The 142817-nt window shown below is 39.7% G+C and overlaps 8 protein-coding genes across 20 annotated transcripts; 6 read left to right on the top strand and 2 right to left on the bottom strand.

The window, feature by feature from the left end:
* Positions 1–1774: 1774 nt before the first annotated feature.
* Positions 1775–21253, top strand: kifc3 (kinesin family member C3). Its single transcript, XM_030765682.1, has 22 exons — positions 1775–2142; positions 8060–8177; positions 9274–9416; positions 10903–11217; positions 11443–11508; positions 11840–11965; positions 12089–12370; positions 12645–12818; positions 14388–14535; positions 14619–14749; positions 15000–15111; positions 15195–15376; positions 15465–15569; positions 15744–15874; positions 16504–16627; positions 17141–17270; positions 17483–17712; positions 17961–18113; positions 18389–18518; positions 18840–18886; positions 19530–19592; positions 20055–21253. The coding sequence occupies exons 1-21, from the start codon at positions 1843–1845 to the stop codon at positions 19569–19571; spliced, it is 3189 nt and encodes a 1062-aa protein (XP_030621542.1). The 5' UTR covers positions 1775–1842; the 3' UTR covers positions 19572–19592; positions 20055–21253.
* A 905-nt stretch (positions 21254–22158) lies between these two features.
* wt1b (WT1 transcription factor b) lies at positions 22159–33339 on the bottom strand. Of its 11 annotated transcripts, XM_030764654.1 has the most exons (10): positions 32934–33315; positions 31472–31477; positions 30714–30824; positions 29849–29936; positions 27267–27347; positions 25457–25565; positions 24378–24525; positions 22837–22926; positions 22510–22602; positions 22159–22365 (listed from the first exon to the last, which is right to left on the bottom strand). In XM_030764654.1, the coding sequence occupies exons 1-10, from the start codon at positions 33313–33315 to the stop codon at positions 22244–22246; spliced, it is 1230 nt and encodes a 409-aa protein (XP_030620514.1). In that variant the 3' UTR covers positions 22159–22243. The 11 variants fall into 11 exon arrangements, with proteins under 11 accessions (XP_030620514.1, XP_030620511.1, XP_030620509.1 ...); XM_030764651.1 differs by lacking the exon at positions 31472–31477 and having other exon boundaries at positions 32919–33339; XM_030764649.1 differs by lacking the exon at positions 31472–31477 and having other exon boundaries at positions 22519–22602; positions 30714–30835; positions 32933–33339.
* A 9683-nt stretch (positions 33340–43022) lies between these two features.
* Positions 43023–49945, top strand: eif3m (eukaryotic translation initiation factor 3, subunit M). Of its 2 annotated transcripts, XM_030794167.1 has the most exons (11): positions 43023–43128; positions 43749–43881; positions 44012–44150; positions 44694–44817; positions 44949–45043; positions 45130–45213; positions 45411–45510; positions 45632–45713; positions 46470–46613; positions 46965–47025; positions 49742–49945. In XM_030794167.1, exons 1-11 carry the CDS (start codon positions 43087–43089, stop codon positions 49863–49865), a joined length of 1128 nt encoding a protein of 375 aa, XP_030650027.1. In that variant the 5' UTR covers positions 43023–43086; the 3' UTR covers positions 49866–49945. The 2 variants fall into 2 exon arrangements, with proteins under 2 accessions (XP_030650027.1, XP_030650028.1); XM_030794168.1 differs by lacking the exons at positions 43749–43881; positions 44012–44150; positions 44694–44817.
* A 3711-nt stretch (positions 49946–53656) lies between these two features.
* On the top strand, positions 53657–56566 carry prrg4 (proline rich Gla (G-carboxyglutamic acid) 4 (transmembrane)). 2 transcript variants are annotated; one of them, XM_030766742.1, is made up of 7 exons: positions 53657–53737; positions 54071–54180; positions 54478–54641; positions 54970–54994; positions 55533–55665; positions 55930–56094; positions 56344–56566. In XM_030766742.1, the coding sequence occupies exons 1-7, from the start codon at positions 53688–53690 to the stop codon at positions 56369–56371; spliced, it is 675 nt and encodes a 224-aa protein (XP_030622602.1). In that variant the 5' UTR covers positions 53657–53687; the 3' UTR covers positions 56372–56566. The 2 variants fall into 2 exon arrangements, with proteins under 2 accessions (XP_030622602.1, XP_030622601.1); XM_030766741.1 differs by having other exon boundaries at positions 55527–55665.
* Positions 56567–58056: 1490 nt separating this feature from the next.
* On the top strand, positions 58057–73021 carry qser1 (glutamine and serine rich 1). The gene is made up of 13 exons (XM_030766359.1): positions 58057–58298; positions 62272–62375; positions 62491–62652; positions 62903–66514; positions 66718–66974; positions 67388–67504; positions 67863–67996; positions 70293–70510; positions 70703–70840; positions 71067–71164; positions 71313–71459; positions 71634–71729; positions 72318–73021. Exons 1-13 carry the CDS (start codon positions 58192–58194, stop codon positions 72456–72458), a joined length of 5331 nt encoding a protein of 1776 aa, XP_030622219.1. The 5' UTR covers positions 58057–58191; the 3' UTR covers positions 72459–73021.
* Positions 73022–77559: 4538 nt separating this feature from the next.
* depdc7a (DEP domain containing 7, paralog a) lies at positions 77560–84895 on the top strand. The gene is made up of 9 exons (XM_030766744.1): positions 77560–77575; positions 79854–80286; positions 80870–80997; positions 81659–81851; positions 82540–82760; positions 83537–83679; positions 84068–84193; positions 84322–84400; positions 84681–84895. Exons 1-9 carry the CDS (start codon positions 77560–77562, stop codon positions 84893–84895), a joined length of 1554 nt encoding a protein of 517 aa, XP_030622604.1.
* A 1909-nt stretch (positions 84896–86804) lies between these two features.
* cstf3 (cleavage stimulation factor, 3' pre-RNA, subunit 3) lies at positions 86805–99974 on the bottom strand. The gene is made up of 21 exons (XM_030794377.1): positions 99841–99974; positions 98657–98758; positions 98373–98468; positions 93728–93760; positions 92915–93012; positions 92601–92667; positions 92368–92402; positions 92118–92244; positions 91862–91939; positions 91459–91621; positions 91160–91269; positions 90843–90959; positions 90628–90702; positions 90219–90362; positions 89885–89987; positions 89254–89323; positions 88886–89081; positions 88501–88651; positions 88223–88317; positions 87681–87741; positions 86805–87547 (listed from the first exon to the last, which is right to left on the bottom strand). The coding sequence occupies exons 1-21, from the start codon at positions 99865–99867 to the stop codon at positions 87345–87347; spliced, it is 2151 nt and encodes a 716-aa protein (XP_030650237.1). The 5' UTR covers positions 99868–99974; the 3' UTR covers positions 86805–87344.
* Positions 99975–104199: 4225 nt separating this feature from the next.
* On the top strand, positions 104200–139075 carry hipk3b (homeodomain interacting protein kinase 3b). Its single transcript, XM_030766820.1, has 16 exons — positions 104200–104536; positions 112268–113534; positions 125041–125164; positions 129558–129677; positions 129825–129911; positions 130268–130452; positions 130946–131105; positions 132481–132598; positions 132757–132878; positions 133052–133179; positions 133540–133707; positions 133988–134314; positions 134720–134866; positions 134994–135238; positions 136699–136835; positions 137085–139075. Exons 1-16 carry the CDS (start codon positions 104461–104463, stop codon positions 137565–137567), a joined length of 3894 nt encoding a protein of 1297 aa, XP_030622680.1. The 5' UTR covers positions 104200–104460; the 3' UTR covers positions 137568–139075.
* Positions 139076–142817: the final 3742 nt, after the last annotated feature.

Genomic DNA, 142817 nt, shown 5'->3' with positions numbered 1-142817 from the left:
AGTTAATATTTACCTCATTATTGTACTGTCTTATCAGACCTCAAAATTCCTAACCACTTCAGGCCAAGTAACCAGTGGACACTTGTTGTTTGCATTAGCTGGCAGACAATGACTGTGTGTTCTGATTGTCCATTAAAGCCAGTGCGACCACTCTACCTTGGTCTGAACCGTGATCTCACAGATTTAGGTCAACTTGGTTTGTTCTCTGTATGCCTCTGCTCATCCCCTTCTCTGCTTGGCTTCAAAAGAGGTTAATGAAGTGGAAAAAGAATCTTTTTTTTTGTTTGTTTATAAACAAAGATGGAATGTCCATGTTAGAGAGGTCTCTGGGCCAGTTATTATTTCAGGAATGAGAACAGTGATCTTGTGACACAAAGTGACCGTTATGACCATTACACAGATCGCACATCATATCTGAACTTCAGTGATTGACACTGTCAGTTCCCACTGTAGAGTGTTTCTTTGGTGCACTATTGCCATAGCTTCCCTGTGTGTTGTCACGTAACAAAGTGACAGGGGGGCGTACAGGATGTGGAGTAACGAGGTCGTCTCTCAGTGGCAGCAGCCAATCAAGGGCAAGCTGGATTTCAGTAATGCTCTTCTCAACCAGTGTTGTTCTAGAATATTTGTCTTGCGTTTTACATAAATGCAAATAAAAATATTACATCAGCAGTCCAGAGGGCTCTGAGATCCCTGTCTTTATCCCTGTCCAGCAGTGACAGATGGACAGAACAGGGAAAGGGGGGGACAGAGAGTGAGGGAAGACTCTCTTTTTCTCTCTCTCTCTTTCCCCCTGCATTAGAGGTGTGTGACTTCACTCGTACGACAGGAGCAGTCCAGCAGGCTGTGAGAGGGACTGAACTTGGTTTGTTTTGCTTCAATCTTAAGGGGTCAAAGATGGAGTGGGGCAGTCCCTGGGATGTCTAGAGGAAGAAGAAAAACACTTTCACTCTGGTCTGTTAATTTTTACACTGAAGTCTTACGCACGAAGGATTGTAAAAAAGCCATCAATCATATATCTTATGCAAGAGGAGACTGGAGCATTTTTACCTGGAGTAGCCAGCGGGCTTTATGGCATTGATCTGATGAACTTTTATGGTCCAATCATAATTTACCTGGAATACTTAGGCTTATCTGAAAGCTTTTATATGAAGCTATCTGGTGAGAAACAAGAGTTTGTGTAGGGTGGGTTGCTTCCATGCTGACTGAACTTCATCCTGGCATTCTTTATCTGCTGGCCTTCAGGAGGGTGTGGTGGAGAGGCTTTGTGAATAGGTGAGTCAGAGTTAGCCAGTGAACTACAGTATATAAACAGATCCTTGTAAATCCTTCGCTCACATTAACGCAGAGCGAAGTGAGAGACAAAGGCATCTATTTCATGTGCACGGAATACCTGTGGACTCAAGAACTGTAAATGAGCCTTAGAGGGAAGGTTTAGTAGACAGAGAGGGGTCAACTTGACAGATCTGATGGTTAAGGCTCTCATGGACTAAATCTTACACCAGAAAGGACGCTTTTGTGAACACACCATCTTCTTTTTTTCCCCCTACTCTGTTTTTGAATTTACATTTACTTCTTTTACCAACTCAGAGAGTTTTGCCTAATGAGATGTGTATCCACTGGCTGAGTGATTGGTTGAAGAATTGTATATCTCTTACAGCAATAGCATTCTACGTAGTGATCAAGAAAGCGCTATGATCTCAAAAGGCCGTTAATGAGGAGATTCTGCTCTGAACACTCAGTGATCCTTGAGATGGTAGAATGTGCTCTAAAGGGCACACCGTCTGTTCCACTGCCTGACTGTCCTGCAAAGCAAGCTTGAGCATCCTTGTGAGCAGGATCATGTATGTGCTGTGCACCCTGGTGCTACTGTCCATCCACACTCTGTTTAAGAGACGAAGGGCCCTGGAGCCCCAAGAGACAGAGGGCAGAGAGCAGCCTGAGCTGCCCGGTCTGGAAACCCAGCAGTCCGTACACAGGCAGATGGTAAAACCCCCCTTGACAGAGGGGTCTGCAGCTCCACAGACTGGCGCTGTTCCCAAGCATAGGGAGCGCGAAGTTGCACGCTGCCTGGATCTGAACAGAGAGAGCAAAGTCGCCACACACCTGGAAAATGTGCCTGACAGCAGCAAGAGAGAACAGGTGAGAAAGAGGGAAAGCAAACAGGAATTAAGGGATGAAGCATTGTACATTTACTAATGTAAATGCATGAATAGCTTTATGAAAGTGCTCTCACTAGAATATGTTGTCATTGTTAAGGTAGCCAGAACAATAATAAGAACAAACATGCAGATAACACGTTGCAGTTTTAAAATGGTGCCGTGTTTAGGGAAAAGAATATGCTTTGATATAACCATATGTAGGGGGCAGTCAACTTTAGACGCTATGAAATTTCTAAACTAAACTAAACTAAATAGACAAGGCAAATACTAATATCAGTGTGTGATGGTCATAAGGATGGGCGCTTTTGTAAGTCAGTTAAATTGAATAATTGTCAGAAACAAAATTAACAGTGTTTGACCAAGAGGACTGGGTGTAGCATGGTGTAATATTTTAAATGTTGGGATGAGTATTTACTTCAACGTGTCCACCGACACTGTTTCTGTCTGTCGGTTTTAACTAGTACTCTTCCATTTCCCCCCTAAAACAGCTGTGTGTGTGCGTGTGTGTGTGTGTGTGTGTGTGGTTTTTTTAAAATTAATTATTTATGACTGCTGTATTATTTAGTACCTCAGTATTTTGTAGGTTCAGGTCCAAAGTAATGAATGAGTGGTTGCATTGCCCTACTCAGCATTCCCCTCGGTGAAATGTCAGAAATTTATGGGATTTTTTTGCAAAAGCCTTCAGTAAAGATAATTAGTGTGTGAGGCGATGAAAGGTGTGTGTCCTTGCGTGCACATATTTACATTCCCTAATGTGACCCAAGTACCTTCTGGTGTTCCCATATACTATTGAATTCCCAGTAATGGATAAAATTCCATTAGTTTTCGTGCCAGTTGGAGTGGACCGACTCAGATGAGTGGATCAGTTGTTATGTAAGCAGTGTTAGGTTAATCTGAGAGCCACCAGCTCTGTCCATTCTAATCTAATACCACTTTAATTCAGACCCTCTATTTGGCTGCTTACCTAGTCCCCTGTGTGACTGGCGTGTCCTATACATGTCACATACAGTACACACAGCGTATTCACCTTGCATGTGAGTCCACTGTACAAACACTTATTTGTTATGTTATTTTGCCACTTCAGTAACACTGAAATAAGGCAGTTGAGATCTTGAAGAAATTATGTGGTGTCACCTGAGTTGAAATGTTAACATGTTTTTCTAAGGTGCATTAGTTTCAAAATATGTTGTCCATCTTCCTCTAGCTAATTTACACTCCGTGATGAATTACCGGCTACTTTTGTGTAAATGAACGTTGTTTTACAATGTAATGCTAATGCATTAGTAAATGTCCTGCAGCCTTTGTGAAAGGTAGAGCAAGTTTGACAACTCATCCACACTGAACAAAATAGTGTTTATAATTCTGCTTTTATATTTGCTACTCAGGGCTCATGATTGCACTTTGTAAAGCATTTGGTTATGTTCGTGTTTATACCATTTACCTAGCAGCACCCTGTAGAGAGAGAGAGCACGCAAAAGAAAGAGGGAGTGAAGAAGTCCCTGCACATTCACAGGGGCTCAGTGTCTCTGCAGAAGAATGGTGTCAGTGTACCTGCTCTCATCCAGGGAAGAGAATCAGATAACACGCACAAATATCCATGTCTATGTGTGCGTTTTGCAGAATGTCTATTTACAGTCATCATGGTATACCCATGTGAGTGCTTGTGGCTTACAAGAATAAGCATATCTAAATGTTACGCTCTTAGAAATGGATATTATATCTATAACAAGCTATTTGTATCAGTCATGGGATTGTCTCTCTGCATCGTACAATGGGAGGAGCTTTCTGTTTCATTCACCCAGTCTTGTTCGCATGCGCACACACATGCAGTTCAATATTTTATGCAGCCAGAGCACACACACATCACACACACACACGTGCAGCAATGGTGCCTTTAGAGTAGCGTCACACTTTGTCGGTTAGCTGAAATATTTATTCATCTTCCAGCAGGAGAGGGAAAATGAGAGAGGAGAGGGAGGAAGAGAGAGAGGGAGGGAGATAGAGAAGGGGGGAAAGGAGGAGGGGAGAGACGCAGGGGGCCATGATGCATGCTGGCTCAGATTCCACTGTTACTAAGGAACAGCGAGTGAGAGCACAGGGCTTGTGTCATTGCACGTATGTGTGAGAGCAAGAGATAGGAGAGACCACGAAGAGAATGCTGTAATTGTCAGAGACAGAGTGTGGGTGGCTAGTAGCGTCGCAACACGTTTCAGTTAGCATTTGGGGGGTGTGTGTGTTTGTGTTTTTGTTTGATGCAAAGAAGCTCCACGGTGATGCTGGGATGATTAAGTGCGGGAGACTGCAGGGAGGGAGGTGAGTAGAGACACAAAGAGTTAGGAAAAGAGAGCAAGTGGGAAATACCAATATAACCATATGGCATGCTTTTTTTTCCCTCTCCATCATGACAAAATGTTGCTTCCAGATCTCTGTTCCGATTTAATCCACCTCTGCAGACTGCTGGATTTAGCTGATATTCTGCATTTAATGTTCTGGCCTTAATCTCAACATGTGAAACGTGTTCGACCTTTCTTCATTTCTACTAGCATCCGGTCTCCCTGTCAGACACACACACACACTCACATACACACACACACACACATAGAGACACAGGTGTTGTATTCAGTAGTTTAGAGTGTTTGGTTCCATTATCTCTGTACCCTTTTGTGCAGTGCTAACTCATCCTGTGCTGATGCATATACCCTCACGAGGCCACGATGCTTGTGAAGCAAAGAAAGAGGGGGAGATGATTTGGATCTTGAGGGAAGGATTAGGTTGAACGAATCATGTTCTTGTGCTTATTTTTCATTCTCTTTTTGCCTCTATTCTATTGTGATTTCTGTTTGTAGTATGAATTAGGCTGTATGTGATGCGTGTGCATGGGATGTAGTATGACTGCAGATGAATGGAGCACATGCCCTCGCAAACAGCAATAGTTTATTAGATCTCAGGATCCAAAAGGACACATCACAAGTGATAGACCCTGTGTGTGTGTTCATGTCTGTGTATGTGTCTCTTCTCTTGAATAATTAATGCTAACCGGTCTAATGAAATGGTCGTTGTCAGCAGTAGCTCTCCAATTGCTCATGGATGCTTTTTCTCATTTTCTTTATTTCACCTGCAACACTGCACAAGTTAGACTTGTACTCATTCATCAGTTCCTGATAGCATGTCTCATTGGTGCTATCAGTGTAACATTTTTGATATAGTTCCTGTGCTGCTTCAGTGTAAAATTTTTAAACATGCTGATTTGGGACACAAACCCCTATTCCCACTGATAACAGACATGTCTCATACTCAGACAGACTCTTATTATACTAAAATTTGCTGATGTACATTAGCTTTAAGCTGTCCACTCTTCACATCTGCAGAAAATGAAAAGCAACTGTTGGAAAGCACTGCAGTGAGTTTGTGTGTATTTCTGTGCTATTGTGGCTGTCAGTGAATTAAGAGCTCTCAGTAAAGCATGAGATGAGAGAGCTGTTCAGAGAGTGATAACAGAACTAGGGTAATGAGATTCACTTAGTCACACAGAGAGAGAGAGAGAGAGAGAGAGAGAGAGCATTCTTATGCTGACTGCATGAAAGCCTCTTATTGTGCTGTGGTGGATGGTGAAAACCTGCTGTGGTGACTATATGAAAGAGTCATAAACATAATCTTCATCCTCCATAATTCTATATCAGATTTTTCTTGCAAATAAATGCTATTAATGACCTGCAGTTGCGATGAAGGAAAGAAAGAGCCTCTCTGAGTTGATTGGAACGCACATCTAGAAACAGTCGCTGCTTGTCTGAGGTCTCCCCATGGGATCTGTCCTCTGTGGGAACACATTAGATGATACAGGACTGATGCACAGTGTAACCTAACCAGACTTACAGCGCTCAGTTAACAGGCAGACAAGCCTTAGGATCCTGTGGCTCCCTCTGGTGGTGATATGTGGAACAAAGTATAAAGTCTGCTGACATCATCCTGACACCATAATATCCCTTTTTTATAGCTCTTTCTTTTTGTTTCTTTAGAGAAAGGAGAAAACTTGTGAGACTATTTGGGAAATAAAAATAGTGCCTGTTTTCACACCATGGAAAAAGGAGGTGACACAGGACGCCATCTGTTGTCAGGCTTAAAGGATTATGGGTAAAATGATGCAGGACACTGTTGGGAAAGGGGGGGGGGGTTAGCCTGAAGGATAGTGAATCCTTCCATACCTGTCAACAAAGTGTCCTTATTCTAGCCGGTCGTCCATTCTCCTTGTGTCTATCCACCTTAATGGGGCATATGCTTTTTGAATAGTAAAGTTTGTAGTTTACCATCTTGGGCCAAGATGTTGGGCAGGATGAGCTCATTCATCCACAGAGGCTTTCTGGACCGGGACCATGACCGTCACTTTATTCACCCCAAGGACTGCAGACACCTAGGAATCGGGGTATAGGAGTGTGCATGTGCAAGCGTGCATGTGTATTTGTGTATGTGTGTGGACCCAGTCATGTGTTTAAAGAGATGGAGATGTAGTACACTATTGGTTTATATTTTATAATCAGTGTGTATTGTGTGTGCGTGGTCATTGTGTTTTACTGGTAGAAAATGATGTCAGGATTTGTCAGGTTAATTCAGTTACAATGGTGGGTCATGGCCAGAGCAGCAGCGTGCATGTGTGATTAAATAAGGCCAGTGAACTAACCTCTGGCCTTGTTTGAAAGGACACAGTGACCATGTATCCACTGCTCGTGGGCTGTCACTAATCAGCCATTTTACTACAGAGTAACGTAGTCTGGTTTGTACTGTGTGTTGTGTGGCTCCTTAAACCTCTAGATGGGTCTTGAACAGCAATCTTGTTGATGAATGTAAGATATGCAGTTGAAGTGGTTACTGGTTTTGTTTTAATATAAATTTGTTTGATGTACAGTTGATGCAGTAGATGAACACACACACACACACACACACACACAAATGCACACACTTACACACAAATATGTACGTGTGTAAAAGATTGAGGTTTAGAAACTGCTCTGCGTCATGATTAATCCTCTTTAGCATTGAGCATAGTCCTGAAAGCTCACTGCTATCTGAGAGTAATTAACACAATACAGTATAATAGCTCTTTACCTGCACATACAGGACTGATGCTAAACCTGAGAAAGATGTGGAGACAGGCTCTACTAAAATGTTTTCTGTTTTTAAGGGACACGGCATGGGCTACTTTAACTTGTGAGACAGATTGAGTGTGTCTCACTGTCTCTTTGAAGTATTTGAGCTCTTGTCAGTTGGAATAAGCAGATTAGCATGAGCAGTGAAGACAGTGCTCAAAACCTCTGTGTGTGTGGGTGTGGGTGTGTGTGTGTGGGTGTGTGTGTGCGCGTGTGTGTGTGTGCGCGTGCGTGTGCGTGTTTGTGTGTCTGTATGTCTTTATTGATACTGCCTTTCAAACCCATCCAGAGCAGCATCTGGGGACTAAAAATAGTCTGTAGATTAATGTCTGTGTCCTTGTGTTGTCTGTCTGTGTGGACTGTAATCTTCCTTCACTTTAAGACTGGTGTGGTCACTGCCTTGTAATCTTATTAATACAGAGCAGAGTTTCTCCCGCTGACATGTGATTTGATTGGTCCTTTCCATGTAGTCTTATATCTATGCAGCTTTTGGAGAGACACTGGAAATGTAACTTGTGTAATTTGAGTGGCACAACAATTAGTCCTATCAGAAGTGTGAATGAGATGGGTAAACTGTTGTATCTGATCAGAGGCAAGATCATCATGCATCATGCATAATGTGTTTTAGGTTATATCACAGCAGTGTGTAACTGTCTGTCTCATACTATATAGGGGTGTGTGTGTGTTGCTTTTATTCTGAATGTGAGGAAATACAGGTTTGTGTATACTGAGTGTGCCCTCTCCCTCTGGCCATAGCCGGTCCAGCGGTCCACTCTTCTTGGCCCTGCGGTCATGCTCAGCACACGTAAGACCTGGGACCTTGGACACACCCCCTGCCTGCAGGAGCTCTGGAAGAAAGACGTCTCATTGGATGGTGAGCAAGTCACATGATTAGTATGGCAAAACTAGCGTGACAGCATTCCTTAGATGACAGAGAGTGAGAGAGAGGAAATGTATGCACTTCGACCAACACTCAATGAGAGGGAGTGGAGATGAGAGTACACATTCCTTCTCTGTGACAAGGAGAGGAAGAAAAGAGAGAGAGGAGAGGAATGGAAAGTTCCGGATGACTGAGTAGCATGTGTGCTAACTCCAGGTACAGAGAGGTAAAGCTCCTTACAGAGAGAAGCGGTGCTCTAACAGTGGATCATTGTTTTTTTTTTTGTCAAACTGTATGTGTGGTCTCTACTGCTGTGCTGGGCTGATCCCCACAATATGAGGAGAAAAGAATTGTGATTTGAGAGAGGTGGACAGACTATGTGGCTGTGACAGAGCAAATCAACACAGATAAAGAAGAAAAATGATATGGACAGAATGAGGTGGAGATAAGGACAGAAAAGAGAGTGCTTACTTTTGCTGTGATTCAATGATAATGTGGACAGTGTGACAGTTTTGTGTGGCTCTTGATCTGAAATTCTGGAGGTGTTTGGTTTTTACATTATGTGACAGACTTAAACTGCTGTGTCACTGGAAAGTTAAACACAAACTGCTGTATTCTGAGCAGGGATAATGTGTTTGTGTATGTGTGCGTGAGTGTGTGTGTGTTAGCTGAACTGGGCTTGAGAAATAGTAGTTATCATTGTTTTGTCTGTAATAAATGTCTTGTCTCTTATTCTTTGGACAGAGAAATACACATGTGCACTCACTCCTGTGTGTAGTTAATGTGTCACTCCCAGAAAGCTGTTATCTTGTAGTTTATCAAACTTTGCAGGTTTCCATGGCATTAGAGGACCTTGGTTATATTGTCAACAGTGGGGGTGAGGGCCGGCTCAGAGAGTGAAATTTTAGTTTGTGACAAAGAGGCCTGCAGCTCTGTTTGTCAGAACTGTGGCCTCTGAAGGCAAACATGCTGCATTTCCTGCTTAGCAGTATACATAGTGTTAGTCCAAATATGTATTAATGTTACATTGAATTTCCTGTTTTTACTGGGGCTTTTTCTCTGAGATGTATATCTGTGTGTGCTTCAGTAGCAAGTTCAGTGGATTTCCTGATGAGTGATGGTGAGGAGGAGAACGCCTTCCTCCCTTTGCAAAGCTCTGTCCTCCATCGCAACTGTTTGACCTCTGACCTCCCTGAGCCTCATCCCTCAGACAGCCAGCAGCTGCTCATACAGGTATGTCATCAGTTCCACCACCTTGCTACCATCTTATCATTGTAAACATGTGTGGCACTCTTTAGATCAACTGTTTGTTCTCACTGCTCATATTCAGTCTGTGTTTTCTTGGCTTTTTATTATGTATTTGGGTATAATCAATCCATTTTAGACATGTGGGGTTGTATGTGTGTGTGACTGGTGAGTTGAGGAATAGGTTATTGCTATGATAGTGATTAACTTTAGGCTGGTGTATACGTGTGTGTGAATAAAATGGTTAGCTCAGGCATGAGAATCCAGTTTAGTTCAACATCCCATCTGTCAAAGTTATGGTCTTGACTGGTGGAGAATCATATGTTGCATGTCCTTTATGTTTTCTCTGTAAACTTGCATTAACAGAACTGATTAAGCCATAATACAAACCAGGATAGACACGAGTACATACCTGGCACAACCACGCATGCATGAATTCAGAGCATGTCTAATCAAAAGCAGAGCAAATCACAATACACACGCTGTCTAAAACACAAAGTGAAATTCCATTAACAGTGAATGTAATGATTTAAATTCTAATCCAAATCAGATTAAATACAGTGGCACTGGACTGAAGTTGTGGACTTTAAGCTACAAAGCCTCTCAAGTAGCTGCATGTTAAGTAACAAGATGAAGAATACATACCTTAATGCAATTTCAGGAAACTGAATGAGTAAATACATAGGATAGAGCATGTGTTTGCTCTAAAATTATGTAACAAATGAGTTTAGATTTCTGTAGGAGAGCAAAGGTAGTGCTGGGTGGTGCAATATATTTGACATTGTGCTCTTTTGCAAAAGGCCTTAAATGTCACCTCCCCTGTCATTTTCAGTTTGCCCTTACCTTTTGCTTTTTCTCTCTCATTTCTCTTCCCCATGTCTCATTTCATTCCCACAGAAGGTCACATGGTCCTGTTCCTGGACATCTGCATATGTAATTTCTTTAGTGTTTGTGTCTGTGTTGGACTGGTTGCTTATGGGGTAGTTAGCAGGAATGTAGTTTTGCAATACTAGATAACTGATGTGTCATAAAATTTACTGTAAATTTATGAGTTGTGGTGAAGGCATCCATCTTGGCCAATCAGAAGCTGTGGAGCCTGTTTGGCTGAACTGAGTGTTTATAGTTTTATCATTTGGTTTTTACAATGTGATAACAGGATGAATAGTTTTTCAGATGTGCTTGGAGATTTTCTGATAGTTTGATTCTTCACTTTTGGATGTAAAAACAACATTGATTAATAATGCAGTAGAACTGTCAGTGGTAGTATCTGCTAGACATCGATTCTCTGTATGTTACCAACAGAGTCTCAACTAGTACCTTGTGTGATTCTGTTGCTTCCTACCCTAGAGCACATCTAGCAGCTTAACTTTGATTAAAAAAAAAAGATGCAGTAGGCATTACATGCTCTTTCCTGCATTTTTAGTAACTGAATTCCAGTAAAACGTGGTGTGTGTTTATGCATTTGTCTTTCCAGACACTGCAAGAAAGGGTGTGTGAGTTCCAGGCTCGTCTGCGCAGTGAAGAGGCAAGTAAGAGAGTGCAGCTACATAGACTGAATCAGACGACAGACGTTTGCCAGAGCAAGTGTGAACAGATCAGCAAGGACCAGCGTGAACCACTGAGAGTGCAGGAGAACCAGCCCAGCCAGGTTGTTAGACACTCCAATACACATCTGCAGCGACTTACTGAACCTCCATACACTGCCCAAGGGGGTAAAGCTGATCTGCAAGAGCATCTACACAAGAAAGACGCAGAAGAACGTAAAGTCATTAGAGGGCTGCGCACACAGGTACTCAAACACACCAAATCTCACGTATATCCCACCACATTGTACTATGTTCCCTGATAAACACAATCACAAACGCATTTGATTTATACAGTATCCTTTATAAAGTCTGTGTATGTTCTTGATACCTAAGGCATGATGGACATTGGGTATGTTTGTGAATTTAATGAGTGTGTATTGCGGTCTTATTTTGTGTGATGGGCTCTGGGGTTTTTCTGTCATCCAAAGATTGAGGAGCTGGAGGAAAAATTGTTGGACCAGACCCAGGAGGTGGAGAGACTGCGCTCTGAGCTGGTAAGACAAATGAAGGCAAATGGAGAGAAATGCTGGGCTTATGGACAAGCACAGGTTAGGGAGAAAGTGTTAGAGAGAGAAATACAGAAACAGGGATGGGCAGAGTTTATTATGCCGCAGACTGTATTGAGTAGCATGTTGTCTTTGTTAAGAGGGACTCAAATTTCCTGATGTTCTCCCTGACCTGGTTTAGTTTACGATTAGATTTGAGGTTTAATTGCTTGAGCCTGATTTGCTTTGGCTGATAAGAAGAATGCGGACCTTTCACAGGCTAAGATTTCTCTTTACTACATTTCTAAGATTTTTCTAAGAAGTTTTTCTTGTCCCACAGGGGGCAACAGACCTGGAGAAGCAGCTGGAGCTGCTGGAGAATGAGAACCATCGGCTCAAACAAGAGCTGAGGGCCAGTCATGCTCAGGACTCTCCCCCCACCTGTACTGACTGCCCTCACAGTCAGGTACATTAGATATAACGCATGAACGTGCACAGACTTCAGTTTAGCTGCTATTTGTCCTCTCACTATGGATAAAGAGTTTCATTATGTTCTTCTCTCGATCCCTTCGTCACTTTCTTTTTGCAGGATGCAGAGGCCCTGCGTGAACAGCTATCTCGTCGGGAGGAGGAGTGTCGGGAGAGAGAGCGGCGGTTGGCTACACTGGAGCTCCAGGTGGAGGAGAAATCGAGTCTGATTGCACAGCTGCAAACACAGTTGGATGAAGCCTTAAAGCGCAGACAGGAGATCCAACAGCAGCTGGATCAGACCTTACAATGTAGCAGGGAGACGGAGGAGCAGCTGACTGTTAAGCTCAGGGAATGTGAGGAGGCCCTCTCTCGGCAGGCTGCGCTGCCTCCGCAGGTCAAGGTCAGGACTACATGTTTTCTTTCAGCTAGTGTGACTGTGCCTTGCCTTTTTGGTTTAAGAGTTTAGTGCATCCACTCACCCTTTAAGGCTCAAATGGATCAGAAGTTAGGTCTGATGTGGGCATTTGAGAGATTCTTTCAGATTTTTTTTTTTTAACTTGTTGCTGGATCACTTACTCTCACCTAAAAAACTATCCTTATTGAAATCAAACATGTGCAAGAGTCTAGTGTGTGAAACTGAAAAGTTCATAAAATACTGCTCATTCTCTCTACAGTACATAACTAAAACAGTGGAGGTGGAGTCAGCTCAATGTAAGCAGGCACTGGCTGAGGCCCAGGCAAGGAATCATGCTCTCCAGGAGCAGCTGTCAGTCCAGAGGCAGCTCCTACATGAGCTGGAGCATCAACTCACAGAGTCTCAGAAAACCAGCAGCCAGCTGCGAGCCCAGGTACAGCCCTGTTATCCATTCGGCTACACACCACGATTGCAGTACTGTTCACCTTTTAAGTGTCCACCCTTGTAATGTGCTTGCATGTGTGGTTGTGTGTTTGTCTTTGTGTCAGTCATGATATTTTCTTGGATTGAACCCATTTTTTACACCCTGCCAATAGAGATTCCTCTGGCATACTAAGGAGTAATATGGCGTTTTAGTTCTTCCAAAATAGCCCCATTGTCACAGAGTTCTGTGTTATGGTTTGGCCTGAGTGTTTGTGGTGTACCCTCAAGAGCTGTATGGTTTGATTTGGGACCTTTTAGACCACTTAAAATTATACATTGTACTGGAGTGATGTGGTGTCATTCCTGTGTGGTTTGACCCCCCCCCTTCCCCTTTAGAAAACTGTGAATACTTTGGTTTCCTTTTTGTTAGTGTATGGTTGGTCTTTCTCCTTACCTGAGATAATCCTCCCTAAATCCGTTGTGCAGAATAGGTGGTCCCGCTTTACATGTCTGTTGGTATATGATAAGGATCTAATAAGTCTCATTATTTTGGTGTGAATTATCGTGTATAATCTTGTTTAATATAGGAATTGTTATCCCCTGTAGTTCAGTGTATGTTCTTATTTTTCCCCAAGTAAAGTTGTGTTTTTGACCCTTGGTGCTGGTTGAGTTGTGCTCTAGACCCAGTTAACAGTTTTCTCTCCATTGCAGCTGAGGTCAGACCGCAGCCGCCTCTGTGGCCTGCTGACCAAGGCAGTTGGCAAGGGCAATACGGAGGTCATCTGTAGGCTGTCAAAGGTTGGCCACCTTACTCTGTAGCCGCAGGGGTCAGAGGTCAAAAATGCTGCCTGGGTCAGAATGATAAAATTTATTGTGACCATGCGGTCACTTTTCAAATATAAATTCAAGGACTTGCTCAGATTAAACGGCAATGAAATGTAGCAAGCAGTTCAGTTAATAAAGTATGAATTTTGTTTTGTAATAAAAGTCATAAAAAGATGCCCATTTTCAACCTTTGAAACCCCAGAGTTTTGCAGAGTAATTTGTGTGTAACATATATTTCCATAACCCTGTGACTCTCCTGTGGACCCCTTTAGTACTGCCTGTTTAGCTTGATTCATGTCTAGTTTCAAACGGCAACCCCAATTCTGCTCCCGGAAAAGATGGAGACTCACTTTTCCTCCATGTAGCTGATCCCTAGTCAGTTCCCTCTCACTTACTGACTGGATTGTGCTATATTACTGTAAGTGCTCTTTGAATATAATGGATTGGGTATTTCGGGATCAGCTCTTGCTGATGTGTGATGTGCAGTAATAGGATGAGTGTGAGTTCCTGTCTGTAGTATTTTCAGTAAAGATGTGTCCCGTCAACTAGTGCATTAGCAAGTGCCTCAGTTTGTGTGATTTTGATTGTGAGTCGGTGCAAAGAGTGTGTGTGTATGTGTATGTGTGTCTGTCATGCCTGTTCACGCATATCTTTGGCTCTCTGTGAGAGGAACTTCTGAAAGAGACTCCTCTAATCCTACTAAGCTGGAAATGAATCGAGTGAATCGAGTGACGTGTGCAAATATTTCTTCCAGATCCTGGTGTATGAGGGAGAGATGGAGAGAGCACAGGGCCAGTTGGAGGCAGAGATACAGAATCTGGAAGAGGAGAAGAATAGAGTGATAGAGGAGGCCTTTATTAGAGCTGAGAGCGAGATGAAGGCTGTGCACGAAAACCTTGCCGGTGAGTAACAAAGTTAGAATTTACTCACTGCAAATGTGGATATGTATGTTGTTTGCACTCCTGTAAGCCCTGTAATTGTCTAGGTGTACGAATGAACCTGCTAACCCTGCAGCCTGCCCTGCGAACTCTTACCTGTGACTACAACTGTCTGAAGAGGCAGGTGCAGGACTTCCCATACATGCTAGAGAAGGCCATCGCTGAAGCCAAACAGGAGGTGAGATGCCTACCTCTAATCAAACATGTTGTCACACATGCACACGCACACACGCACACACACACACACACACACACACACACACACACACACACACACACACACACACATTCATACAGATGACTGACAGTTGTGTTTGAATGTTGTAGTCCAGAGAACAGTGCATCACTGTTTAATCACTTATCCCTTATATCCCTCATACAACTGTGTGACCTTGCCTCTGACACTATGTGTGTAATTACAAATGCAGATCTGCCAGGTGATTGGAGAGGTGAGCAGTGCAAACCAGGAACTGCTGCGCAAGTACAAACGGGAAATGAATCTGAGGAAGAAATGCCACAATGAGCTAGTGCGCCTTAAAGGTAAAACTCCAGGGCAACTTTGGATATGTAGTTATTTTTAGGATTGACAGGTCATGAAACTAACATAAGTCCTTATCCTCCAGGAAACATCAGAGTGTTCTGTCGAGTGCGTCCCATTTGCCCAGGAGAGGTGGATGCCAGTGAGGCCAAAAATATTGTGACCTTTGACCCAGATGATGATGCCATCCTCTACCTGTCCAACAGGGGCAAACTGATGACCTTTGAAATGGACAAGATATTCCCACCAGAGGCAACTCAGGAGGAGGTCGGTCCTTGAGGTCAAATAAGGTCATGTTGTTTTATTTTTTCAGACATTTGAACAATGACTTTACCGTCTCCCTCTGACTTCACAGGTGTTTCAGGAGGTCCAGGCCCTGGTCACATCCTGTATTGATGGGTTTAATGTGTGCATATTTGCTTATGGACAGACAGGTTCAGGAAAAACATACACTATGGAGGTAAATGGACATTGCACTACCAGCACCCTCTTCTCACTGCAAACTTATACTCACTCCTTAGTTACCTGTTGACATCTCTTCCCAGCCCCTATTTCTCCCTGACCAATCACATTCATAGGCATGTACAGACACACACACACATATAGATAAATTCTGCTTGCGTCTTTGATTCAGGGTATACCTGAGGACCCAGGCATAAACCAGCGTGCTTTGCGACTTCTCTTCTCTGAGGTGGCTGAGAAAAAGCCTGATTGGGACTATAACATCACTGTTAGTATGGTGGAGATCTACAATGAGACACTACGGTGAGAATACAAACATAGATGTACACACAGACTTGTTCAAGGCTGCATGATGCAAAAGAGTTTGGCATTGCTTTAATGATTCTTATCATGACTGTAGCCTTGCATTCAGATTTTTTTTTTTTGCTTTCCCTATAATGTCACTCCTTCCCTGTGACTAAATTGCGTGTTCTGTCCGTATGACTTTATGCTTGTGCAGAATGTCTGTCATTATGAATTGTCTGTCATTGTGTTCTTGTGTTTCTGTGCTATGTGTCATGAGCACTCAGCAGTTACATAAAACATGACTAGATTTAATATCTCAGGACATCTGGAGGCTATAAGCAGAATATTCTCTCTCTCTCTCTCTCTCTCTCTCTCTCTCATGCTCTTTCTCTCTCACTTATATAACTGCAGAACATCTGTTTGGCTCACATGCTGACTTTTTTAGTGACGGATTATGGACAGAACTCTGAGTTGTGCATCCCGTCCCTCTTCATAGATTGATGAAAATAAAATCCGCTTTTCATGTCATTCTCTCAGTCATGATTATCTTGGCCTTGACTTTCTCAATAATATGCAACCATAAGTTTTCCATTCATGATTGATATTGTATAATCTGGTTTTTTTATGACTCTGCAATTTCTCCACAGGAACTTGTTAGGAGACAATCCCAGTGAGAAGCTAGATATTAAGATGTGTCCTGATGGTAGCGGCCAGCTTTATGTGCCAGGACTGACGCAGTTTAAAGTAGAGAGTGTGGAGGACATAAACAAGGTAAGTTCACTCAGTGATTTCTGCTCATAGCAATAAAAATTCTGGCAAAATTGTGTCCAAGTTTACTATAACATACTTTTGCAGCATACGCAATATATTTTTGTATCTCAAGCTAAAGCACAAAGTATAATCAATCCTTTGAATTAAATGTGTGAGCTGATGGACTGTAACTCAGCTGGGAAAACTGAGTTAAAGATTTTGGCCTCTAACTCAGTTGTCTCAGGGTGAATGGGCCTTTCTGTCAAGTCCAGTGTCTTAATGCAAGTTTTAAGGTTAAATTTTACTCATATTCACAAAAATGTACACAGAAGAAACCCCCAGTAGACCTAATGATGTCAATACATAGTTTATTTTCAACTTGAACGATAATGCATTCATAATATTCACTTGTAGTAAGCTGTTTGACATGGTAAACCATCTTTAAGTAGGAAATACAGGCCATGACATGCATAATGGTTTGAGTTGAACTGTGTGGGTATTTGTGGCATGATCCCTGTCCCTCCCTCCCTGCAGGTGTTTGAGCTGGGTCACATGAACAGAGCGACAGCATGCACCAACCTGAACGAGCACAGCTCTCGCTCACATGCCCTTCTCATCATCACTGTAGCAGGTTTCAACTCAGCCACTGGACACCGAACCTCAGGTACATGCACATTCATATGCATGGTGGTTTAAGCATGCTTATACACATTTTATTAAGTTTCTCTCTGTCACACAGGCACACGCACCACACACAAACACACACACACACACACACACACACACACACACACACAGAGAGAGAGAGAGTAGATACTCATTCTATTTACACACCTAGGGTCATAGCTCATGTATCTCTTGCTGTGTGGATGATAGGTAAGCTGAATCTGGTGGACCTGGCCGGATCAGAGAGAATTGCTAAGTCTGGTGCAGAGGGAAGTCGTCTACGCGAGGCTCAGTGCATCAACAAATCCCTGTCTGCCCTTGGTGATGTCATCAACGCTCTTCGTTGTCGACAGTCCCACGTCCCTTTCCGCAATTCTCGTCTGACTTACTTACTCCAGGATTCGCTCAGTGGAGACAGCAAGACACTGATGATGGTGCAGGTCAGTCTCAGTGTTAACCATGTAAATTGCAACTACCACATAAACTTCAGGATAGATCAAGTCTTTTCATGTACTTAATCTGCTTATATACATCCGACCTATTTCTTTGGTATGTTGTAATTGAAATACTTTGAACACTGCTGTGTTTTTAGACTTGTTTTCTTTGACAAAGAAATTCCTGGAATTTTTCTTTAGATGTGAAATGCTGACAAATAGACAGTTGTTTAAAGAGAGTGTATCTGTGTTAGGTGTCTCCTCTGGACAGTAACGTCAGTGAGTCGGTCTGCTCCCTGAAGTTTGCCCAGCGTGTTCGTACTGTAGAAATTGGCCCATCTTCATCCTCACGGAGACAGGCTGAGAACTCTTCAACTTCCTCCTCACCCACTCATGACAGTGTGGAGGTAAACACATACAGTAGACCTCACAGATTCTGAGGGACTCACAGCAAATGCAATGATAAAGCAAATACAGTAAGCAAATACAATGATGATCTCCCCACATTGGGTATCAGTGTGTAGGTCATATAAATATTTCCCCATTTATAATATATTAGAAACTATGAACCGCAATCCTTGTTACCTAAAAGATCACATTTCTCCATTCTTATTAAAAGAAAAGAATATGTAAATGTCATTTGTAGTGAGCTGACTCTGACCTTTTTCTTTTCACCCCAAAGCTGGACTCTCCCCCTGTGACCCCGGTGCCACTCCCCATCTCCAGGGCCAGCAGTGCAGGGTCTACCCTCTCCTCTACGTCTAAAACCACTGGCAGCACCCGCAGAAGATCACACAGTCAGCTGTCCACAGGTGAGGACGCAAACATACACACATCCCGTCTGACAGCACCGGCCGGAGGAATGTTATACCCGCAAACTACGTCTTACGCACAGCGAAATGTCTTCACATGCTTTTATTTGCATTCACAAACTCTCACATACATATGTAAGCATCAATCCATCGATCAAAGACCTCATAAATGAACACACTGCAAATACTTCCCTTGTAGATGGAATTTGCTGTATTAGTAATGTGCTGTGAGAGAGAGATCAAAGTGAAGGGGTTCTTATTGTCCTCCTCCTGCTCACCTCATACTCTGGTCTGTAATGCGACTCTATAATTGGTTTACAGACAGGCAGGTAGACAGAGGCAGTCCATTGGTGGGGGACGGTGGGCAGGTAGGTGGGGGTTTTGTCTAATTTGTGGCTTGGCATGGAAACGCTGAGTATGGCATGGTGCCCACTGTGTCACCTGCTTAACGCCTGCTTGTCTAACACACAAACTCCTCTAACCCCAGGAAGCTTTCTGTGTATGCATGTAAGCAGATGAAGAAGAGTTGTTTTGTTTTTTTTGTTTTTAAATGTTGTCAGTTTTACTTTATGTTGGATTAGGTGTGATTGTTTTATGTACTCTTTGTGTTATGTAATCTTTTGGTGTTTGTCCATGTATGTGTATTTGTTGGTGTCTGTGTTTGCACACTTTGTGCACCTTGTCTCCAGATGTATTCTGTGTGTGTGTGTGTGTGTGTGTTTTTACCTTCTCCTGTGCTTCTTTATAGCTGGGCTGCCATGTTGAGTTAAAGTTATGTTCTCTTTGTATGGACTGAGTGATGGTGTAGAAGCCTGTTGTGTGTACAGGGGTATTTAGTGGTTGGAGAGGTGGAATGTGGTGTTCGTTGATGAAGCTAACAGTGAATCAGTTTAAGTCTAGACAAGCTTAACCTAAACCTGCCAACTAAACTCATTACTAACTGATGTTTCAAACAAACCTGACATATGATTAAATTAATGTATCTTTATTAATTTGTATCTCTAACTTCAGGGTGCCTTCTGTTGTCTCAAAACATATATGCATTGGAAATAGTGAAGGAAAAGTATGTAATAGGTGTGTGGAACAATGTGATTGTTTTTTTCTTGTGTTTGATTCTACTTTGTGGAATAAAATGCAAATTAAGAGTGAATTTTTAAAATTAGCATCAGGAATCATTTTTTAGTATTTTTTAACCTTCGACTTTGTTGAAGAGCTAAATTAAAACATGATAAAACAAATAAAATAAATAGAATTATTGTGCAGTATTGAATTCCAGGTTTGCATTTAGCAGTTATCTGGGATTATTTGTGTTGTTTTGTGTTGTCTTAAATTCTATTCACTTAATTCACACAATCCACATCCAATTTTTTTAAAATGGATGTCGCATTTGTCAGAGAAACTAAGCTCAATCCAAAATATAATGTCTATAACTGCCTCAGTAAAGATGTTACGCTACTGCTTAAAATTGTTAATACATTGAAATATTAAATAGTTTGATCCCTGATCTCTTTTTGTCTCTTTTTCCTTACATTTTAGGACGAATGAAATTGACAGCCTGAAGTCACCTCAGATTTGACCTTCTGAGAGGGTCTCCCAGCACCTTTTCCATCTGACAGAAACTCTTCTGTTGGGTTCCCATCTCTCCTGAGAGCTTCAGTTATTGGAGAAGGCTGCACTCAGTTTATAGAGAGGGGAGGGCTCATTCAGCTGATAAAACGATGTGCACTATGATTGGACAATGGTTTGGTGTGACTTGGAATTCACTGGCTCTTTGCTTGATTTGGTCCAATAATTACGCTCACAGACCTTATGCCCGCCTGCTGGGACAGGGCACGGTCCACTTTCTCTTCAAGTCCTGTCAGAACCGCCCACCTCCTCACAGTGACAGTAAGGACGCATTGCTGAACAAACTCTCACCCATCTAAAGTATTTTTTGGACAAAATGCACTTTAAACTAGGCAATTGTTACCATCCACTACAGCTCTCAATATTAAACTGATTTATGTTTGCATGTATTATATGTTATGTGTGTGGCCAAGAATGGTATTTTAATCTTTGCTTATCGTCTGCTGATGATTTTTTGATCATTTTTTTTTGTCGTTGCTAATTTTTTTTCTTTTCTTTTTTTCTGAGCAATCATCTGAATTTATTTCTTGTTCCTTTTACTTGCAAACTTTGTGTCTTCATTGAAACATCAGAACCTCTCACACATTTGTGGATCATGCAAAGCTTCAGAATGACTGTAATATAATAATATGAGCAATAATGCAAACCCAGTCTTGCCTCCTCTTAGTAGCTGTCTGTTAACTGTATATTTGGAACTCTGAGGGCTACTTGGAGCCGTCTTCCTGATCTGCACGTGCTTGTTTCCACCCAATAACTCAACACACTATTCATTCATCGGGACAATCATAGCACGGCGACTGTGTAGATACTGTAAATTTGGATTATGAAATGAATACATTGAGAGCCATGCAAGTTGTTGCTGGACTTGTTAGCACCAGAATAATTCCCCATACCTTAGGCGCTGTAAATAGGACATATTTCAAAATGTACCCACAGCCAGCAGCTATGTTTACTCAGTGTGTACAAATTCTGGTGTTAAGTTTATTTTCATTAGATAATTGAAGGAGGCTCGTTGTTGGTCGTTGTGGGTTCTGCTTGCTTGTACTTATGTGGATTTGTATGAGGTTCTGTTTTTGTACACTGTTTTTAATAAACACCCTAAACTCAAATATCACAAATTAAATCTCCTTTTTTTTACTCCCTTAGTATGTACAATAGGTCTTGGGCATAGTCAGTAGTTTAGAGAAAGACTTCAGTGTTTTTCAGTGGGTCTAAAGAATGCAGTGTCAAATCAGAATCAGCTGATCTATCCACAGACTGTAATTAGCGGCTTGGTTGTCATCACAGCTCCCTACTCCCCTCTAGTGGCTCTTTCTTGTATTGGATTTCAGTTTTTCTGCACCCTGTCAGGAAAAGAAAGGCTAGTGGAGAATGACTCCTTAGATATGAAATCAAGCATAATAAATCATATCCTTTTGATGTTTGCTGATTTGTAGTATTAGAATGACAGAAAACTGAGATCAGACCTGTGCAGTATTTTAATTAAAAAGTAGAGGTTTAAGATTGATATGTATGGATTGACAAACAGTATATACAAAGAAAGGAATGCTGCAAAACACTTTTTACAGCTGGAAGGATTAAAAAAAGTCTTTTAATAACGAAATATTTCCTTTTTAGACTGGTTTCTGTACCTTCTACTAAACTGTTGCACGAGTTCAGTGAACCAGCACATCTAAAAATATATAAAAAAAAAAGTTGTAAATACCCGTTAGTGCAATTATTCAAACTATATCTATGACAACCGCTAATTAAGCGGATCCGCGACAGTTTTTGAAAATGAAATGGGTTGACAATATTACACACACAATGTTTGTCTATTAGAATTTTCCGTCTGTGAACAAGTGTTGCTGGTGAAAACACACTCAAATATTTTGGAACCACAGCAAAATGTGGCCATATGAATCAGTGCTGTTTTTCTGTTATATCGGTCTTGTCCAATTTTATCTCTGAAGAGGACTCTGTTTAGTCTCTGGTCATCTGTATCTGAACAAATTAGTTTTTAAATTGTCTCCATCTTAAACCATAGCACGACTCTGCAGATGAGGAACTTTTGGTCCATGAAGCTGAAGAGAGTCAGCTGGTCAGGGTGACCAGAGTGCTCAGAGTGCAGACTGCAGCTTGGTCAGGTTCCTCTGGTGTATACTGTGATGCCGAACCAGCTCATCAGAGCGGGCAAATTTCTTTTGACAGCTGGGCCAACGGCATGTGAACGGTTTCTCACCTGAGAATGAGTGGGAGAAAAAAAAAGAGTTTTAAGGACACCTGATTTTTTTTTTTTTGGTAGGGTAAATATATATGAATTAAGTTGATATAATAGTGTGTAAATATGAGGAAAAAATTGTAAGAAAATAAATTGTTTACGCACTTGTTTTACCTGTATGAGTCCTGGTGTGGGTCTTTAGGTGGTCTGACCGTGAAAACTTTCTCTGACACACCTCACACTGAAAAGGTTTCACTCCTACATAATGAAAAGGGAAATACATGGAGAAAGGGAAAAGGGGAAGGAGAACTACAGCAGCATCTCCGCAGAACAGAGTATCTGTTCTTAAACAGATTACCTGAAATAAAATAACTAACAGAAAAATTGATGTGTGTAGATGACATTGAAGATAGACAAAAAGAGGAAAAGTACTGGAAAAAGGAGGGTGGTGGGGGAGCATTGTAAGATAATTGAAAGACCAGAAGGACTGACCTGTGTGTCTGCGCTGATGTCTCTTCAGCTGATCTGATCTGGAAAACCTGCGGCCACAGTCAGCATGATCACACTGGTATGGCTTCTCACCTGGTCAGGTACATGGGCATAAGGCATCACAAACAACCCTAATGCTGAAAACGAAAAATCTTTGCAAGTGCTACTCTGGATGTCCTTAAGCAATATCACTGAAAGACTCTAGAGGGCGCTTATGTCACCAAGAATTTATTTCTGTGTGTTTTGTTTTGTTTTGTTTTGTTTTAACATCACATTTGAAGGATTTGTGTTTCACATTTAAAAAGTAAATGGATTATCTACTAGGTAATCTTAATTACCCAATTAATGCTAGTGCTCTAAAGGAGAGTTGTTATTTTAATTTCTTAGCTGTGAAGAAATCCTTCAATAATGTTAATAGCATAAGCAAAAGATGGGGTTATTTCAGAAAGCAGTTTTTGTGAAAACTCAGAGTCAGAAGCCACAGAGAAGCCATATGATGAAATTATGCGTCTATTTTTGTTTCCAGTTTGACTGAGTAAAAACCAATTAAACTATCTATGTATATTTTTTTCACTGTTAAATATACATTAAGTTATATTCACAGATATACTATATAAAATCTTGCATATCACTGAAAAACAATGAAGCGATTCTTCTTGGTTTTCAACATATTCGCTGATGTGCTTTCAGAACTGAGAGATAAGCCATAGGTAAGACAACATATTTTTAAACTTGTGGTTAATGATGTGAGACCATGAAATTAGAGCTAGGAGAAGACTTTAGCACTCATAAGTGCTCTTGTCTTCCAAACTTCTTTTAAGCATTGTTTGAGTGTTTTACAAGTGATTGGCAAACACTGAACTTAGGTCAGCAGAAAATGAAACGATGAATCACTGTCTCAGTGTAGATTAATAAATCTGCAAACCTGACACTGAGCCCTAATTCTGGGAAGTGTTTCTTTTTTATCTCTGGTCACAGTGCAAGTCTGGTAACAGTGATTCACAGTGTGTGCAGCAGAAACACCACCCTAGGCTCGCTTGCTGAACTTGCAGGGTCACCTAGAGGGCAAAACTTCACCAGTAACCATGGTGACATCAGTGAGCTATCTCTCATTGGAGAGAATCCACTCACAGCCATATATTACAAAAGTTACTTCCAAAGAACTGCACCTCCAGGAGAAGAAACCACTTATCTTTTAACTGCTAGTGAGGTCATCAAAGGTCTTTATCAAATTTTCAATTTGTCTTTGAGAAAAGAGAGACTGTTTATTAAAAAGTACTTTATTGTGAGTCTCCTATTAATCATACTTATAAGGTATACGTCTGCTCTTTCAGTTGAATCCTCTGTTCATGACTCTAGTAATGGAGTTAAAAGACGGCGGACTATTCTGAGTCCGCCGTCTCAGAGTGGTTGTAGTGCAACATCTGTCGTTTCTGCCTCAGATTAAGTGTCATTGGAACTGCAGTGTGAATCTCATATTGGCCAGGTGATTAAAATCACCCTTGTGTCTCTGTGTTCTAGCTGTCTGAGCAACAAAAAATTACCTGTGTGTTTCCTTCCGTGCATCTGCAGATGGGACATTTTAAAGTATCTCTTACTACAACCAGGATAAGTACACATAAATGGGCGTTTTTCACTGGTCTCTGATGATTTCACTATGGAAGGAGTGATGCCTGGTACTCGTCTTACATCCTAGTAGGAGAGAGAAAGAGAGAGAGAGAGAGAGAGAGAGAGAGAGAGTGAGAGAGATCTCCTTTTAACTGTTGGTATCTCCCTTTATCTGTTGCATGATTCGTGAGATGCAGAATGAATTCAGGAGCTATTTTCTCAATTTGTTCACTAATTTCTCAGTTTGTTTACTAAGTGCTCAGGTTACTAATCCCTCCCAGTTTTGATCCATACTCACCCTGTCAGCCTGCAGTCTGTTAAAATCACTGTTTAAAAGTCATAAGAAATAAACAATGCCAGAAGTGAAAAGAAAGATAGAGGTAATAAAGCAAATGTCTCATCCATCCCTCTCAAGCTTCTCTCTGGAAAATCTCTTGTCAGGCACTGACATGTGTTCATTATGTTGTAATGATTTATTGGCTGAGGCCAAAGCAGTGCATGGAAACCCAATCCTTATTGCTAATGGACTCCGAGAAGGGCAATCTTTTTTCTGTCCTCTTTCTGACGTAGATCTTTTTAAACACCTCCACTGCTCTGGAAGGGACTGACCTTTCTTTCTATATTACTGGCTCGAAAATCATCCAACACTTTTCTTTCTCACTCACAAGCATGAATGAGCTAAGCAAAGACGGACCTCTCAACAGGTTGGCCTAATCAAACCTTCCCATCCAACACGAAAACATAATGTGGTATAAGACAAACGCGTAGACAAACATGACATAAGCATGCTCAGTTGTGCCTTGCCTTGGCCTTGAGGGGAATAGTGCTTGGTAGAGCAATAGTGCAGTTTGCAGCCTGAGAGAGGAAGATAAATTCATGACCTTCATGTGAACATATGCTCTCCAGTGTGTGTGTGTGTGTGTGTGTGTGTGTGTGTGTGTGTGCGTGGGTGGGTGTGTGTGTGTCTGTGTGTCTGTGTGTCTGTGTGCACTGGCGTGCGTGTATTGAAACTGACCTGAATCCCCCTGAACATGCCACGTGTGTGGATGTGGTACTGAGCACTGCAGCTATACACCATGGGCGCTGTGGCAGAGGAGGCGTCACTCTCATAACCTGTATTGTGACTACAGAGAAACAAGAAACAGGAGAGACAGGGTTTGAAGAACAGGAATGGCTCTCACTTCTCTTATATATAAGGCATTAACTCAAGCCCCAGAATTGCATTAGTTCCAGAATTTCGTCAGCGGTATTCATATGTGATGAAATAATGAGCAACACTTCATCCTCGTGTCTTCCCCCACGTGTTAACATTACTGAGAGAGATTTGAGACTGTGAGTAATGACTGCAGAGGCAGAGTTCAGGGTCAGAAATGGCATGGCAGTGTGGGCTGTACCTGACAAACGGTTAAAGCTCCATAAAGCTCTCTTTGTGTTGTTAGGCATGCGTTGGAGACTGCACAATCTGCTAACACTAGCCAGTCATCACACAGCCCATCCATTCATTCATTTAGCAGATAAACACCTTGGTGGTTATGGAAACCTCCAGTGAAGGAGCTGGGAACCCCAGCTATTATCTAGACAAGAGGCATAAATATTCTGCCTTGTGTCCCCAACCACCCCATGCTTTTTTTTCTTTCCACATATACTCTCCTTCCCCAAAAACCCTCACACCTCACCATATACCAACTCACACTTTCTATACACACATCATTTATAGTTGTGTACATGTTCACCACATCCTGGGACTCTAGTCGGGTTAAACTGACTGACTGAGCTGAAAAGTTCAACCCTTGTTAACAGAGAATGAGAACTATACGCACTCTCTGTGCGTCTTTGTAATTGATGTGGTTTGATGACGGAAGGGGGAGGACTGTGAGATTTCTGACCATATCTGTGAAAGCTCAGAACAGAGAGAAAAAGCTATCTGAATCCAGACCTTCCCTGTGCTCTGATCTTTTTCCTCTGCAGCCCTGAGCAGACAGGCTGAACCTTCTCTTCCGCCTCTCGCTTTGTAAATCTGTGAGTGTGGTCAAGGCCACTAGTCCATGACAGAAATATATCACAGAAACTATTCTGCTCCCTATGAGCAAAACAGAACGTGTCTCCAAACACACGCGTGCACACACACGCACACACACACACACACACACACACACAAGCGCGTGCATGCGCGCAGACACACACACGCACACGCACACGCACATATCTGAAAAGGAGTGTGAACTTTTACTTTTAAACAGTTTGCACTGATAAACGAAGTGGTATACCCAATAGATATAGAATTACAAGCGCAATACAAAGGAACAGCGAAGTGGAAAGTGAGACAAATAAAAATTAAGAGAAGAAAAAGGAGGAAAGAAGAGAGAGAGAATGAGATGTTAGGAGAATGGCTAGCGTATGGACAAAATGTAGTTTTGAGAGTAATGTGGGAAATGAAGCTGGAGTTCCAGCTGTGAAGATAAGGCTTTAACAGGCATAGGCAGGCATTAACATTCAGCAGACACACAGCTGTCAGGTCAGGTCATACACATCAGAGAAACAACTGAAAGACTAATTGGACTCTACACAGACCATCTCTCAGACCAAAATGGACACTATAGCAGCATAGGCATGGACAGATGTGTTGATTGTCAGGAGAGAAAAAAAAAGAAAGAAAAAAAGAGGAACTTTGCCCAAAAGTTTTGTAAGAATTTTATCTGCATTTGTTTACATGAGAGAGCTTGACAAGATGGTGAACCTGTCTGAAATATTAACACAGCAAAGTGAGGACAGTTAAGAGAAATGCAATGCATGTTTTTTTCTGTGTTTAGCTTTAATGTTTTTACCTCTTGATAGTGGAAGTCAGTGTATTGGCAGGATTCCACGCTACACATTCCAACTGTGAGGCCATTTGGTACAAGTTATCACTAGACCAGAAGAAAAAAGTGTGAAAAAGACAGTAGCAGCCTAAAAGTAGATGTAGAGGTTTGTTGACCATCATCATCATCATCATCATCATCATCATCATCATCATCATCATCATCATCACTGTCATTGTCTGGGTTACTGTAATTATCAGTAGTATCATTAGTGGTCATTAAGATTGTTATTAGTTTAGACTTAAGGCGACGTTAGTAGTCTAATTAGTGTAGAACTCATTCCTCTCTTGCCCATTTCTCCCAAACAGTCGCACAGTCAAACTCAAGTTTTATGACACAAACAGCCTCAGCGAAGTGCCTGTCTTCTTTTTGTTTTCCATTTTGTTATTACTCACACTGGAACTTAATTTTGGAGTTATTACAAACAGCCTGTATCATTACCTCTTAGGCAAGTCATAGGGCCTGGCAAGTATCTCCTGTGGTGCCTGGTACAGTGTTGGAATGATATGATGTCAGACTGTTTCCATAGTATCACAGAGAGGGTGGGATTGGACAAAAAACATCTGACTCAAAAGGGATATTCGGAAAGATTATGAATGTGACAGGGTGGAATGACAATGAATTCAAAGTATATGGATGAAAATGAATCATGTGACTGGGAGTTAAGCATTACTGTTATTCTATAGAGTTGCCTTAACCTTTCAGATAAAGGGAGACGGACATAGTCTGAAAAAAATGTGTTCGCCTTGCCTGCTCACTCTCAGTCCCCAGCTCTTCATTAATGTATTGCACGAGTGTAACAGCGGTACAAATTTGAGCTGAGGCCGGTCCATCCCCTTTACATTATGTTTGTTGGCCATTTTGGAGGACGTTATGACATTAGGTTTGGAAACTTCTGGCAAGCATCACACAAGCAGAGCAGTTGGTACCAGGCAGTCATTAGCTGAATTGAATAGATTGGTGTGATGGTTCCCATCATCAGTCTGAGTTCTAGGCAGCTAAGTTCTGTTTATAGCAGACAGGGAAGTTTCAACCACTCTTATCAGACCCAGTTCCGTTATTTGGGGTTCTTAGTGAAAGCTCTCTTAAGAAAAAAAAAAAAAAAAGAAAGAAAGAAAAGAGAAAAACTAACCAGAAGCGTTCACAGAAGGTATACGAACTCTTACAACAAAGAGTGACTTAAGGTTCTTTTTGTTCACAGTAAATTTACACAGAGATTGTTTAGCTAAGGGTACATTTTAGTAACTTGGCTGTTCATTACTGCCGTACACAACATTGTCAGAATTAATTTAATACTAGTGAATGTGTTGTGTTCTGACTCTCTCCTTTTCTCTTCGGTTCTAATAGCCTACTCCTCCAGTTCTCTTTTTCCCTCTCTCTTATATTCTTCTATGGTCTCTTCTGTTCTCTCTCTGGGGATGGCTAAGCAGAGATGAGGAATTCAGAGGAAACGGGTAGTAGATCACTGTGAGTTTACTTTGGCCTGCTGAGTGCTGCTGTACTGCTCTTAACCTTTGAGCAGACAGCAGCGTTCATTGCGGGCTTTCAGTGAATTTATAAGATCCATCTACCCTGGAGATCAACCAGAGGTGCACTGCCACAGCAGGCAGCCGTCCCAATGAATTTAAGGACTCTACAGATTTCACAGAACCAAATCACCGATCCCGCAGAAAAAAAGAAAAAAAAAAAAAACCAGAGGGAAATGGATATGTCTCTTTCGTGTAATAGTTCATTTGGGCTGTAGGTATTTCACAATTTGTCTTCCTCTCTAAGAACAAATACAAACAAAAGAAATATGTCGCCAACAGGAATTTCATTTATATCTCCGTTAGAAGTACATGTCTCCTTTGATTTTACTCTGTGACCGCTGATTTATATTTACATGGCCAATGCCTAAGTAATTGCTTATTTATTAATGACAAAGATTAATTGTATTTCATTTTTATGTTCTTACATTTGGTTCTTTTTTTATGCTGCACCTTCAGCACATTCATTTTCAGTTGAGTGTTTATCTCTGGGACTTTGTAACTCTTTTGTCTCTCTGTCTTGCACCTTTAGTTTCTTATAAATGCATAGCACCTTTGTGTTTGAAAAGTGCTGCATGGAGAAACATTGTTACTAATAGCAGTAGTAGTAATAGTAGTAGTAGCAGTAGTAGTAGCAATTTTAGGAGTAGTCACAGAAATTGTGCTTATATATATTGATATCTAGATTATTTCTTGATTTCATACAGCATTTCTCAGTAGTGTTATATCTTGTGTATGTAAAATGATACCTCTCAGAATGCTTGTACATAATTTGTGTTGACTATAGCCCCTTTGTAAATGTCAGGTGTAAGATACCTAACCCATTGTTGTGAAACTGAGTTTACGAGTTCTCAGCCTACTCCTGTCTGAGCAGCACTGTCACCAACACGTACAATTCACATCTGGAACAGTTTAGAGATGGTAGTGAAGTATCTTGTGGGATCATTAGTCTCGCTCACCCTCTGTGTGCGTGCGTGCGTGCGTGCGTGTGTGTGTGTCTGTCTGTCTGTCTGTCTGTCCTACCTGCTATAAGCATTTCTCAACAGCAGTGTCTGGCTATCAGGTGTGTGGCAGCCATATACAGGAGGAGGGCCAGGGTACTGTTGGTCCCCTTTTCAAAATAAACAGACACAAATGACACAGTAAATTAACAGATGAGATAAAGTTCAATTTGATGACTATCCCAGCAAATAATTTCATAATCCGAACAATTCATTTGTTACCCCAAAAAGTGCATCTATACATGTTTCTCATTAGACTACTGAATTGACTTTAATCAATGTGAGGGAAATATCTCAGCAGCACTCAGTCACCAAGTGCCCTGTCAGTTTATGTTAAGTGGAGTAAAAGATATTCTGTGTCTCTGTTTACTTGTGAAACAAACCATTTAATGAGAAAACTAACAGAGATCTCAGAGAAGGCAAGATAGCAGAACACAGCCACATCCTCACAGTAGTTATCAAAACAGCCTAGACCTCACTAAGGCTATAAAACAGTCCTTCTCATTTGTGTTTCAAAGAGCCAAAGAAGGATCTGTTCTCCTTCCTCAGCAGCTAATGTTCAAAATTAGTCCCTTGGCAATGCTAAACATTCCATTAAGTCTCTCACAATGCAGGACAAATGATTTACTCGAAAAGAACTTTAAAACACATTTACACACACACACACACACACACACACACACACACACACACACACAGACGCACACACTTTTTTATTTTGATCTGGAACTATGAGTAAGACAGAGAGACGGAGAGAAAAAGAGAAAGGGAATTACCTCAGTTTTATCCACCACCGTAAGATGAAGACCCTCAAGTAACATATAATCTCAGATACTTGAAAAAGTGTTTAATGTATATCCACATTACATAGATAGAGGTGTTCTTACCCATGCTGGTTTGCTGGGACATGGGGTCCTCATGTTTGAAGTTGTGACTGGGAAAGGGAGAGGAATGGTGAGTAGGTGTCTGACCATAATTGGGAGTTCCGTCCAGCGTCACTGCACCATGGAGGGAGGGGGGGGGGGGGGGGATATGAAGGAGACAACCATTCATTTAAAAAGGGGGTGAAACCAATCTTTCTAAATGATGAATTTGATCCCAAAACAGATTTGATCCAAATACAGAGAAACTACTGAAAGTGAATAGAAATTATAAAACAAAGTGAGAGAATAGCTCTTTGGTTTACTTGTATGTCTGCCAGGAATAAAGAAATATTCTGATTATGAATACAAGGCCTTTCTTTCTTTCTTCCTTCTGTTTCAGCTTAAGGAACTGAATGTGGTATTAGTCATAGCCTTAAACTTTGTATGATGCCCTGTTTTTCCATTGTAAACACATATACTGCAGTTCACAGGAAACCCAGGAACACAAGAGGAAATGTAGAAATGAGATAAATGGTCCTTGGACATATCTTTATGATGGAGGGTGAAACTGCATCCTCTTGGGGAAACATGTCAACAAATACTAATGGGAGCAATAAAACTCACCGTATATCACTGATTTTGTCATTTCAGCTTTTGTTTTTAAATTACGCTGAGGACAGACGAAATACACAGGAATGGAAAAGTATTATTAACGCTCTGTTCCCTTTCTACAGCTCTTTGAAATGTCTCTATGAATCATTTCATTTTTGATTTAAATTGACTATGACCTTGACAGTTGTAACTTGGGCTCTGTACTGATCTATCTCATTTTGAAAGTGAGGGTTGTTCTCATGCTGTCGTAGGCCATTAAACATAGAAATTGCCCTGGAGAGGACTGTTTATGTTAGATAGAAGAGTTCGCAACATGAAAGAGACTTCATGTTGTGTTATGTATTCGTATTCAGAAAATTGTTGTCAATTGAAATAGTCACATTTTATTTGATAGGCTTCCTCGGTAATACCTGTCCACCGACATTATTTAATAGCACTGATGGCTTGTCACAGTGCACACAGTCTTGGAAGTTGCTGCCACAGTGCTTTGTATATATGTGTATAAAAATATAACTACAGCAAACCGCAGTATTCATATTTTCATGGGCATCAAATTTAAGATAAAACAGGGAGAGGGAAAGATTACAGTTTTCATGTATAACATCCACTATGGACAAAGCAACGTTTACATCAGCTGATGAACATACACAGACCTGTTTTCTTGTAAATTATTTTTACGATGTTTGTGTTAAACTTCATAATGCAGTATTTTAATAAGCTATTACCCTTATATTACAACCTGTCTTCTGGTCAGAAAATGTCCAATATATTTAAATAACATTATATAACTCTTGTTCTTTAATACGAAACTGCCCTGTTCCTCCATTTCTGTTCAGTGCTTATTCATTTATTTTTAAAGTTAAGATATCAGTGCTCTTCACAATGTTTCCTCTTTATTATTATTTTTATTTAGCACTTAACCTTTCCTTCATGATCAACTTCTTTGAAGACCCTCCGATGAATGAATGATAAACTCTAGCAGTGACAAAGTATAGTATAACTTGGTCAAAAAATCAGTTTCCTGATTAATTCCCAACTCAAGTCAAATAGTCACTTTATTCCCGACCTCTCTGCAAACAAACATTTAACTATAAAGATTTAACCGTTGCGTTCTCCTTTGATACTATCAAAAACCAAAAACCTGATTTTGGACATAACTGCATTAGGAAAATAAATGGTAAGAGGTCTTGAATCAAGAATGTATAAAGTACTGTTTACTACAGCGATGTGTTTTCCAATAAAGATGGCATGAGAATGTGCAGAAAGAAGGATTTCTGACTATTCTTTGATAGGGACAATATACATATTCATTTCTTTTTTAGTATGTCTTTCATCCTTATAAATGTAAATCTGTCCTTCATCCTTATAAATGAAACTCTTACCCAAAATATATGTTACTAAGAATATTTTTGAATTCATGTGCCACAAGCATACAGAAAAGAAGCATGCTGTCTATTTCACTCCACTGAACCGCTAAACTACACAAAAAAAATATTCAAAATTAAAAAACTGATATCGCATTTCCACATCCCTTGTTACAGTTGACATGTGACTCATCAATTCTAAATTCTCATAACATCTATGGTGAGAATAATACAGAGGGTTAGAGGGGGTAACATAAATATTGCTTACCCTGATTCCGTGGCGCTGGCGGGTTCTCCATGCAGCCGGGCAAGTAGGCCCCATTGGGGTACACCCTGCCCTGGCTGGAGGGCAGCTCTGAGAATGCTCCATGTCTACAGCCACTTGTCCCTGTGAGCTGTCCAGAGAAATGGACAGTGAAGGCCCCCAGGCCACAGTGAGAGTCATCAAGGGGATCTGTTCCCCCCCAGACTGGCTCCTGTTTGATAAAAGAATGGGAGGACAGAGACCCATAGGGTGAAGAGGGGTGGAAGTCCAACACTGGATTCCACTGAGGGGGTGCGCTCAAGGGCAGAGAACAGTTGGTATTCCCCCCTGACAAGGTGGCTACAGGCGAGAGCAGAGCGCCTAGCTCTCTCACATCTGATCCCATTGGCCCACACGACTCTGTCAGCATTTAGAAACAGTTACTGAAGTACACCACCAAGAGCACAAAAAATCAATGTCAGAAATACCACCTTCAAAAGAAAAGAGTCAACCCAGACACAAATCTTCGCAATCCAAAATACGGCAACAGTGAGATCTGAACAAAGATTTTAAAGAAATTGTCTTCAACACGGTATTGAGCATAAGAAGTCCAACATGAAAAGTCTAGTCTGTCAGTGAACCATGTACATCAGAGGAGGTCCTCTCTTCTCTGTTCCAAACAGCCGAGTACAATAATAATAGGAGCAGGCAAAAGGAATGAGAGTCAGAGAGTGTATGGTAGGAGTTGATTCTCTTCTTTCTCACTGTGTCTGGAGGTTATCTTGAGGAGTCTGACGGCTCTAAATCGACCTCACTAAGACTGAAGGAGGAGTTAAGATGGTGAAAGAGTAATGAGTTGTTCATTTGACTCACCCCCACAAACAGCACTATTTCTGTGTATTTGACTCTCTCTCTCTGAGTGTGTGTGTGTGTATCAAATGAACTATCTCTACTTTTACCAGTGCTGTTATTTTAACAAATTCCCTCTGCAAAAATGTTTACTTTAGCTTTTAATTTAAATATCATTGTTTTTGTATTATCCTTTGTAACTTTTGAAAGTGAAACATCTCTCAGATCCAGAGTGGAATGACTTGATGTGAGTTTGAATTGCACGAGTTCTAAAAATATACAAAATAAACAAAAAATATAGAAAAACGTGTTGTAACTGTAGTCAAGAATTTGCATAGAACAGCATGTTTCAGTAGTATCCACTGATGCCTTTGGTGTGTGTGTGATGTTGGTGTTCCAATTTTTTACCTGTCTTTGTTTGTTAATTTATTTGTTCGTCTTTAAAGGAGGTCAGTTAAAGACTTCCAATTGGAATAGAATAGATTCTAATAAAATATACAAGTGAAAACAATTAATCTTCATAACAATGATAGTGATATGTTGACCTCTTTTTGCATTAAAAAAAAATAGAAGTAGAACCATTGGTTAGAATTATTCCTATGATTGTGAAACTTTTTAATACATCAAAAAGTTTTTTAACTCTTTGAAACTCTTTTCCAGTCTGATCTCTTTTTAAATTAAAATAATTTCTTTAGTCAAGTCTTCTTGGCCACAAATGAGTTGGATATAAATGGTAATTTGTGTAAATTCAGTGACCCCTGACCAGAATATGAAGGATTCAAACATAGTGCTTCTTCAACAATGCCTCAACATCACAATCTGTGTGGATTTATCATGTTTACCAATAAGCAGTGCACTGAATTGTCTTGCATGGTTTTGACTTACCAAGTGGTCTGGTTCAGTTAAACTGATGAATGTGCTGCAGCGCTGCCTACTGTTCATAGAGAAAATACATCATCCTGGATGTGCAAATTATAAAAATTAAACAGAAATTAAAGTTTGATATTTCAAACTAAGCAAATAGGCTGTGTCACTGTACGTAGAGTAGTACACTCAGAGCCATATCAGGGTTCTACCGAGAAACCACAGTTTAGGACTTTTACATTTACCTATTTATAAATTCATACCGAAAAAAAAAAAGTCAGAATCATTCAATATCATGTCAGTATACAGATTCAAAAGTAAATAAGTTATGATAACACAATACAACAACAACAAATCATGAAGTTTAAAATCACTATTTTTATTTTAACATCAAAGTTGAATTTTAAGGAATATTTGCAGATTGAAAATTGTGAGCACACTGCATGTATTGTTTTGTTTCATAAATGATTAAAATGATCGAGCATGCCTCACAAGTTCCGTCTTTTTATTCCATGATGAAATCTGGCCTTCTTCCAAGATGAATCAGGGCCAGTGGAGGTTAGGATGTTGCGTTAGAGTTTATCTGTGGTCAACAGTGTGAGAATAACAGCAATGCAGACTAGAGGTCTCACCTGCCCTTTCTGGGAAATTTGCTGAAACCTTGGGAAACCACCATTGAGGCTACTTTATCATAAAATGCTTCATAACAATGAAATCTACATTATACAACTAAATGTTTACAAATCATTCTGTGCTGATGTTTTGTCAGATTTTTTAAGTTACATGTTGTTATCAATAAATATAACTAAATCTACACAAAACCGTAAATAAAATGACAGTACTGACACTAAAAGTTTGACATAAAGAAAGTCTTGACAGTCAGTCTTGACATAAAGAAAATCTTGACAATCAGTCTTGACATAAAGAAAGAAAGAAAAACACATTCCACTTACCCTCAAACTTTGTCTTGGATTTTGAATCTCTGGTGGTTTATGTCATCTATGGTCATTTCCACTGGTACTTAGCCTCCGCTGTGCCCCAGAAGAGCAGTGCAAAACCCAGAGAGTTCGACAGTGAACAGTATAGAGTTCACACAGTTCACTATACTTTTGTTCTGTGAGAAGTCACCCTTTAGTTCTTGTTGCTTTTAATGACCTTTTTTCTCCTCTGAAGAATCTCAGATTCCCTTTCACATTTCCTGACTGAACATATATACAGCATATAGTGTGAAAAATGATATGTTATGTATGCTGCTGAAACAGCTAATAGCAGTAAATTGGCCACTCCGATCCAACTAGTGTGAGTGTATGTGAACGTCTGCACTTTGGCCTCCCTGTTTTACAGTAGTCTGTGTCCTCCTGGAATCAGTTAGGGCGATATGTTTCAATTTGTCAGATGAGGCATTTGATGGGCGGTGGACTCAATGGTATGGTGAGTTATTGGGTTGGCTCCTTATCCATGACACCTTGTATTTTCGACAGGTTCAATTTGTAAGACTGTGTTTGGATTAAACTCTGTGGGCAAAGGAAGAGTGCTGTGCAAAACTTTTCTTGGAATCCTTACGAGCTGCTGTTGTATGACCGGTCCAATGAATTTGGGCTTGAAGGGGAAATCCTTTTTTAGTAAAGCTGATGAAAGGAAAAGAGGGGATTTCCTAACAAGTGTAGAAAAACTACACAGGAATTTCAAACTACATGTTTTGAGTGAAATTGAGTGGTTATACTGTGTTAATTTTTTATATACCTTAAAATGGAAAAACTAGCCATGTTTTAGTAGCTATTATTTGTGACAGTTTTCAAAAGGAAAATAGATTTTGGCCATAAATTCTAGTTGTCTCTGCTGTGTGCAGCCGGGTCATGGAGAGGTGCTTTGAGAGGACAGGAGCCCAACCATTCCCTGTTTACATCTCACTGGTTCAAACAGAGCAAAAGTCAAACTCCATTCCTCAGGAATATGCAGGCATTCTGAAAATATCTGCCATGTCTAAGTACAGCAAGATGTAAAAAAAAAATGGTTCGCAAAAACTTTATCTTGTTCTTTCTTTGCTGTTTATTTTCTCTTTCCTTTACTTTTTTACACATAAGCTGGAATGAAAATAAATATTGTTGAGAAGCAATAGGGGGCAGTAACTTTGAAAAAAACAATTAAAGTGACTAAATTATATCAAGACTTTTTTCATCCCTATATTTTCCTTAAGTACAATTTTTCAAACAGCTGAATCTCCATCACGGAGAGAAGTCATTCACCTCCAACCTGTTCCTCTTGTCTATGAAAGAAAGATTGTAGAGTCATAGGATCATGACCTGCACCCAAGCACGGTGTTGCAAGTCCAGATGACAAATCCTAAAACAGTATCTTTTATCCTTACAGATTTTCAGCTACACAGACATGAAGCACTATCAGATGATCCAAACTCCCACTGAACCAAACCTGTGTTGCTGAAGTATGCTAAAAATGTGCCAGTAAGGACACACAAAAGGAGCAACATGCTACTATCAGTAGTCAGTGGCTGAAAGCAAACTGATGTCATGTTGCTAGGAAGTTGAGCAATGTTTCTCTCTACCCTGCAGATGAGCTGACTGTTTACAACCAGCTACTTCAGTGACCAGGGCAAAACAAAACTGTTTGAGTGCCAGCTGCCAGCTGCCAGCTGCCAGCTGCAGTATCGCTAGTAAACACATCCCTCCTTGTGTTGTGCGTGACCTTGGCCCCAATCTCAGTAGCACAGCGCAGAATTCCTCATTTGAAATAAAGTATCAGTGTGGCGGCTCAGAGGATAGCTCTGCTATCTCACAGCAGGAAGGTCCTGGGTTCAAATCCTGGCTGTCCCAGGTCCTTTCTATGTTGAGTTTGCATGTTTTGTGTGGATGTGCTGGGTGCTCTGGTTTCCTCCCACCATGAAAGACTGGTTAATTCTCCTGTCAGTGCCCTTGATCAAGGCACTGGCAAAAGAGCTGGTTTTGATCTCTGGGCGCTGCATTGAGCCCCCCACCCCCCAGTGTGTGCGCTCACTGCTCTTAGTGTGTGTGTGTGTGTGTGTGTGTGTATAGGATGAAATCCCCTATGGGGATCAATAAAGAAGTCTGATTATTATTACAAGCATTTTTATTTTCATTATTAACATTCAAAATTGACTAGAAATCAGTTTTCAGAATGGTTGGCCCATGTATAGTGTACAAGCAGACAGCATTAGGTGCTAACACTAAGGAGAGTTCATTTATTGAAATTTCACATTTGGGCATTTGTGCTGCTTTTGATTATGCACTTTCAAAACATATTACTGATAGAATTAGTCTCATGGCCTTTTTTCAGCATCCTTTCAGACTTTTTTGATCCAGATTTTAGTTTGCTTTGATTTGTCAAAATCTGCCTCAGTAAGAAATTTCAATGAGATATCCCTTTTACTAGACATCATCAGTTATTGCTAACTACCAGTAGCTTTTGATTATGTTACAATATATATATATATATATATATATATATATATATATACACAAATATATATTGTATTGATTCCACTTCTTAATGTGCATATTGTTCAGTCAGCTCCATAGTAATAATGTGGAGCAAGCAGAAACATTCCATTTGAGTATATGAGAGGTGAAAAGGATTGTCCCATGGGTAAGAACAAAAGGTGAGATATCTCAATGAGTCAAATGAGAAACTCTGGCAAAGATCAACGATACAACATATCGTGTTCTCACAGAAAAGAAAATCCACTATGAACGATTGCTGTGTTAACAGATGAGTGGGCTCAAAAATCATGATCACAAATCACTAACAACTGCTTATCTTTTAACAGACTCCTATGAACTGTGATGAGGGATAATATTTGGCAAGAGTAGGTGGCGTGAAATGTCTGCTGCTTTTCCTCAGAAATAATTTAGAAAAAGTATAGACAGTGTTTCTAAAGTGTAATTATATTTGAGTCCTCACCATCAAGGTTAGGAGGTTAGTAGAGACTGCACGAGATATCTGAATCTCGTTGTGGTTTTTCACTTAGGATGGTTAGCAATGAAAAGTACTGACTGTGCTGGTTCTCAATCCTAAATGTCTGAGTTTGTGCAGCAGGTGTTTGTGAGTTCACAGAGGGAACAAAGTCAGACTTCAGCTGAATCATAGTAACAGAGGTCATCATTCTTATCCCAGCACACCCAGTCTGCAATACATTCCACACTCATAGCTAAAAAATCCACAAAAATGACCCAGCAACTTTTAAATTTATATATCTTTATTCTTTTAAATCTGTATCTTTTATTCTTTCTGTAGTAAGTCCCCGTGTGTTTTGAAAAAAATTGATCTAAAATTGGACCTTGCGCCGAGATAACATGTCAAAGAATGCTTTCGAAATTTAAATGTCTTCATTAAAACTGTTTAAATACCTATTTTACCAATACCCATCAATTTACAGTCACAGCATAGTTTTCGTCTTCAGTTTTTGTTTTCAAGCATAATGTACAATGTAAAATGGACATTTTGAAGCACTATTTCATTCCGAAATTCTCACGCTCCAGTTGAGGTGGATAGTTCAAGTATTATATAGTCATTGTCTCACAGATGTTGGTCACACAAACAACATAGCAAAAAAACAGGGATGTTCCAGTAAAGCTGCAGATGTCGTCTGGTCACCCTCACCCAAGCAATCAAACTGCTTACACTAACCTATTTATTCACACATATGAGTGTGCTGTTATTCATATCCACACCAACACTGATACTCAAGTTATTAGTCAGTTTCCAGTTACATATGTGTGACTGGAATGATTTGGTTACTAAACCAGAAACAACTCACAATGCTCCACACCCTATTCTGTATAAGACATCAACCCACTCTTTGTCTGGGACATTAGTTCCTCTAAAGAATGTAAACTCATGTTAGCTTTCTGATCATGCTCTAGTGAACTCCAGTTGACAGTTGAAAATGTCTAATTCAAATAAGGGATAATCCATAATGTGAGAGCAATCATATCTATTGCTATCGCTCCATCTATTCACTTAATACCAACAAGCTTGACACACACTTCAACCACGATTCCTCTTTACAACTGAAAGACCATTGTCACAACATGGGACTTCATCTGAAATATTATTCAGCCAGTTCTATCAGACCTCCTTGATTCATATATTTCAATCTGAAGAAGCACAAATTTGATTTGTTACTAGAGCTAGGTTTGAAATTAAACACAGTCTTCAATCTAACAGAAATAAAAGAATAATTCGACTCTGTAGTCAGGCACTGGTGGCATCCAAAATTAAACAACTGTTGATTACTATACAGAGATATGTAGATAGGGAATTGGTCATAATTAAGAATATTAAAGCAATTACCATTTTCTGACTTTCTGTACATGATCAATGCTAATGTTGTGTTTCAAGATCCTATGCTTTTTGAAATGCATGCTACCGTAAGACTTTTTTAACCTTACTGAGAGTTGACAGATTTTTATTCCGAAAGTTGGTGTGTGACCCGTTGAGGATCTTTAATAGTCTAGGTAGCTTATTTCATTCGCTTTTGATTGTTCTTGAAGAAAAGAATCATTTCTCCAGTACTTTCATTTTCCCTCCTTTTTATCTCAGAAACAGCTTGTGGCATTCAACACGGACCCTTCAATGTGTCATGCTCATCATTTTTATAAAACACTAAATAACCTCCCGCTAAATAACTTGCTTCCTATTTTCTATCACACTTTCCTTTCCTTTCACTTTCCCGTCACCATAAACATTGAACTTTCCATCACCAAACTCCTTTCTCTACTTTTTTTTTTGATTGCCGTTACGTCATTGGCTATTCGCAACAGACACAGTCTTGAGTTAGAACTCTACCTCAGTGGTGATCATTTCATGTTTCATATAATCTAAATGGATCTCTAATATGAGGTAAGATCCCTGAACGTCACCCACTTCCATCACCATCCACCTGAAGACAGGAAAATTAACACTATCAAAACGGTTAAATAACCAGACTAACTGGTGATTAGGAGGATAACTGCTCCAGAGTTACTTTTGTGAAGAGTTTCTGTGATTACCGTGTGAAAAAGTACCACAATTCTGTTTAGATTTATCTGTGAGTCATCTGGCTCAGTCCCAGACCTCAGTGTCCATAAGGAACAGTGGTTTGCTCAAGCAAGGTGCTTTCACATGAGATCATTGACATGGCTGATAAATGAGTTCAGCCCTGACAGCGGGAGGTGAGTGCGGAGGTTTGCAGAGTTGTGGGAATGTTAGAGGGCAGAGAGAAGGCCCCCACTCTTGGCGATACTAACAGAAACTGCCCTGTGATTCAGTCATTAAAGAAGACATTTGTGATGTAACATCAATACTAAGTTATTGAATTAATAAGAATAATTTTTATCCCACAATTTTTAAGTATTTAATTTTAAATTGTGACTGCATAGAAATGTAGCATTTTATGTTTATCAGTACCTCTTACAGAGCACTATTAAGAATTTTAGCTATGTAATATGTAACAAAATACTGCTGATAGGGTGTATCTGGTGAAAAATGAAGAAAAGGAAAGAGAAATAAAATAATTTTCAAATGCAAGCATCAAAGACTTTCAAAAAAATGAAAGACATTGCGACCACAAATGATACCAATCGCCTGGGTTCTGGCTCCATAGCTAAATCTACTGGTCATAATAAATTCTTATATATTTAATAACAACACATAGTAAATGGCAAGAGATGTTAATTTTCCCACAGGATAAAGAGTTTACCCATGAGATTACTGTTTCTTCCACTTTGTTGTACATCCATCTATAACATATTCATATCTGGCAAAATTGATTTTCTTTGCCTTTTTGACCTATTTTGAGCAAAGACGGCAGTATAAAAATACATACCACAAATCCCCTTTTGCTGGAATGGAATCTTAAATATCAGCAAGCTGAAAGGGCGTCATGAAGATTCTTGGGCAGCGCCTCAGGCCCAAGAGTGCCTCACCACCAGAAAAAAAGGCTAAATGATGGGAACTTGTGTGGAGTTATGGTGTTGCATCCAATCAGCAGAGTTTCAGGCACTACTAAAATGATGAGCATTGAAATTGCTTTGTCATGGCAGCCTAACAGTCTATTAAGACACTGTTGGAGACATAAATGTTGTTTTTTACATTGAGACAAAAGATCTCTCTTCATCTGTCTATCTATCTATCTATCTATCTATCTATCTATCTATCTATCTATCTATCTATCTATCTATCTATCTATCTATCTATCTCTATATCTATATGTATGTATATCTATATCTATATCGATATATATATGTGTGTGTGTGTGTGTATGTATGTTTGAAAAAGGGAGACTTGACTGTCCAATTACCTCTGAAATGAGAAAATCAAGGCCTGGTATTTCACGATTATTTCATTCAGTATTACGTATTGAAAATATTAACTGTAAAACTGAGAATACAGACAATATCTCAAAATATTCTTTAGATTTTAAGCTAAACAATTTTCAGTTAACCATCTGTCTTTGCCACATATAGAGTGATTTGGTGTGATTCTGCAGTCAGTAGCTGTTGAAACACCAAGGAATGCTTTTTATTTTTTACTAATTCTTGACAAAAACAAAAAGATTAATCAGTGGAAGAAGCCTGTTAGATAGTGCATTGAAAAAATCCAGGCATAAATTTTCTAATGTGAAATGTTTTATGGCTGTAAACATAGAGTTTGGTACCATGCACTTGCTTGTCATTAGTGACATGCTGCTACCCCAAACAATTCCATGAGATAAAATATTGCACAACCAATTTTTCAAGGAGTTATGATGTGGGATTCTATGCAAGTGTTACACTTGGGATTTGGGTATGGAGCAAATTCAGTTCTTTATGAGTGCATAGCTGTTACATTTGATGTATTGGATCTTGTGTTAACATTTGTCATTCCGAGTCTTTTTAAGTATCAAATTAACCATTTATAACACTAATGTTTCCCTCTCTCTCTCACTCACTCACACGAAAAAAAGACAGCATAAAACGTAATTTAACTGTCTTGAAAAGGCATCATGATATGGTAGTGATACATTTAAATGTGATTTCATAATGTGACAGGACACTGGGGTAACTTGACGTTTGTTGTTATGTGCTTGCACTTTGCTGTCGTGCAACGTTTTGATGACTTTCAAATACAAAAATACTTGTGCTCTTCAGTGTCGCTGATTAAATAAAGCAGGAGCAGGACAATGTGAGCAGATAAAGCCCAAACTCAGACTGTTGATGCTTCAGTTCCAAATGCCTGATTTGTCATCGAGAGCTCTGAGAGCGAGAGCGAGAGCGAGAGCGAGCGAAGGAGGGTCTTTGGCTTCATAACCTCTTCTTGATCCATGAATAACGCATAGACATGGATGTTTCGCTTTAAGATGATCACCCGGAAGTACATGTGCGTTACCGGCAATGCGTGTTCTTTCTTCCGGTGGTTGGAGCCGTGGCGAGAGCGTGGAGTGGATCTATTCTCTTAAAAATTCTTTAAAATGAGCGTGCCAGCATTTATCGATATTACAGAGGAAGATCAGGTAATACTTAAAATAAATTTAAAGTAAATATAAATTAACTATTTGGATTACACTTATCCTCTCTGGCCATATGCCATTGCTAGCAAGATAACAGATCTTTAGCCGTAAAGCAAGCTGAGCTGGATAGCTATTAAGTTGGAGAGCAACTAACTACCTACTAAGTAGATGTCACAATACATTTCAGCCCCTTTCTCTGACATTTCGGCGTAGGAGTGAAAAAGCGATCTTAAGAAACGTCTTATCAGCGTGTTTTAAGTGGGTTGTTTCAACATGTTCATATGTCGAAGTTACGTACGTCCATCGCTGACAATCAAGTCGAGAACTGTAACCCGTTGTTAGCTATAACTCGTTTCTTGAAAACATTAGCAGTAAATTTATGGTGTTCCTTCTCCCTTGCGACGTAGGTGTAAATTAACTTATAAAATAAATATTTTAACCCTTGTTGTCACGATCATGTTTGTTAGTAGATATCTCGCTGACTGTGGTCATCTCATCACTACTCGAAAAACCAAAGAAACAACATCCGATTGTCATATAGCATGAAGAGAGAGTTTCTAACCCTGTTGAATGTGGTCTCAGTTTGTACAACAATTACATGCCTTTGTATTGTTTACAATCAGGCTTCAGAGCTCCGAGCCTACATCAAATCCAAAGGAGCTGAGATCTCTGAGGAGAATTCAGAAGGTGGCCTCCATGTAGACCTGGCTCAGATTATTGAAGCCTGTGACGTCTGTCTCAAGGATGATGACAAAGGTTAAGTGTCAAGTGATAATTATCATTACATTAAGTTGTTATGAAGTAAATTTCACTTGTATGTGCAGCATAGAAATCTGCCTTGCATTCCATTAATCTCTGTTGCTCACCTTGCACTTCCTCTCTGCAGATGTTGAGAGTGTGATGAACAGCATCGTGTCTCTCCTCTTGATTCTGGAGACAGAGAAGCAGGAGGCTCTAATAGAGAGTCTGTGTGAGAAGCTGGTCAAGTTTCGCGAGGGTGAGCGTCCCTCACTAAGGATGCAGCTGTGAGTGTCTTAAAGACTTACCTCCATCACTTTGTTCATTGGAGTTGTTTGGTTGAATGAATAGTACGAAAAAAAACTGATGTGTATGGGTGTCTATATAGGTGTTATAGCCCAAAACCAACCATATGCCGTCCACAAATTGGCCTTGTCTGGGTTATTCCTTTCTAGAGTGGCCCAAAACTAACTCAGTTGCAACAAATCTGCACGGGGACAAGAATATTTTTGGTTCTCATTCTTTATGATATCTTTTTCAACACTGACTGTTTGCACTTCATAACAGTTTTCTTTCCGCCTTTTGGATCGGAACTTTTTACTTGGAATGCAGTATCGTATTGTTGTCACTGGAACACTACCAACACACAAAATATATTTGTGAATTATTGCTCATTTATTGATTGTAGCCTCACCCATAGAAATATGCACTGTGTTGTGAGTTCACATTGATTAGGCTAGTGTAATTTCTGATGGCAAAGAGCAGTTGTTCCTTGAGCTCTGAATTCACCATGTGTTAATATGGTTTGTGTTGTGTATTTACCTATTAAGCCTCAGCAACCTGTTCCATGGTATGGATGAAAACACACCTGTGAGGTACACTGTGTACTGCAGTCTCATCAAAGTAGCAGCCGCCTGCAATGCCATCGCGTTCATACCAACGGAACTTGATCAGGTATTGCCCCATACATAATGTTCTGCAGTTCGCTCTGAATACGTAAATGGTTGTAAAAAACTGTCGTGTGTATTATGCAGTTATTGGCAGGTGAGTATGTGTCGATCACGACGTTTTCTTTTGTGACACAGGTGCGTAAGTGGATCACAGACTGGAACCTGAATACAGAGAAAAAGCACACTCTGCTGAGACTGGTCTATGAGGCACTTGTCGACTGCAAGAAGAGGTACCTGTCCTCACATTCTGTGTGTTAGAAGGCATTTTGAAATTGTAATATCGATCGTCACTCTTCGACTTATTTTTCCTTAACAGTGAAGCAGCAGCTAAAGTAATGGTGGAGCTGCTTGGCAGTTACACAGAGGACAATGCCTCACAGGCTCGGGTAGATGCCCACAGGTGTGACTCCACATCCTCTCTCACTCACCCTGTCTCACATCCATAGTATAATGGTTCCTCTCTCCTTTTTTCAGCTTTTACATTACTGGTTAGTGAGGTAGCTGTAATTATGTACAATAGAATCTTAAATTTCACCTAAATCCAGGACCCTTGTCCCATTGCTGCCTCTGATTCTGGAAATTGCTAACATCCCTTAGGTGCATTGTACGTGCTCTAAAAGACCCAAACACGTTCCTGTTTGACCACCTCTTGGCCCTGAAACCCGTGCGCTTCTTGGAAGGAGAACTCATCCATGACGTGAGTAAAGCCCTGTTTCACTTCAGTTTTTATGTTTTAATATTTCAAATTATATTGTTGTTCTGCATGAAAGTTTTTCATTTTAAATTGAATCTCGACCTCTCCTTTTTTTCTTTTTTAGCTGTTAACCATCTTCGTAAGTGCAAAGCTAGCGGCATATGTGAAGTTTTATCAGAGCAACAAAGACTTCATTGACTCTCTTGGTAAGAACATTTTGAAACCATTTACACATTGTCACCTTGCATTGATAAATCTCCTCATGAGGTAAAAATACATTTCCGTTCCATATTAGCAGCTGTGCAAGGGTACAGTTTTGCACTTCATATTAATATGTGCTGAGTGAAATATGGAGTTGTAAAATTCTTTGTTGAAATGGTACAAGAGTAATGTATATACAAGAACATTTGTGTGCAGTTTCCACATCCACATTCTAAAGGTAAGTTAGTGTGCACAGGGGTTTATTATACCCAGACAAAAGACTCCCTGAATACACAGGTACTGTGGAATGTGATTGTCAGCTGTCTCTTTGCTTTGCTTTAAGCTGAAAATAAAACCCGGTAATACAGGAATTCTGCCATCCTCAGATAAAATTAGCCCATTCTTGGTTGTCTTTAATTACACTGTCAGTGTTTCTCCTCCCGACTGGCAAAGAATATGTGACATAAGTTTTGGGCTTTGACCTTTTTTTAATGTAGGCCTATACACATTTCATGTAAATATTTACCCAGTAGTTACTTATGTTTTGTCTTTTGTTATGTCTCCACTGGCTATGAGTGTCACAATCTGGCAAAACTACACTGCAATACGTCCTGATTTAAAATTACAATCTGTAATTATGAGGAAAGTTAATTACAGCTATTTACACCGGTTTTTCCTTTGCCTGAAGAACATTTGTTACTAAGACAGATAGGTATGTGTCTCGTAAAGCCTTGTATAAACATTTTTTTTTTTTGCTTTAGGCTTGTCTCATGAGCAGAACATGGCTAAGATGCGATTACTGACCTTTATGGGCATGGCTGTGGAGTTTAAGGAGATCTCCTTTGACACCATGCAGCAGGAGCTGCAGATTGGCGCTGATGATGTGGAGGCCTTTGTCATTGATGGTAATCTTTAGCTGCCGTATATCTCTCTTCATAGAACCTTAGCTTGAAACATCAGTGGTCATGTACCTTGGCTTCCTAAATTGCTTTAGATCAAACAACAGAAGTGACTGTCCTGAAACCAATTCAATTCACGTGCTTCACTTTCTTCACTTATGTTCAATGAAGAGCAAACCGTCTGCTTATCTCTACAAAAATTTTAACTTTGGTGTTTGGCTTGAATGAGTTGCCCCGATGTGCTTAAATTCTTTTGCTTCAAGCTCAAAACTGAGTGTTTTGTCTGTTATATTTTGAGTTCTAATATATGTCTAGTCTGTTTAATCTTAAATGTTTTTTTTATCACTACCCTTTCAGCTGTGCGGACCAAGATGGTTTATTGCAAAATTGACCAGACACAGCGAAAAGTTGTTGTGAGGTAAGTTATTGCCATTTTATGTCACTTATACTGTGAGATTTCTCATTTCTAATCCTTTGGATGTCATTATTTATTATGGGCAGTGCTGTAACCAGGGTCCAAAATTAGCACCCGCCACTCGCCAAATGCGAGTAAAAATCTGCGTTGATGAATTAAATAAATGAGGTCAGTCGCCATTGGCGGCTTGCTGAAATAGGCCTACTTCACTACAGACTTTCATCACTAGAGCATATCAGTTTATTGACTACGTTTCGCAATTCTTTGTTTGACCCTCGCTGTACAGTGTCCACCGGCTAATTAGGAATTACATTGTTTTTAATGACATGGTATCCAGTGCGGTAGCCAGAAATTTATTTTTGGACGGGCCTTGGCAAAAGTGAGCAGGCACGACTTTCACTCACATTCACTAGCCTAGCCTTCACATTATTTATGACCCACTTCTGGACTGAATCTCAGGTCAGACGTCCCGTATTGTACTGTAGCATACTCAATAACTAAGCCAATCCAGTCTTCTGTACTTGGTTTGCATTGAAACGGAAAATGTAGTAAACCACAAAATACTGCCGCATTTTAGGCTATTCATCAAGCACACTTTAACCACAAGTAGCTTAAAACGCATGCCCTGTCACAACAAACGGACAATATAATGCTGTCACAACACTAGCTGGGTTTCCATCCAACTATTTAATGCAAATTAACACTTAAACTTTGCATCAAACCTTTTAAATCGCATAAGAAATTTATTCGCTGGAAAGAGGTGATTAGGGCAGGGTAAAATGACACTGGTTAATGGAAACAGGTTTAGTCACATCAGCAAGGGGTTTGTTGCAATTTTATGACGTATTTCCGTTAAAGTTGCCCCAGACAAATTTTAAACCCACAGCTGTTCACAACTCTTCCCGCAATGAGGAGAGTGTACATTTTTAATCCACATAACACAGCTGATGGAAACACGCACAGGCATTTCATTAGCCGAACTTTCATGAATACGCTTAAAATATGCGAATGTGTTGGGTGGAAAAACAGCTGCTATCTGTTGAGGGTTTACATTTAATTATAACGTCAAAACCAAACTTGTTAATTGGCTAATACACGTCAGTCAAACCCATCAAGCATTAGAACACATTTTCTTTACTTCAGGAGCGTTTGTGATGATATTTTAGCTATATTATCAACCAGTTTAACAAACAATAATGAACCATTCTTTTAGTATTAATTTAAATAGCTCCATCCTAACTTGGGCAGTCTATGCATCTTTTGGGCGGGCCTAGGCCTGTTAGGCCCGTCCGTTGGCAACTAGTGATGGGAAGTTCAAATCTTTTAACTGACTCAGATCTTTGAATCTTGTGCAGTAAAATGAATGAATCTTTTTTCCAGTCATTCGTTCATTCCGTTCATTGGAACTAGTGTGGCACTGTAGCCGTCATCTGAGTGATGAGAGAAAGACGATTCTCAAACACTAAGAGCAACATGGTCTGCTTCACTTGGGAAAGTATAATACACAAGTTCACATTTATTATGCTCTTAAGCAACCTTTTGGGCCATGGCCTACTGTGTTATTCAGTTGAAATGACTGATTATTTAATTTGCCCGTACGAGAGCGCTGAGCCTATCAATAAAAAGATTATCATTCTATGATAACTATTCACTCTAGCCAACCTGGTAATTGAAGACCGTTAGTGTATGAACTCGTTCCAATGGAAAGGCACATCAGTACCATCCATTCAGTAGCTACTCTGCACACAGCTAAGGAAATGTAGTGGTTGAGCAGCAAACATTAGATAGCTCTCCTCACCAATAATAACAGTGTTGGTCATGTTACTGCTCTAACCACATGAGTAATGAACAAAAGACCCGAAGATCCGTAGTCATGATTCGTGAACGAATCACTCGTTCCTACACTGAGCCTGCATGGCGGCCGTGTGATAGGTGAACGAGAGACTCAGGACATGAAGACCCACAGAACATGAAGACCCACTGAATCATGAACGAATCGGCAGCTCCTGTACTGAGCCTGCGCAGAGGTTATTTCGACAAGTGAACGGAAGACACGGACCCGAAAGACCCGTTCATGAATGATGCTGGACCTGAGTGGCACGCGTGCGCGGCCAAGGGAGAAAATGAACGAATCACTCACTTAGAAGACTTGTTACTCCCGGGTCATACAAAAGATTAGTTCAAAATGAACGAATCATTCCCCGAACGGCACATCACTATTGGCTACGTGCCTGATCGTATCTTATTCTATGGCAGATTGAAAAATATTTTTGGCCGGTAAATTTTTTCAGTTTACCGGCCATTGGCCGATATACCAGAAAGTTAATTTTGGACCCTGTTTTGGACCCTGGCTATAGTGGCTGCCATCATTTATATGTATTTCTGTTGTGCTTCTTGCAGTGTTCTGTCTTAAAACTGTGTGTGATCTGTGTAACTTGTTAGTTCTTCACCAAGCAATTTTATATCTCATGCGATGCTTATCAGCCAGTGAAAATGGATTGTATTATCTGGACAGATTCATGGTTTTACTGATCTGTTTTGTTACTGTCTAATTTTTGTGATTTTATTTAAAGTATGTCTTACACACTGAATGGTAACTTCTCCATGGTCTCTGACCACAGAAAAAAAAAAAAGGAACTGGAGGTTGTGCACTCCCAAGTGAATTCTTTTCTAGTTCCTGTCAGTGACTCCCGTTCTTGTGTCCTCTGTGTTATTACAGCCACAGCACACATCGCACCTTTGGCAAGCAGCAGTGGCAGCAACTTTATGACACCCTCAGCTCCTGGAAGCAGAATCTGGCCACTGTGAAGACCAGCCTTCAAACCCTCTCTCCCTCTGCCTAGTAACCCTGCCCCAACTCCCCAAGAGAAGCTGTGTCTATTTCAGTTTTTTTATTTACTCAATAAAATACTAATGACAACCATATGTGCTCACTTATTTTATTTTTTCTAACCCTTAGATTTGGCTGCTTTAAACATTAATTAAGCACATTATCACACCTCTCGTTCGGAAAAACTGAACAAGGACGTTGTAGTGCAGTTGTCCTCATGTTTAACTTAGAGCTTTGGGTGCAAAGACTGGCAGCCCAATAAATCCATTCATAAATCCATTTGAGATATTCAGATCATAGCCAGCTTTGAACAAACAGAAGTAGAAATGGTAGTGAAATGACTTGGGCTACTTTGTGTAAGTGGTTGGCTCCCCTATACTAATACTGGAAGCTTTACGCTGTTCTGAAGGAGTTTAACTGAAATTTAATAGTCTTAATGAGTGCTTCTTTATCCTATTCATTTTCTTAGTTGAACCTGTTATTTGGAAAATAAAGTCCAAGGCTCTTCTCGGGTAGTCTGGACCATCTGGCTCCAATAAAGCTCTGAGAGCATGTTTAAGATGGAAAGTGATACTGACTGTAACATCCATTTTTGAGGTCAATGGGTCACAGGTTTTAGAGCAATGTATAGCAAGAGACTGACCTCTTGATCTGAAGGGACTAGTGTAACGCATTTACATTTGTGTCATTTTCTTTTTCATATTTTCTTTCCACCACTTCTCTGCAGTAATAACTAAAAGTGGAAACTACAGTCTTCCAGGGAGCTTCTGCTCAGTTTCTGTCTAATGCACGATAGTGACCGCATTCCATTTGTCTGGCCTTTGAGAGGGACCGAGTTCAACATGTCAATAGCACTTTTTTTTTTTAGGTACGTAAGGAGTCAGAATGGTGTTGTAGTTTACTTTGGTAGTGACTCTGTTGAATTCCCTAAAACTTAGGGGGGGGGGGAATCGTTTGTATGTGTCATTTTCATATGTATTTCCTAATGATAGTTAAATTGACCCTCTGACAATGTGTTCATAGGTGAAACTTTTGATAAATATTCAAAATCCTGTTGCCCTCTCTGTGCATTGTCAGAGGTCTGTGAGTCCAAGATGGGACTAAGACTAATGGGGTGAGAAAAAGAACTGCGTTACATGACACAAGGACTAGCGATCTCTCTAATTGCTTTCAATTCTCAGGTTAAAGGTTCATGGTCAAATGATGTGTCGTCTGAGATTTGCCAGTTAAACAACACTCAGAGAGGTCTGTTTGTTCACTGGGTTTTACCACTATATATGTAGCAATACATCTTCCAGAGTTAAATTTATCCTTTCACTCAGTCCCAAAGGTGATTATAGTGTCACTCAAATGCACTCTGAAAGTTAGAAATTTGTATAAAGAAAGTACTCAGTGAAGGGACATAGCATCTTTATTTTAGATGGGGATTGGAGCTTTACTGTTATTTTCTTTACTATGTTACACATACCACGAAATGATCACATTTCCAAAGCACAGAAATCCAGAAGCATACATTGAAAGTATAGTGAATGTTTAAAATATAAGATTGTGATGACTTAATCAGCTGGCCTTCTGTATGAGATAAAGGCACGATTTAACTTGACAGCACTCTTCTTGGCTCGGAATACACCGCAAATGTTTAGCTGTATCCACATTCTTTAGTGCAACCCCATTCATGTATAACAGTATCCAGACCCCTGCTAAGGCTAAGGGTGAAATGGTGCAGCATATTACTGTTCAATTAGCGCTGGTCACAGAGCCAAGAAATACCATATCACTTTTTTTTTTTTTTTTAATATTTTTTTCCTTGCTGAACACTGCTAATGTGTTTACAAAGATGGGTTTAGGCTTCAAAACACAGTTGTGCCAAGGCAGAAATATTTGTTTTAATGGATGAATGTCTTATTTTTTTAGTGTAATCACGTTCTAACACTTTTGACATTTGGCTTATGTTTACAAGATGGTTTTGTGGTTTCCTTGGCAACCACATGTTTTGTACTAAGTGACAGTGCACCTGTGATAGTGTGCAGACAAATACCTACTTGTGTGTTAAAATCCTCAAAAATGTTAAACTGTGTTTTGAGTGCTGAGGATAGTTCAGTGAAGCTTTGCCAGTGGTGCAGACGTCTTCTGATATGTTCGGCCCCATAGTAAGACAGATAATGACCTGAATTTTTATGCCTGTTTTGGACAGGATGATAGAAAATTCCTTTTAGAACCTCTTTTAGAGAGGGTGCATTTGAGGACTAACATTCTAAGTCATATAGCCAAAGTAGACTATAAAACAAAATATAGATATTTTAGCAGGTTTAGAATGATCAGCTGTAAATAAATTAACAAAACAAGAGAAAAATTCTGAACCCCCTCATGGAGTTCTGCAACTGTTCAAGTACTTATATATGATAAGTGTACTTTATATCATGCATAATATGTACATACACAATATATGTTTGGGTAGGAGCACATATAAGTATGTATTGTATATGTAATATATATGACCCATAAAGGTTTCGTAACAGCCATGAAGAAAAAAATGCTATCACTAGCTTCTCAGAGCTCTTAATAAAAACAATTAGGCTACATCTTTCGTGCAGTGCTTTTATGGGACGGGGGCAATTTGTTTCCCTAATAGCTAAACTCCCATTAAAATGTACAGCAAAAAGAGAGGATGCCTTTAGAATGCTGAAGGGCTTGGAGTGAAATGTGGTTGCATGCTCAGAAAGACATTAAATAAAGTTCTACCAGTACATAGAAGAGATAATGGTTGCGTTGAAAGGTCAGAAGACTAATAAGGTCACAAGACTAACAAGTTTAAGTTCAGGTCAGAGAGAGTGTTTCTCACCCAAACAGTGAGATCAGCCGTTATGTGCAGGGCTGTAACACTCCTTGGGAGTTGGGATTTACGTCCCCATAAATAATAACGACAATGCAAATGACTAGGGAGATAACATGGTACAATCGTCAAGAAAGAAAGAAGGAAGGAAAGAAGGAAAGGAATGTTCCTTAACTGTTTCAAAATAGCTGTGAATATTGGATTCATCATACATTAGTCCATCACATTTCAAATTTTATGCTCATGTTAAACGGTGGAGTACGCCATGAGCGCATGCATCGGTGTATTATCACAGCATTCTGGATCACACCATTTTACACAAATCATAGAGACCTCTTTTATCAGGAGATAAGCTTTTGAGTTGGTATAGTAATGAGAGGTGTAATAATGCTAAAATGAACGGTCGCTTGTGTGCCTGTTCTCCCATGTACAACTCATAATTTTGCTTTTACCTATTGTCTTTAAATGTTTGGCCTCAGTAATAGTTTTAAGTTCTACTGCCATCTAGCGGGTACAAATGTTGAGCGCTTTTCATTTTTAAAGACGCGACTGTTTGTTCATTATTGGTCATGAATTCTGCGCACAATTAACACACCCGTCTGAATAAAATGAAATAATATAAAATAAAACTTTCATTTAAAACGATTGTCATAAGTATTAGTCTCTCGAAATTAATACTGGCGATTTGAGTAGATTCGTCGTTATAATCAGAAAACAATGACGGAAAACAAGAGACCCAGTCAGGGTTTTCAGCGTTGGTGTGACTTGCGACAGGGGAAAAAATTGGCTTCTCTGTAACGCTGTCTATCTGGTGAGTCCAAATCAAACCCATATACGTGCATTTTTGCACACTTCTGCTCAACTGTTGCTGATGAGCAGATTGATTCGTTAGGTCTGGCCAGGTGTTTCGTCGAACAACAGGAGGTGAGGTCACAGTTTCCTTGAAGTAAACAGAAAGTGTGGTGGTTTCCAGAAGTATTTTTCATGTAACTTTTGTCTATAATGTTAGTTCGATTCTCAATTAACAGAACGGATTACTGTTTTACTGAAATGTAAGCCCACAATTACTGTTGTTAAAAGCGCGTAAATCGTCACTTATTAGTAGCTAAACTGATCGCATATCCTTAAGTTAATTTGTTCCACAGTTTGGAGCATGATCACTGTGACTCAGTATCTAGGCGCGGTAACTGAAATACACTGTAAACTATCTTAGTTTAGTTTGTGTTCTTTAGTTGTGATAGGTGACGTTTTAGTGCCTTATTACACAACCAAAAGAATGCATCAGGCAGGTGTTTTAATTAACGGGTGTGTTTGCTTGACAACACAGAAACTGGATCTGTTTTGCTATGTTAAGATAGTATGAATGACTTTTTCATGTTTTCCAGCTCAACAGCAATGCTTTTATTGTTATTTGTACTCTGTCAACTATCTCATGGGTATGGTGCGTGTACCAGAAACTTATTACAGATTGACGCTGAAGAACAAGCCAGTGAAGGTAGGAGTCACATCTGAACTCATAAGCCAAGTTCACTGTTCATTTGTTGAGTCTCCTGACATGGAGATCACTCAGTGGCAGACCTAAACTGATGAGGATTTTTGGGCTACATTCCAGTCCAGTTGGTCATGCTGTTAGTGAATTGGTCTAATTCATTTATTAGATGAATTTTGTAACATATTATGGAACATTAAAGAAAAAGTGAGTAAATGCACAGGTGTAATTTTTAAGGTGTAATTTTTTTAATGAGTGATTCTAATATGATTTCACATACTGTTTCTATGATATGGTTGCCAGTGTTTGTTGAAGAGGAGAATGCCAATAAGTTCTTAGGACGCCACCTGATGTTCAACCGGTTTGATTTTGAGATCTTCACTCCAGGAAACCTGGAAAGAGAATGTTATGAGGAAATATGTAATTATGAGGAGGCACGAGAGGTCTTTGAGAACACTCAGGACACAGTTGAGTAATTCCTTCTTTCTTGTTCCACATAATTTCTGCTGAATGAAATAATGATCCAGTGGCTTGTTATTCCCTTACTACATTTCCTCTGTTCATAATAGATATCTTTAAATCAGAGGTGATGCATCATTTTTAAATGTTCAAATAGCCACATTTCTTGATTTTAACTTGATCTTTGTATTCCTGTAAGGTTCTTTAGGAGATATACTTACTGTGCTTGGCAACATTCACATAATATGTGGGTTTGTGTCTGTGAGTGCTTGTTATATAGTTTAATTTGAAAACTGAAGTTGTGTTTTTTTAAGAATACTTTTGATTCTTTTATAGGAAGACTTTTGGAAAAAATATACAGGTAAGCATCAAGCTCTCCCTAATATGTAACTATTTCTGGTAGAAAACAGTCTGTCTTTTTGATATCATCCATCATGCAATGCTTTGTGGGGAAAAAATCTCTTATCATCTTCAGAAAAAGTCCACTAGCAGCCCATGCTGGCAAAAGCAGCAAATCATACGTGAACAACGTGATATGACACAATTTTAGGAGCCAAGTAGAGTCTCTATCTTAATATCACAGCATTCTTAGTTATATTTTTAAGAGCCTCTTAGTAATTGCATTGCAGTAAGTAGTTGATGCGTTGTCTCCTCACTAATCAGAATGTCTTTTTGGCATCTGATTTCTCAAATGTACATTGTAATATTTCATAGGTTTTTAGAACTTTAGAACTTAAGCAAGATGTTAAAATTTAGACTTCAGATGTTTTCATATACTTCCACATCCAGGCATATGTTCAGTCTGTAGCACTGTAAGAAACGGCACAACAAAGCATAATATTTTTCCTGTTGTATCGCTTTTGCTATTCTTTTGTTTTGATGTTAATCCACAGGCCAAGAGCAACGCCCATCAAGACTCGATGTGACAGCCTTATTGGTAGGACTCATCGCAGGTGGAGTCTCCATTGTTATAACTGGAATACTTGTCTGGTACTGCTGTCAGAAGAGGTGTAAGAACCGTGAATTTGCTGGGTGAGAACTTGCCATCCATGTATGCAATTTTTAACATACAAAGATAAAAGATATTTAAAATGACTTGAGGTGCAGCATGGAGACAGATATGGAGATTAAGACTGGAGCACTAAGACAGTTGAATCAATGAATCATAGCAGCAGTTAGCGGATTTTTTTCAGTCGTATATAATGCTGCTATTATGACTGCATTGAATATTTGATTTTGTTTGTGTGTATGTGTGAGTTTGAAATGAATGTGTATATGTTGATATTATCAATTTAGCCCCATCAGGGTTCGTTCCAGGCGAAATAATACATCTCTAAGGACACGAAGGGTGGAGGAAGTATCCCTACAGCCTCTACCAGGAGAGACAGATGGCCTTCCCTCTTATGAGCAGGCCATTTCAAAGTCAGGACCACATGATGCTCCTCCTCCACCATACCCAGGGTACCAAAAAACACACAAGCCTAGCCTCATAGTCACATGAACCCAGCCACACCATTACAGGCTTATTCACAAGCACGTGTTTGCTGTACTGCAAATGCTTTAGATTCTTACCATATGGTTTTGACAAAATAATATGACCACAAAATTGTTCATGAATGTTAAAGTAGTCCTTTCACGTTCATGTGAATAATATTATTTACCGTTATTAAATATAATTATTCACTGAACATTTGTTTACTCTGTCCTTAGATCCCAGCCCGGCAGCATTAGACGATGACATCGCGTTTTGCAAGTTTTGTTGGAATACACTGTGTCTTGAATTTAAAATAAGAGAATTGAATATATTATGGGCGGTTTTAAAACACTTATTAACTGAAAGAAACTAGTTGATACTACTTGAATGAAACCACACCTCAAATGAAATATGAATACAGACATGTAATTGTACAGTTTATTACATGACTTAATTGCATGTGTTTGTCCTGCCTCAAGCCTTCTGTCAAAGAAAGGCACATTAAATTCACAGTAATTGTTAACTTATTATTGCTCTTTTTAAACTAAGCATCTTGTTTTGCAAATAATTGTTTATGGCCGTTTGCAGAGGTGGAAGAAACTACAGTATATTGTAAGAGACTATGCTGTTGACATTTTTGGAGGGCTTAGAAAATGTAAATTGTATTATAATGTAATGAAATGTTTATGATCTACAACTTAATTCATGAAATGCTTGAACGCTAGTGATTTTTTTTTTGTCTCTTAGCCTTTAATTGGAATGCATTTATGAAGGATGTCATGAGGATGTTGATTAAAGTTCAAAGCTTTATGTGCATTTTGCATATAACGTGCATGTGTTAAACTAGAGTGTTCTGTAATTAAGATGTTTAGTGTAATGGATTAAGTTGTATCCACTGAGTACTTGAAATAATTATTAGGGTGATGGCAGTGGTTTATAGCAGTGGTTCCCCAACCGCATGAAGATCCAAGTCAACTTTATGAAAGTGTATGTGACATCTTTATACGTCAATAGTAATAACAATGTAACGTAAACAACTTTCTTACAGACACTCAGTCCAAGTGGACTCAATGTTTTTGGCCCAGGGCATATGTTTCATGGGCACGTCGTGCTGTTTATTATTTGAGTAATACAGAAAAGGAATTCCACATAAGGCAGAGCTTATAATTTTATTATTAAGGAAAATGTCAGAAGTTTGGCACTTGAACATGTATGCATTTTGAACCTGGCTATGAACTTGAGACCTGTGTCTTTGATCGATTATGGCACTGTTGTCTTATGTATTTCACAGGTTTTGTGTTTTATAATGATGACATGAAAGTATTTCACCTGTTTTGCTAAGACTTTATTAAATCTAAATTAAATAAAACGACAATTAATTATACATTAATTACTTATTAATATAGTTGTTATTTGCACCCTATTCTGTTGTCATTTTAAACCAAAGTGACAACGTACCTGTTGGTTTAACTTTACCGAGACCTATATTGCACTTTGTTAATGTACGCAATATAATATAATAAAGCCTGCAGTGACTTTAGGTGGCCTTGCAACGTAAAACAGTAACTTACAAATCTAAGTTAAAATGACGTTTCTGCATATTCAGTGTTTAGACAACTTTTCTTTCTTTATCAATTTTATTTATTTACTTGCTTGTGTTTACACGTCGTGATAAAACTCATCCGTTAATTTGCGATTAAACGTTGATGCATTTGCGTTATTTTGATAACCACTTTTGTGAGCGAAATACTTCAGAGAGAGGCATGAAATTCCAGAAAACTTCGAACCTTTGAAAGACAGTCGGAAATGCATCTTGGGAAACGAACCAACATGGGGACCTGATCCAACTAACGTTACAGTTCCTCCATGCACAGTTAGAGCTGTGTTTGATTAGGGGGACACGAACGGTGATAATCAACATACATTAATCTCTTCAAGTCACCATTGTGGATCCCCCAGGACATTCGCTCAAGTCAGCGTTCTACCGTTTGAGGAATATGTGATTGTTTTGGCCGGTCAGTAGCTTGAATGTGTGCCTGCCTCACAGTCCTTTCGGGGAAGTGCATCACTCCCAGCTCACCCGGATGATGGACAGGAATTACCCGACTTCTAGCTTCACAGACCCGCTGGCCTCACCAGCACAGACCGCAGTCTGGGCCTACGAGCGTAGCACCGCATGCATCAAGCCAAGGTAAGAGATGTAGGAGAGGGCGGGTCACCTTCCAAAGAAAATTCCGGTGATGGAAGGCCTAGCATAACAAACAGAGTAGAAGGGGTGAAAAGTTCTGTCGTTTTAGCGAACAGTCGTTTACTGTTTTTAAACAGCTTGCAACTATACGAAATTAAGAAACAACGAACATTGCCTTATTATTAATGAATGTCCAGAAGTCACTGGTGTATCAACGTTATTTGCTCGTAGCAGTGTTGCACGTTAAGTGACATTAGACAGCGTATATAATGATGTGTTAGAAAATCATGAGAGAATGACTTGGCCACACGAGATGCCCCGTTAGAGGCAAAGCGGGATTTATATCCTCACCTTCCTCAACTTGTTGGGTGATTTACTTGCCAATAGTGTAATGCATTAAATTGTTTAAATAGATTCCTTTGCAGAGATAGACGATTCGCTGATATAATCAACGTGAGAGCTACGTGTTCTTATTACCTTGCAGACGGCTTACATTTTAATGAAACGCTTATGAACTGGACAATTCTTCTAATATTAGATGAATTGCATTGATTTTTTGAGTTTTCATCGTAAAGAGAATAAGTAGAACATACTGCTGGTAGTTGTTCTGTCTGCGTTTTCTCAAATAAATGAGTCGACTGTCGGAAAAGACAAAGTCACACTTAAACATCGACTGGATGTGTAGGTGAGAATGTGAGTGGACCGATGAAATGTTGACGCTAAGAAACCAAAAAATCTTTCTCTCTGAATATTGTTAACACACTGAAACAGAAGTTATGTCAAAACCTGCCCTTTTAATACTAATATAGATAGCATACTTTCCCTCTTTTAGAACCACCCGTGGGCTGTCAGCATATCCGAATTTCATATTTCTTTGACCCCCTGAAATGATCAAATAACCCATGTGGTTGATCGTTAAGTATTGGCGTCTTCACTTTGTTATGGACAAAGGAGTTAATATTAGTTATACAGTTTCCTTAAAGTACATGCAAAATGCACTGAAATATAGATATAAAAGGCTCCAAGGTAGGGGTTCTTAACCTGCTGTGTGAGGTGTATGCAAACCAATATGCATCAAGCACCAGCCCATCTAGAGAAATGATATTTGCTGCAGGTGGGGATCTCTGAGGTACTTACTGTACACACCATTTAAAGATTAAGCTCAACTGTTGAATTACATGATAAAACCTGTTCTTCACAATTTATCGGGGATGAACTACTTTAGCATGATTTAGCAAAATCTAAATCTGCAGCTTCAATTGTGTAATTGTGGTCATATAACCTCTAAATGTGCAATAGGTTTTCAAATAAATTCAATTAAACTGTGACCACACTACCACAGATCTCATGTTTATTGCAAATGATTGTTTGTACATCATGGAAAGCTGGTGTTCATATCATTTTAGCACATTGGCAAAAAAAAATGATAACCACAGACCTGAGTTGGAACTGTTTGTCTGTGACACCTAATCAGTAGAAATATGTTCCAAATACACATCATGGACAGCCTGGTATACACAGGCACCACCATTTGACATAGACAACCTTAAATATATTTTCCCTGTCTCTACAACTTTATGACTTTCGTGCTGTGTACAACATTCATTGCTAGCTAGTGTGTCATGTAGACCTGACATTAGTCATTTCACTCAGCGCTTTGTTGACAAAAAAAAGGTTGAACTATCAAGAGTGCCTATAATGTACCCTCCCCAAATGTTAGTGATCCATTCTGTCATAACTTTTCACCCCAGCTCATTCCTTTTATACATGACTGTAACTTAATTAGCCTATTGTTTGAGATAGCAGAGCAATATAAATTTGTATGAAAGTCACACAGGTACTTTTAACAGTTCTATGCTGCCTAACATTAACTGTTTGTATTTATTTTACATGTATCGTGAGTGGATATTGAAATGAGATGCAAAAAGGTTTCATCTTTGAATTTTGTGCAAAAGCATCTTGAACTGATGCTCAGATAAGGGCAAGGGACAATGTTCTACTGATTGTAAGTTTGGGTTTAGATGGAATCAGCCTCTTTTTCCATCCATAACACTGATGAAAATCTCTTTTGTTTGACAACTTGTTTGACATATAAATGACTGCTTTCTCACATAATCTTGTAAGAAACCTTGAGGAATGAAGTGCTATTGCACTCGGTTTATTGGACTCACAGTTTGCTCTACCTTGCTCTATTAACATGCTGCCTTGGTAGCCTTCTTTATTTATTTATTTATTTGGGCTTTTTTTTATGTTGCATATGAGTACTATTCACAATAAAATGGACTGATGTTATTGTTTGCAGAATATATGAAATCTACTTTTGGACAGAGTGAGCCCACACACTCAACTTTACCTCTTAGCAATCCAAAGGGTATGCAGACATCAAGGAAAAACCAACAGCCTCTGCCAGGGTCATATCTTCTCACTTTACAAACTTTTATTCTCAGTTTTTTTAACTTTAGAGAGTCTCTTGCAACCTTAATTAAAGTAAATAGTCAGAGTCTTCCGTTTCCATGGCCCTGCGTTTGACAATGTTTGATGATGGCCCTCTGTGACTGACTGTCAATCAGTAATGCTCTCATGACAAGGAAGCCCTTTCAGGCATGCTCATCTTTTGGGTTTCGTAGTTAGCTTATCACTTTCAGAGAAGATCGCATATAATTGATGTTGATCAGCACTAAACAGATGCATTTGATAGCCAAACCATTTAAAGGAAACCTTTCGCAACAATGATCTGGTTATTATGTTAATGAAATTTCTTAGCATCCCAAGTTAGAGGTTAGAGAGCATGACTGTACTGTGGAAGGTCATTACTATCCTGGTGTCTCCATGTAAGGTTTGCTTCCGCTATTTAAAGATGTTAAGTTCCATTTTTAATCTGACATCAGAGTGTGCAGACAAAGTTCTTCCTCTTCTGAAGTGTGTCACTGAAGTTTCGTCAGGTTAAGAAGACTTGCTCTCATTTTTGTTGCATATGAGAACAAAAGGTGTGCCTCTTCAACAGAATGAGACTGAACTTTACAGATGCACACACATTTTATAGGCACAGTGTCTCACCTGGGAAAATACAGGTCTTGTGTGGAATATTAATGCATTCTGGGAAAGATGGTTTACATTTGGTAGAACTTTGGATTTAGGCCTATAATTCACTCAGATGAGTTGTGGCTGTGCATGCCCAAATGCCAGGACCAATTTTATTGTAACCTGAGTTGTTCCAGTTTTGAGGTGTGTACAAAGATTTGCAAAGTGAAGATGTGTGCTCTGGCATGTAATAACTTCTCCCATGCGCAAAACAGAGCATACAAAGAGACTGCCTGGAAATGCCTCTTGAACTGCGTGATTTCCAAAGGAAGCTCTTTGCTGACTGAACATCTGGCACAGAGTTGGCTATTAGTTTGGCTTATATATTTCAATGCTTTATGTCTTTTTGACAAACTTGTCATTGCGTTGTCTTGTCATTGTCTTTAACCTACTGACTTTGTTATAGATCTTATTTTCATATTTGGTTATATTAAGTTTTTAAAGCCTGACCCCTTGCATTGTGAACCTGGGTCTTAAAACACAAAGAAAGTTCCTCTTTTACTGTGGTAACTAAGATAATATGCTGTTGGATGAATGTGACATGAAAATGTTGACAGTGGTTATGTAGGCTATAGCTATAATGAATACTTTTAAGTCTGTGATTATATGGTTGGTAACATGGATTTTTTATTTTTCATTCAGAAGTATCAGTGGTAAAGATCACAAAAACACTCAGTTTCTCTCCCCATGGGCCTTATACTCCTCTCATTTTGGATGAGTTATACCAATAATGACCCAGAACAGCTTGGTTGTATATTTGTTGCTTCCTAATGTGTTTTGTGGACCTTGTTTTTTCCAGACCATTTTGTTTCTTCTGGGTTTGTGCAATGCTTATGTTATGTGAGACAGGCCTACTCTTGGATAGGAATCATCTTTTTTTTTTTTTTTTCTGTAGTTCCAGTTATGGTGCAACACACCTGGAGTCAGAGCTTCTCCAGCGACAGACTTATGCCTCCAACCATCAGCATCCCACATACTCAACAACGCACCACTCTGCTGGTAAGATGACTAAAGAGTGGACAGTTTGGAACATTACACCATGCATAAACAATTGCGAGGCCTTCAGATCTTTGAATTTCCTCACTTGTACTCATATTTTGTCTTAACTTGGCAGGTCTGACTGGAGTCTTTGATACCAGTTTGCATAGCGCTGGCAGCAACACTACCGAATCATCTGTCACAAACTTCTTCTCTGCCATTGATACCCGAGGCCTTCAGGCTGGACCTGCAGCCACTTCTCTTCTCCCACAGTTCAGGACACCTTCATGGCAGACGGGTGCGTAAACAACAGCCGCTGAGTTTTGTGAGACATGAGGAGAAAAGCTTTGTAGTGCATATTCGTGTCCATGATACCTATGTTTATTTTGCAAATACGAAATAAAATAATCGCTCAAATGCATGCTTATTTTGTGTGTACCTTTTTGTATGTGAACATTTTATGTTGACTTAATTCATTGTTTACTGTGTTAGGTTACTTTCCATTTACTTCTTGTTTATTTCTGCCCATTGTTTATTTTCCTCTAAAGGCACAAACTCCTCATCCACGGAATTGTTTCTCACTGGAGCTCTGCCATCATCTGGAACCTTTTCCACCCCTGCTACTCTTTCATCTTATCAGCACCACAACGCCTTCTCTACACGGAGTTTCACCACCACAGCAGTAGCTGTTCAGGATGCCACCTATACCACATCCAATGGTTTGCTTTCCCCTCATGATCCACTGCTGTCGATAAAGTCTTCCCAGGGGACTGTGCCAACTGCTCTTGCCTTTGACCGCCTTGGTAACACTTCCTTGAGTGCCAGCCTTCCACCACAGTCCTCCACATATCGCTCTGCCCAGGAGTCTGCCCCGCACCTCTTGCAGCCTCAATTTAGCCTGTTGCCCACAGCCTTGGGAAACTCACAGCAGGTGGCTCAGCCTTATGGTGCCTCAGTCTTCTCAGGCTCCATTGAAAGAACTCTTCAACGTGAATGTAGTGTGATCAAGCACCACCAGAGGCCTTCCAGCACCCAGTCAGTCCAAGAACAGCTGCCTGGCAGTGCTCAGCACTCCCTGCAGGGCTACATGTCTGGTGACAGCGATGTTGCTTTCCAGCATGACCCTTCACGACAGACACCTGTGCCCTGTAGCCCTGCAGGAGATTCTGCTCACACAGTTAATGGTAATGATCAACAGAAGGCAGTGTCTCAAGCAGCACTGCAACAAACTCAGGCCTATTCCTCCTCTGTCCCCTCCCCTGTGTTTTCCTCCTCGTCTGGAGTGAAAGCCAAAGACTGTTCTTCCAAAATCACTCAGCAGTCCAATGAGAGTGTAGAGCCCCATAGTCAGTCTGATTCCCCCGACCGGCAGCAGCAGAACTACCCTTCCTCAGTTAAAAAACAAAGCTCAGTGATTGCTAGCCAGTCACAGCCATACACATCAGTGCAGCTTCCTAGTCTGATATCTATCAGCCAGTCTCAGACCTACATCACTTCCCAAAGCCTGCCAATTGGTATCAGCCAGTCACAGACTCTCTCCAGCAATCATCCAGAGAAACTGCCTTCTATATACAAGACCCTGTCCTCATTTTCTAGCCAGTCGGAGAGCGTGACATCTGTAAGCCAGTCCCTGAATTACTCTTCCGGTCAGCAGCAGGGGTTATCCTCGTCAGCAAACAGTGAACAGTATGGAGCTGAGGTGGAGGAACTTTGCTTGGGCACCCCCTCTCAAAATTACTCTTCCACCCATCCTCAGGGGCTACCCACTGTGAGCTATTATGCTCAAGGGCTGGCATCTGCCATGCACACCCAGAGCTATGCGTCAGAACAATCCCTTACCCCCAGTCCCTCCTTTTCTTCCACTCGCTCTCACGGTTTACTAACATCCAATTCAACCCAAGATTACATGTTGATGCAGCCCTCTGAGAGCAAAAATGATGTGCTGTTGCAACAACCACAAAAGTGCTTTCTGCCTGTTCATTCACCACCATCTTCCACTGCCTCTCATGCTCAAGCCTTACATAACAACCAGTCCTCAGTAGAGTTAAAAACAGTTTATGGGAAAGGGAAGCTGGATGAGAGTGTGTTTCTCACCTCTAAAGATGGTGTTGGAGTGCTTCCCATCCAGAATGTGCAGGCACTACAGCAGACGTCTCTGGTGACTCCAACACAGATTCCTTCAGGTAGTGAGTTAGGGCCACAGAGCAACGTTGTGTATGTTGTTGCCAAGATGGAGGACCGACATAACACTCAAAGCGTGATCCGGAGCAACTCCCGCTCTGAAGATCAGATCTTGGGCCTTGCACCTATAACATCCATTAAGGATGAGAGGATGGGTTCACTGAACCAACATGGGCAACTTGTAACCTGTGCCAACAATCAGGCAACCCCTGATCCTAAAAAATCTGTATTAATACAGGCTTCCCATTTGCCACTGAGCTCTGATGAGCTTAAACAACATCCCTTGCTGCTCAAAGCAACAAGCAGCACTCAACAGCAAAACCACCCGACCCAGACCATCAGAATTCCGCAACCAGATCCAGATCATGGTCAAGAAACTCGGGGCCAAACACAATTCATCCGAGTTCCTAGTGCCCAGGTTGTGCTGGAGCCCTCTCAGATGGTCCTACTACAACAGCCTTTGCTCCATACTGGACAGACCTCATCTAAACCGGCATCCCAAATGCAGTCATTACCAGTTCAGTACCTTCAGTCAAAAAACGAGATGATCAGTGCTAGTGTTAATGGTGGACAGAATCAGAATCAGGTTGTTAATCAACAAGGATCTAGCACAACTGAGACTGGCAAGCAGCACATGTCTCCAAAAGATCATTTTAGTCAGCTGAATTTACATGATACAAAACACCACTTTGCCCTCAGCTCTATATGCTTCCCTGAATCCATGCTGCTAGCAGATGAGAGAAACATTCTGTCCAATGTGGACGACATCCTGGCTGCCACAGCAGCTGCCTGTGGAGTGACGCCACAAGATTTTGTGAAAGCTACCTCCTCTGAGGGAGGGGCCCCATTAACTGTCAATCCTACAGACTCTAAGTGCCACCATCAGTCAGCTGAGAACAGACATGAATCTCACAGTTTCCCCTCCCAACATTCGATCACTGCTAACTCACAGACCATAACATTGACACTAAATGGAGATCAGCTGACAACAGATCTGCAGCGGTACCCTAAAGGAGCAGCTGGTGGGCACCATGCATTTACAATGTCAAACTCTCAAACACAACAAGGGGTAAGCACCACTATTAACAACTCTCAGCAACAGTTGACAGACAAAGAGGCAAACTGTCTTAAGAATGTAAAAATCATTAACAATGAGAATGAAGAGAAAAATCATGCTATATCCAAAGGACATTGTGAAAATCAAAGCAACGGCTCTGGTCCAAAATCCAGTGGTGGTGGCATTAACAATGACATGGCCCTCTCTGACTTTAGCCTGGCTGGCCAGGAATCAGAGCTCATAAGCAAAGCCAGTTTGTTAAAGAGTAAGAGTCAGACCAGGGGAGCAAAAGGTATTAAAATAGAAGAAGGCCTGATTGATTGCCCCGGTGAAGGACTTCCCAAAAAGAAAGCCAGATCAAAGGGATCGTCCAAGCTACCTGCTGAGGAGGAGAATAGTCAGTCCAGGTCTCAGAAGCGAAACAGTCAAGGAAAGCGGCAGAATTCAAGAGGAAGTGAGACCGGCTCTTCATCAACCTCTGAGGGTTGTCATGATGGCTACCAGCAGCAGGAGAGGATGCGCCAGAAGATACGGGAGGTTGAAGAGAAACAGCCAGAAGTCAAAACAGGATTCATTGGATCCTTCCTGGACTTTCTCAAATCTGGTCCAAAACAACATTTTTCATCTCTCCCAATTAGATCTCCCAATCGGACACGAAAGCCCTCTGCCTCGTCTAAGAGACCTTCTGGCCCTCTGCCCATGTCTTGTAAACTTCAGTCCACATCAGCCACATTGACACCTGATACAAACTGTGTGAGCTCCTCAAAGCGCTTGGAGGAGGAGCTGCAAAAAAACCTAGAAACACTACCATCATTCTCCTCTGATGAGGATGAATCTGTTGGGAGGAATCAAGACCTTCAAAAGAGTATCACCTCTGCTCTATCTTCCTTAGATGAGCCCATGGACAAAAAACTGAAGCCAGGTACATACTTTTATGTTGTTAAAATGTTTTTTAGTTAACAAGTCATCTGGTAGATCTTATGTAAACCAGTACATTAACTGTACAATATTTCATTTTCTATGTGTTATTTTTGGACTTCTTCTATTATTTATTGTTAGTCAGACTGTGGGGGTAAAATACAACAGTGCTTCACATATAATGAACTCTTACTGTAAAAACCACAGGAATCATAAAGCAAGAGCCATCTTCCAGTGCACAATTATCAGCCATCAAGGTACAAGAGGAACAGAAGGCTACACAGAAGGAGCTGTCTGCACAGGAGTTGCTGAAGGATGTGGCTCCGGACCAGTTGGCTGTGCAGCTCTCCACCGTAGCAATCGAAGGCCTTACTGACGAGGAGTTGTCTGACAGTGGTGGCGAAGGCATGTATCGGGAAAGGGACGAATTTGTGGTAAAAAATGAGGACATCGAAGGCCTAAAGGTATGCTACTTCATTTTAGTGAAAAGAGTGTCATTTCTGCTTCTTTGCTTACCTCTTGTCTCTTTTGTCCTTCTGATGCTTTTCATAGGATTTTAGTTGCAAGGTTTTGAACACACTGGATTTCCTACTTTGGCCAATCTGTATCAGTCTGCATTTTTGAAATTTATGTTCATGGAATTAACTTACTGACTGATGTTCACGGATGCACATGTATAATCAGATAAAACAAGAATGTCATTCTTACAGATGCATTAACAATGATAAAATGAGCATTAATGACACATTGTAGGTGAGGTGTTTTGTCATTAGCCAACACAGAATTGAAAGCGGCTTGTTTCACTCTATATTAAGCCCTTTGTATTTGTGAGCCTTTGATCTATCATGTGGCCTGTTTGGTTTTTGTTTGCCTGCAGATAACATTGAAAACCGGGGTAGAGCCACCAGCCATCTGGAAGGTACAGAAAGCCCTGCTACAGAAATTCATACCTGAACTTAGGGATGGGAAACGAGTGTTTTCAGCCACCAACAGTGTGAGTACCTAACAAAATATAAGTATGTAAAAGCATCTAATCGCAAAACATGCTCATACATTTTGTGAGCATTTTGTCAAATAAGGCTATAAACTATGTTATAACTATCTGTTTGACCATAAATTTCAGTCCTTGTTTAAGGAAACATTTAAGTCACAAATTGAGTTTAGCTAACCATTAGTTTGTCAAAGACAGTGCCCATAATCCAAAGATATTTTGTATCAAAAAAAAAAAAAAGTTGCTATATGACTGCCAGCATAATTTATCAGGTCATGCAACACACAGTGGTTCATTATTTTATGTCTCAACTGCATTGAAACCTCTGTTTCACTCTTCCAATCATGTGCCCCTTGCCTAGTACCTGGGATACTTTGGGGATGCTAAGACCATGTACAGGAGAGTGTATGTGAAATTTCTGGACACTGTGAACAAACGGGAGTATGTACGAGTCTGCAGCAGGAAACCAAGATGCAAGCCAATGCACTCCATGAGGTACTCTTTTACTAAGTTTGATTACTCAAGTGGGGTATGAATTTTTTAAGCCTTGAATCCATATGTCCTGCTAACCAACATTTTAAGTAAGTCAGGTCACTTTTACTTATATAGCACATTTAAAAACAACAGAAGTTGACCCGAAGTTCTTTCCAGTTGAGGCAGAAGGATTACCAATACAGGTATACATGAATAAGAGGAATAAGGAATATGAGTAAAAGCAGGACTGAGAGAAAATACATAAGAAAAATAAAAGCACAAGAACAGAGAGAAATACTGGATAGAAATCAAAAACTAGATAAGCAAGGTAAAACTGAGATAAAATAGGTAAGTGAAAGGAATGCATAAAGGCAAGACAAAAAAAATGAAAAATACATAAAATAAATAAGATGACAAAATCAAAATCAGGCAAGACGAAAATGAAAAATACAAAATACAAATAAAATGATAAAACCAGAATCAAAGTAGTAAAATAAGAAATTAAGAAAAACTGAGTAAAACCAAGAACACATTAGAACGCAGTAAGAGGATGTTAGAAATGGACTTGACAAAAAGCTTGGGGCAACCTCAGACTGAACTAAGAGCAAGAGAAAAAAGGTGTGTCTTTAAATTTAATTTAAAATTATCAGTGGGAGGGCAGGACATATAGCTCTTTTCCACCAGGATGGTGCTGGTGCCAGTGCCGGTGCCGGTGCCAGTGCCGGTGCGGAGCCAGTGCTGCCTTGGTGCCTTTTGAGAACCAGCCCGCATTTCCACAGGTTTGGGAACCGAACGCTACGTAGCTAAAGTTTGGGTAATAATAATGTCGGACAGAATGTATCTGCTTGCTTTTTACTTTTACGCTAAGCGTCCACACAGCGAAACACCTCACGAATTTTGCACTAAAACTTTTCGCTCTGGAGGCAAAATTCATGAAAGTAGTAAGCCTGTCACCTTGCTCAAAAGTTTAAATGAATGTTCAAATGATGGTCTGCAGTGGTCTATTTGCACCAGCCAGAGCCGGGAGAGAGTGTTTTTTCTACCACTCCGGGTCCGACTACGTTCATGTAACATGTAAACAGCCCGTGTTGATGTAGACACAAATTGTTGCCCATACATCTTTTAATCCTGTACATATTTTCATGCTAGATATAGCCTTTAGCCTACCGCTATCTTGGTCAGACTTTTTTTGTTACTCCCACCTCTCTAGAGAACGTCATGTACCAAACACATCAAACACTGAACTGATTCTCTGACACCAGCAGTTCCAACTTTTAGGACCAGCAGTTCTGTGGTGCCGTGCCGGTGCCAGCTTTCCGGCACTGGCACCAGTATTTTGTCGGTGGAAAAGCGCAGCCCCGGTGCTCGATTAGGCACCAGCATTGCGGCAGCGGAAAAGGGGTATTAGTGTGGGACGGGAGACTATTCCAGAGCCTGGGGGCAGCAACAGAAAATGCCCGGTCACCTTTGGTTTTGAGGAATGATGGGGGACTGAGAGGAGTTGTTGTGAGGGTGACCTAAGCGATCTGGGGGCAGAATATGGAATCAGCAGATCAGTAATGTATTGTGGAGCTAATCCACTGAGGGCTTTATAAACAAATAGTAAAGTTTTAAAATCAATTCTGTATTTCACTGGTAACCAGTGCAAGTGAGCCAGAACAGGAGTGATGTGTTGTCTTTTCTTAGTTCCAGTTAAAAGTCTAGCAGCGGCTTTTGAACAGTTTGTAGTTGAGAAAGGGTGGAATGGGTCAACCCCGCATACAGGGAATTACAATAGTCTAGCCGAGAGGTGATAAAAGCATGGATAACTGAATGTCTTGGTTGTCCTCCTAGATATTCGGATGGAAAAAAATTCTGCATCAAATATCAAAAAATCCTGTTTCCTTTGTTCTTCAAACAGTGTCACATGTCTTTTTGTCTCACCCAAATTCCCTCTTGGAGAAATGTCAGCCTTGGAGATGGAAACTCACCCACTCAGCAGAAATGTTCTCATAGCAGCAGATTCCTCTCTACAATCATTCTGTGGTTCACACAAGCCTACTTATTTGTAATTTTGAAGAACAATGCAGTAGATGTTGTAATTTTTCAAAATGCTTTCAAAAACACAGGAATAGAATGTCTAATATGCATATTCCTAATAAACAGTGTTGTCCCCCTTTATTCAGTTGCCTTTTGTGGTTGACATCATTACAGTGGTGTTCTAACAAACCAGCATGTGCTCGTGTATGCCCAATTAAATCTTTGTCTGGTGACTGTTCGGAGTAACAACTCGGATAAAACTACATCTATGTTCACTTCGGGTGTTTCTGGTCCTCAGAGGCTCCCAGGCAAAGGCCCTACTGGCCCATAGGATGGCTCCTTCTGTGTCTGACACTTCCACATTCAAGCTTGGTGCCAACAAGCCCCTGTCCAGACCCAAGCCTAAACAGCAGAAGGCCAAGGCAGAGCCACCACCCAAGAAGAGAAAGAGGTGGAAAGAGGAGTTCTCAGCCTCACCCTCTGATTCATCTCTAGAGGCTGTGAGTGAAGATGATGGTGAGGAACTTGGTTTAACTACAAAGAGAGCGTGAATAAACTCATAGTGAGAATGCTGCACAACTTCCCATAGTTGTTCTTTTTTTAATATTTGTTTTGTTTTTGATTCTTGTCAGCCAGTTACTATTTATTGTAAGATCATTTTAAAGAAAGTGAAAAAGGATGTTATTTCACCTTTCTCGATGACCTCAGAGTTTATGCCTCCAGTCCCATTTGCCACACGTTTCCTGAATACCAGGACGATGAAGGAGACCTTCCGGAGCTTTGTGGAGCTTTTGATCAGTGTGGCTCTGGATGCAGATGTCATGGTTGCTCTTGAGAGGGAGAATGGTGAGGGCAATTGAAAGAGAAACAGTTTACTGTCATTCTCTCACTCTGTGCCTTACTCTACCTTTATGGTCCAGAGCAAGTCCAACTTCCAAATATATGTTTCAGACTTGGAGAAACTCAGATATTCTGTGCCTTTGATGATTTTAGATCTGTCTTATTGGTAAGACTTAGCCAGGGATGACGGTCAGACTTAATAACATGTCCTCTGTGATTGCTCCATTTTCAGATGAGTTGCTGCTCCCTCATATGAAGCGAGTGGATGGAATGATTACTGATAACAGGAGAAGATTGCTTCCCAAACTGCGTATGGGTCAGCTTTTCAAAGTAAGCATTTCAACACTTGTAACACACTCTGTCCCAGACACCTATGAACTGGAACGCTTGCTGCCCTCCTTCAGAGACAATGCTATGTTATGTTCTTTAGTACTTTTTACAGCTGGTAAAATTTTCTTCTTTCCTTGTCTGATTTCAGAATGCATTGGACAGTTTTCCAGAATTATCTGTGGTGACAGAGTTGAAGACAGATGGTGAGACACCTACCTTTAAAGTGCGATTAAGTGGGAAGGCTTACAACAGGAAAACGATGAAGCCCTCCAAATCCCCCAACAAGCTGCCCCTGGTAAATATGTTGATTTTATCAGCACTGTGTAAAAGCAGACGTCACTGATGCTGAATGGTGACAATAGATGTGCATTTCACACATTGACCAGTAGAGGGTATCAACATTTGATATGCATTTATATTGTTCATGCAGCAAATGTAATTGTGAATCTCTGTCTCTGTTTCACTCTAGGAATACACAGTGGACCAGCAGAAGACTCACTGGTTCTCTCTCTATCATTCTCTACAGCACTATAAGTACCACACGTACTTGATGTGTATGGAAGAGGTGAGGCAATGCTGTGACTCAATGGGTGTATGTCTATATGTGCATGTAGGTGTATGGAGCCACTGCAGTCTTTACTCCCTGTGAGTAAATCGTATTTTGACTGTTTGCGAAAGACATACTGTCAACAGTGATATGTATTTTGTGTGCTTGTTTAGTGCAGGTAAATTTATTTCTGCTTGTATTTTTCTTTTGCTTTAGTCTTTTATGGAGTTGGAAAACTAAACAGAGCTTGTTTGCTCAGTGGTCTGAGATGCTTCTCATAACCCTCCATTTTGTTCTTCAGCTCAGATATTTAAATTCCAAGTCTACATTCAGGATCTATGTAATATTATGACTGTAACAAAACAACACCGATATTTACAAAACTGTGAGATTACAAACTAATTTTACAAACATCTGGAATAGCTCTGGCAGTGTCCTATGTGTAGTACTGGAAAGTAAACCTTGTCAATAATTATTTCAACAATTCCTCATCACACATGAAGAATATGTCCTGTGACTGAGTCAAAATTAAAGAAATATTAAAGAAAGCTTTGAAAAAATCTTTTAAAAGGTTTTAATAAGATTTCTTTTTTTGTGTCGCCTCAGATTGCATCGTTGCGTTCTCGGGGTGAGGACCTCGGCCAGGAGGAGACCGTGCAGACATGCCTGGGCAATAGGGCCTGGGTAGAGGGCCTGTTTGATAGGTTTGGGGAACTGATCACACAGGTGCAGCAAGCTTGCCTGTAACAAGTGTCATGAAAGATTGGATGAGGAAGCCGCTGATTCGCAAGCTTGATGAAAGGACACGGCAGGCCCTTACATAACCCCAAATATAAAGCACTAATGGAGCAGGGAATAAGGTTGAGACCTAGCACAGTGGGAAGAAGCTCTTAGTGATTATGGTGTCACAAGAGAGCACCATAGATTAACTGTTCTGATAACCACAGAATATATGGACTTACACTGTGGTTCTTATATATAAACCATGCTTTCTATTCTATGGTTTTATATTTGGCCAAACTGGCCACAGTTTTGATTTTTTTTTTTTTACACACCTTTATATTTTTCTGATCCGTTTTCTTTACAATACATAATGGACCAGGACTGACAGCTATGCTGCACATACAAAACAACTTTGTATGTGCTGTGTACCGAGTTGCAGTACATACACTTCCAGTCAGACAGCAGAACCATTATTGCCTAACTGTGAGAAATTTAGGTTGGGAACTAGCGGAAGTTTATATGTGCGTAGATATATACACATAAATATATATGTGAAAGATCCATTTTAACAATGGAGCGCCAAATTTATATGATAATGTACATTTTGTAAAGAGAGCTCTTTTGTCAAATGCATTCCCTAAAGGATGAAGTTGACTTAATATAGAGTACTTTTATGCTTCGTAAACTCCTTTTGTTGTAACAAAGGTTATAAATTTGGAGTTGGTGCAATTCTAATACTGCATTTGTTGTATTTTAATGTAATAAAGAGCAATTAGCTGAACTATTTTCTCCAAGACAAAACAATAAATTGCTTTTATACCCCCCCTCCAAAGCATAAATTTTATCTCACTAATAGGTGTATTTTTCACATAAAGGAAATATTGTCATCATTTCCATGTGCGTCTATATAATGTGCTTTTTTTTCAGCAGAGAATCTCTATAAACTTATACCAATTGCATACTGTATATTATAACATATATCTGAAAAATTTTTTTCTTTATAATATTTAGCTAGATTTTAAGCAGAACATTAGGCCAACCACGTTTTTCTTCAAGTGTAGCTGTGTTACACTGCAGTTATTTTCTGTTATGTAAAAATAAATTTCATACTTAATGAGAGCCTTGGTTCAGAATTTGTTTCCAAACAAATTTGTATTAATGTATTTCTTACACAAAACATAGATTTTTATTCTCCTCACAGCCCAGTTAGCGTGTGTTTAAGTGTTGGATTGAAGTTTAGGAGAGCAGGTGCTAGGAATCTTAATACATTTTGTTACTCAGTAGAACAGCTGGATGTGTTTTAGAAAAGAAAGAAGTGTAGAGAGATGGTGGTGTTTTGTGTCATGAGAGCTATGGTGTAGTATTAAGGCAGTAAGGCATTCTAGTGTAGACAGGGGATAATATTTTAAAATTAAAATTGAATATCCATGGCTTCACATAGTTCCCATAAATGGGTTCAGATTTCTTTTGATATCAGAAAGTCAAGGTTATACAGACATTAGTTTTTCGAGAAGGCAGAGGGTAAAGTGAAGGTTATAACAAGGAACTGCAGGAAATAAATGTACAAATATATTTAAGAACGAAGGGGGAAAAAGACAAACACTACACAGCATGGTCACGCATGACAATGCAAGAAAATAAATAAACATCATAGTATTAAGGTTTAAGATTACTTAATCAGAATGTCACCTTGCCCATATGTAGAGCTCTAGAAGGAAGAATTGCAAACTAAAAGCCAACAATTGTTACTTTTTTCCTGTTTGTTCTCTACTTCCCGTCTGACCAGTATCACATGTGTACAGACACCTCTTACAGGCAGGCTTGGGTGACAAAAAGAGTGAGGAAGAAGGCTAAGCCAATGTGTTTGCTCACTAGTTTCATTCCTTTACAGAGCCAGGATTGATTTGTTTAACCTCTGTTTGCGTGGCTTCATATCTACCTGCTGTGTGCACAGGCACTTACTTCTTGTGTTGAAATGAAACTGAAAAATCTGAACAATCGCCGCAAAAGCATCATCTGTCATCGATCCAATGTGTCCTGTGTCCATACTGCAACCATGGCCCAAACTGGCCTGGCCTACGTTGCCTCATGTAACAACCATCCAATGAGACAGATGACTAAGATCATGTCCTCTGCAGTCCAAAAGAGTCAGCAGCCTGTTGAATAAAATATGATTGTAACAGGCCACAATGCAGCAACCCAAATGTCTCTGCCACCCCAAACAAAGATATTTCTGTTCCCTGACAGTCCCTCATGAAAAACAGCACTGTCCGGTGTGTTCCAGTGTTGGGCGTTCAAGATTCCACTGTGCATATTGCTAGGAGAAATGAATGTTTGTTCAAACACAAATGTCTGCCCTGCAGCAGAGACATATGAATATTGATAAATGCATAGCTGTATATGTGGGAACAAGACTGTGAGGGTCCTTTGATGCTGACTGGGGAACTGTGATGGTTTCAGTGACAGTGGAATTTTGTTTATTAGCACTGAAGATACTGGTCTTCCCATGTGAAGTGAAGGTTCTTACAACATGGTCATCAAGGGTAATAAGTGTGTAAGTTCCTAAGGTCCTAATAAGAGGATTTTCCACATGTTCTGAGACAGGTGACTGTAACTGTAATTCACATTCGCTTCTATCCACTTCAGCATCGTAGTAAAAGAAGAACAGTCATTGTGTGGTCATTTTTTAAACTGTTCATATTAACATGTAATGTTATAACATCTAATTAACTTGTCAGCTTTGTCAAATGCACTTGGTACATTCAATTATAAATGGCTACACACTTAAAAGCCGTATGTATTGGAAGCTGAACAACATGATACCTTGGAGCAGGGATTTTTTTTTTTTAATCCATTTTCTCACTTCTTGTTTTGTTGGAAACAGTAATACATATATGAAAGTGGTGAAAGGAAGGCCATGAATCACAATGGAAAATTACAGTCTTAGAAAAACAAAAACAGTATAATGATCAAGCCGTACACAGTAACAGTGAAACACAATGCATTTTGTATTTTAACATCTTACACCATATTGTATCCCAGGACTGGCCTCCAAGACAAGACTTTCAATAATATGAAGGGTGAAGGAGATGAACATGCCGTATTCTACCTGATGTTAATATAAGCAGTATAGACATTGCATTGTTTTGCTTAATCCAAATTGGATTGCCTAAATAGCTGTGCTCTGAGCTATTTGGATGTTTTCATGACAAATCCACCAACAGTGCAAGGAATGCATACTCTAAGAATATGAAGTACATGACCGTGGCCATGCTTACAAAACAGTGGCACTCAGGAGCTCAGAAGCGGAGGCTGGAGCGGTAAAACCAGTTTAGGTCACATGTATATTTCCTGTACGGAAGACTACACTTTCATTTAAACAGCATAAGATCTGATTTCAGCCTGGATTTTCTATTCAGACCCACAATTTGGAAACTGACACTCTGTACATCATTAGCACTCTGCGCGGAACAGGTAAGTCATAATGTCTACAGAGTACTAGGTATCTGTGACCAAAAAAAAAAAAAACCCAGAATGCCATATGGATTCATTGGTCATTGGCATTTATGATGATAGCAGACGGGATTTGATTTAAACTACATTTTCTTTCTGTGGAGAACTTAGTATTGTTTTCAAATATTTAACTACTTTTTTTTATCAGGGTTGGACTACTGAGAGTTTATGATACTGAAATACACATTATTTTTTAGTTTATTATTAAATGTCTCATGAATGTGGTCCAGCTGAATCTTCACTTTAAAATATTCATTAGTATTTCACAGCCTTACTCCACATGTATTCAATGTGATTTCTGGGAATGGTAAGGTATGTTCTACAGTTCTCCAGGAATCATGAAAAAGGCTTCAGGGAGAGAGCAGTCAATAAGTATAATGAATGAGACATGCTAGACAGGGTGAGAACGTGTATTGAAAGGTAAATACAGTGTCTGTGCTAGCTTTCATTTTAATTACTGACGAAGTGTCTCATTCAGAGCAAGGTGACGATTGAGGGAGGAGTCAAGGACCCAGCGAATACCTTTCCTTCCCTCCTCCTTGTCAAACTGGTTCCCCTTTCGCCTTGTTCCACTCGTGTCACGCTAATGTTTTCGTAGTGGCAACACCGATACAGCAGATCCTTTTGTAGCACACAGATTTAGAGTGAACAACAAGTTGGGTGATGTTGTCTGTTGTAACTGTTCTTTAAGTCACAAATCATATTTGAAAAAGATCCAAGTCTTTCCAAGGCATCGTTTTCTCATTTAATACTGACTTCTTATGCCTTGACAATTCAATAAAAGTTGTCAAAAGTTGTCAAAGAGCAGGGGGAATGAATGACGTAAAGTCGTACATATAATAAATATAGCCAATGTTGTCAAGTGTGACATAAGAACACATCAAACTGTCCTTGTTCCAAGTCTTTAAGCTACCTTTCTCCACGGCAAAGAAAATGATATGGTTGATGCCAATGTGTGCTATCAGACTTTTTTTTATGTTTGACCAGCTGAATCAGAAAGTTATGGAAATTTTTAAAGAGACAGGACTGTTAGAGGCTTGATAACTGACCATTAGATCTTTATTCCTCGTAAAATATGTAGCTTTGTTATGTAAGATAAGTGAGAAAATATGTAGCTCTGTTAGAAAGAAAGAAAGAAAGAAAAGCGTATATTTGCTAGCACCTGCGTTTTATCCGACTATAAACGGCTGTTACTTATACATCACACATTGTTTCGGGTTACTCTTATCGTTAACTGAGTACTTCAAAATAAAAATAAACAACTCATGCATTGGGTCCAATTTTAATAACTCACTTGTGGCGATCCTTATTTATTTGAACTGTTCTTTCGAGTAGTCTTAAGGTCTCGATTGCCCTCTACAATTTTTAACAAAGCATTCTTCAGTTGATGGTCACTGGCTGAGCTGACAACAACGTGTTAGTTTCGTTTGTGACTACAGGTTACACATGTGAAAGGATGGTGGTTTTTAGGATTGACTTTTCAGTGACGTCACACAGCCCACAATCTGAGAAATCAGGGTGGCAATTGAATGGCACTTGTGATAGAGGGAGTGTTAGCTGCGCTGCGCTGTGAGAGAGATCTACGTATCTAGTCGGGGAAAAACACAAAGTTATGCATCGACCTCCAGGTAATTGGCATATCCGTTGTTATTTAATGACTGATTTGTGTCTGGTATTGTGACACCACATAAATGTATCTGAAGGTCTCCCTTAAAATGTGTTGCTCACTTTTCTAGACTTTGGTCCTCGCTGGTTAGTATTTTCTTAATAAGTCAGTTCAAACATACATCAAATATGTGTTGCCATGTGTTAACATTTAGCATAAACCAGCCTTTGTTATCCTTCTTTTTGGTATTGAGTGTACTTATGGAGTAGGCTAATTTATTCGAAGTCGCACAAGCTGCCAGAAACAGTTAAAGAAAAGGCGTCCTACAGTTGTCGGTCGTTCTACAGATTGTTTATGTTGAATAAATGTGATAGCTTTCCTTATAAAATAGGCTAGTGCCTTCTACCATATGAGCTAGTTGAAAGCAAATACTGTCTTCTAAGACCCGGTTAACAAGCCGGTTATATCTGAAGTTTATTTAAACCGAAATCGGCTTGTGAACGCACCGTGGAAAAATCAGCCAAACCTATCTGCGCCTTAAGAGTCTTGCCCAAATTTGTCGCATTTTTTCATATGGGGCAGTTCATAACTGTTAACCAAATAAATTGGTATGAACCAAGTAAAATCACATAAGCATAATTTTGTTGTTGGATTCCGTCTGAGGATCGCAGTGTTGGATTCTGTGAGTAGCCTACTAGTCACCATGTGCCTTCAGGGGACCAAATGTGCGCTCAAGCGAGTCCCAAAGTGGTTGTTTACTTGAATGTTGTGCAAATACGCCAGTGTGTTGTCCTTGACCAAGGAGACACAGAATTCCCGCCTGGTATAGTTATCATGGGATAACCATCTTGAGGATTACCGTGTAATTACAAGGATGTTTCCAGAGTAGGATAAGATCTGTCCAATGACTTGTATTGTCTTCTATCACCCAGTTGCTGTACTGCTCTTCCATTGTTCGGCCTGTTGGTGCATATTCTTTAAGGACATTTACTCCCTACAGTTGGTTCAATTAAGGTTCCCTGAGAATCTTATCGCTGAAGACACCAGAATATCAGACTCAGAATAACACTACCTAAACTGTAATATTTTGGCATTGTTGTTTCTCATTTTTGATATATTTGTGAGAATAAACAAAGGCAAATCTGATTTATAGATATCTGAATATAGAATTAGGGAGTGAGGTGTAGTACTGGGAGAACTATACAGACTAATAGTCTGTTGGCTATATGTTTGACAATGCTGTTGTATAAAAAGTCAGACATTATTTTTCGTTTTGATTTAGATGTATTGATCAACATTTCTGCATGAAAACAGTGCACAACAATTGATGGGGGGAAAAAAATGAATGAGCTCAGAGGTTATGCAATTGTTCAGAGACATGCAAATATATGGACCAGTATGTGACGTTCTCCCAGCTAACCTTCATAAAGAAACTCCTTATCAACCGTGGTTCATCAAGATACACACTCAGTTGAAACCACTGTTCCTCTCTCCTATGCATTTGATTTAAGGTTATTTTATGATGCACTTTCAGTGCAGCTGAGTGAAAGAGTGTGAATCTATCTGTGCCTCTTTCATTTTGTCCCTCATTTTATGTGACTTTTAATATTTTATTTGTCAGAATTATTTCTTGTATTAATTGTCATCAGTGAGGCTCAAATGAAGACATGGTTTTAAAATTTGGAATGGAACGGAATGGAATGGAACATGGAATCTATACTTTCACGTATCAGACTATAGAGAACAAAGTATAACCTTCCCCTCTTTCCTCCCCATGTCTGGAGAGACTGACAAGAAGAAAAGTCCTTTGTGTTGTTGCCAACTATTGTGAAGTTGAAGCACGGCCTCTACTGAGTGGGTGTCACAAATGTGATGGGTTGGTCACTGTAACTGTATCTGCATGTGTTGAGAGTTTTTATGATGTAGGATGCTGGCCACCCTTGTGAAAGAGAACTGTGGTAGATCCCAGAAGTGCTTCAGAGTTGGATGTTTCCAGGACAGTTGAAACAATGTCTGTTAGAAAAAAAATGATTCCCTAATGCTTTGAGTTTTATGGCTTGCATAATATTGGTTTTAGCCAGATTGTTTTCTTTTTTTTCTTAGTTTTAAAAAGTTGAAAATCTACTGAAATGTCTCAGTTAAATTGCTTAGTGCAACTGATTATACATAGTAAACATCAAATAAATATTCTGAGTTTTTTTTAGCACCTTTGACAGTCACAGATCAAATCTGAGTGATTACCTCTCAATGCTGGTGTGGCATTTGGACCAGATCTCAGCTCTGTATGTCTCCTCCAATAGATCACGGGATGGCTGGTAAGCCATTCCGGGCCACCTTTATATGGAGCAGCATCATCAACAACCTCCAAGCACGGGTGGAGGTGAAACGGAGGCGACAAAACCTCAAGTCCTATGATGACTGCTTCGTGGGTTCAGAGGCTGTGGATGTAGTTCTGTCCCACATCATTCAGAACAAATTCTTCGGAGATACGGAGGTGACACGTTCTAAAGCAGTTCGCCTGTGTCAGGCTCTCATGGAATCACGGGTGTTTGAAGCAGTTGACACAAAGGTGTTTGGGAAAGAGAAAGCACGGGCAACGTTTGAAGACAGTAGTTGCAGCCTCTATAGGTTTATAGATCTACCAAGCCCAACCACAACAAGCTCAGACACAATTGAAAGTGGATATGACTCCCCTGGCGTTGAAAGGAACACGCACAGGTCACACATTAAGCGGTATGGGGCTCATTTTTATTCTGACGTGAAAATCATATTCTCTCCTTGTTATACACATTTCACTGGATGTTCAGTGCAGCTTTCTAGTCTATATCATTTCAAATGGAGGGATTTTTGTCAGGCTTTTACAGCATGATTCTGACTTTGTAAAATATTGAGAATGGTATATCATAACAGGAAAGATACCACACAAATTTGTGATCATTTGTGATAGAGAAAAATTAGACTTAGTTAAAGGTGAACTGGAATTCTTTTGTGCAGATTTTCTCATGAATGTGTAAACCAGGAACAATCCATCCCCTTGACCCTTAGAAAACTCTAGAAAACAACTATGTGTAGTTACTAGAGAAGCATAAAAACTGCCTTCAGGTTCTTTGAGTCATTGGTACAGGTAAATCATCTACAGATCTGCTATGAAAAGTTACAATTTAAAATGTAATGCTACTTTCAGAATTTATTCCATTCTTGGATATTCACTTTTCCATCATCAAGTCAAAGGTTATTTAACTTATGTAACATAATAGCCATTGCTGTAATGTCAGTGTATAAGCTCATCAACTATATTTTGTTTGTGAATCATTAGGAAAGAGGAAGTTTATTCAAATAACTCGACCATCAAAACTGACAAGTCTCTGGAAGACCTTTTGAGAAACCTGGAATTTAATTCAGCTGTTACACCACAGATGATAAGTTTGGGCTTATCACAAGAGAGTAAGTGAAATTATGAATTTAATCATGAATATCTTTGCGGCTCTGGACTAGTAATAGAGATGTTATAAAGATTATAATTAATGTATATTAGAACATAATTAAGTTCATAGCGAGACTGTTTATTGAAACTCATTGTGATGTAAACTAGTAAGGAAGTTCGTTCTTCTTGACATGTAATTAAATCAATAATCTTTCTGATAGATTGTTTTAACAGACTGATGTTGAGCAATGTCTCTTGTTGTTTACATTTTAATATTCAACGAATATATCAATGCACAGCAAACTGCACAAAAATAGCTTTACATTTTGTCTTCAAGTCCATCTCACATCTCCTGTGAGAGTAAATGAGAACAGTATGAACACAACTGCACATCACTAAGAAAATCTAGAACAAGCAAGTAATAGGTCTTCAGAACCTCATAATAGGAGCTCTGTCTTAATGTCTAATCATGTTCACATGATACAGAATCTTTTTTCATTCAAAAAATGTGTGATATCAATTTAGGATCTCATCCATCCTACTTCAGCAAAATTATGAATTAATTTAACACATAACTTCAAAACACATAAAAGACTGTTTTATGTGTTGGTGTATGAGTGAGTGTGAAAAGTGAACCGAGAAGCTATCTCTGACTGACTGACCTTCCTCTTTCCTTCCTAGTGGTGAATGAGGTGTGGCAGGAGCAGGTAGTGTTGAGGCTGTTACAGTTGATGGAGCTCCCCCTGTTGGAGAACCTTCTGGAGGGCATGGGGAACCAGCACCAAACCATGGAGAGGGAGGATAGTGACCCTGATGTTGTTTACACGAGCAGTTACCTGGACCGAGAGATTCTTAAAGCATTCAGTGAGGCTCAGTACGTGGAGTTGCTTGCTCTAAGAAAATTAGAATGAATAGAGAATTACATGACCTCCTTTTCCTGGATGCTTTGATTTTCTTTGAAAAAAAAGCCTTGTTTTTTACAGCGCATGCTCTTTTGACTGACAATTCCTTCAGTTCCTTTGATTGAAAACTCTTTTACTGATTATGAAAACTAGAATTATATGCATGTGTAGGCTGATTCACCCCATCCCTTACAATTTTTCTTATCCAATTTAATAAGACCTTGAAGACAGAATTAAACAGGGAAGCTCTCACGCTGGGAAAATCTGGTTTTAGTATAACTGCAGCCCGGCCAGTTATGATTTTACGCTTGTGTACGTGGGACAGCAGAAATTTGGGATATTTGCAAGTTAGATTGCATTGGTACAATAGCATGATGTGACCAGACTCATGGGGCCTGCTCTCTCACGTCATCATTATTATGCAATGTTTGCAGTGCTGTGTTTTTTTAGGGTCTCAGACTTCAAGGGTTACAGATTTTTTCCCATGTAGCAAGCTGTCTTTTATCTGAATGTCAAATGCCCAATTTATATCTCTTTTTTTCACTCTTTCTCTTTCTTTCTGATACTTTGCTTCTAAAATTTATCCAACTGTCTCAACTTTTCCTCACCTATGTCGATCTCCTCTTACTCACCTTCTGTTTTGTTTCGTCTCTTTTCCAGGGCTGATGACTGGCTGTCAGCTGCTGTGGACTGTCTCGAATTCCTACCAGATCAGCTGGTTGTGGAGCTTAGCCGTGGGTTAGCCAAGTGCTCAGAGGAGACATCACAGTACAAGCAGCTCCTCTATGGTGTGCTTGTTCAACACTATGGCCAGCCAGAGCACCCACCCTTACTCAGCAACCATGTATTTGACATTTACACGGGCATCTGTGAGCTGCTAGGTAAGAGGGAAGAGAGTCACACTAGTGCTCATAACTAAGTAATGGACAGTGTGGTCTATAAACGCTACATTAATGTTTATCCAGTGAGCTTAGGTGGCTTACAGGGATGATGTGTAAATTGTGCCTAAGGGACATCCAGTAGTAGATCTGGCAGCTGGTCCTTATCTTCCTGGTAGAATACCAAATCCTTCTACATTCTGTATGGTGGAACACGAAGAGAGAGCAACCTATGTTTAAATCCATATGTGAAACATCTAAGAGGTGACACTGAGCTTTTAGGTACATGGACTCATTGTAATATCTCTGGAGACATCCATTGCCATCAATGGCACGACATAGCAATGTAGTTTTAGGTTTTTATGGAAAAAGAGCAATTTAAAAGGAAAGCTACAAGAAACTGAAAAAGATTTTATAAAAAATAATTCTAAAATATAGAGATACAGTGAACGATTTCATATGTGAGAATGTGTCAAATTTCCCTTGAAATATTCTGCGCTTTTTAAATGGAGTCTTAAGTTGTATTTCTTATGTTTCATGGTCTCATTGCCTTAGATGCTTACACAGTATACGTAGGACTTTTTTTTCACAATTTTCAGAGGTGCTACTCTAAAGGTCCCAGAAATGTTTTATTATGTATAAAACTGATTCCAAACCCTTCGGCTATGACATGTTCAGAATTCAGAATGGAATTTGGTGATTTGTTGAATATTAGAATGTCGATGTTCTTCTAGAGCCTTTAGGTGGTCTTATAAAACTATTCTGTTACTCTGTTACAGTAAATGGGAAGCAGCAGCAGGCTACGGAGGCACTGCAGCTCTGTCTGAGGTTGCAGGACTCGCGCAGCAGAGAGGAGCTGCGCAAGTTATTGCATTTCATGGCTATTGCTGCCAACTCAAAAGAAGTGAAACTACACAAAGAGGTGAGACCAGAGGTCAGAGGGACCAGGTTTAAAAAACAAAATTTTTTTGGCACTGACTTTTTATGAGAACAGAACATTCCAATGATGATAAAGAGAAACTGGTAAAAGCACACCTCCTTTGTGAGGTCCTTAAAATCTACCTGAAAATGAAGATCACCTGAAACCAGTAGAAGTTCAGACATATGATGTTCTTATCTGCATAGATTCTATGCAGAATCTATGCCATTGAAGATTTTTTACAGTAAAATGTTGTGCAATGGAGTATGTTGGGGTATGTCATTGTAAGTCTCCTTGAGTCTGATAGACAGCACTAAAACTGATCGTATTGTTGCTCCTGTTAATGACACAGATGTATGCGTATTCAATTTGCCGTCCTTTTGGTCCTCAGGTTGAGAACAGAATGGCGGTGAAAAGGGCATTCTCAAATGCTATAGTGTACAGTGCTCGACTGGCCAAAGGGAAGGTTGATCTCCTGGTGCTATTTATGGTGGACAATAACTGTGAAATTTTCAAGGTGAGCTGATTAATTCTCTTAAAATGAAATCAGACTTAAAGTAAGTAACATGGACACCATGTCCGTTCTAGACATTTTGTTTTGTTAAGGTAAGTTAGATAAAATATGCAGTTGTTATAATCTTACAGATCCCAGCGCCATTACACAAGCTTGTGACGGAGAAACTAATCAGTATCATCAGAGGGAAAGATCCAGATGATATAACAGGTAAAACAAGATCTGCTATGCTTCCATCTAAGCTGTGACATCTTTAGTGTGTTTTGGAGTTACTCAAGAAGCTCTTGTCATGGGTGACTGATTGGTTTCTCCAGTATTGTTAAAAAAAACACAAGACTTGCATGCTCAAAATTACTTCCTCAGAAATCGATGAATGCATTTGGAATGAAAAATTTAAAACGTTTAATAAGTTAACAGGAACTACATTTACTTTTATCAGTACATGCAAATTGATAATCTGATAAACCGTCTCATTTCCATCTTGCTTTAGGTGCAACTTATTGCAGACGCATCAAAGGAGAGGCTTATGTAGAATCTGTTCAGAAAACTACAAAGGAAGAGCTCTGGGCATTACTCAGAACTATTCATGAAAACTCAAAGCTTTCTGTTAAGGAAAAAAGACGCTTACTTGGACAGTTCTACAAAGGCCATCCTGAAATTTTTGTGCAGTATTTTGGAAACAGAATTGCTAATGCTTATATGTAGCTGAAATAACTATATTATTTGATACATGGGATGTAGAAGAAGACGACGATGATGAAGATGAAGAAGAAGAAGAAGAAGAAGAAGAAGAAGAACAAGAAGAAGAAGTAAAAATGTCATGTAAAATGTCATGTAAAAATGTCACATAGATATTGTAAAGAACATGTAAATAGAAACATTAATATTTTTATTTATACTGTGAATGTTAATAAATTAAGTGCAAATGCAAATGGCAAAGCCAGAATAAAAATATATTTTTTATGAGTTTTTCCAGAAAGACATTTATTCCTGACATGCATGTTTCTTGGATATGAGGAGGCCTTGAAGTAAAAATATAAGATCCCTTTTGATTAGGTGGTTATTGTTATAGTTGGATCGAAGCATTCCATCATCCATTTGAATAATAAACCAAAAATAGTCCGCAGAGGTTCCTCACCTTGTGGAGCTATGATAGAGATTACAACAAAAAAACTCAAATTGAAACCACTCAAAAAGTATTATGGTCAGAATCAGACCTTGGTGTGAAAAATGCATGTTCTATGTTATTCCCACACAAATATCTGTGTCTCTTGTCAGTTGAAGAAAGGTCGAAAGTTCTGCATATCCTGTTGCAGATGAATGTATTCTTTGTTGTTATGCAATTGGGATAGTGTTCGGAATGCTGAGTTTTTGAGTGGGCTGCAGGAGACAAGTCAAATGTCTACTTGTCTGTTTCACAAATGAGACAGAACAAAAACAATAGCTGGTGAACAAGGCCACTTGAAAATCCTGATGTCTTCAGCATGGTGCTTAGCACAGAATTAGCTTGTAACAGCATCTAATTAGATGTCTTGTACATTTGTGAGTGAATAACAAGCATCCCATAGGTCTTATGAGTGCTCTGTTTCCTAACAACTGTCTCATTTAGACAAAGGGGATTAGTTAACCCTGTGGGGAGAAGTAAAACTAGGGCTACATTAAAAGTATACTTAAAATAAAAGTATCATATCGGTTTTGCATCTTCCGATTATCATATTACAAATATTTATGAGTTATGTTTTTGGTCAGGTACTGGATCTGCCTGTTCATCTTGTTTTTTTAAACCCAGTTAAAGTGATGGGGCACCGTTGAAGCTGGCAGCCCAAGTTTCTCTACATTTATTTCAGCACAATACAGCTGTGTAAAAAAAAATAGGGAAAAAGAAAAGTTACTGTGGCCAAATTAAAAATGTATTTAATTAGAAAATTTGTAGTGTTCATTTGCAGACCTACAGAGGTCCAGGGAAATAACAGCTGCTACAATTAAAGATTTTTACTGAGCGCCAGTCTTGTAAACACTTAAAACACTTGTAAACGCTTTGTTCAATACTTGCATAAAGTACCCTTCAAAATGTTTCACCCCATTTATTGATGGGATTAAAAAAGGCTGTATAAAAAGAACAGGTAATGCGGTATGTATGCTCAAAATATTGTGAAACTTGCAATGGCTTTCTCAAAAAAAAGGAGCATGGAGGACAGCACATTTTGAAATGATTAAGGCATATTTTTCCCCCAACATGTTTGTAACCAATGCATTATTAATGCATTAGATTTTGAGATCAGTGGAAAAACACCAGATCAGGAATTTTCTGCCCAAAGAACCGTACAGGGGAGAAAATGGTGATATGACTATAATTCCTGATTACTTTTCTTGTATTTTCAGTCATTCATGATACAGCCCAGTGCTCCGGTCAGCTAGAGCTCCCCCAACAGTTACATGGTGGCTAATGCAGGAAATGCTGTAAATTTCGAGGTGCCATCAGTCGAAAACAGGGCTGCCATTTTAATTTCACTACTGGTAAAATAGGAATGCAGAAATATTAACTGATACTGCAATAAGAACAACTGAAAAATCAGATGACAAAGTGTTTTTTTTTTTTCATTTTATTGGAAGGAATGGTGTAATCCCCATTTGACTACAAAACAATGTACAATGTTCTTCCATTACCAGGACTAAAGATGGCAAGATCAGAACTGTGTCAATGCAACGTTCAGAATAAAAACTCTGTACAATACAAGCCACCCAGTTTTTAAAAATAAAACTGTTAAAAAAAATCCAAAAAAAAAATCCAAAAAAAAAAAAAGAAAAAGAAAAGCAAGAGACTGAAGATGAGTGATAGTGAGACTCAATCAAATTATTTAAGCCATGAATCAATCACAAGAACTGAAGGACATCTGTAGGCCACAGAAGTCAACAGAAAGGGATTACATTCCTCTCAATCATCCTCTGTGTGTGCCATTCACAGTAAAACAATCTGTGTTCAGGAAGAAGCTATCATCAAGAGCCCTGCAAATCAGAGGTCAGACACTGGTATGTTAGGGAGTTAACGTCCATTATGGGCATAAATGAGCACAGAGAGAGGAGTCTATGAGTGTGAGTGTGTGTGAGCGAGTAGGAGATTCCTCTCTCTGTCAGGGACTGGTGAAATGGGGGCTCATCGGATCCTCTTCTGTTGTCGTGCCCTGTAGATGTCATGAACTGGAGGAGCAATGGCTCCCTTCTCCTCCTCCTCATCTGAGTCAGGATTGGGTCTCTTCAAGGACTTGTTTGACACAGCGTGGTTCTCCACTGGACCATTTCCTTCACTGGCCAATTCTGGAAGTCTACCAGTAATCAACTCTACAGCAGCATCCACAGCTAGATGCGAGAGTGAGAGACAAGGGAGAGAAAGAAAGAAAGAAAGAGTGAATTTTGAGGTCAAATGTGAGGTTATGCTCGCAACATAGTGAATTTAAGCGTACTTGAGTTTTGGAAAATGTCGGACACTTACTTTCTGGAAGTGTACATCTTCTAAAAGTCTCCATCAGCTCATCCACCTGCACAAAAGGACCCTGTGGGAGACATACATCACAATTTACATCAGTCATTCAGCTGATGCTCTTATCTAAACAACTAATGGTAGGGCTGTCCCTGGATGAACCTTAGAGTTAAATGTCTTGTTTAAAGACACATTAGCAAAGACCTGTTATGGTCCAAAACTGAACCAACAGCTCTGTGGTTACAGGCTGTTTACACTATCACCTCAGTTTCAGACACATACAAGTTTGCTGTTCAACTCTGTTGGTACTAATCAAATAATATATGATTTTAGGTGTTTCCCAGTGCATTAGAGACCATTAAGCTACCTTAAGATACACTTGTACTAAGGTCTGCTTGACTAGGGATTCTGTCCATCATTCCACATAGAGTAGTGATAAGTGATTAGTGATAACAACCAAATATTCCTAAACTGCTGACGTAGGTACATGCACAATGAAAAGAAGGATCCCAGTCTACAGGTAAAGAGGATAGGGAAAGTAGGTGTACACTCACCGTGAAGCAGGTGGGTGGAGGGAGAAGCTTCATGAGGATAACAGCAGCTGGGGGGACAGGGAACACTCCTCCAGGCACAGGGTGCAGTCCAGGAGCTGGTGGGAGAGACGGCCATATGTATTTAACTACCAGTCTGTAGTGGAAGGATCCATGCACTTTCTATTACCACAGTGTCCAGTGAAATAACGCAATGAGCTTGATTAGAATGAACTGTAAATAGCATATAAATTCCTACTGAAATCTGTGTGTGTGTGTGTGTGTGTGGCAGTAAGACTCACGGGCCAGATGGCGAGGCTGAAAGGGGATCATTTGGTTTGTGTCAGGTTTGGGATACTCTGGTTTTCGGTCGGCCTCATCCTTCAGCGTTGGAGCAGAAGGTGTCACCACTGCCTCTGGAATCAGGGCAGCTAGTTTGGCACGCGACACATCCTGTAAATAGGCAGAATATTTTTCATTGGCTGAGAACTGTTTTTGGATCCTTTGGTTTATTGCAGTGACAGGTTAAGGACGACCATTTTTAACTAGTGTTTCCATAATGTTAAAATTATAGCTGAAAAGTACAGCCATCTCAAGAATCATTACATATCACAAAAAATAGAGCAACACAGATGCTTAGACAGAGCAATGTAGCTTCCTAGTTAAAACTCACTGAATTAAACTCACCTTGTAGCCAAGAGCTTTGAGTTCACTTGTGGAGCAGGGATACAGATCCATAAATTTATACCTATCCACAAGCAAGGCAGTTTCCTTGCCTTCATACTCATCTTTGAAGGCAGTGAAACGCCTCCTCTCCACTTTCAGGATACTGGCCAAGTCACCAATATTACTCTCAAAAGCGAGAAAACGTGCCCAGATCTCCCTAATGGAAGTGGAATACAGCATGGAAATATGAGTACACTGTATCCATACTTGTCGGTATACACATTCAGAACACACCAAATGGAAAAAAAAAAAAAAATCTCTTAACACTTTAAAGTCTCTTTGATAGAAAAACTGAGAGAGGCTGAAATATAGAAATACATTGGACTAACCCGGATTTCTCAGGAGACAGGCTGCCGGAAGTCAGAACTCTCTCAAAAAGGACTCTGGTGTTGTTGTCCTCTGTAATGGAGGAAGGAATCAAAGAGAAATCAGTGACTCATGATATTTATCAAACTTCTTCCTGACTCTGTTTTGGGGCCAAAACACCACTACCTGGCTAATAGCTTAGCTACAAGATAAATACGCTCTTGTTTATTGCTTTGCAAACACTGTCTCCATGCTATCTTCTCTGAAGAAGAGATGGGTTGCAAGCCTGTCCTCAGTTCTGTCTGATAAGGGTTCCTCTATCAGGTAATCCCCTGATAAACTCAGTAAATACACTCTCACAGATCCCACCAGAACCATCTCTATGGTTAGCAATGTGTGACTCTGTAGCCCATAAGCAAACACTCACTGCTAGAGATCAACCCTGCTAAAGGTGTTTGAAGCACTGTTTGACAACGAGTTACAGATATCACACATACAGTTTGAGCTATAAGCTATTTTTGCTTAAATAGTTAATAGTTAACATGTTTAAGAGCTATATCCTTTTATCTGAAAACAGGTTTTAAGCAGTGATTTACATTACATAAAAAAATCTGATACATAATGAAAATGTTATGGGGGAAAAAAGTTTCCTACCATTGAGGTGAGAGAGGTAATCAATATATGCCAGTATGTACTCTGGTATGTCTCCATACTTCTTCAAGCCAAGTTCAAATATCTTAAAGGCCACAGATTTGTCCTGTTGAGGAATTTGAAGAAAACGAATTGTTCTATAACAAACACCATAATTTAATCAACACATAAATTACAGGAAAACAATGTACAGTATGAAAAAAAACACAGTACTCCGTGACACTCGTAAGCCTGTCAACCTCTGAAAAAAAAGTACATTAAAACAAGACTCTCTGTTCTTCTCTCATTCTTCCTCCCCAGAGTCTTCTCTCAATGTCTCTCATGGTTAGGTCATTACCTTGCTGCAGTAGTACTCCATCAGAGCTGCTGACACATAGACATGGTGGCGAGTACGGACATCTTCTCTGGCCTTTTTAAAAATTGTACGGCCGGACTTAATCCCTTCAGCTCTCCTGGCAAACTTCATGTACTGGATGTACACCTGTTAAGCAAGCCCAGAGATAAAGAAGACCTCTCAAGACAAACAAAGCCACGAGTTCTCACAAAACACCGTGTAACAACAAAAATGAAAGACGTATGACATTTAGTGGAGTGTGACACAAAGAATTTTGGTTTGTATGCAGCTGCTGACTCTTTTTGGAAAGGTCTCTCGAGGCATTGAGTATAATAGTTTTAAAAAGATTCATCTCAAACACTGACCAGAGACTGTGAGAAACATAGTCATTCCTTATAGTAAAATGACTTACCAGCGTTGGGTCGATGTCCTCTATGGCTAAAAGACGGTTGTATATGCTGTGGACCTTCTCATGCTTCATTCGGCTCTGTAGGACACATGTCAAACGTGCTACGATTAGATACCCATGTGTGAGGAAATGATTGTCATCTTGAGCTTCAAAGAAATGACAAAACCAAATATTACAAGCTATAACAAATGAGAGCTTTATGACTTTGCAGAACTCACCTCCTCATAATCAGCAAAGGCAAAATACAGCAGCATATTCTTCTTCAGCAGGGTTCCAATGGCCCGCTCATAAATGTTAGCTGCCTCATCACTGAACAGCTTGGCATTGTTCATGTCCTATAAGGAAAGATACTGTCAGCCTGCGTATCTGATGAACTTCCTTATTCACAATCATAAAATAAAGGTCTCAATAAAGGACAAAAAAAAAAAAACCCCAAAAAACACTGAACTTCCTCACAATACAGTACAAACTGTAACCTCATTTAATAATAGGTGCATGACACAAGGGTTAGATGTGAAGCAATGAACATACATACCCCCTTCTCTGCCAGCAGCTTGCTGGACTGCTCCAGATACTGTGCTGCTTCGTACCACACATCTGGGTGATGGCCAAGTACCAAAAGGCACTGCTCATAAGCAAACATCACTGCCGGAGAGAATCACATCTCAAAGATTAAGTACTCTGAAAGAGTCTGGGCACATTAGAAACTCTGTGTGTGTGTCTTTTTTTAAAAATAGGCTGATGAAAAAAAATTGCAACTGTATATTCTCTAAAAGCACAAACTTGGAAATTTTTCTGATTAAGATTTTGATTTATAAGAAACTATTACTCTACCCCTCTTGGTGATGAGTGTTTGGTCTTCTGTGCGCAGAGGGTTGCTCTTCTCCCACTGAATGTATTTCTTCCACATGTCCACCTGCTGGGCTTCCTGTGGCGAGTTTTGGGGTGGCACTGACGGTGCATTTCTGTCTAGACCCTTCATTACCGTCTCATACTCCTGCACACAAAAGCCAAGGGGCTCTCACAAATACCACCACATTGCACTGGCAGATGGAAGATTAATGGTCAATGATTAATATGTGTTTCATATCAGTGACTTACAAAGCCACACATGAGATATTTATTCTGATTCATATTAGTTTTAATGCAGTTGGGCAAGCTACTGAACCATGACTGATATTTATTTAAGCGTTGCCAGAAGCATGACTCAGCACTGGCTGAGGTAAGGTCAACATACCTTAGCCACTCTCCTGGCATTCATATAATCTCTGCTGCGGTCCTCAATCATTTTTTTGGCAAGGTGCACATTAATACCCTTCAGAACAGAACACAAGGGACAGCTAGTTACAAACGCCAATGAGAACAGATAAAGGTCAAGCAGAACCTCAGTTTTATAAACTGTCTGTGAGACTCTCAAAAGATTTCTGCAAAATGTTGAATCCCCAGGCCATATGAAGAACAGCATCTTCCAGTCATACACTCCTGCAACTCACCTCCTCATATTTACTATAGTCTCTCCACAACTGTTCGATATTGATCATGGGGTTTACACAGCCTCTTTGGTAAACCCGGCGTACTGCTGTGATTCGCTGGTTCTCTGCATACGACCCCACTGCCTCACTACAGAATGTCATAGTGGAGAGGTTAAGTTACTTACCATTGTGGGCAATTTTGCTCAGATTCATAAAATGGTAAAAATGGATACACAGCAGCATTCTGATTCGGCCTATAGAGAATACTTACACTCCTTTGAGGAAGTTGATATAGTCCACCCAAATCTGAGAAAAGCAGAGAATAAGCTTGTTGATGGAACATAAGAAACAGTTGAGGTAACGTAATATGAATGATTTTTATTGTTCATGTTGCTTTCTTCAAATGTAACAGTTTTTGGGTTTAAGTAGTGGTGTCACAGCGAGGTTTGGAGGGGGTAGTTTGTGTTCTTTCATGTTCTTGAACACAGCTAAAAATGATTTTACCTGGTATGACATAATCTCCATTCCAATCTTGTCCAAGGCAAAATCATAGGCTTGTGCCATCTTTTCTCTGAAAATAGACAAAGTGTTCATGTAACTAACATGAAACCACCTAAAAGCATTGCAACTCACATGTGAACATTAGAAAACCTCTTGAAACCCTAGAGACATTATCTATCATACAGTGGAAAACAAAATCCTGGAAGCAGATCTGGAATAAATACTCTACACCATGAAGTGAATTTCAACTGATAATACAATAAAATGAATCCCAAGTGCGGAACCCGTCAACTCAGGATGAAAAGTCAAGCTCTCACTTGTAGCTGGGCAGCTTCCCCTTGGTCTCTCGGACATATGACAGATAGCACTTCCACAGGTCGATGTGCAGAACCTTCATGAGGCATCTTTGAAATAACTGAGCCACAAATAAAAACAGGAGCAGCTAGTACTATGCATGCAGACAAATGGTAAATGCACATTTTAATATACAGTACATTTCTTATATACTTCTTTATTATGGATAGATACACTTAAATGGTTTTCATAAAAATAACAACATATGTGCTCTCACTGTAAAGACAACACATCTCTATAAATATAGCACAAATGGAATAAAACTGTGTGAGATCAACCTATCTCCCAATTTATAAATGTTTTATTACAGGTTTTGAGACAACCAGGGGTGCAAATGTCATGTGCTCTAGTGGGCTGAGTCAGGCAATTGATATCATTGCACCGATGGTGCACGCAGTTCTGTATCTCCCAAACAACATTAAGTCTAAAAACCAAACAGAAGAGCATGCCTTCTTTTGGCAAGAGTCTAATTCAGTGTTATGGGTTCAGACTAACTGAACAGTTTGACCATCAAATAAATTTGTAGGATTCACTCTAGAATGCACCATCACAATATGACATACTGACTACATAGGGCTGAGCATATCATGTCCCCTGACTCTGCAAATTTACTCTTTCATGCCTGGTGGACACTAAACCCCACTATGGTTGTCTGGATCAACATCTAAAATCACTCTCACAGTCCTCAAAAGGAGGACGTCCATGGAGTGATCTTCCCTATGTGAGTAACATGTCAGTACACTGTGTAAATAATGTTAAATGTCACCAGAGCTCACCTTTTCAACCTTGTCATAATTTTTTGCCTTGATCTGTAAGCAGATTTCAAAAGTAAGATTAATAGTGTTTCTAAAGTGCATTCAAATGAAATAAATTATAATGTACCTAAAAAAAAAAACAGGCATGCAAATCTTTTTGACACATCCCAGGATCAACAATGTGAAGTTCAGAAATGGTAAACTCCATGATCATGCATTTTAGAGCTATGGTCTAATCATAATTTAAGTGTTGCTGTTTACAATTACTAAACTTAAGGAAAAAAAAAAACTTTTCGAAAAAGGGTAAACAAAGCACTCTTTGCCAAAGTACTTTGTGTACAATCCAATCACAGTCAAAGGACCTAAAGCTTCAGGGGCTTTGAAAGGTCAGTGTGTGACATGCCACAAATCAAAGGGAACAGATAATACACTTTCACGTACACTTTGTGTTGCTGAGCTGTCAATCATCAGCACAAGTGTTCACAGTGGAAATTCCTGTGACAGGTGAACTGTATATGTCCACTGGAGATTAGAATAATGTTTCCGTTTGGTAAATGACAGTGTCATTTGGTCATTTGCCATGGTTAAGCATGTTTATACCAGGATGATGTGCAAAAATAGGCAAAGCTAAAACTGTGAGGGCAGAAGATAAAAATAGAAATACGATCTAACCCAGAATGAGTGCTGCCAGTTTGCCATTCGAAAACACTGATCACATTGTGTTTAGAGATACAGAATCAACATAGCACCCTGTATCCGAAATTATACAAAATAAAATGCTTATAGAAATGCTAACATACAGCTCAGGAAAAAAAAAAAAAAAAAACCTTCTCTATTTAAAAATCTGAAGCCATATTTTCAGCATGGCTGAAAGATGCTCTTCTGATGACTTCAGTGTATGGCTTTGGGAATACAGCTATTCAGGCCTCTGTAAAATGGCAAAGAAATATCAAAAATAGTTTACTTGTTTTGTTATTATAAACTTGTCACTACAAAATTGCTTAATAATTCCTCTCAGTATTTTTAGGAGAATATAAATGGATGGCCCTGCATGATGTGCCCTGGAGTTAAAAAGTTGTTAAACAACAGTGTTGTTGATTCACACAAAATAGTTTGAAATATGCAACAGGTAGGTAAAAATTTCACACAAACTTAACAAGAATATTTATTTACAAAACAAACATACATTTGTCAGTCATCAACATGGAGTATCAAAGCATCCACTTGATGCAGTTGTGCTGACCACAACACGGAGTATGAGATGTTGGGAATTTAGGGCTGATATTCTTGATGATTGAAGCAACATTCCTGTTACTTGTAAAAATTAGAGACTCAAGTTCATTGTTAATATCTGACAGGTGTCTGTCATTCCCACACACTCATTTCCATAGAAAAACAGAAACAGAATCATCTGTATCCTTCTTGAGGCTCCCACTTCAATGTGGTAAAGAGTAGAAATGGTCAAATGCTAAAACTGACACGGACGATCTTCGTCCTAAAAACAGTGAGACTACAAATATGCAACAGCTGGAAAGGAAAAGCATTTAAGTAATGCCTGACTTCTCCTTAAAATGTCTCTCCTCAGAACTTGACTTCAGCAATTTTGGGGGGGAAAAAAAAAACAAACAAAAAAAAAAACTTTATTATTTGTAGGTATTCGTTTATGGGGAATTAGTTTAGGGTTTGCACAACATGAACCTCATAGTGCGGCCAAAATAATCACCAAAAACACAGGAAATGACAAATGACGAAAAGCAAGTTATTACCAAGGTATTATTTTGTTTATTGTAAAGTGTGAATCATGTTCTCAATAAAGTACAGTGACAGTACTACACAAGGGCTGCTTTCAAGGCTTTGGCAAAAACAAAAGGCATGGGGTCAAATGATCAAGTCTCCAACCATTCAAACAGCATATCAGGGGTTCAAAGAAGTGCACGAAAAGGGCTTTCTTCATTGTATTCATTCAGCACCTTTCAATGTCTTGCAAAGCTTGCCTACTGATATATAGATATTACTCAAACAAGAGATACTGCATGCAGTATATGTAAACTCAAAAAGAGACACTGCCTGTGGTATATGTAAACTGCAGGCATCCCTCCCAAAAAGGATATTTTGATTCGCTGGCTTCAACAAGAGTTGAAGAGTCTCAAATTAATTTGGTCTTTTACACTCAAACGTAAATAAACTCTGCATAAAGACACACATCACACTCAGTCTATTTTCAAAGAACCATTGTGTGGAATCAGAATCTGACAATATCAGGATAGTTGAAATATTCTGGATATTCCAATCAAAAATTAGGAATGATTTGTATATTGCAAGGAATGTTAAGCTAATGCTGCAATGTCACTTGTTACACCGCCTAACCCCGCCAAGTTTTTAAAATGCTATGTTGTTCCTGAAAAACTGTCTGACAGGCACAGAACTCAGTACATAGGCTACTGAATACTAGCACCACTAAGGCCTGTTCTTATCAAATTGTCCATAACTAAGCAACTCTTGAAAAGCATGATTCAAATTTTCAACAAACTTTCAGTGAACCTCTTTTGGACTCCAGCAATTTTAGAGATAGGCCTATACATTTTCTACATTAACTGCTCTAAATTTACTGTTCAGGGGATTGGTGATTACCTGACGACAAATAAAATTTGCTCCCATTTTGCTTATGGCAAATTTGAAATGTGGGGCATGATTATGACTTACGAAAAAGTCCTATAAGCTGTTTAAGTGCCATTTCTTTAGTCAAGGTCGATAAATTCAACGAATTGCTCTGTGAGATTCATAAACTTACAAGGACACCTGCCTTGCAATGATTACGTATGGGCCCTTAAAATGCGAACTTTCTATTTGAGTTCTATTTCAATGACTTGATATACTAGGGAATATAAATACATGGGTTTACCCCGTAGACTGGGCTTCAACCCATCCCAATACAATGTTGCGTTCAGCTAATTCTGATGTGAATGCAACTGAGCAGAACACGACTGCACAGCAGATGTTTTGCACAGGAATGTGTTATTAATGTTATCGGTGAAGACTTAAACGTACTCATTCTCGACATATAAAACTATTTGAAAAACTTGCGAAAAAATATTTGAAAAATACAAAACTGTAATGTCAAAAGCTTTAAAAATCCACATCACAGTTGGCATAACAGTTCGTGAAAGCACTGACTAGGAAAATGTTTTGAAAATCTCTATTCATGACCTTTGGAACCTAAAACTGCTGACAGACTGACATGAAATAAAAGTATACAGACCATACAAAATGTATTCTTCTCCTAAAATGCACAAAAGTTGTGTCACTTGATTAACCTTACCTATACTCTATACTACATCATACTCACAATCTTTAGCTCTGACAAAGTTTTGTAACCCTCTGTAAGTACATGCTAGTTTAATATTTCCAATTTTCAGGCAGTGTAAAACTTTGTGTGTTTCTTTTGCTCTCTATATCACCTCAAACAGACCACCCAGGGGTTGGGCGGGTCGAGGGGAATGTGTTAGAAGTGTTGGAAGAAGAATAAGGATGTGTGGCACTTTTTTACTGACAGATCTAGGAAGGAAAGAGCAAAGTATGCTCCTTCCATACTACAATATACTTACCAGCTTAGTTTTGGAAAAAAAATCGAGTTTTTGGCAATTATTTAGTGGATCCTACTCTATTTACAGTCCCTTTCACATGTTCATGGCACAGCAAGCTGCAATTCATTGTTTTTGTGAAGGGGAACACCACGGCAGCAAGTAAGCATGTTAATTCTTGTGCACAAAAGTTCAAATATTTTGAACTCTGCACGGCTGTGACACTAAGGGCCACAGCATAATGAACAAATCCTTAACCTCAAATTCTAATCACTCATTAACATGCTAATTACTTTAGTGGCAAATTGCTTAGAGTTAGTTTTTCTGCAGCTAAACTCATTAAAAAAAGTTTCTGGTTAATATTTACAGTCCAACCTCTCAGAATAGTGAAAGGGTTTTGCTATCTAGATGTGAAAGGAACTAACTTCTATAACACTAAACTGTGGGCAATACAATTCTGGAATGAGCATAACTTTTAGTTGTTACGTACATAACTCAGGCAAACATTACTGTGCAACTCATGAATGCTAAGTGCTACTGGAGACAAAATCAGGTGGATTAAAACAAACAGCCATTTCTTGGAGGTGGAAACAGCAAATGATTGTTGTTATTTAAAAGACCTATCATATAAGTTCGCATACACACGACTGCCAAAAAGTATACCTCAAGAGTTGGACAGAATTTAACCTGAGGAATATGTTAATAAGAAAAATAAAGACCTCAAAGAAATGACACAGGAGGCAATAAATTGACACAAGTGAATAAAAGGCTAAAGCACTCCAATACAATTAAAACAGTTTTAATGCTGTTGCAGATAAAACATGCAACAATATGCACTTATCCCCATAGAACTGTAGAGTAGCTGAAAAGAACCCTTGGATGATACAAGCTGAAAGAAATATAATGGACCTACTTTTCCCCCCTTTTTGCTTACCCCGATAAATGAAGTGAACACTTCAGTGAAATTCACATTGTTGATCATTTGGGATTTGCACACACATACACACATGCACGCACGCGCACACACACACACACACACACAAATATATATATATATGAGAATTTAAAAAAAAATAATGCTTAACCTCAGCTTCAATGTATAGTTTCCAAAATCTACCAGAGCTTGGGAACTGGGCAACAAGTCGTTCATATGTCTTCCTTGCTTTATCAATTGGTTGATTCTAAAAGAGTAGAATGTGTTACACATACAAAATTACAGAAGGGCATGTCCCACAATGTGTGTAAACGTTACAGTATGTAGGTTCAGATTTTCTCTTAAGAGATCTGACCCCTCCTGAACAGTCCCACTCCCACCTCTGCCCCAATAAGTTACCCCAGGTAGAAGGAATGCAACCCTGTGTCACTAAACCTGTGCTTCTCGAATCAGTATGCTCCAAGCGTCGAGGTCATAAGGATTTTCTTCCAATTTCTTCTCTGCCTTCTTCACCTTTTCGGGGATGTACTCTGCAGCCTAGGGGGGGGGGGGGGGGGGGGGGGGGGAAAGGCAAATGCATATGTAAATATAAGAAAGGAGTCAGTGACTTACAACCTACATTCTGCTTGCACAATCTCTGTCTTGCTCTGAGAATTCAGCAAAACCCTTTTGCTGAGTTCAAAGTCTACATTGTTCCATGAAGAGTTTTAATTATTTGGCAACTTCCTGAAAAATGTGGTGTAAAACTAATGTGTCTGCCACTACTGACATTTGTTAGTCTATATTCTTGCAACTCATACATTCAATAGTAAATAAAATACCACATTGGCTATCCACTGATAAGTTAAACGCCTAACTGTACACCTCTTTTTGCTGAGTGGTTTTCAGGCAATACGTATATTGAATTAGCTGTCCAGATAGACATTCTGTGCGACTAAAACCTCAACTCTAACGGTCAGATGGGTTATCCAAGGCCGTTTGTGTAACCTATTAACGTATCTGCGAACGTAACGGGTCCAGTTTACGAATTTAAATGCGGCACAATGTTCAAACTTAACATTTCCCTTACTCGTTTCCATATTTTAAAAAATACCCACTGTTTATAAACAGCTGCAACTACTTGGTGAACGAGCTCATTTGAGATAACCCGTGTTCGAGATCCGGGGGGCATACAAATTATCATTGGACAGAAAATATGGGTTGGCAAATCAACCTTAATTTTAAAAAATAGTATTTGGTGAATACGTCTGCTGGTTGTTGACACTTGGTTTCGCAGTAATTTCCAAACGTGCGTTAAATTAAACGATTTTCCTGAAGCGTGAACAAAGTTGGACATGCTTAGTTAACACTAGCAGGCTAGCTTGATGTCTGCAACATGCTATGGTTAGCTAGATTAGCTCTAGAACTATCGCACGTAGATAACCTACACTGCAAACGTTACCAACCTCTAGTCAATGTTTACAAATTCATTCTCTTGTACGTCAAAACTACTGCCTAACTCAGAGATGATTTGACTTAACACGTTAGCTTTCAACCGTCTCCAAAGAAATTGTACATGGGCCAAACAGGCCGCACATTCTAACAAAAACCCACTCATATTTTGCAGATCCATTGTTTACCTGGTCAGGTGCAACTTCCGTAGACATGTTTGACTACAGTTAGGTGTTTCTATTCAAGAAGTGAATTGCACAGACTCTCTACTAGAAAAAATGAGCAGTGAAACACGATTATTTAGACATGGCTTCACTGACTCCCTTCGTCTGTGGCTACAAGGAGAAGACTGCAGCCGCGCTCATAAAATGGCGACGGCCTCCGGATTGTCTAACTACTTCCTCTCACTCAGGAAGCTTTTTCATAACACCGATTACAACAGCGGATCCGTTCAGAATTGATTTTAGTTTAGCCTTTTACGCAAACTGTAAAAATTAGACTTGTTTTTATTTCTGTGTGGATGTTATAATATTTCTTTAAGCTGTAGCCATCATTTTAGAACAACAACGCGATCAAAACTGCGTGACGATTCAAGCTCTATTTATTTAAGTCATTGTTTAATAAATTGCGCTCAGTCATGCCAGCCTGTCTGTACAGCACAAAACCTCTCCACTCCGTTTAAACTTTTTTTTTAACTAACCTAAATTAAAAAAATTTAAAATGAAATTTTTTTAAAGTATTTTTTAATTAATTTTGCTTACTTGCAGTAAATCCAGTATTTACTTAAATTGTTTTGGACATTTCAGCTACTTGTCACTTTCAGTTACAGAGGTTTTCACACCGGTTTTTATTCGTGTGTATCGTTAAATGAATGTAGAAATCATTATACCACATAAACGGCTTTGTTCGTTTGTTTGTTTGTATGTTCCCTGGCTGTTTGTTTGTACCAGTGTAAACATGCACTAGTAACTGTCACGTTACCTGCTCGAATACTTACTCTCTGTCATTTACAGGTGCCAAATTTAGTTGTACCGATGGATGGCAGCATGCACCTTAAAAACCAATCTAACGACGTACCTCTGAAAAGAACAATGACTTCACAAAGACTTTTTTTTTTTGCTTCAGGTTCAACTCAGTACACTGCTACACTGCTTTTTCTGTTGAGCCATAATACAGCCATATTACAACATGCTAAACTTGCACCATGTGTTTAAAAGTGTGCTTGTCTTTTTTTTTTTCAACTGTCAAGCATTCATATTTCATACATGCATGTGCTGACAAGTACTGGCTTTAAGGGAAGAAGCAAGAGAGAAGTATGTCAGTCCAGTTCAGATTAGTAACTGATTATCTGCTAAAAGCTCTTGATACAGTCTGAATAATCTAGATCGATACTCAGAATGACTTTAGTGCTCATCCTTCTTGATCATAGGGAAATTACTCATATGTTGCATTTTCAGAATACATTTTGTACACCTCCTCTAGCTGCTCTTTTATAACTTTCTAGCTACACTCACTATCAGTATATAATTTCCAGTACGTCTGTCAGTCAGACATGTTTTCCAGAACAGAGTCTGCATCTGAAAACATCAAATGCTGAGCTGGTCATTTTGGAGCCAAAAGCTCATTGCATACAGCCTACACACAGCTGTGCAACATGCATAGGGTCATTACAGCAGCAGACAATTATATGGAACAGATAATTGTATAGAGGGGTAATCATTGCTGCATTTAAAATGCAAATTACTGGTATCAAAAATGCTGCCAAACACAGAGACTTTGTCATCAAACGCTCTCAGTTTCTAGAAATACCTGTATGTCCAGCAATAGACAAGTCTTTGGTTACAAATTTGCTGAAGTGTACATAAGTGCAGAAATTTGCTTGCTAGCTCAATTTAAATGACAGAAACAGAATACTTTAAACAAATTCTGATCATTCTGAAGGTTGCCTTTATACTTTTATACACTTTTATTTAGCGGTAATGAAATGATGATCAAATATCCTACAGTACATTTTCTCCTGTGGATAGTAATTGGTAAGGATAACACATAACAATTTCAGTAATTTGCATGGCAGCAAGTAATCATCTGAACTCTGTGGTAACATGAGATGGCTCTATTTAGAGAACGGAGCAAGGCTTAGATGTTTGCATTTTGAAGGTAAAATTCTGATTACTCTTGTCATTTAAGAACAACAGAAGGTAGTTTTGTTACTTGATTTAAGCGTATTGTTTGTTGGAATAATGGGATAAAAAAAAAACTGTGAAAAACAAACAAAGAAACAAACAAATTAAAAAACTAATAACTAATAACTGTAACTAATGCTCTGTCTGATTTCTAGCACTTTTTATAAGCTGTAGATGGAGACAAAGTGCAGAACTGATAGACAGGGAAAACCAACAGGCTGTATCAATAGAGCTCAGAGCTTGTGATGAGAACATGTGCTGTTACAAAGCTGTACACACTCCTATTGGTTTGTTATAACTGCAGACTGTGCAATATTCACAGATGATTAATTGTAACAGGTGAGCTGGCTGCAGTGTGCAAGTGTAACCCTACCAAACACGTGTTGAGGACATTATGCCAAGCTCATGTTGGTGTCTTCTTGTCAGGCTATTTCACACAGCAGGTTATGTCATTTTCAGCCTTTGCCCCCAGCATCGACAGATGAGAATGCAAAAGTAAATGCAAACTCCAGAGGCGTGTAAAACATGAATTTGCTCATAGTTTATTCATTTTATTTACATAGATATTCAGCAGTCATAAAGTAAATTCTGTTCTGATTTTAAATACAAGACATATCAGGGTCATATACACTAAACACGGACGAGACTGTATACGGCCCTGTATACGGCCCATATAATTACAACTGTATTCAGTTGTAATTTCATGAAAAACAAAAGCAATCAGTTAAGCAAGACATTCAGCAAACAAACAAATGAACAAACAAACCAATGAATGAATGAATGAAAGTATTGTACTGACTCGACCAGACATGAGACTGGCATATAGAAGACAACCAGTGTGTAATCAGAGACTGCAGGGGAAGTACTTTGTAAACATGTATCCTTTTGATTATGTTTCCTACACAGAACTTTGAAAAGATAATATGATGACTGACACAGCCTGTGACACTTTAGGCCATGAGAATAAGTGAATAGTTCAAATAAAAATTTGATTGCCATTTTCGGCTTAACATAGGTATGTTATACCAAAGAACTTTACAAAAAGAATTCCATTAAAAAAAATTGATGTTTCCCATCAGACTGGGAGTTAACATTATACTTGAGTGAAAGAATTCCACACCTGTTGTATCACCAGCTGAAATTACACATTGTCTATCCTAGCATCTTTCAAACAGTTGCCTGTTATATGCAGTTTCAAATAACTTCCAGTTGGTTGTTCCAGGCAGCTATGTGTTTAAAGTGACTTCTGGGATGCTTGTTTGGTTAGCCTTTTGTCTCCAGGATGTCTGCATCTGTGTCTGCACTTCAAAATGTTGAGCCTGTCCCTATAAAAAACGCTCCCCTCGATGTTTAAGATAACTGTTGGTGATTGCAAATCTAGATAGTTGTCTACGAATTGGAATAAAGCGACATAATGGTATTTACTATTTTGCATGCACAGGTAGCATACAAACATTCTCTTATAATAGGCTCTGAATGACACATGCATAGTAGTATGAGCTAATACGATTCTCATGCATTCATTTTAAAGTTTTATGTGACTGTTTTTACTGATTTCATGTTTGAATGATCAGTTAAGTTCTCCTTTGTCAAATAACTTCCATCATTAAAGTACAGAGTGTCTAACAGTAATGAAGAAAAATAAGTATCTAACTGCTGACTAGGTACTTTCCACACACAGAAAATGTGCTGGAGTGTTTAACATGAAATCTGTACAACACACGTCTGCACCAAAATATTTCCTCTAGTTCTTTGGATACTACATCAAATCTTGAAAGTATAGTAATTCATATACAACTGTATGGTGAAAATGTGAGAAATTACATAAGGCTGGGCACGGCATTTTAACGGAGGATTTTGGCAAATCTACTTTCAGGCGCTTTTTTGGAGCTCCTATCTACCATACACAGCTACAATCGTTTAGCAAAGTGCAACAAAAGCTCTCCTCTCTTTTAGACTGCATACCAAGAGATGTGCATGTAAGTAATACATTCTACACTGATTACATTTCATAAGGTATTTGATTTTCTGTGTTTCATTTTTCTGTGTTTCATGTAGATCCTCGACAGGGGATCACTTACTGAAGGTAAACTAAACTATGTCAACTTCACAAGTGCAGAGGTACAAATTATTAGTGTTGGTGACAGAAAAATAATATTAGTTCAAATAAAATACCATGTCATTTACTTTATTCCACATCTCATTGTTTATCCTGAGCGTTGCATGGTCTTTCTCGAAACTGTTCGATGCAGAAGCTCCACCTATAACACGGCCGCTCAGCGCTTTGATTATTCATTGCTCGATTTTTCTTGTCTAGCTCTATGTCATAAGCTCACAAACATTTCTCACGCAGTTGGGAGAAGGGGATATGTTCGCAATTGACAGTAAGGGTGGAACGTCAGGGTTGTAGGGGAGCCGATCCCCTTACAGAAAATGGGCTTATTCGCCCTGTCAACGAAAAGAATAACTTGAAACTCACACCTACTCCCTGGACTATGTTTTACTGAATTTATGTATGGTCTTGTTATCTGAAGTTAAAGACGTGGGAGATGGTGGTGTTGTCGAGAGCGAGATCTCCCCTCCTGTTGTCCAGGACAAGATGGCAGCGGTGCAGGCACATTTTACATGGTATGGGAACATTATAAGTCCATAACATGTTCGGAGAAACCCTGGATTCTACCATTTGTTACTCTATATGAAGGTAAGTCTTGTCCAAGTCGTTTCCGCATTACAATAACGAGTTTGGTTCCCAGTTGCTGTCCAGCTATGTAGTGAATAGTTTAATGTCAACAAATGGGCAACATCGCTGCATTATGCTAGCCGGAAAAGATAGTTGTACGCCGCTACTCAACCAAACAAACAACAGTGCTGAATTTAGCGTCTAAATAAGTACTAACCTTGTTGTACTCTCTTTATGGGCACAAGCGACTGGCAGGTCAATAAACTTATGTCAGCCCTCACTCTCAACTCATTCAAGCTAACGTCAGCTTGTTATGGTGAGTGTGCAAGAACTGAGGATATACATGAACATCACCGAGAGTCATTTGCTACAATTAGTCAGGTTAGTTATTTAGTAGTTGCTGACAAGACGTTGTTACATACAGAGCTCGCAGAGTTTGTCAAATCTTCAGATGTTGTTCGTCGAGATAATAGTTGTAGCCTTAGTCAGTTGTCTTAAGTTTGGTGGATGTTAGTGTTCATAAATTAATTTTGATGACATTCAAATCTGAGCACTTGAAAACACTTCACTCCTCTTGCTCGCTACTTCCAGTTTACTCTAACTGAAAGCTCAGATGTCAGTTGTTTCAGTCGAAATCACCGATTGTCACCAAAGTGTTTGGCCAAAGGTGGAAGAGCATATTAACACAACTGAAACGTCAAGACATCATTCTGTTTTGATTGTGATTAGAGACATTTTCTGAGCCTTCATATATAGCGAGTCTATGTATCAAACCTACTTTTCTTACCGACGTGCGATACAACTAACAACCTCCTCAACAACATTGCAGGAACTGTTTTTGTTTGTTTGTTTGTTTTTCTGAAGAGTGAGCTCGTTCAGTCGCAGAAGAGGGTTGATCGGAGTCACACGATAGCAGAATAGCGGCAGAGCTGAATACTGAGATAAGGCCACCATTTTTCCCACTGCTAATAGTCATTAGGAAATTGACAGGTCTAAGTGAGGTGTGACTAGAGATAAAGTACTATTTTTCAATCTCTCTATTAGCACCTCCCAATATCAATGGCAAGCTTACTGGAAAAGTTCTTAAAATCACACACAGTGATCTTGTGCTAACATGACTTGCAAAACTTTCCAAATTCATGACTGTTCTTGCTTTACTGCTCTGCATTCTTTCTCTTACTCTTTGGTGTGCGCTTAATATTCCCTCACAGTCTGAAGTTCAGACTGACCCCCTGCACGACACATAAACCACCCCTGTTTGCCCTACAGTTGTCCACTCACCTTTAGCTATTTGGACCTTTTTGTTGAAAGGGATGTACCCTAATGGGGCATTCCTAATCTACAAGAACTGTTTAAGTTCTCAAGGCTTGGAATTTAGGCAACATTTAAGCTCAGTATTGTTGGACTGTACCTTTTGATTCTCAGTTTCTGAATCAACAAGCAAAGTTTTTGATAATGCAAATGTATTGCAGTATTTTTTTTTTGGTCATTGTGCTCATATCATTTCTTGTCAGGCTGTAAACGGTATCATGTGAATTTAAATGAAACAGTTTAGCCTATTTGTTTCTCAAAGCCTTTTTATCTATTGATGATTATTAAGTGTATGTGCAGCAGGGTTTATCCTTACACAGCCTCATCAAGAGCAAAGCATAGCCTTAATTGATTTATCAGTTTGGAGAACAAGGAGTCTTTTCTTTATGCTTGCTCCTTTGACTGAGATATTTGATTAAGTAGTTTGCTAAATGGTGGCATTTGCTGAGAACTACAACAGACTATAAAGTACTAGCCTACATACTTGACCATTCTACTTATACCGTCTTTCCAACATTTTAAGGTACTTGAGTGTTAGGATGGAATAGACAGACAGTTGCTTCTATTATCACTGTTTGCCTTTTATAGCTAAATCATGTCAGTTGCTCATAGGCTTGTTTTATCGAGTGATTGCCTTGAGGCTTGCCTTGGCAGAGGTAAAAAGAATTTTTCCCTCTTTACAGTTTCATTTCACTGTGTAATTAGTAGCACAACGGTCTCTATTACTTATTAACCTTCACTGCCTTGCACTTTGTGATGCTGAAGTCAAGTGAGCATGCTCACATGCCACTCTGCTGGTGTCTCGTGAAAATGATCCTCCATTTTTTTCTAGATAACAGGCGCTCTGTCTGTTTTTTCCCCCCAGGTCTAAATAGAGAAGTAGACCAGGACATGTACATGATGTTTTCCCCTGCTCTTCTGATTGTTTTAGTTTATTCTTTTTTTTTTTTGTACCCCATTATTTCCCCAAATGCCTACAACATAGCACCAGTAAAACCACAGAAAGCTAGGGCACTGGCAGGGACTATGTTCAACACTTTTTAAAAATGCTTCCCCACCCCCTTTTCTCTGTGTTTGGAATGCCCAGTTACATGTAACGTTGTAAATATGTGCCCTGCACAGCAGACACGTCAGTTGAAGTGAGTGGGACTAGCATACATGTCCTCAATCACATGTGAAGCAAATCATTTTTATTTGTGCACTGCAGCTTAAAGAGTATACTCAGACAGCATAACATGCTAAAACATTAATATCTTAACTCTTTACTCGGAACTACCTAGTTTTTTTGACTGTCAGAGACCACTGTTGTGTAAAAGGGACTATAACTGACTTATTCACCCTACAGATGACATTGTCCCATGTCTGGTAAGTGTGAGACTGCTTTATTTTTGAAATGTGAATCCAAAAGTTAAGATGTATATTCACACTATTACTTAAAGTAGCATCCACAACATTTACAGTGTAGACAATTTGTGTGGCAGCTGTGGTGGTGAAACTGGTACTGTTTGGAGCTCTGCAGATGTCAGTTATCAGTTACTGAAGAGGGAGCTATGAGCCTCATGGAAAATTTTAAAGCTTGCAAAACTGGTGCTTTTGCAAGCACTGGTAAATTTCTTCTTTAGCAACAGCCATAAGTGCAGCAGCACTATGATTGTTATATTACTGAAAACCCCAGGGATGCCACAGAGAGTGCACTGAATATAACAATATCTTGACACTGGTCATAGTATGACATGGCCCTCTGCTTGAAGCTCATTTAGGCCTATCTCCAGTGGAGGTATGTGTTGCTGTTGGGTTACTGCATTGCACAAGTCATGATGTTGCTTTCTCTTTGTCATATGCTTTGCATATTGGAGCATTTGTGGTGATTAATATATTTCTTATGAAAAGCTGAAGTCATGTATTATCAAAAATGGTAAATTTCAGGGGATGTCTTTTTCTTTTTTGCATAGCTGTTAAACTGAAATGGGCCAGTGGGCACAGAGGCCAATTACCTTCAGTCACAACAGCTGAACAGGTTCCCAGAGAATTGGGTGTTCTCATGAATTGACACAAAATTTAAAGGCTAGATTGCATAATAATATCATCCTGACTGTTACCACATTATTTACATTTAGTTATGTGGTATGGTGAACTGTTGAAATGCAGAACGCTGCAAAAATTCCAATTCAGTCTGGCAGCAGGACTGACAGAACTAGACTAAGCCCAGTTAGAGAGGATTTCAGTGGTTCCTCTGTTTGATATTGACATGCACCCAGACTTTATGCTTAAGATATTTTTTTTTTGTAGGCCTAAGCAATTGAAATCCTGACAGGTACAAGGACCAGGGCTGTTTAGTATTCCGTTAAGTTTGATTCTGAGATGGAGCTAGTGGAAGGTCATCAGAACGTAATTACTTTCAAGCTGTTGCAGATAAAAGAATTCAGAACTGTCATGTAACGTGATTCCATAGAAGGAGTCTCTGTGCCTAGATGTTTCGGGCAGTCGGTCCTCATGTGGTATGAATTGTGGACCCTGCAGCTGACACTGTGTTAGCTTTGTTAAAAAGACGAATCTTTTAAAGGTTCTTCACTAAGACTAGTCATTTTTTGGACAGGATGTGGGTAATTTAAAAAGTGATGTCCTAGTTTACCATCAGTTTTTTTAAAAGGCTTTTTAACAATGTCTTTATGTTTGAAATGCAGTTCTAGACAGATGGCCCCTTGGTAGTATTGTAGAGCATACAAAGGTTAGCTTCTAGTGCTGAATGACAGATTGCCTTTCACATCAAAGTAGTGTGTTTTTTAACTCATATGTGAAAGGTCAGCCAATGCCATGACTGCAATTTTCTTCTTTTAAATGCAGATAGTAGTTGTACACATATTATGTAAAAAAAACTGAATTGAAGTGCCCCAAGGTAAGGGGTTGTCAGATAGTGCAGGGGAACACAGTGTATTTGGGTTTCCTGGTTAATATCTCAGATTGTGGCCGATAGTTAGAAGGAATGCAGTTGGCTGTGTTCCTTTTGGCAGGTGTGTCAGCCAGGGTCACTCTCCTACTTGCTGCCCACTGATAGCCAGTAAAGGCGCCTGTTAGTTTTCATTGAGTTAAAATGAAAGTGTTTCACATATATTGGAAAAACCATCTGCAAACCACTCACCTTTGTGTTAACTGTCATGCAAGACAGAAGCTTTCAAGATCATCATGGGTGATTACACTTTCCATATTGGGCAGAAAAAAGAGGTTAAATCTCATTGAACCCAACAAGTTGGTGGTGTTTCATTACATTTAACTTCTAGAAAAATATCTGAAAATGTCCCAGAATTGAAAATAAGGCTGTATTTGAAGAGTGAGGTTTTTTATTTGTTGTAATACAACCTCCTCCCTCTCTAGAATGGTAGAACTGTAGATTTGTGAGCTGTTGAATTGCTGCCCTATGGGTGTAGTCTATATGTGTTTTTGACTCTTACATAAAATGATCTGAACTTCATGACTTCTGTTCTCGATGACGACATGCTTGTTACTCATGGGATGAATCCAACATCGTTTGTGTTTAAACTCGAGTCGAGTACACAGTCAGGATTGATGGGCTGATTACAGAACAGTTGCATAACAACTACCCTGACTTGACTGGGATTCTTTATTTGTGAATGTCCGTTCTATTTTTCTAGGCAGACTCTGTGTTGTCAGTGTCACTAGACCTTGCTTGCCTCTGAGAAAAGTGACTGCCTTTTCACTGAGAGAAGGTCTTATGACCATGTTCATGACAGATCACTGAATGCTTAGGAGGGATTAACACTGAAATATAACTATTTAACCCTCTTTTTAAACAGGTGTCAGTGAGAAATGTCCACTTTTATCCCCATAAGAATGATCAAATGCGTCTGACTCTGAAAGTCAGACGCTCTGAACAATTGAATGTCTTATCATGCAAAACCATGATCAAGAGACAATATAGGTGTCTACACAAGGCATGCGGCACCACATTTACACATTTTCTCATACAGAAGTTTAGTTCTCATCTGTAACATCAACAGCAACCCCCTTTTGTTGTCGTGTGTAAGTTGTCCCATTCAGATCATATGCAGTTCTCTCCTTAAAGAATGCAGTCCTTACTCCAGCACAACAATGCAAAGCTGTTAGGTTTCTTGGTGTACTAATGAATGCTAATAACCTTTGACTTTGGAGTAGACTCGTGGAACAGTAGCTCTCAAGTACAAAAAATGCTTTTTCATTGAAAAGTGGACAATGTCTAGTCTTCCACTCATAGTGTGAACCAGTCATTTTCAGAGTCTTAGACAGTGGTTTTCCTTTCAGAGAAAGCTAAGATAGCTGTCCCACACTTAAAAAAAAAAAAAAGGTAATTTACTTTCTGTAACGAAAGATGTAATTTGCTAGCAACATTAGCATGCATTACAAATGGTTCAAGGTTTTTGTTTCATTCAGCAGTTGATGGCATGAAATATTAAGCCTTAAAATGTTTATTAAACATGCCCCTCATTTTGAAAGTCGAATGCCCCCAGTTTGCTTAAGAGAAAGTTTTACTGACATCAAGGGAAAGTGATTACATTGGAACAGGTCATGTTTAGACATGCTGTTATCCATGGGTATTTGTTTGATCATCATATCACCCTTTGAAAAATGCTGGTTGTCCATTTGAACCATCTATCGCTGTCAGTGCTCCCATTCAAATGGCAGACTGCCATTGTTTTGAGCATTATCCATACACATTCCAAGAACATTTGTTTCAAAATGGTGTAAATGGAGTAATATCTCCGAAGGAATAAGAAAGTTCTGAGACAAAGGCTAATTTAAATGCCCTTATGAGATGAAAATGTAGTAAAAACCCATTTCAGCTGACCTCATCCTTATCAGATTTTTAGTCTTTTCTTTTGTTTATGGCTTTGAATAACATTAAAAGGTGGCATGACTTCATTCAGTATATTCTGTGAGAGATTTTTATTTGAAAATATTGCTTTTTTGATCTTTGTTTATACCATATTAGTTAGGTCAGATTTCTCTCAGGAATGTGAAAATCTTAGAGACAGCCTGATATTCATTTTTAATCCTTCGGACAAGGCAGATGAAGATGCTGAATCAGTCATCCTATACAGCCTGCTTACTGAAAGAGCCAGAGCTAACAGTGTCTTGTTGCTTTAATGTTACTGGATGTGCTCCAGAACAAAGAAACTGGGTCGACTGCCTCAGAAGGGCACATGGATGGGTAAGGTCAGTGTGCCAGGCCACTCTGTTGGCAAGGTCTAAACCAGAGAGAAACAGGGTTTTACCTTCATGTTCAGTGCTCATCCAGTTTCAAAATAGTTTGACTAAAAAAATATTTGTGAGAGCAATGTTTTTTTTATCACTCATCTGGAAGAAAATTGAACAGGGGGTGTAGAATAGAGACATGCTTTTCTTCAGCAAGTAATCTGAGAAGACTCTGATGAGTACAGCAAAAGCTGTGTCTCTGGTGGATGCAGTATTTTTCTTTTGCCTCACTTTCCTTATGACCAGTACCACTTGCACTGACACATTGGCTGTTTGGAGGTTTGAGTGTTAATGTATGGAAGCAGCAGGGAAAGGTCAATTGAACCCGTGTGGACTATTCTCCATAGTGGGGCTTATGGTGAGGAGGTGATGTGGAAGTTGTGGTTTGCCTTCCATAGATTTCAACTCATTGGTCCATGATGTGTTGTGAAAGGTAACTTGTTGTGTTCGCCCTGCTAGTCTTGCATGGTAGCGGTCAATCGAAATTTAAACCAATGACACAAGCACTCGTATTCCTGATGTCCTGTGACTTTTCTTTTGTTGTTTTTCTTGCATTTGATTGACATAGGCCTGATTTGGGGTAGTTATTTTGTTTAAGCTAGATAACTAGGACTGCCTGGAGAATAGCCTATAACCCCACATAAGCTCTTATGGTATTTCAGTGCAGTTGGTGGAAGGGGAGTAGAGAAAGTTTAGAAATCAAAAATGAATGAGAAAGAATCTATCTAATCACTCTGTTCTAAACACTTGCAACATTTTGGTGTGGATTATTTAAAAAAAACCCAACGGCAGCATACAGCCGTATGATGATATTTTCTGTATAAAATATTGTTGAGTTAAAAATGTAAGGCTGCTATCAGACCTTGATACCTTCAGGAAAGTGACTAAAGATATCTTGAAGATACTTCCTGCAAAATACGTTAGTGGTAGGATTTATGATTGAATGTTTTATTTCCACCCTGAAGGATTTTCATAATGGAGATACAGTTTTTCTATAGTGGTTCAGTAAAAATGTATTACAAATTTTGTAATGATTCCTTTTTAGAGAAACAACAAAAAAAGACTTCTGTTTATAAGTGGATATGCTAATGTCCTGCGTATATAATATAAAATTTGCTGTAGCTATTCCCTACCATTTAAGGTTTGTTAATTTGTCAGTTGTGAACATTAATCCCTTCTCTCTTCTCTTCATAGGTATGGCCTCACAAGTCTTGGTCTACCCACCACATGTTTATCAAACCCAGACAAGTGCCTTTTGCAGTGTGAAGAAACTTAAAGTTGAGCCCAGCAACTGTGTTTACCATGAGAGGGCCTACCCACGGACATATTTGAATGGTAGAAACCTTGGCATCGCGCACCCAACAAAGCTAGCTCCCTCTCTTCGGACACGAGACTCTGCGGGAAGCAGAACCCGCTGTGGACAGGACTTTTCGTTACAGACAGTTGCTGTGAGAGGTGTGCAGCGTCAGCCACCACCCGCAGCACCACAGCCCCAAGTAGGGGTTGTCCCCTCACAGGGTAAGGGGCAAGAGCTACAGGACAAAGGCAGGGGGAGCAGCGGTGGAGCTACAGGGGCAACCAGAGGGGGCAGGGGAGAGGGAAGTGGCAGTAGAGGAGGAGGAGGAGAGGGAGAAGGTGGTAAAAGCGAAGGAGCGAGTGGAGAGGACGAAGGGGACAAGGAAGATTGTGGAGGTTTGAACTCGGCCGATAGCTCTCAGCGATGCGGCCTGAAACGTAAGAGCGAGGAGCTTGAGAACCTGGGGAGCGCCATGCAGATAGTGGAGGACCTGTCTATGTTGCCTGCAATGTTGCAAACCAATGTGGGGAACCCGCCGGTCGCTGTGCCAGCAACGGTGGGAGGAGGACCCTCAAAACAAGGAGGAGGGGTAGGGGGTGCTGACGGGGACTATCAATTAGTGCAGCATGAGGTGCTGTGTTCCATGAAGAATACCTATGAGGTACTGGACTTCCTGGGTCGTGGCACCTTTGGCCAGGTAGTTAAGTGCTGGAAACGAGGCACGAGTGAGGTTGTGGCGGTGAAGATCTTAAAGAACCACCCATCGTATGCACGGCAGGGCCAGATTGAGGTGGGCATCCTAGCCCGTTTGAGTGGAGAGAACGCGGATGAGCACAACTTGGTGCGGGCTTTTGAGTGCTTCCAGCACCGCAGCCACACCTGCTTGGTGTTTGAGATGCTGGAACAGAATCTGTATGATTTCCTCAAGCAAAACAAGTTCAGTCCGCTGCCGCTGAAAGTGATACGACCCATTTTGCAGCAGGTTGCCACTGCTCTGAAGAAGCTTAAGGCCATGGGTTTGATTCATGCTGATTTGAAGCCTGAAAACATCATGCTGGTGGACCCTGTTAGGCAGCCCTACCGGGTCAAAGTTATAGACTTTGGTTCAGCCAGCCATGTCTCCAAAGCGGTGTGCTCTACATATCTCCAGTCACGGTACTACAGGTAGGCAAAACATGACTGACGCTTTGAAAGTGGTACTTGGAATGCTTGGAGTTTAAAGTTCGGCATATTCCCTTGACCTCAGTGTGGAACAGGTCTTGTGATTTCATCTGTGAAGGTAAACTTTGGTTGGTTCCTATTTGGTTTGGATAGTCTATCCATTGTAAATTTTGAATATATTTTCCATAGAATATTTGAAAGATCATGGTTCAGCCAAAACAAACTCTACTGGACAGAATATGTGCATCTGAAGATAGGTATTTACTTTAATTTTCTGTGTATCATGCAAAATAAAGCACTTACTTTTGTGGAATTACCGGCAAGGAAATAAACAACATCCTGTCTATTCAAGAGCCACATACCAACCCAGCCAAGGTATGTGAACCCACAGAGTTATTGGCAGGGGGTAAACCATTTATATACCCCTAGTATGGGAAAGGAAATAGGGTTCTGAAAACAGAGCCTGTACAATGGCCTAAAAACATCAATAGCTGCTGGCTTGAGTCTAAAAAATGTGAATCGTCATTGTTAGCAAAATTGTTTGTCTTGTCCAGAACTAGATGTTCTGTATGGATCTGATAAGAATCTCTTATAACATGAGTTAGGCATAATTCTTCTTTTTTTTCCCCTTGAAAAACATCACGGGTAGGAAGCTTGTATGTTCGGTCTTAACTTCACAGAGAAAAAGCATGTTAGCATTTGATCTGTGTTTTACGAAGCTTCTTTTGTATGTCCTAAATATGGTTGTTTTAGCTCTATAGTCTTGTTTTTGTTAAAGAAACGCCTGCCTGTTGTGCTGTTGGACTGGCAAATGGAAAACTGACATGAAGAATTACTTTTGGCAGCTTTATATGAATGGCTGGTTTTTCTTTGTGTTAAAAAGCCCAGGTCTGAAATTATAATTATTGTTACATAACTACCAGAAATGACCTACTTCAGTGTTTTTGTCTCCACTTGACAGAAGAAGTTTCAGTTTGATTAGGGCATTTACAGGAGCCACAGGCATGCAGAGCTCACTTCCCGTTTGGATACAGCACATTGACATTTTTTTTTGTTTCAAGTCATAAAAGCTGCTTCCTCAAATAAAAAAAGACGTTTCCCAAAAAAACCAAAAGTTTTTCTTTTAAGTTGCCCTTCAGAAGCCATCATCCTTGGAATTCAGATGTGTTTAAGGCAATAACAACAGGGATTTTTTTCTTTTGGTTTGTGAGCCACTGAAACATTTAATTAAGTAGCCTGTTTTGTTCATAATTAAGGGGAGCAAGTAAAATTGACACATAATTCTCATTCACTATGAGTTCATTTTTCAAGATGCCTGTGTACATCTGGTCACTTAGGCCTATCAGATTACTTTACATGCATTAAAATGCCTCTGCAAGTTGTTCCATGTGGATCTTGATAATGGTCGTGGCCGAAATTTTTTTTTCATTGCCTCAGAGATAGTCTTTGGCTTATGAAGTATGACTGTTACGTTTGACTCTGATTTTCGAGATTTAAAATCTTTTTGTAAGCTTTAAAAAAGGGAACCAGTCACTGCTCTGTAAATGAATCTGCTTTGATGCTCTGTGTCGGGCTATTTTCGAACAAACATTTGTTGGCTCAGAGTATAGGACTTACAGCATCATGAGGGCTGAAGTACTCATTGCTGCTGGAGTTTGTGTACTTGTTTCCAATTAATAGTCTGTTTTCCTTTACTTAAAACTACTGACCTCTTAAAATTAAATGATAAAGACAGCATATGATGTTGTCTCCTTCTGTTTAGATAAAAAAAAAAGAAAGCTCTTCATAGGTGCTCATACGTGACAAACTTCCAGTACTGAAAAACATGTCAGATCGTCTTTTAATTTGCAAGTTTCATGTTCTTGCATTCCCTGTGTGGTTTTGCTGATCAAAATGACCATAGCAAATCCTCTCTGATGTGAGTTGTTTGTTTCAAATCTCTCAGACTGTTGTCATGCAGTTGAATTTTGAGATCTTTTCTCAAAGCCACGAACCTCCTTTCTCTCCAGTTTTGAAGCTACATTGTGACAGCTGCCAGCTGCTTTAGCATTGGTTAATTTCAGCCTCCTCTTTAAATGCTCTCTACCTCCCTTTTGGTTATTCTTACATTGGGAGAGGGTATGCAACTAGTGTGTACACCTAGTTTATGAGCATTTGTGTCACTGTTGTAACATTTTTTGATTAGATTGCTTTAATTCCTCCTGCCAACACTTGTCACAAGCCACAAACTACTTAGTCACTGTGTCTTCCTGCAGTGCACAACATCATATGCACCCACAGTGATGAACCGAAATGGGTGCAGTAAGGCTATGCCAAATCTTGCCTGACACCCCTGTACTAACAAGGACACACAGTGTCATAGATGCGAAATGCCACTCTTCAGTAGTTGCCTCTCTGTGCTTGTTTGAGGAGGGGTTATTGCTTCTGGTGTTGAGGTAGCGTTGGCGAGTGTGGGCAGATTTTAGTCCATTCCCACCTAAACGTTTCTGCATTGAATTCAGCCTATTAATGGGAAAAAAAATTGGCTTAGTGTTCTGCAGAAACTGCAATTTTGCATGAAGATGATAGATGCAGGCAGTCTGGAGATGTCCTTTCGCATGTATGGGCTAAAGGTGAGTGAGTTACAAGTGAGGTTCAAGAGGTGCTTCACATTTAAAAGGATTTTTTTCACTTTTACCTGACAATGTTAAATGCCTAGGAAAGCCAAAATGTTTCTGTGGGTCTCCGTTTTCCAGTCCTGTTTGTGCAAATGTCTAATCCATATAAACCCTCAGATACTGTCTAGAAGATTAATCCAGTGTCGGGTTACAATCTGTCTCAGCTGTTTCCTATATAACATCCATTTCCCACCAGCATGTTCATCACCTTTTTTTTGTCTTTACAATGGAGTGGTCATTTTCATGCCTCTTTGGCTTTTGAAATGCCATGATGTTGTAAAACACAAAACATTGTCCCATATAGGCTTCTTGATGTTTTGTCACACATTGTTTAGAATACCTGACCTCTGCCACTCATTTGTATCCCAAACAAATCTTTGGTGTTTGCTGTTTTGAAATGTTCCTCTGAGATTCTTTCTGTACCACATTAATGCTCAAGTGTCTCGTGTTCCTATTCGGAGTAAGATTAATTGAAATTTATGGCAGAATAAAGGTTTGGCATCACAGAGTTTCGGTGTGTGCTTTATCATTTAGATAGAGTCTTTCTAAGAAACTTAACTGATCTGTGTCTTAGAACAACGATTGCATGTTCCTGTTATTTAGTCTAAATTCAGAATTCTGAAATTTCTGTGTTTGACCGTAAATATGCTCTCTCACACTCCCTCACAGCTCTAAATAGGGCTACTTACTTTAAACTGCCCTTCTCCGAAGTTCGACAGAATTCTTGTTACTCTGCTCAGATTCTTAACAGCACAAACTATACTCTCATACTCCTGCTTGTAGACTTTGTGAAGTGCATTGCCTGAATGAAGCAAAAAGCAGAGAGAGTGAAAAGGATGGTACTACCTTTAAAATCATTCAGGTGTGATTTTGATTGACCGAATGTCATAGTTTGTAAATATTCATAATTGCGTCAGTGTTGTGTCATTTTAAAAGGAGTGGAAGTTGTATTGTGGTCTGATTTTGAGGGTGTAAATTAAGTCTTGCCAAAATGTTTCGTCTGATCTGAGCAGAACTGCCCAGCATTCTGTTTTCTCTCTCAAAAACCAATCCTATGACTTTAAGTGACATTTTCAGCTGTAAAATCAGTTTATTTCAAGTTCTGAAAAGAGTAGGCCTAAGATGAAAAAGAAAATGATAATTATTCACTATGTGGTTATGTCATCTCCACAGCTACATGTCCTTTTATTTTTTGATTAAGTGCGATCCATTTTTGACTCAGTGACCCGGTGGCCTGTAGTATCCTGTTGAGGGGACCGGAAGCTTGCAGTTGATTACACATTTAGCCTAGGTCATAATGGCAACAGCTTTGGGACTTAGAGTGGGAAAAGCCTTAACTTGATTCTGGCCTTGAGAAAACCCTCAGAATTTCATGGAGCCCTCCCGCCTGACCCCAAACCCCCACCATGTGATATGATAGTGATCTTCGCCTGCCGCTGTTGCTGCTTATCCACTGAGTGTAATACCCAAACATATGAAGTGGCTTAGGGGTGGAGAGTGCTGCCTAAAATTAGCTGATGGGAGGATGGCCAGCACTGTTTGACTTCTATAGATGGTGAAGTGCTCTGGCAGTCGGACTGAAATAAGGCAGGGTGAAATGTTAGAGAGATCACACCAGCACTTGTTCAAGGTCAGCGTCTTCCATCGTCAGCTATTTAGTATTTGCTTTTGTAAAGGGGAATAGAGGGAGTCTGCTACTGAAAAAAAGTTTGTGCACTACCAGCCTATTGAATTTGAGCAAGCATTGTAAACCAGTTTCAGTACTGGCTTTATTTTCAATTCAAATTTTCACTGTCCTTTTTATTTTCCCCTGTGAATCCACGTTTCCCGTCCTTTAAGTAAAAATCAATAGTACTAAAGATTTCTGTCCCCATCCCAAGTTTCTGTAAATTTTCAAGTAGGAGAGTTGTTATCTTTTTACTTTGTTGTTTTAGTGCTGGTAACATTTGTATGATGGATCCAAGTTTTCTTTCTTATGACATGATGCCTCTGAACACAGGACCAGAGCAAAGCCAGGCATATTCCTGGCTTGGTGGATCAGCATGGTTGTCAATATTGGAGAGAGATTAAGAATGACATTGTTTCTGTTCTGTTTTTGCACTTGTTTCTGCCAGAGATTATTTCCTCTCTGAAACTGCTGTGGATTTCCTTAACCACGTTTTGTTGAATGGCCATAGGGTTTGCGTCTTTGTGCAGGCACTGTATTTCAGTGTGAAACCCAGCCCCATCAATCATTCATTAGGATTTGCTTTGTAACTTGCCTGACTGGCAACAGAGTGAACAAAGCCAATCCAGTTATGTCCTACAGCAGAACAAGGCAGATTTATCTCTGAACCTATTTTATTTTGTTAAAGAATGTGACCTTTATTTTTAACACCTGAATTGTTTGTTAATGCTTCCCCTTCCCTTTTGTGTTTGACGCAGTCTTCCTCTGTTATCTTCCGTTTAAGTGCCGTGTTAAGAGTTTAAAACTGGATAAGAATGTAATGTTAGGAGGGGTACAGCTAAGATACTAGAAAGTCATGATTTTGATGGTTTAGAGTAAAAAAAGATAGATATTAATTGCCAGACAGTCATTTATTACCAGAAATTCACATTTGTCAGACTCGATTAATGATCGTAGACTCCATCATGTCACATCTTTTAAACCTTGTTGTTAGGTGTCTATTGAACCTGCACTAACTCAGAACATACAGCGGATCATAAATGCCCATAATTGATTTTGAGATGTCCACAGCAAGCTTCTTTTTTGTGTGTGTGTGTGTGTCGTCATACAGTCCTTCAAAATCATTCTCCGTGCCACTGAAATTAAATGGAAATTTGCGGTTGCACGCCACTGTTTATTTGCTTATTATTTTTGACCATTTAGGAGTCATTGATCATGCTTGCTCTTTTGCAAGGCCACCATGCTGAGGAGGAGAGAGGAGCTGACACAGACTTAGCCATGTTCCAACACCCCTAGAGCAACTCCAGGTTGAACGTCCTGTTAAAGCACGTATTAGCACTAAGATTCAAACCAACAACCCTCTGGTTCCTGGAGTTAGGCCCCTAACCCACCAAGCCGAAGGTTCTTGGTTCCATTATACTGTAAATTGAGAGGTGCTGGTTCCCTTGGCAATGGTTCCCAAGAACATCTACCCTGGCAAAATGTACCACATGGTTACATTACATGTGAATGACAGAATGAAAAACAAAGTAATTAAGTTGTTCTTGGTAATAGTCAGCACAGATTTTAATGGAGTTATTTTTCACTATGGGGAAAAAAAAGTCTGGGCTGTCACATTGAACAGGATGGCCTCAGCTATATGTGGTCTTTTAACAGGATAATAACCGGTTAAGGATGTTGTGAGGAACCTAAAGAGGGAGGAGAAGGCGACAGCTCTACTATTGCTTGCTGAAGTTGTTCCATTTTGGGACTAAATCTATCTGTCTGGTCCTTTGTTGTGTCGTACAAATATACTTACTTTCACCACAGTGAATGTTTGTCATTGTTTCATTTTGAGGGTAACAACCCACATCAGATGAGAGTTGTTGACTTTCATAAGCTTATTAAGCACAATTCCTGAAAGGTATGGCTTGGGCAGTTTCTTTCAGAGGAAAAGGAGGTTCACCCTCTTTGCTTTGTGGTGCAGTTTATCAGTGGACTGAACACTGTTGAGATTTTGAGTAATTTCTATTTCTTGGGCAAGTTTCTGAGAAAGAGGGAAGGGATTGAAATGTCATTATGTGTTTTTTTTTGTTTTTTTTTTAAGTAAAACGGAAGTGGTATTTCTTGAGGTTTTAACGTTATCATTGTGTCATGTTCCTGCCTAATTAAGCTTTGCGCAGTTTCTTTGGACTTGTTTATTATTTTTTTTTTAATCATCAGAATCTTTTTTGCTTTCACTATATATTTGTAGTTGACCAAAAGATGAAAATAATAATAAGGCATTCTAAAAGCCATTCAAAATTATATTGCAATTTGGTAAAGTTTTGCAATTCTTGTTGCGACACAGGTTCAGACACTTTTGCTGTTACTTCACTGTATGTCCCTCATCACCTTTTGTCTCTGTGTGTGTCTTGCTATTAAAGAGTGCTTAGCACTCGGAACAGGAAGCTGGGCCATTGTTAATTCTGTTGCTCTGTCTCTCCCAGGTTAATGTTTAGGAAAAGTTTGAGCATTCATCCTTATGCCTTTGTGTGGTGGTTTGACAGCAGTTTTTACCTGTTTTTCCACTATGTACAATAAGCTGTGTATGTACATATGTACATGATTTTAGAAATGTGTTAGAATGGTGAGGAAAAAGCTTCACTTCTGTGTCCTTTTCTAAATTCTTTATGGAGTTTTGTGTACTTTGGATTCCTGGAATGTACAAGGTTTTAGTGAGAGTAGAGCAGGAGCCTCTGTGGCTTTGGTAAGTAAGCAGCACTGCAGAGTTTTAGAACATCAAGTACTAAAATATATCACCAAGTTACCTCACAGACAGCTGCTACTTAGTGCACCGTGTAGCATACTCACATTGGGTTGTGGCTCATGTTGAAAAGTATTTCTGTTCAGGCCCAGGGTCTGGGCGCATTGCCTGTCCTCTCATTTTGACACCATAGGGCGCCAATGCTACGCTCAGCACTTTGCCTCTGTTTGCTGGCTTTAACCCATATTAGAGGTATGCAGGATCAATTTTCGCCAGCGCTTTTAGTTTACGACTTTGCAGTTCTTTGTTCTGATGTTGCACTTCTTTTGTTTTTAGAAATCATGTGCTCAGTGGGAATGGTTTGATTTTGTAACTTGCTGCTGGCAACTCACGTAGTGTTACAGCACAGATAGTATTCGGTGCATTTCCTTGGAGAAAATACAATTCACATCCTTAAAATATTAAATAAATTTGCATGAAGTCTGATCCTGCTTCGTGAATCGGCTCCTGCTGAGAAATTTTCCAGGTTTGGAATTTTAAGTAGACATTGAAACTACTAATTCTTCAAACTACTGAAATTCCACTGCCTACTAATGCAGTGTTTAGAGAATAACTATATGACAATAGCTGTATGTGTATTTTGTGCAGAGCTGCATGAAAATCTTTGTGACTTTGAGTAACTTTTTGAAGATGCACTGCTCCCTTACCTTCCACAGTAATCCTAACTTAAATTTGAGCACAGCAGTTTTGGAAATTCCCTACTGGGGGGCTATGTTCTGCATAATATTCAAGTTTCATTCAGTTTCACCATGCATACAATGAAATACTACCTGACAATAGGCTTTGTGCTACAGCTGGCTTATGGCACATATCACCTTAGACTGTGATTGTCATTACTGAAGGAGTCAGGTCCTTGCAGTATCTTCACACTTAGATTGAAAGGCCATTGGTCTCTGCAATTTCCATGGAGACCATCACATTTTGCTCAAAGCTTTTTAGAAATAAAATGGGATTTTCTTTGTTGTGAAATTCCGTGCAGTTACCTTGATTACTTTGAAGTATATTTAAACTGTGGTTCAGATAACAAATAATATAAAAGAATTACCTTACAAGTTTGATGTGTGGCAGTGTGACAGTGGTTTAGTTAAAACCTTACCGTGGATTCCTTCACTTTTAACACAAGCGTATTGTTAAAAGCTTTTCTAAAGGCTGATTCAAGACCTGTATGATATAATTGGCAGCCCAGTAAAGGTGTTTATAGGAAGATGAGTGAGAGTCCACTAGCCCAGGCTTGGATCAGTGCTTAAGACAGGTTAATAGTTCTAGTTGTCTGATGACTCACTGTACGAGTGATAGTAGGTGGTAGACAATAGAGGACGGCATGGTGAATGCATGGTTGAATTGTGGCTTTAAATACAACACAGTCTGAAACAACATCGTTGTTTAAATGATCTCTCAGGCTGTCTCGTTCTTCTTCACCCTACACTCATATAAGTGTGTGTTCTGTCTGCATGCAGCAGCTTGCATCACCGGTGTGGCCTGGATCCTTGAGAAATGCAGAATGCAGTTGATTTCAACACGTGTTTATCGTAACAGTGTTTAACAGCATACCTTAAAAAACTTTAGTTCAAACATATAATATTGATGCTCAGGGTAAACTCTTCAAGTTATTTTTTCCCAACAAAGATCATGTGCTTAACCATTATCAACCGTCAGTTGATAAAATACATTATTTCTTTATTTATTTATTTATTTGAAGTCGTAGTCACTGTTGGCATATGGAGTGTTTGGGAATCTCTTTTTTTGCCTGCTTGGGTGTAGCTGTGGTGAGCAGGCGAACAGAGTTCTCTTTTCAGCCCAGTCATGTTCTTGGGATGGAAATAAAGATTTGAAGGTGGTTAAGAAGGGCGAGGAAGAATGCACGTCATCATAGAAATGTTATTTCCACAAAATATACACGAGATGAGACAGATTGCCTTTTTCACACTTGCTTACTGATTGCCAGACTTGACAGTCTATTTTTTTTATTTGTGTCATCACTTGCTAATGTGGTTAGAAGTGAACCTAAAGCTCTTCTGAAACAGGTAAATATGAATGGTGGCCTCATGTTGTGCTCAGCTGAGAGGAAAAGCATTCTTTGGGGAATGTAGATTTTAAAGTAGCCAATGGAGTCCTTTTTTTTTTTCTAGAGACCACTACCACCTGAGGACCTTTTCAGCTCTCAGAAATACTAAATCGTTCCTTAACACCCCTAGCCGTTTAAAAGGAGATCACCATGACTAGTCTGTGGAACCGTTCATTATCTAGTCCGTTCACTGTCTAGAGTGAAAAACCTGAAAGTTCCTGAAACATCAAATCTTCTTGGATTGAAACATATTCTCAAGAAGCATCATAATGCCATCAGGAGTTCATCAGTGAAGGGAGCATCATTTGATGATTTAAGTTTTTAATAGCCCACTCAAACTATGTTCTTAAGAGGTTTAGTTTTGTGTCTCTCTGGGTTACAACACACATAAGTATGGTTTAGCAGTGTTTGTACAACAAACATCCATTTAATAAAGTCTTTCATACTAGTATTAAATTGTGTTATTTGTCTGTTATTTGTTAGACAAAAATGCTATGTGGAGTCAGAGAGAATTATATGAGACTATTTCACATTAATGTGCAGATGTGCCATTGTTTATTAATTACTTATTCATTTTGTACTGCGATTGCTTTCTACATGATGTACGCTGGCTCTTTAGTTACTTTTCCTTAGCACATGAAGAGAGAAAGTTATGTGAAAGGTACGCTGTCTGACACTCCCACTCAGTAGTGTTAATGGCCAAGCTCTGTGAAACTCTGTGGTATTTTAATGTCACAGGGATAGTTGAACAATTGTGGCTGCAGAATATAGCCTTAACTCACCGCACATGGTAGTCTGAATTTCGAAACAGTAATTAGTCTTTTTTTTTTCTTTTTTCTTTTTTTGTGGATGTATTTTTGCTCGTCAGTTGCTGCCCTATTTGGCAGACTGTCATAGTCTCCCTTTGAGTATGGCTGATAAATAGGAGAATAATGAGTTTTATCTTATTTATTGGTTTATGTATATATGTAAGTACGTAATGGGTGGAAGTCATGGTAACATTGTTTAATATTGTGCTCACATTATATTCTTAGATTCTGTATATCCATTTTAATCATTGTAAAAAATGAAGAAAAAAAAGCGTACATGAATCTGTAATTAGAAAGGAAAGAACTTAATCGAAACCAAGTCAGTTACTTTGTCAGTTCTTGCTTGGTGTCTTGATTTGTAGATTTTTATATTTGTGTTACAAAGATATTTCTTTCTGAAAATGTGCGCTCAAAATACCCCTGCTGGCTCTTGGGTTAAACACTCAAGCCATTTTTATCACTCTGTGTAATGACTCCTGGTAGATGACATTTTCGTTGCCATGCTTTTTAAGACTCCTGTGGAAATATAATGAGCCATGACATGGTGAAATCCTTCTTGCCTGTTGACAAGGAGTAGACTGATGGCTACTGCTGCAGAGGACTGAAGACCCGCTGTTGGTCTCTTTGTGTTATGTTAGTGAATAACCTGGGGTTGACGTTACGTGGCATTATTGTTAGTATCCTCTTGAATGAGTCACAGCAGTGAGAAGCAGCTTGTTTGTGTACCTGTGTTTTTATTAGGATCTAATTCAGGGACCTGCGTTTTCAGTAATGGAGGCCCTGCAGTGTTTGTGCTGCCTGTATAACAGCAGTAACATAAGAAGTGTGTAACCTGAGTAATGGTAAGCTGTCAGACTGACTTACTGAAATAAGCGCTGACGTGGGTGCGTCACTGCCTGCCTCACGTGTAGCACCGGTAATGCTGCTCAATGGGATCACCGTGGTATCTGTTGCTAAGCAGCCAGATGTTCCTGTGTGGCAGTAATGCATAAATGAAGCCTGGGCACTGTGATGAATCTGAGTGACCTGGTAACCCACAACACGGGGTTGCTCTAACAGTTTAACATTAACATTATGAGCAAACCCAACCACAATCACAGACCCATTTGCCTAATCCTCAGTGACCCTTGTGTTCTTGTAAATTTGTTAGTTTGCTGAAGTGTTTGAGAGAGGTCCTCTCCCTCTGGCAGACTCAGTACTTTTCCATTTGCCTACGACAGTCTGCCAAGAGGATTCCAACTAAGTGGCTTTTTTGTTGGGATCTCAAGTAAAGTGTTGTAGCATGTTGCGTCTAAAGTTATTGAATCTATCACTTTACATTATATGAGCTGCGCATATACCAGAATATGGCTGTCATAGTATGTGTGAGGATTACTGACTCAGTTTGTTATCTTTACCTTTTCTCATATTTTATTGTGTTGTTTTTCCTAATTATTCCAGGACCTATAGTATCAAATGATTAATGGACAGTCGCTAGAAGATTGTGGAGTTAACCACCGTTCTCTTTGTGTTTTTTTTCTTTCACAGGGCTCCAGAGATCATTTTGGGGCTGCCGTTTTGTGAAGCTATAGACATGTGGTCACTGGGCTGTGTGATAGCTGAGCTCTTCCTGGGCTGGCCCCTCTACCCTGGGGCGCTGGAGTACGATCAGGTAACTGTCTCTCTCTGGTGGCTAATACTAGTTATCTTATGGATAATTTTCTTCTCTCTCCTTGGACTTTTGTAAACCTTAAGTGAAACATCCCATAAAGCTCATAAATACAATGTGTCGTCATTTGTTTAATTCACACAGCCCAAACCCTCTCTTTACAAAAATACAGTATGGTGTTTGAAAGGATTGTATAATGTATTGTGATGGCCTTCTAATGCGTTACAAATAAATTTACTTCAGGCTGTAAAGTTGATTATATCTCTGTGTCACTGAAACGCTGTGGCCTCTAATATACCTGAATGCCTCTCCTGTTCTCATGTCTGTATTTGTTGTGAGTGCTTTTGCATTTTCTCTCCACACTATGTCATGCAATGCGCACTGGCCTGTGGAATGTGCTCCCGGGCCCAAACAACCCGTAAAGGAATTAACATGGCATGAGCTTCCTGGCGTGTGGGTGTTTGTAGCATATATGCCTACTATGTATGTCTATGGGTGCCTGCTATTTATTAGTTCTGTTCCAGCATTGCTGATTTGCTTTGGCCCCTCCTCTCCTTCTGGGCTCCCAGGAGAGACTGCAGGAGGGGAGTCACGGGCAGCAACAGACCCAGATTAGCACACTGTTTCTGGGGAAGGGAGTGGAGACCCTGGCACAGCCTCATGGGGGCGGGGGGCGACTTTGAGAATTGGTTTTAGAGATTTGGCCGAGGATGTGATGGATCCCACCACACCAGTGCGGGAAACGCAGCTGGAAGGTTTTTGAAGGATGGGGAGCAGTTGGCACCCAAGTCTGCCAGCCAGACGCAAACCCTCAGTCCATATATCAAAGCACATCATATTGTTAAGCCCTCTTAAGCCCACTGCAGTGGCGCCGAAATATTTTTACAGCCCAGCGTAATTTTCCATGCCTCCCTTCTTCACCAGCAGCCCAACACTTGAGGGATAACTCAGCACCTTCGAAAGAGATTAGAATTTACCCGTGCACTAGAAATATTGAATGTGCTTTTGCATGGACTGATCCGAAAGTACCGAAGGAACATTTGAGACATCCAGAGCGAAACTCTTCTGAGTAAAAACCACCTGTAAAATCTGATGGAGAGGTATAGATTAGGATAGTGATTCTCAACTCCAGTCCTGGGGGCCCACAGTCCTGCACGTCTTTGTTTTAACTTTTCATTATCACAGTCAATTGAGCTAATTAAGGGCTCGATGATTAATGGATGAGTGGAATCAGGTGCGTCAGTCCCGAGTTAAAACAAAGACATGCAGGACAGTGGACCCCCAGGACTGGAGCTGGGAATCACTGGATTAGGGGATGTCTAAAGTGATGTACATGTGTAGCATGTTGAATACAATTGTTCCTGAATATGTGGGCATAGACTAGTAATTTTGTAAAAGAAATGTGTAAAATTCCCTAGTTGAAATTGATTATGTGCTGGTGATGATGTTCATAATTCATCGTGTCTCTAGATAATCACTCCTCTATCAGAAATCTAGTGTTGATATTGAGGTATAATCCTGTTGTGTCGTGTTCTGCATATATTATTAAATACACAGCCCAGTCTTGTGACAATTACATACCCTTTGATACTTTCTTATGAACCACATTTACATACTCCCACATATACATTGCTTCAGTTTCCAAGCTAAACGTCCACCGGGGATGCTGAAGAAAGTCCTTTGGTTTTAGCGTTGTGGGATAGCGTGACTAACTTTGTTCTTCACTTAAATAAATAAAAAGTTCTGTAAAATCCTGTGGCTGGCCTGTGATAGGTTTTTTTGCATCATTGTTTTCATCTAGTTTACTGCCTTGCTCAGATTTTACTTTGGTTTTTGTTCTGTCTGTCAGTAAAGCTAAGGTTGTTTGTTGGTTGTTTGGCTAGATTAGCTATTTGCGCGACCTTTCCTTACATAGTGACCGGTATGCATATCTCCTTTACCTTTCTTTCATTCAGTTGTCTAGTTGGTTAAGTGACACAAATGGTTTGATGTTGTTGCAGTTCCCTTCTACCAGTCTTAACTTGGCCTGAGCTTAGCTTGACTGACAGCAGAATTGAATAGCAAAGTAAAATATGAGCAAGGCAGTAGGCTAAATGAAAACAATGACGCAAATAATTTACGGTGCCCCCAGTGGATGTTTAATTTGGAAACTGCAGCAAAATGGGCCCTGTAGCACGTAATTAGCAATTCAGCAAAAAAGTATCCCAAGATACATACTTGCAGTGAGATAGGGTTGTAAATACAAAGTCTGATCCTGTATTTTTGGGTCCCTGACATATGGAAACCTCTCCTCTCATGGCTGTGAGATGAGCCCTCAGGCCAAGGTTAGATCCCTGGGGCTGAAATGGATTGCCGTTCACCCCTGTATTAACTGCCTTTCTCTCCTCACCCATGCTCCCCCCTTGTAGGAACCCTGTTCCATCTCACACTGCAGTATGTATTTATATCTCAGGCCTTCGTCAGTGTTCCAGCAGCAGGGCCTCACCTCTTAGGCATGTAGAACTCTCGCTCAACATAGTTATAGTGTTTTAGCAATGCAGTCAGCAGATATAAGACCTAAAGAGGGAGGGAGGGAGGGAGGGAGGAAGAGAGGAAGGGAGAACAGTTTTGTTAGTGGATAGATTGGGAAGTGGCAACTCCAAACAGTTTGGTAGCTTTTTTTCTGTTGTGTTTTGAAACAGGTTGTGACTTGCTGGCCTAATCCATAGTAATGGATGCAGTGCAGAGTCATTTCTCCCGGTGATAAAAGCTCATGCCCTCAGGGACCAAAACTGACTTTCACATGTGGGTACACACCCACACATTCACACACTTTCATATGCAGGCGTACTCTCATTCCTGTCTCATTTGTACTTAGCTTGGTATGTATTGAACACAGTCCAAACCATGGTGCGCGTGGCAGTTTAGAAACTCCTTTGGCAGTGCAGAAGACAACAAACTCATTTCTGAGGAATTGCCTTGTGATGTACAGTCAGGTCCTCCAAGGCAAAGCTGATAACTTCAACCTAAGTAAGAAAAAGAGTAACACAGAGACGAGTGTATTCCATGAATTTTTAAACTGGTTTAACCCACACTGACGGAATAGTGACGCAAGAGAGTAGAATGTTAATAATTCAGCACTGCGTGTTATCCTCAGTCAGTATTGACAAACACTGGATGACATGCCAATCAAAACATTTATCTTGGTAAACACTGCTCGTTTCCCAGTGTTGTTGTAGTTCTCCACCCCCATTTTTGTGTCCATGTATTTTCGGACGCTTGTCCTGAGGGTTTATGACGCCACTTGTCTGTTTGCACACTGGTGGTGAATTTACTTGTCGCTGTTTGTTTTCCCAAACGAAACAAAGGTCTTGGGTTGTTATTGCCATGTCGACTCCGTGAATGTAAATGTTTGTTCTTTAGATTCGCTCAGTTGTTTCATCAGTTGTGTCTCGATGAAGCTCATCAGGTCTTCAGGTCATTGTTGTTTTTCCTTGTCTTCTGAAAACCTTTTGCTTACATTTGTCGTGTTACAGGCACTTATTCATATCTGCTGTCTTTTCAAAGCAACAGTGAGAAAATTGCCATTTGTGTGTGTTTAAGCTGATTAGGGTGGTAAATTAACTATGGCTGTGCCTCAAAGTTGAAAAAGTTCCCTGGATATGATTTGTGAAGTAGGTGTAGAAGAGGATGACTCACAGAAGTATTTTAGTTTGTACGGCACAGCACAGATTATGTAGAGACTGCCTCTTTTATTTAGTTATTGCAAGAGGTATGTCTGTATATGCAAAATGGTTTATGTCTGCTCATCTTGATTTTTTTTTTTTTTGTCCTTTATCATAATGTTTTTTTTAAAGAGTAAAGATACCTGTTGTGCTAATTGTCCACACTGTTCATTAAGCATGTCAAGAACTGGGATCCTAGAGTTCCAAGTTTAAAGGTGTGGAGTTTGGTGACAGGGTGTTCTGAAATGCCTGCATGCCTGCATTACAGCTCTGGTCCCTGTGTGACACTGTGGCTCTAATGGATGTTTCCCTTCACACCACGCTGTTACAGACGTCAGTGTGCCTGTTTTCTTAGGTACACACACAGGGCGCCTACTCTTCCATAAGAACTATGGGGTACTTTTCTCATGAAGCAATTTTCTACGTGCTCCACAAGGGCATTTACTAGAGGGAATGTGTGGGTTGGGGAGCAGTCTGCCTGTGGCACGGCGATAAACAGATGTTCTTGTACGTTCATAATACTTGCATTCTCCTCTTAATTTCTACAGCTGATTGCAAACTCAATCCCCAGTTTATTTCTACGCCAGTGTACAAACTGGGTATATCAAGAAAACTTTCCCTTTAAGTTCTTTTTCAGTTTCATTGGCTCATTCTTTGCTCACTGTGCCTGCTTTCTCCTCTTTCTTTCTCAGATTCGCTACATTTCTCAGACGCAGGGGTTACCAGGAGAGCATTTGTTGAATGTGGGGACAAAGACGTCTCGGTTCTTTTGTCGGGAGTCGGATTCCCCTTACGCGGCATGGAGATTAAAAGTGAGACCCGAACTACATCGTCACTCCTCTTCTCCAGACTGTAGATAAAACACCTTTTCTTCCTCAGTCATTTATTGCTGATTTCAAAATGTTTAAAGGAATAAAATATACATTTTTCAGTTTATTTCTCTTTTTCTGTGTTTTCAGTCCACAGAGGAACATGAAACTGAGACAGGGATGAAATCAAAAGAAGCCAGAAAGTACATTTTCAGCTGTTTGGATGACATAGCGCATGTACGTTTACCCTTGTGGAAAACCCCATTTACACAGCAGAGCTCAGCTCAGGCTTGTCTATCTTGACCTTTATCAGCAGTTCACCTGTTCCTGTTGCTAAGTGGGAAATCCCATGCAAAGAATTACAGTAAATGTGTTATTGTGTCACTGCAAAGAAATTTGTGGGACATTCATAAAAAAAGGGACAAATTCTGCATTTGATTTGCATCAAGACTACAAGCTTATCTGATCTATTCATTTTCTCAACCAACACTGGAAATGTTATCTGTGCCTCCTGCCGTCAAACTTAATTATTGTTTTGATGACTGTCTGTTCATTGACGTTGAAATTGCATCTGTTTGTGTTTATCTCTTAAGGTGAATTTAGTGATGAATCTTGAAGGCAGTGATTTGTTGGCGGAGAAGGTGGATCGTGGAGAGTTTGTGAGCCTGCTGAAGAAGATGTTGTTGATCGATGCAGAGAAGAGGATTGCCCCTAGTGAAGCACTCAGTCATCCCTTTGTCACAATGCAACATCTGTTGGACTTCCCCCACAGTAACCAGTGAGAAGCATTTATTAATCCAACAGTACAGGACCTCAGTGCCCTGTCTCTGTCTCTTAGACTTTAAGTGTACACAAAGCACTACACCATTCGTTATGATTTGTTTCAGGAGGGAGTGATAATATTTATTCTAAGGCTACTAAACAAATTAAGCCCATCTAAAGCTTATGAGCAGTGTTGGTAGCATTACTTGAAAGTAATTATGAATCATGTGTAAGTAAGATGACTTTAAATAAATTAGAATATTACTCGGTAGTTAAAAAAAAAAGTATTGCATTATATATTAGGTTGCTTAAGTGAGACTCTACGTCTGATGGACTTGTTCGCACAACTGTTTTGATGGCACTGATGGTTTGTTTGGAGGTATCCCTGGTGTGCACTGGAGAATAAGTAGTTTGATCAAATCCATAAGGTCACAGATAAGCAATTGTATTAAGTCACTGTCTGTTCTGTTCTCATCATTCACCTCCCCGTTCTGTCTTTTGATCTCTAGTGTGAAATCATGTTTCCACATCATGGATGTGTGCCGGTCACGCCCAGGTACATATGATTCGGTCAACCGCAACAAAGCCCCCTTCATCAGACCAGTGACCACAACTGCAGCACCAAACCTGACCATGCCCTTCAGCAAGATGGCTGGAGTACATACCCAGGTATGCAGAACAGAGTGGGTTTTCTAAATAAAGAGCATTGCTTCCTCTCTTTTGTCTTCTGTCTCACATCATTCCTCTTTCAGTCAGTTTTACTGGATGGCTGGTCGGGTTAACTTTTCTATCGCTCTTGGTCACCATTGTTTTGAGGTGCTGTAGGCGGCGTTCTTAAGATGCATTTCTTTGCATCAGGTGGGAGATTTCTCTGAGGATAATTTGTAGGCTTGCCAAACATGGCCTTCAGTGCTTTAAATCTCAGTGAGAATCTGCTACCACATGAATTGTCGTAGGTCTGAGTTGTGTAATATATTACCCATATTTCCTCTGAGAAGCAGGCACACACATTGGCAATGAAAGCTTCTAGATGTGTGTGCAGTATGGATCTGAGTTGCTGAGCAGGTAATGGAGGCTGATGTCAGTCAATGAGTTTGATTCTTTACTTCAGATGTAAATCACTCTGTTTACCTCTGCACCATTGTTCTCTCTCAGGCCTTCAAATGTGTCACCTTATTGCGACATGGCCCTGTCGTCATGGCAACATGTTGACGTCATGGCAACGTTGAGAGCATTGGGTTGCCAAGGAGAACAAGCAGACCCTCTTTCTAACTGACCTCCCACTGATAAATGGCATTTTGATTCTTTTTGTGTTACATATGAGACATGAAAAGATATGGAGAAATTTGCTGAAAAAAGCAAAGAGAATGCAGGTCACGTGACTTGTCTTTCATGCATCATATTAACTACACGAACAAGCATTGTACTGTATATATAGGTTCCTGACAGGATTTAAATTAGAAATTGTCATCAGAAATTGTTTTCCTTATGTTGATATTTGGTATTGGCCCAGTCTCTTTCAAAGTATGTGAAAACCCCAAATGCACTTTGACCACTTTTAAAGCACAGTGTATGTAATTCAGTAACTTAAATTATGGTGTTACAAAGAGGCAGGTGAACTTTGAGCTAGAGAGCCCTGGTTTTGTGTGTGTGTGTGTGTGTGTGTGTGTGTGTGTGTGTGTGTGTGTGTGTGTGTGTGCGCGCACGTGCATTTTTCCTCTCTGTAATGTGTGCAGATTGTGGAGCTGGGAATGTTAGGAGTAATGATGCCCCCTGTGGGGAGTTTGACAATACTACATGCCCACATGCCTGTCTGTTTTCAGTGAAGAACGTGCTTTTTAAATACTGTGATACATTATGCTACCGTAATAAATTAATCTACTGTGGCAGAAATGGCAGATTGTTACAGTGGAACTACCTTAATTTCTAAAGATTCTGATGATATGCAAGTTAAAAAACAACATAGTTGTATGTTTTATGATCTGTAAACGTAAGTATGACCTAACTGATTTAATTATCCTCTGTCTCTGTGTCTTCTCTGAAGGCTCTGCCACCATCTGCTCCTTCAGTAATGCACGCTGGCATACCCTTGCAGACAGGAGGTGGCCAGTTTGGTGATTCTTTCCAGCAAGCATTGATCCTCTGTCCCCCAACCATTCAAGGTACTTTTCATTTGCCTTCTTATGCAAATGATTGATCTCTTTAATTTCATTCAGTTTTTTTGTGTTAAAACCAAAGATGAAGATTATACTCTTTTATATAAATTCGTAAATCCCTTTCGAAAAGGGTTGTATAAATGAACCTCGGTCCTATCTCTCAGGTATCCCCAGCAATCCAAACAAGCCAGCAGGTTACTCTGTGCGAATGGAGAGCACAGTGCCACTGGTCACCCAGGCCCCTGCCATCCAGCCCTTACAGATCAGGCCAGGCGTCATTACCCAGGTAATTCTCATTGCAGCTCAGACAAGACAAATGAAAGTGTGGAGGGGGAAAGGTATTCCCTCTATTAAAACAATTTAAAGATGACTTCAACAGGTAGTGATTTTTTTTTTTTTGCTTTATGCACCCATTATGCTTTGAAGTGACTCACTTTCATTACCTTTTTATCCTCACAGCAGGCTTGGTCCAACCGAGCCCAACAGATTCTGGTTCCTGCCTGGCAACAGGTGACCCCAGTGGCACCCCCTACAACCACACTAGCCTCTGATACTGTGGCAGGCCCACAGAGATTGGCAGACTGGGGGTGAGTCAAGGCAGCGGTGTGCATTCACACGTCCCTTTGGAGAAAGTGCATCCCCTGGTTACACTTTCCTCTCTGTGACAATTAAAAGACGAGACGTTAATTGTTATGACACTTCAGTAATCTCCTCATGCTCCCACAGAACGAGTAATTTTAGTTCACAATCCATCATCGTAGCTTCTTCTTTATGAAGTGTCTCATTGTGGCACTGCAGACAAGCTCCATAGCTACGAAGCAGTCCTCCATTTGGAACTGTAATTAGATATGACAAAGGGATGTGCAGTGTGCTCTCTCTACACCCACATTTTTTGTGACAGTTTAATTACCCTCCTTTATTTTGTCTCTATCCTTATATCTTTGCAGGAAAGTTCGTCCCCATGGAAACCATTTCAGCTCAATGATGCCTCACCCCCAACCACTCCTAACCAATCAAATGACCATGTCAGCCCATCAACCAATCAGCATTGGCATTGCTCATGTGGTGTGGCCTCAGCCAGCTGCTAATAAGAGAAATAAACCCTCTATGACCAGGTTAGCTTTTACACCGTCATGTTATCTGAGTGCACACGCACTTAGGCTTGACTTGCAACTTTTCCTCACGTATACACCATATAGGGAATAATTACCAAGCAGAGCCCTGTGAGTACACTAAGGGACAATGTCAGTGTCAGTGAGTCTAAATATGTATTATTTTCCATGTACATTGATAAGAATGAATGATCTGAAAGATTTAAATTAAGTATCCCTTAGGTGTCCTTAAAGAATAATCTCCTTACGTCATCTGAACACCCTTAACCACTTTGTCCATTAGGGGTAACATCTTCTCACATAACATCAACACCCAAAATTCAGCATGCCAATCTCCAAAGACGGCTGATGCCACCAAAAACATTGCAGAAGAAGAGGAGGAAGATCATTGCCTGGAGTCAGAGCAAGTAGTAGAAGGGGAGTCAGTGGTGGGGCCGGAAGAAGAGGCTGTTTGCTGTAAGGAGGAGCCAGATTCTGAAGAGTTGTCTGTCACTCAAATGCAGCGAAAAAGCATTGTGATTGCCAACTCACCGAGCCCTGCTGTGAGCGTCATCAGTATCAGCAGTGACACAGATGAGGAGGAGAGTGCACAGAGGCACTCGTTGGGGGAGTGAGTAGCATTTTATCACTTTCATCTCATTCACATCTGAACTCTAGCTGTTTTTTTTTTTTTTTTTTTTTTTTTTAATGATGGGTCTTTCTGACCTAAACACTGCTGACTCTGGAGTAATCAGAAGTTCTTAAAACTCCCCTCAACAATCCCTGTTTGCTGTCTAGTCCAGAACTGTTACCAACACCAGCACACACCTTGTTTACACAGTTAACACTTGTCAAATTGAGCATGCTGGTCGGAAGAAAAAGGGCTCCTGGCTGGTTTGAGAGCAGGTTACTTAGATATATGTTAGAGTATTTCAGTGGTTTATGAAACATTGCAGTTAGTATTACCATGCTTGACCATATTTCTCTGTATATGTGTGCGTGTTTGCGTGCGTGCGTGTGTGCTTGTGTGTTTCAGGTGTAAAGGCAGTCCTGAGTGTGAGGCTTGTCAGAGCACACTGAATATGGAACGTGTGTGTTCCCTCAGTAGCCCAGACTCTACACTCAGTACCAGCTCATCTGCCTCTGTGCAGTCAAGTGCCTCTCCGTGCAAGAGACCCAACAGGTAGCTCTTTTCTCAAACCTGTACTTATGCACCTCATACATGCAGCATACACCTCCTCACATACTGCTAACTTTTATTGTTCAGTCTGTTAAGGATTTATTACCATTGCTCTTGCCTCTCCTGTCAGTATGTCTGACGACGAGCAGGAGAGTGGCTGTGATACAGTGGATGGTTCGCCAGCCTCTGACTCCTCAGGCCACACCGAGAGCCCCTTTGTGGAGGGACGATACATTGCTGATAGAAATGAGAACTGCAAAACCTCCATAACCACAGAAACAGAGCCCAGCAAGCCGCCCCCACGGACAGTGGTGGTTCCACCCATGAGAGTGCAAAACAACAATGTCGCGTCCAATGAGCAAATGGCCAGCACAGGTGAACACAAATATGTTTTCTCGATATTACAATAGGTCAGAAAAAAGACTTGGTTAAAAAAAAAGGGACCAACGCACAGTGTCTCTGTCTCTAAACATAAAAATATCCTGCTCTGCCTGATCGCCAAGTATTTTATCATGGTTTTATGTGATTTATTTTGCCTTAACAATTCATCTGTAAACAAGGTTTAGTGTTTAATTCTGCTATTTGGATCGGGACTTACTTCTTCCAGGTGTTGAGGCAAACTGAAGCCCGATACTAGGTCAAAGATAGATTGACTAGCATTGATATCTGCTTTTCAGGTCACATGTCTTGGGATTACTCTACTTTTATAGGTCAAAGAGGCTGCCACAGGTGATTATAGCTGCAGTACCTGTCAGCATCTCTTAGTGTATGACTTGACTTTTGCAGTGGTTTGATTTCTTCTTGCCCTTTGGTTTAAACCATGCTTCTTTGTGTGGGCCGTCACTTGCATATAAAGATGCATAAAGGCACCATTGTACTGCGTGGCCTTATGATGTAACAGAGGCCTTCATCACTTTTTTGAAAAGACAGAAGCTATATGCTGAAGATTTCTCAGTCTTCTCAGTCTTTAGTTTTAAAAAGCTGAGGTCAAAGGCCAAGTCAAAAATACTTAGTACCCCAAATTGTAATCCTACAGTTAGCAGCTTTTTGTTTTCTTTTTTTTTTTTTTCTTTGCATGTCTACAGTTGTCCAGCTAACCGCTAGTCCACGTATCATATTAATCGTGTTTATGAAGGCCTGTTCTGTTCCCGAGCAGCATTATGGATGCCTTATGCAGGCTTTATACCTGTTGTTTCTGCAATACAGCCCTTTTTTTGTGTCTTGGGATTGTTGGTTATATTAAACATTACTCCAACGACAGAGACATTTAACCCACACTGTGTAACTGTAAATGCTCTCAGACGTGGATAAGATCACCCCCCCCCCCCACCCCCCGAAACACTGACTCCTCTCCCAGTCCCAGTCTCCTCCCATCTAATCCGCACTTAAAAGGCCACAGCATACTATTCTAGTTCTGCACAAGATATTTTTAGACAACAGCTGACCTGAGACTTTAAATACAAATTACCTATTGGCTCACATACCCCTTTAGATCCCGGCTGATATATCTATTTTTAAAAATACAAATCTTTCCAAGGGTACTGTTGCCTCAGATTCATTCTTATTAAGTAGGGCAATTAAACCCTCAGTGTGATTTGTCTTGATTATGTGGGGCATTTCTTACGTGTTGACTGGGCTGTATGGATTCTTAATACCCACAACTTAATGTGATTACCGTCTGGATAAATGATGTCTGTTGATTGTACTTCCCACAATTTGGAATACTGATTTATGCAGTAGAGGATGTGCTGTAGCAGATGCTGTGTGGTTGTCATACTCTTTAAAAGAGCTCTGCGCACGTTGACTCTTAACCCCTCTTTATCGTTTCCTCTTAGTCATAGAGTTGTCATGCCAGTCAAAAGGACGCAGTGGTCCCAGCAGACAGCCCCACCACTCCACCCCGCTCCTGAATCGACAACAGAAGATTACCCCAGCATTCCAGCCCCAGCAGCAGCCACTCGCCTTTGGACAGGTTAGTCATTCCACAGTATACTGCCAGCGCTGCCCTGCCCGGAACTATGATCACCAGCCCTGTTCTGAATCATAAGTGGAAAAAGACCTATTCGTAATGACATTTGTCCTGAGGCATGCTGTTACAGCTGACCACTTAATAAGGGCAGTATGAAGTATGTTGTTAAATTCTCTATGGGCATTTGTTGATATTGTAGAAATAGGGTGTCGTGCACTCGCTGTACAGTCTGTTTCTGTGTTTGTTCCGCAGGTTCAGCATTACGGCACTTCCCAGCAGGAATGGAATGGAAACTACAGCCACAGGCGGCCCCAGTCTTACATCCCCCCCACTGTGCATGGCCACTCCTTTACACTGCCGCACGGCAGCCCCACCCACACATCTGCCCACCCCCCACATCTTGGTGTCCACCCCCACCCTCACGCCCAGCCCTCTCTGCTCTCCTACCCCCCTTCAGGGCCTCTGGTCACAGCCGCACCCATGGCCCACCTGCTGGCCTCTCCTGGGGCCACGCGGAGCCACGTTCTGCAGCCGGCCTACAGTATTTCCCATCCGGGCGGCCACATCGTTCATCAGGTCGCCGTGGGGCTCAACCCCCGCCTGCTGCCTTCTCCTACTCTGCTCCCGCAGGGTCAGTTCAAGCCCCTCTTCCCCCCGCATTCTTACATCGCCTCGCCTGCCTACACAGGCTTCCCCCTCAGCCCCACAAAGCTCAGCCAGTACCCCTACATCTGAGGCCTGATCTGTTTTCCGTGGGAGAGAGCAAACCCCTGCACGCTCCTCCCCTCACGCTGGGGCTTGCGCCCAAACAAGGGTCTCTGCTGAAAACACAAACCACATGGTTTTCATACCCAAAGCCATGGCACAAGAGAGAGAGCAAGTGTTTTTTTTAATTCTGTAAACTTGGGTGCAATTGAACTTCGAGCTTTAAGAGGAGCTTGGAAGGTTATAGCAAATCATAAAGAAAGAGAACATGTAAGAATGAGTGAGTGGATGATTAAGAAACTCAATTTTAATGTGTTTTGCACATTTGATAAATCTACTCATCCAATCTTCTAATGAGTGCTCATCAAAACAGGTGAATAGTGTGGGTGCACTGAAAAAAAAAATCATGTCTAGCACCCCTTTTCCCAACCTATTTTTCTATTCTGCCTTCAAACTTGTGCAAGAAACATCATCATTTGTAAAGCCACCCCAGTATCCTGTTCATGACGGACAGATGCACATGTGTCCACTGTGTGGTGTATCGCGTTGGAGTATTTGTACTTTTTCTGTGTCCTTGGTGTTTTCAGTGTCGAGTCAGTTTATACCCAGGTTATAAAAGGTTGTTCTTCACGCTGCATGTGTTCTTGCATGAGCTGAAACATGTTAACAGAAAGATGCCTAGGCGTTGCTCTTAATGTTTGTGTCACGAGACTCGCTGCATTGTATCTTGTCCCCAGCCATAGTGCCTTAAATATCCGAGGTTGTTCATGTTACAACTTATATAAATATATATATAAATGTACTGGACTGCAGCACTTGAAATTCAAATCAGTCCATGCATTCAATTTGTGTATATGTGTATACACATGGATGTATGTTTTCATGCATAGTTAGGCATGGATGTAATGCATTGCACAGAGGCAATGTTTATTTTTGAACTCAGTGTATATTGGAGAAGTAGTGATTAACTTCTTGTCCCTTAATTGGAGAACGGCATGCTTTGCTGTAGCGAATGCTTGCTGTTCTGTTTTAATGTTTGTTTTTGTTACTCTCCCCGAATGAACTAGTGTACAAAGAGCAAGCATTGACTATTGCTAAATGTTTGATAATCAATTTCTATTTAGTAAAATTCTTATTACTAACAGTATTTGTACTGTTTAATGAAACTGCAATACAATCTAAATAGTTGTTGGTTTTTGTCCTTGTGTACTTATTTTCTTGTTTAATTGAGTTATTGTTTTTATTTTGCTGGATGTATAGAAATATGGTGGGCATGGCTTTGACTAGATGAAGACAAAAATGCAAGTAGGTCTTTGATTCATGGTATGAATTAATCTTAGCCTGTCAAGACCGTGCAGTATTTGATATAGACACACAAATATATGAATATATATTATAGAGCTAGTCTATTTAGTGCTGAAGCTTGACAAGGTGTGAGTTTATTGTGTGCAATCTTCTCATTTATGCATGTGTGAAACAATTTAACTTTTTTTTCCCTTCATTTTATCATTTGTTCAGAGCTTACTGGTGTTGACTGCTTATTTTATACATTCCGTCAGGGAGTATTTTATATATATATATATATATATATATATATATATATATATATATATATATATATACTGTGTGCATTTTTGTTTGTTTTGCTGGTTATGTGTGTAAGTTTTGTCTGTTCTTTCAAAATGAAGTTGCTTGTGCAGCACCAAAGACTGTAATTCATTTCCTTAGCAAGGTAGCTACTCTCTCTTCATGAACTTCACGTATACTGTAGTAATGGGGTAAATTTCAAGAATTATATTTTAAGAAATGGCTGAGGTTATGTTTAGCTTTTTGAGCAAGTAATAAGTTGTATCATCTATCTTGAATGTATCATAGATAAGCTGCTATATAATGATTGCCACTTCAAATAGCTGTGAAATTAGGTGAATTTTCTTAGTCCATACCTGCATTGTTAATTTTGTATAGGTCTCTTAATTACCTGAGATAGAAGTGGTTTTTTTGATTTTTAATATTTTTGCTTTCCTGTTTGGAGTGTCATTGTAACTACTGTATTGCTGATGAACATTAGTTGCGTTTGTTCGTTTTGGGGGTGATGTGTTTTTTTTGTTTGTTTGTTTTTGGGTTTTTTGCATCAGTATTTTATCTTCATTAACCATTTGGGCTCATTACATAGCATATAAATGGATGTGTTGATGTAACTTAATTTCTTTTTCTTATTGGTAGTTTGTTGACATGTAAAGGTATGGCTTGCAGGATGATTTAACTTTTGCAGTCATGATGGTTCAAAATGGTCTAAAGCACCAAATATTTGATTTTCAAGGCTCTGTCTGAGATTTGGAGGGGATCTGTTAAGGGTTCTTTTTTTTCTTCTTTTTTTTAAAAAACAATTTCACGTAAGCACTTGCCAGTGAGTTTTAGGTTTAGATTTGGCCATATGAAGTTCTACAAAAAAATGAAACTGCTGTGTTACAATGCAAATATTCATTGTTAATTTCATTTTTTTAAAAACACACTTCTTCTAAAATTATTTTTATTCAGTTTATACACACACACACACACACACACACACACACACATATATATATATATATTATAATGATTATAATTTTTTCTAAATTATGTCCTTAAAATCTGTTACCATTTTTACTTGGTTATAGTTTTCCTTAAAAAAGGTTTAAAAATAGACTTCCTTGAGGAAAAAAAATATTCTTTATTACTCATTTTTAATATGATGTGAGGCCTCTTTGTATCGTTTTGAGCAAAAATCATGACTGCTGTTCTTTCATGTTTCTGTATGTATGTTTTATGATCCTTATCAGTGCTGAAAATGGCGTGAGTTGGACTGTGATTGTGCCTTGAGAATCTGCGGTGAGGAAACTGAGGGAATGTTGCCTCAAAACCTCAAATCCATGTCTCTTATTCTCTCAAAGGGGTGATGGGCTTGTGTATGATCTAAAAAGACACATCCACTTTGCAAAACCAAATTTTTAATGCATAACAAAGCCACACCAGACTTGCACAAAATAAATAAAGAAAAAAATAAATTCACATAAAAACCTTTCTAAACTCCCACTCCGGGGATTGAAATACACTTTTGAACAAAAGAAAATTATATGCATTGTAAATATGCTTAAGACATTGTATTCATTAAACATCCCAGCCATATAGCATTCATGTGTACATAGATGTACTATGTAATGATACAGAATCTGTAATCTTTGTGGCTTTAATTATGAAACTACTCTTGCCTATTACTGTTTTATGTGTATCCCCAAAATACCATGTTTACTGTCTGTATCCTTTTAATATGGTAGGAAACAAATGTTGAGCTCTCAGTCTCACTGTTATGATCTGATGGATATATCCACTCAATGGTATAGAATAATGCAATAAATACTATATGTGTGTGTGTGTATATATATATATATCACACACACACACACACACACAATCATTAGATATACATGTTGTGTGTGCAGAAATAGTTGTATTTCAATCCTTGGAAATGACACCACCAGCAAATACATCCACTCACAATCTACAGTGTCATCCACAAAATTTGAATGGAAAATCTTCTTCCTCTTCTTCTTCTTCTTCAAACCTGTTTTCTTTAAACAAACTAAACTTTTGTCTGGAAGTTGTAGCCTAACTGATTTTCTCCTCAGTTTTGAAATCTACATCACAGTTCTCTCTCTCTCTCTCTCTCTCTCTCTCTTAATATTATGAAATTAGTAACATTTCAGGGTCTTTGTATGAATCATGGCTACTGTTTGGCTTGGACTACTCAAAGTGATAAGTTACTTTAAAATGTATGATCATTTAAAGATTTTATCATCTGTTAAAGTTAATTCACACTGCAAGTTAAAGAATCCTCTTGTTTAGATTGCTCATGAAATAGATGTGGATGGCTTAATTCAAACTGTTACTTACTGTTTTAATATTTGTAAATTTTGTGGCTTTATCCCCCCCCCCCCCCCTCCCCGGTTTGTTTTATCTGCTTTTTGATTTTATGCTACACTAGTTTGCCATGTAGCAATTGCACTGTGCAATATTTGACAGTATGACTGGGAAAATAACCCTTCGGATGTTATGTCTTTTCAATATGCGATAGTGTTTTATCTCTAGTTCTCAGTGATTTAGATGTGACCAAGCCTTCTGTACTTTGTCACATTAAGCGGGTTTTCCAGGTGACTATTTTGGTGAGTGTCAAAATAAAAATTTATGGTGTATTATTGTCAAGATTCACTTTGAATAAAAAAAAAAGAAAGAAGTGCTTTGTCCTCTACTCCTGCCCCCCCCCCCCCCCCCAAAAATGCTGAAGTTGACAGAATTCCACCACCCCCTCGTGAAACTGTGAAGAGAATAAGAAAGAGAATACCAAAGCTAAGTGACTGAAATATATTTACTAAGGATAATGATATATTTTTATTGTAGTGTATAAACGTTTATCGGCGTGTGTATAATACTGAGCTCAGTTATGGTCATAAATACTGAAGCACCTTTACGTTAAGTGAGTTAATAAGAAGTACACACGTTTAAAAAAAAATGGTGTGGTACCTCGATATTTCACTCGTGTTATTACCTTAAATGTCCACAAGGGGTCATGAATTTTCAATGTTGTTGCGCCCAATTTAACGACTTGTTCTGAATAACTTTCCTTGGCACGAAATAAGATAAGGTTACGGCACCGACTTAAAAAGTCATAAATAATATCTGTTCGACTTCAAGATGAATGATGTTAGCTTTTTCGTAATTACTCTCTGTTGGCGTTAGGTGAGCACAGAGGAGTCTTACTGTGTTACACTATGTCGCAGTAATGGGTGGACTGTGCAGAGCATTCCAGAGGTAGCTATCCCTGAAAATTTCAGTGCATCTGATCTCACAAAGGTACGTACAACAGAGGCGGAAAGACCACTTCTCCCGCTCTCGACCCACGGATGGTTCAGATGTCTTGTTCACGACAGAAAGTAGAAGGCATCCTTTGGAAACGCAAATGGCTTCCAGTTTAAGGAATGCGCATAAAGATTTCCACACATTGGATACTTGCGAAGGTAGCCCCCGCACCTTGCATTCACGCGAGCGGACAACTGTGATAACGGGTGGAGGCTTATGGCAAACGAGGGTGGAAGCGACGTTGGAAGGGATGCTCAGAAAAAGGTTGATATCCATAGGAATGATCCTGCTCATAATACAGAGCGTGCAGGCTACCGTGGGTAAGGACAATTGGTCAATTTCTTTAGCTCCCACTGGTCATTAAGCATTATTGTATTAGCCTATATG

Source organism: Chanos chanos, chromosome 2 (assembly GCF_902362185.1).
Source record: "Chanos chanos chromosome 2, fChaCha1.1, whole genome shotgun sequence".
In the NCBI taxonomy this organism is placed as follows: domain Eukaryota; kingdom Metazoa; phylum Chordata; class Actinopteri; order Gonorynchiformes; family Chanidae; genus Chanos; species Chanos chanos.
This window is presented reverse-complemented; position numbering and strand designations above follow the sequence as displayed.

Bases quoted from the DNA above. Each gene is read 5' to 3' on its own strand.
- kifc3 (XM_030765682.1), top strand. From the start codon at position 1,843: ATGTATGTGCTGTGCACCCTGGTGCTACTGTCCATCCACACTCTGTTT. The intron at 2,143-8,059 runs GTGAGAAAGAGG...CTCTGGCCATAG, and splicing joins ACAGCAGCAAGAGAGAACAG to CCGGTCCAGCGGTCCACTCT. The intron at 8,178-9,273 runs GTGAGCAAGTCA...GTGCTTCAGTAG, and splicing joins GAAAGACGTCTCATTGGATG to CAAGTTCAGTGGATTTCCTG.
- wt1b (XM_030764651.1), bottom strand. From the start codon at position 33,339: ATGCTGACAGAGTCGTGTGGGCCAATGGGATCAGATGTGAGAGAGCTA. The intron at 30,825-32,918 runs GTTACCCCCTCT...TCCATGGTGCAG, and splicing joins TCAGGGTAAGCAATATTTAT to TGACGCTGGACGGAACTCCC. The intron at 25,566-27,266 runs GTAAAAACATTA...GTTTCTCTGTAG, and splicing joins CTGACTTCCACTATCAAGAG to TCACAATACAGGTTATGAGA.
- eif3m (XM_030794167.1), top strand. From the start codon at position 43,087: ATGAGCGTGCCAGCATTTATCGATATTACAGAGGAAGATCAG. The intron at 43,882-44,011 runs GTTAAGTGTCAA...TCCTCTCTGCAG, and splicing joins TCTCAAGGATGATGACAAAG to ATGTTGAGAGTGTGATGAAC. The intron at 44,151-44,693 runs GTGAGTGTCTTA...TTACCTATTAAG, and splicing joins CCCTCACTAAGGATGCAGCT to CCTCAGCAACCTGTTCCATG.
- prrg4 (XM_030766741.1), top strand. From the start codon at position 53,688: ATGTTAGTTCGATTCTCAATTAACAGAACGGATTACTGTTTTACTGAA. The intron at 54,181-54,477 runs GTAGGAGTCACA...TATGGTTGCCAG, and splicing joins TGAAGAACAAGCCAGTGAAG to TGTTTGTTGAAGAGGAGAAT. The intron at 55,666-55,929 runs GTGAGAACTTGC...TTATCAATTTAG, and splicing joins AAGAACCGTGAATTTGCTGG to CCCCATCAGGGTTCGTTCCA.
- qser1 (XM_030766359.1), top strand. From the start codon at position 58,192: ATGATGGACAGGAATTACCCGACTTCTAGCTTCACAGACCCGCTGGCC. The intron at 62,653-62,902 runs GTGCGTAAACAA...TTTCCTCTAAAG, and splicing joins GACACCTTCATGGCAGACGG to GCACAAACTCCTCATCCACG. The intron at 70,511-70,702 runs GTGAGGAACTTG...CGATGACCTCAG, and splicing joins GGCTGTGAGTGAAGATGATG to AGTTTATGCCTCCAGTCCCA.
- depdc7a (XM_030766744.1), top strand. The intron at 83,680-84,067 runs GTGAGACCAGAG...TTTGGTCCTCAG, and splicing joins AAGTGAAACTACACAAAGAG to GTTGAGAACAGAATGGCGGT. The intron at 84,194-84,321 runs GTGAGCTGATTA...ATAATCTTACAG, and splicing joins ATAACTGTGAAATTTTCAAG to ATCCCAGCGCCATTACACAA.
- cstf3 (XM_030794377.1), bottom strand. From the start codon at position 99,867: ATGTCTACGGAAGTTGCACCTGACCAG. The intron at 98,759-99,840 runs GTAAACAATGGA...CCCCCCCCCTAG, and splicing joins CGGAAGTTGCACCTGACCAG to GCTGCAGAGTACATCCCCGA. The intron at 92,245-92,367 runs GTAAGTATTCTC...GACATTCTGTAG, and splicing joins ATCAACTTCCTCAAAGGAGT to TGAGGCAGTGGGGTCGTATG.
- hipk3b (XM_030766820.1), top strand. From the start codon at position 104,461: ATGGTATGGGAACATTATAAGTCCATAACATGTTCGGAGAAACCCTGG. The intron at 129,678-129,824 runs GTGAGACCCGAA...CTGTGTTTTCAG, and splicing joins ACGCGGCATGGAGATTAAAA to TCCACAGAGGAACATGAAAC. The intron at 132,599-132,756 runs GTACTTTTCATT...CCTATCTCTCAG, and splicing joins CTGTCCCCCAACCATTCAAG to GTATCCCCAGCAATCCAAAC.